Here is a 144,179-nt window from a genome sequence, read left to right as displayed (position 1 = left end):
AACTTCATTTCTTTGAATAGCTGGAAAATACTCCATTGTATAACTATAATATATTTTGTTTATTCGCTTATTAGTGGATGGACATTTGGGTTATTTCCACTTTGGGCTCCTGTGAATAATACTGTTATGAACATTCAAGCACAAGTTTTTGTATGGACAAATGTTTTATTTCTCTTGGGGATATATATACCTACAATTGGAATTGCTGGATGATATGGTGTACTTGATGTAACATCTTTTTCATACTTTCTTTTATTTCTTTAAACATAGTTTCCTTTAGTTACTGAAATACATTGAAACTAAAATCTTTGTCTAGGAAATCCAATGCCTGGACTTCCTCAAGGACAACTTTTATTAACTGCTTTTTACTCTATGTATGAGCCATACAGGCTTTCCTGGTGGATCAGCACTAAAGAATCCACCTGAAATCCAGGAGATGAAGAAGACGTGGGTTCGATCTCTGGGTCAAGAAGATTCCTGGAGGAGGGCATGGCAACCCACTCCAGTATTCCTGCCTGGAGAATCCCATGGACAGAGGAGCCTAGCGGGCTACAGTCCACAGGGTCCCAAAGAGTCGAACATGACTGAAGTAACTGAGCACGCACTCATGCATAAGCCATACATTTTTTGTATGCCTCATTTTTTGTGTGTTGAGAACTAGACATATGAAATAATGTAATACGGCTACTCTGGAAATCAGATCCTTCCCTCCGCAGGACTTGTTTGTTTAGTGACTTTTCTGAGCTAATTTTGTAAAATCTGTATTCTTTGTTGTGTGTGGCCAGTGAAGTCTCTGCTCAGTTAGTTTAGTGGTCAGTTAGTGATTGGTGAATGATTTCCTTGAATGCCTGGAAACAGTAATTCCCAGCCTTTGCCATGGAGCTGTGTGCATGTTGGGGCATACTTTTGGCACCCAGCCAGGCAGTGAACAACCAGGCCTTGGGCTTCATTTCCTGCTTATGCAGAGCCTCAATGTCAGCCAGAGGAGAGAACTTACAGCCTTCTGAGATCTTTCGTGGGAAATGTACAGCCCTGGGCATGTATACAGCCCTATACCTGTGCATCACTCTTTAGTTTTCCAGAAATATGTAGACAGTCTTTAAAGCTCCCTGGTACATCTTTTTCCAACTTTTTTAAGTTTTTGAATGGTTTGTTGTGTTGCAGCTATTGTCACTGCGTCAGGCAACTGTGATGTTAAACAATCACTCCTGATTGCTTTTGACAAATGCTCCCAGGGAAAAGGCTTTTCTTAGTGGATGAGATCAGAATCTGGTCAAGTAAAGAGAAGCCTTTTGATTGCTTATTGCATATCAAACTATCAGATAGGGCAAATAATGACAGTTATCTGGACATGGAGGTTTATAGGAGCTTCGACCTTATTTGCCTCCTCCAGTTGGCCACTAGGCTGTTGATTTTTCATTGAGATAGTGTGGCCTTCGTTTTCAAGGCTACCATGGTAATGAGGAAAGGGAGCTGGCAGTGGGGCAGGATAAAATGACACAAGACTCACTGTTCTTAATGAAATTCATCCATTTTTCGTAAATAAATTCTCCCTAGATTATTTCGAGCCTTTGACTAATTTCCAGAGTTATAAGAATTTTATCTTGACCATTTTTTATAGCATTCTTATTGGTTTTACGGAAGAGAGAATTTTCAGAGATCCTTACTTGCCATTCCCACTCAGGTCACCATTCAGTTACTTTTATAATCACAACTTAGCAGCAAGCCCACAGCTGGTATGGCAGATAGTGCAAGCTGAGCTGCAGCAACTGGTAATTGTTTAAACTCACTATATTTACATTATGTAAGCCGGCAGCTGAAACTATCTAATTATAAAGATTGGTTTACAACTAAAATGTATTATCATTTAAATAATTGTTCTTATAAATTGGTTCATAGAAAAACTCATAAAGTATCATATAGAGCTACTATTTCCATTTAAATCTTCTGAGTGAATATTAAGAATGTAATTATTTTCTAATACTTAAAAAATCAACTTTAATATTTTGTGCTGTGTTCCTCAATGTGAATATATTTTCTAAATTTAAAAAATGATTTCAAGACTTAAGACAATAAAATAGAGAGGTAATCATACCTATATCTGTTTAAATAATTATGAAATGTAGAAAATGGTAACCCACTCCAATATTCTTGCCTGGAAAATCCTGTGGACAGAGGAGCCTGTGGGCTACAGTTCATGGGGTCGAAAAGAGTTAGACACAGCTGAGTGACTGAGCCCAGGATATGTTACTAAAGATACTTGGTATAAAAAGTTGAAAGAAAAAGAATGTAAAGCTACCATACAAGTCCTGAGTGAATTCTATGTATTTTGCCTAAATATAAACTATATCAGCTTTTCTAAAGCTCAAAGTGAAATAATCAATAACTAATATATTTACACTCTCTCAATTCTGTATTTTAATGACAGTAATACTTTTAAATTTTATTTTTATACATTAAATAGCATTATAATTTAAGTATTGGAGTAACTACATATAGTATATTGTATTGAGGTTAATAACATAACATTACATATGAGAGGAAAAAAACATAGTAAATCAGGAGAAATTGAAAAGATTTCTTAAAAGAATAAGAAAAATAATACTATATTTCCCAATTCTGTTCACTCTTTAATGTCTTTGTTTCCTTCATACCATTTTCTTCTTATAAAATCTTCAGTACCTCCTCCCTCGTTCTCAATCCCAGCTAGTAAACTTGCTTTTTATTTCATTAATGAAACAGAAACATTAAGAGGAGAGCTGCTAGTTAAAAGAGCTTTTATGAACTTCCCTGGTGATACAGTGGATGAAAATCCACCTGACAATGCAGGGAACGTGGGCTTGATCCCTGGTGCAGGAAGATTCCACATGCTACAGGGAAACTCAGCCTGTGTGCCTAGAGCCTGTGCTCTGCAACGAAAGAACCCACTGCAGTGAGAAGCCCACTCACCACAACTAGACAGTAGCCCCTGCTTGCCACAACTAGGGAAAGCCCAGGTGTACAGCAAGAAAGACCAGGCACAGCCACAAATAAAATTTTTTAAAAGAGCATTTATGAAGCTAACACTCATTAATGACCACTCTGGACACAAAATAAAGCACCTTGATAATCCTGACTCCCTCACTTCTCCCGACTCCCAGGCCCCCACCACTGATGCCATTCCTCCACCTATCCTAGAGATAACCCCTATTCTATTGTGATAATTATTTCTTTGCTTTTTTATATGTTTATCTTACATATAAGCATTCCTAAACAACACAGTTTTGTTTTGCAGATGTTTGAACTTTATATACTTGCAAGTTGTCTGTATTATTTTGCAACTATCTTTTTTACTCTACATTGTGAGATTCATCCATATTGTTGCAGACAGCTGCAGTTGGTTCACTTTTATTGTCGTATAGTGTATCATATGACTCTGTCACAATTTGTCCATTCTGATTTGATGGACATTCTGGCTGTTTGTCGGAGAAGGCAATGGCACCCCACTCCAGTACTCTTGCCTGGAAAATCCCATGGATGGAGGAGCCTGGTGGGCTGCAGTCCATGGGGTCGCTAATTCGAACATGACTGAGTGACTTCACTTTCACCTTTCGCTTTCATGCATTGGAGAAGGAAATGGCAACCCACTCCAGTGTTCTTGCCTGGAGAATCCCAGGGACAGGGGAGCCTGCTGGGCTGCCATCTATGGGGTCGCAGAGTCAGACACGACTGAAGTGGCTTAGCAATAGCAATAGCTGGCTGTTTGTAGTATCTGACTGTCACAAAACAGTGCTACCATGAATATTCTTATACGTGTCTCCTGGTACACTTAAGCACCTGAGTTCTGTCTGATTGATTACAGGACTGGTAAAATAATGGTTTCCTGGGGCCAATGTAACTGTGGGTTTTAGTTGGTATACAGAAGGTGAGATAGTGAGTTTTCCATCTGACGTTAGGGATGGGTGGGCAGTGAGAACAACATTGGGGAAAGGCAAGATGAAGCTGCTATGACTCTTCCTTTCCCTCTACTCTGACCTACTTTTCACCACAGCACAGTCTTGACATGCTAAGAACCTTCTCAATGAATGGGAAGTAATATGCATACTGGGTAAGAGGGTGGAATAGCTGGAATTAGAAAACTTGAATAAAATTTTGTCTTCCAACTTATTCCAGGGGTGTGTGTGACTTTGAGCACAACTTAGTTACCTTTAGGTCTCAGTTTTCTCATCTGTAAAATGGGAATAACATTAATTATTTAAAGTGAGCTGCTGTGGGTTTTGATGTGTTAGGACCTGTAATGTGCCCAGCACAGCCCTTGATTAATGTGCTATTTTTACCTCTCACTTGGACTAAACAGAATGTAATGAACTCATCAAAAAATATTTTTGAGATCTTAACTTTCAAGAACTTGTCTTTGATTACTTTGAATAGCAGAGATTGACTGAAAAGTCATTCTGTTTGATCTCTGGACTAATTGGAAATGATTCCCCTTTTTTCAAGGCTTGTCTGGCTAGCTGTGATAAAAATGGTTGGACTTGCACCTATGGGCCATAGCTTGTAGGAGTCAGAGTAATGTCCACTTGGTTGAATATGGATTCTTTGCACTATTGTTTCAGTTGTCAGTTGGTACATAATAAACAACCTCAAAATGTGTCAGAATGGCCATTTATTTTCTCACCTCATTGAGGCTCTGAAATTCAGGCAGGGCTCAGGAGGTAGCTGCCCCTATTCCACATGTTGTCAGCTATGGCAGCTCAACTGAGGCTAGAGGATACAAAATGGCCCCATTCCACATGCCTGGGATCTTGGTTCTGGTTCTTTGGTGGCATGTCTTGGTTTTCCTTCATGTAGCTTCTCTTTCCAGTAGGATAGCTTCCCAAAGGGCAATGATGGAAATTATTAAGGCTTTTTTAGGCCTAATCTCAGAAATTGTGAGCTTCCTAGGTGGCTCAGTGATAAAGAATCCACCTGCAGTGCAGGAGACTTGGGTTCAATTCCTGGGTCTGGAAGATCCCCTGGAGAAGGGAATGGCAACCCACTCCAGTATTCTTGTTGGGAGAATTCCATGGACAGAGGAGCCTGGTGGGCTACAGTCCATGGGTCACAAAGAGTCAGACATGACTCAGAGACTAAACCATCACCACCTCTCATCAAACACAAGTCTCTTTTCTGTGCTCTTTCTAGGCTGGCTCTGTGACTGGATTTGACAGGTAGAATGTGGCAGAAGTGATGCTGTACAATTTCTGAGTGTGTGTGTATATCAGTCATGCCCAACTCTTTTGTGACCCCATGGACTGTAGCCCACCAGGTTCCTCTCTCCATGAAATTCTCCAGGCAAAAATACTGGAATGGGTGTCCATTCCCTTCTCCAAGAGATTTTCCTGACCCAGGAATTGACCCCAAGTCTCCTGCACTGTAGGCAGATTCTTTACCACTGAGCCACCAGGGACTCTGTGCTTGATGAAAGGAGCAGCAAATTCAGAAATGGACCTGCAGGATTGGGGGGATTGTCATAGGCCTCTTTGTAAACAGGGTACCATAGATAGTTTGTGAGCCTTTGAATTCAAAACACAATTGTCTTCTTTAGATTTGGATATGGCTGTATTTCCTTTTGCAGTCCAAGGTCAAAGGAAGCAGAATATAATCGTTTGCTTTAGGCAAAGATGAAAGAGCCAACAAAAGAAACTGAAGAGGTGCCTCAAGGGGGGAGGAAGAGAACAAATGGGTGTGGGGGCCTGGAAGTTTTTTTTTTTCCTGGAGGAGGGCGTGATCAATTATGAGACAAATGTTGCTAAGGACTTGAGTAAAATGAATATTGTTTTTCTGGGAAGAACTCTAGGAATGATAAAAAGCAGTCATCCTCAGGAAGGGGTGCTGGTGGAAAGGGGAGGGAAGGCTTTCACTTTTCATAATGTGCCTTGTTATGTTTGAACTTTCTAACTTTGTATATGAGCTACTTTTTTTCCCAATATGAATTATCTGGGAGGCAACATTATGGGCACTGAAAAAAACTTTTTAGGAAAAGCCCTTTTTTATCACCTTTCAACTAAAGTTAGAAATAAAATGCAAACATAAGATTGCTTAATGCTCCTTGAGTTCTTTGCCACTTTTCCTCGTGGGTGTCATGTATAATCTAAAATGGACTATACAGACCTTGGAATTTTCTAGGCCAGAATACTGAAGTTGATAGCCTTCTCCAGGGGATCTTTCCAACCCAGGGATTGAACCCTGGTCTCCCACATTGCAGGTGAATTCTTCATCAGCTGAGCCACAAGAGAAGACCAAGAATACTGGAGTGGGAGCCTATCCCTTCTCCGGTGGATCTTCCCGACCCAGGAATCAAACCAGGGTCTCCTGCATTGAAGGCAGATTCTCTACCAACTGAGCTCTCAGGGGAAGCCAAATCTCTGACTTGGAAGTTCAATAATGTTTTCAGCTTTTAAATAAGGTTTTCAGGTCTCTGAAATAAAGTGAACACAATGAAATCATCCACAGATGAATTGAGGGGAAGGGCTAATTGGGCTATTCAAATGTATAGCTCTTGGAGGTATAATTATACTCTGAGGGTTGAAATTGTTTTCCAGAGAGGGCAACTTTGCACCTCTGCTCTGCATCCCACTGAAGTGAAATGTGGTTTGGGCCCTCAGTGTCATATCCAGTTTCATTAGCATTAGGTTCCAATTTGCAGGGTGCTACTGGGTGAGAAAGCTCTGTAGGAACTGGAAAGTACTGCAGATGTGATTGACCCTTCTGGCCCCTTGGCACTCTGCTGTTCCTTCCCTTCCCCTATGTGCATCTTTAGATAGATGTATGTGTGTGTATCTGTATGTGTGTGTGTGTGTGTGTGTGTATCTGGGCCTGAGTGAGTGAGGTTAAGGAACCTTCATATAGGTTAAGGAACTTTCTGAAGATTGAACAACTAATAAATATAAGCTACATCCTAATCCTCCATGTATATACTCCAGTTCCAGTCACTGTGTATATTTATACCTTTGTTTATTTAGCATACATTTATGCTCCCTACCCATTTCCAGAGACTGTACCAGGTACTATGAAAACAAAAACTGAATAAAACACAGTTTCGATTTCAAAATAGTTGGCATTCTAGAGGGGAATAAAAACCAGCAGAGGGATATATCATGATATCAGATGCCAGATCCTGGGATAGATCATTGGACAAACTGGGTAGAATAACTAGTTCTACTCAGGGCCAGCATCAAAAGGAGGCCATGTGTCACAGACAACTCAAAGGCCATGCTTTGTCCATGCTTCTGGAATATCTGCTTTGTGTGTTCAGCAGCTAATAGGCTAGCTGGCTTTTGAAAAATTGTAAAGTTAGTCACATTCATCTACCTCTCCCTCCTGCAAGGTGTGAAAGGCAGTAGTAATTAATCAAAGTACATTTTCTAAACCAATGCAATATCAGTTCATCAATTATATAGGAACCAATAGGATTCCTGTTTATCACAAATAGCTAAATTATTATAGGTGAGAAACTACATAATCAAATGTGCCCCCTCAAATTGCTTATGTAGTTTTCTAGCTATTTTAGAAAGTGAGTTGAAAGGTGAAAGTGTTAGTCACTCAGTCGTGTCTGACTCTTTGCGACCCCATGGACTGTAGCCCAACAGGCTCCTCTGTCCACGGAATTTTCTAGGCAAGAATACTGGAGTGGGTTGCCACTTCCTTCTCCAGGTAATCTTCCAACCCAGGGATTGAAGCAGGGTCTCCTCTATTGCAGGCAGATTCTTTACTGTTTGAGCCACCAGGGAAGCTCAGAAAGTGAGTTACAGATGAGAAAATTCTGAATTAAACAAGATCAAATGTAACCTCTTGCATAGGGGTCTTACGGGTTTTTGTTTTTTACTTTTAATTTTTAATTATTACATGCATTTTAATATTCTCTATCTCGCTATTTATCTCTTTGTATCTATCTTCTTTCTTTTATTATGGAAATTTTCAAACATACCCAGGAATAGAGAGAATAATGTAACTCATACCCATCATCTAGTTTCAACATTTCACTGATCCTGTTTCATCTATTTTTTTCAAAGAGCCAAACTTCTTTTTCTGGAGTATTTTAAAGCAACTGTTGTCTTATTTTTGAGAAGGGTTTGAAGAGGTGTGAAATTAGAATGAGAAATATATGTCCTTCTAAACCTCATGGGTCTTTAGCCCTAATTAAATTGCCAGCATGATTTTTTTAAAAAAACTCTTCCAGTTTTAGTGAAATCTCTTTTATGGCCTTAGCTCAGCTAGCAATGCACAGCTCAAGCGGACAAGATTTCTTTTGGCCCTCCTCCCTTTGAAAGGGTTCTGCCAGAGCAAACAGAATGAAAAAGCTTTTTTTTTTTTTTTTGACTGAGCACTTCAAATAAGAACAAAGCACAACCTAGAAATAGACACATAGGAGTTTGGGCTGAATATAAAGGATACCATTGTTGTCACTGTTAAGGAATTTCAATATATTTGGGTGTTAAGATAACACATTTGTCCTTTCTGTCATTGGAACTATGATTTCCTTTATTTCCTTGTTCCCTATGTTCATGACCGCTGCCTCCTAGCTGATGGCCTTAAGATATCCTGAAAGTCGCTATGATGATTACAAGGTGAAAAGTTCCAAGTACCTTACTGGAGAGGAGCTATTAGGCAACACCTTCATCAGCATTCAGTTCAGTTCAGTTCATTCGCTCAGTCATGTCCGACTCTTTGCGACCCCATGAATCGCAGCACGCCAGGCCTCCCTGTCCATCACCAACACCCGGAGTTGACTCAGACTTACATCCATCAAGTCAGTGATGCCATCCAGCCATCTCATTCTCTGTCGTCCCCTTCTCCTCCTGCCCCCAATCCCTCCCAGCATCAGAGTCTTTTCCAACGAGTCAACTCTTCGCATGAGGTGGCCAAAGTACTGGAGTTTCAGCTTTAGCATCATTCCTTCCAAAGAAATCCCAGGAGTGATCTCCTTCAGAATGGACTGGTTGGATCTCCTTGCAGTCCAAGGGACTCTCAAGAGTCTTCTCCAACACCACACTTCAAAAGCATCAATTCTTCGGTGCTCAGCTTTCTTCACAGTCCACCTCTCACATCCGTACATGACTATTGGAAAAACCATAGCCTTGACTAGACGGACCTTTGTTGGCAAAGTAATGTCTCTGCTTTTCAATATGCTATCTAGGTTGGTCATAACTTTTCTTCCAAGAAGTAAGTGTTTTTTTAATTTCATGGCTGCAGTCACTATCTGCAGTGATTTTGGAGCCCCCAAAATTAAAGTCTGACACTGTTTCCACTGTTTCCCCATCTATTTCCCATGAAGTGATGGGACCAGATGCCATGATCTTTGTTTTCTGAATGTTGAGCTTTAAGGCAACTTTTTCACTCTCCTCTTTCACTTTCATCAAGAGGCTTTTTAGCCTCTTCACTTTCTGCCATAAAGGTGGTGTCATCTGCATATCTGAGGTCATTGATATTTCTCCCGGCAATCTTGATTCCAGCTTGTACTTCTTCCAGCCCAGCATTTCTCACGATGTACTCTGCATATAAGTTAAATAAGCAGAGTGACAATATACAGCCTTGATGTGCTCCTTTTCCTATTTGGAACCAGTTTGTTGTTCCATGTCCAGTTCTAACTGTTGCTTCCTGACCTGCATATAGGTTTCTCAAGGTAGGTCAGGTGGTCTGGTATTCCCATCTCTTTTAGAATTTTCCACAGTTTATTGTGATCCACACAGTCAAAGGCTTTGGCATAGTCAATAAAGCAGAAATAGATGTTTTTCTGGAACTCTCTTGCTTAGAAATGGGCAATAGCTTCAAATTCAGACATGAATGATATTAAATATATAAGCTTAAATGTTACTTAAAATAGCAAAATAAAACAAATGTTGTCCAAAAGGTGAATAGCAAAGTAGATCAGAGTACGTCTATATAAATGGAATCTTATAAAAGTGTGGTTTGTTGGAAATGCTTATTTTATCACATTACATGATAAAAGCAGTATAGGAAATTAAATGTTCACAGAAGCAAACTAAAAAAAATAACATTAAAAGTTCACAGAAACAAAACTGGAAGGTAATATGCCAAAAGATTAACAGTGGTTGCCTCTGGGTGGTAGGGTTATGAGTGATTCTTGTTTCTTTTTATACTTCTCTGTCTTTTTCAAATTTTATACAGTAAGCATGTAATTACTTGTATAATCAGAAAAACATTTTTCTAAATAAAAGGGACAAGCAAGTCTCAAAAGCTCAGTGCCTAGAAGCAGATCAGAAATCTGTTTTGAAAGTTTCCAAGGCAGTGAACCAGGCAAAAGAAAGGAGGATGATTTCAGAGTCCCCGGGGGGAGACTTGTGTAGTTAGTTCCTTGGAAACCAGAAGTTTTTGCCACTCAAAACACATGTAAGTGTTTTTGGTGTGAATCAAAACCTTCCATTAGACATAATTGCAACAGCAGCTGTTACACAACCTGTATAAACTATTTTTGGTGTGAACCAAAATTCTAACAACATAGAAACTCTGTTAACTCTTTCATGGTCACCTAGGTGTAAACCTCATCCACCATTGGCCAGGTTTAGCTGTTTTGATAGAAGGGAAATTCCTGATACTGTGAGGGAGCGTACAGGAAAGGCTTAGCTAAAAATTAAGACAACTCTTCTGAAAACTTTTTTCTTCTTCATATTATTCTCTTAAGAGATAACAAGGCATGGACTTTCCTGGTGGTCCAGTGGTTAAGAATCTACCTGCCAATGCAGGGACATAGGTTCAATCCCTGCTGGAAAAATTACACATGCTGCAAGGCAAGTAAGCCTGTGCACCGCAACTACTGAGCCTGTGCTCTATAGCCCATGAGCTGCAACTACTGAAGCCCACACGTTCTAGAGCCCATGCTCCACAACAAGAGAAGTCACTGCAATGAGAAGCCTGAGCACAACTACTAGAGAAAGCCCACACATAGCAATGAAGACCAGTGCAGTCAAAAATAAATTTTAAAATTGTTAAATAAAATAAAAGGACTGGGTAGAATTTTTTTTTAAAAAAAGATAACAAGGCAATTTGAAAATGGCTTTAACATTTAGTAGACTTCTTTTTTTATTTTTTACTTTACAATACTGTATTGGTTTTGCCATATATTGACATGAATCTGCCACGGGTGTACATGAGTTTCCAATCCTGAACCGCCCTCCCACCACCCTCCCCATATCATCTCTCTGGGTCATCCCAGTGCACCAGCCCCAAGCATCCTGTATCCTGTATCAAACCTACACTGGTGATTCGTTTCTTACATGATAGTATACATGTTTCAATGCCATTCTCCCAAATCATCACACCCTCTCCCTCTCCCACAGAGTCTAAAAGTCTGTTCTATACATTTGTGTCTCTCTTGCTGTCTCACATACAGGGTTATCATTACCATCTTTCTGAAATCCATATATATGTGTTAGTATACTGTATTGGTGTTTTTCTTTCTGGCTTACTTCACTCTATAATCGGCTCCAGTTTCATCCACCTCATTAGAGCTAATTCAAATGTATTCTTTTTAATGTCTGAGTAATACTCCATTGTGTATATGTACCACTGCTTTCTTATCCATTCGTCTGCTGATGGACATCTAGGTTGTTTCCATGTCCTGGCTATTATAAACAGTGCTGTGATGAACATTGGGGTACATGTGTCTCTTTCAATTCTGGTTTCCTCAGTGTGTATGCCCAGCAGTGGGATTGCTGGGTCATAAGGCAGTTCTATTTCCAGTTTTTTAAGGAATCTCCACACTGTTCTCCATAGTGGCTGTACTAGTTTGCATTCCCACCAACAGTGTAAGAGGGTTCCCTTTTCTCCACACCCTCTCCAGCATTTATTGCTTGTAAACTTTTGGATTGCAGCCATTCTGACTGGTGTGAAATGGTACCTCATTGTGGTCTTAATTTGCATTTCTCTGATGTTGAGTGATGTTGAGCATCTTTTCATGTGTTTGTTAGCCATCCGTATGTCTTCTTTGGAGAAATGTCTATCTAGTTCTTTGGCCCATTTTTTGATTCGGTCATTTATTTTTCTGGAATTGAGCTGCATAAGTTGCTTATATATTTTTGAGATTAGTTGTTTGTCAATTGCTTCATTTGCTATTATTTTCTCCCATTCTGAAGGCTGTCTTTTCACCTTGCTTATAGTTTCCTTTGTTGTGCAGAAGCTTTTAATTTTAATTAGATACCATTTGTTTATTTTTGCTTTTATTTCCACTATTCTGGGAGGTGGATCATAGAGGATCCTGCTGTAATTTATGTCGGAGAGTGTTTTGCTTATGTTCTCCTCTAGGAATTTTATAGTTTCTGGTCTTATGTTTAGATCTTTAATCCATTTTGAGTTTATTTTTGTGTATGGTGTTAGAAAGTGTTCTAGTTTCATTCTTTTACAAGTGGTTGACCAGTTTTCCCAGCACCACTTGTTAAAGAGATTGTCTTTATCCATTGTATATTCTTGCCTCCTTTGTCAATGATAAGGTGTCCATAGGTGTGTGGATTTATCTCTGGGCTTTCTATTTTGTTCCATTGATCTATATTTCTGTCTTTGTGCCAGTACCATACTGTCTTGATGCCTGTGGCTTTGTAGTAGAGCCTGAAGTCAAGCAGGTTGATTCCTCCAGTTCCATTCTTCTTTCTCAAGATTGCTTTGGCTATTCGAGGTTTTTTGTATTTCCATACAAATTGTGAAATTATTTGTTCTAGCTCTGTGAAAAATACCGCTGGTAGTTTGATAGGGATTGCATTGGATCTGTAGATTGCTTTGGGTAGTATACTCATTTTCAGTATATTGATTCTTCCGATCCATGAACATGGTATATTTCTCCATCTATTAGTGTCTTCTTTGATTTCTTTCATCAGTGTTTTATAGTTTTCTATATATAGGTCTTTAGTTTCTTTAGGTAGATATATTCCTAAGTATTTAATTCTTTTCATTGCAATGGTGAATGGAATTGTTTCCTTAATTTCCTTTTCTACTATCTCATTATTAGTGTATAGGAATGCAAGGGATTTCTGTGTGTTGATTTTATATCCTGCAACTTAACTATATTCATTGATTAGCTCTAGTAATTTTCTGGTGGTCTTTAGGGTTTTCTACGTAGAGGATCATGTCATCTGCAAACAGTGAGAGTTTTACTTCTTCTTTTCCAATTTGGATTCTTTTTATTTCTTTTTCTGCTCTAATTGCCGTGGCCAAAATTTCCAGAACTATGTTGATTAGTAGTGGTGAAAGTGGGCACCCTTGTCTTGTTCCTGACTTTAGGGGGAATGCTTTCAATTTTTCACCATTGAGGATAATGTTTGCTGTGGGTTTGTCATATATAGCTTTTATTATGTTGAGGTATGTTCCTTCTATTCCTGCTTTCTGGAGAGTTTTTATCATAAATGGATGCTGAATTTTGTCAAAGGCTTTCTCTGCATCTATTGAGATAATCATATGGCTTTTAGTTTTCAATTTGTTAATGTGGGTATTACATTGATTGATTTGCGGATATTGAAGAATCCTTGCATCCCTGGGATAAAGCCCACTTGGTCATGATGTATGATCTTTTTAATGTGCTGTTGGATTCTTATTGCTAGAATTTTGTTAAGGATTTTTGCATCTATGCTCATCAGTGACATTGGCCTGTAGTTTTCGTTTTCTGTGGCATATTTGTCAGGTTTTGTTATTAGGGTGATGGTGGCCTCATAGAATGAGTTTGGAAGTTTCCCTTCCTCTGCAATTTTCTGGAAGAGTTTGAGTAGGATAGGTGTTAGCTCTTCTCTAAATTTTTGGTAGAATTCAACTTGAAGCCGTCTGGACCTGGGCTTTTGTTTGCTGAAGATTTCTGATTACAGTTTCGATTTCTGTGCTTGTGATAGGTCTGTTAAGATTTTCTATTTCTTCCTTGTTCAGTTTTGGAAAGTTGTACTTTTCTAAGAATTTGTCCATTTCTTCCAAGTTGTCCAATTTATTGGCATATAATTGCTGATAGTACTCTCTTATGATCCTTTGTATTTCTGTGTTGTCTGTTGTGATCTCTCCATTTTCATTTCTAATTTTGTTGATTTGATTTTTCTCCCTTTGTTTCTTGATGAGTCTGGCTAAAGGTTTGTCAATTTTATTTATCCTCAGCTTTTGGCTTTGTTGATTTTGCTACAGAAGCGTGTTGTTCAGCATCTATATGTTGGAATTTTTAATAGTTTTTCTACTGTAATTGAGATCTAATCTTAATGCATTATGGTCAGAAAAGATGCTTGGAATGATTTCAATTTTTTTTTTGAATTTATCAAGGCTAGATTTATGGCCCAGGATGTGATCTATCCTGGAGAAGGTTCCATGAGCACTTGAGAAAAAGGTGAAATTCATTGTTTTGGGGTGAAATGTCCTATAGATGTCAATTAGGTCTAACTGGTCTATTGTATCATTTAAAGTTTGTGTTTCTTTGTTAATTTTCTGTTTAGTTGATCTGTCCATAGGTGTGAGTAGGGTATTAAAGTCTCCCACTGTTATTGTGTTATTGTTAATTTCCCCTTTCATACTTGTTAGCATTTGTCTTACATATTGTGGTGCTCCTATGTTGGGTGCATATATATTTATAATTGTTATATCTTCTTCTTGGATTGATCTTTTGATCATTATGTAGTGTCCTTCTCTGTCTCTTTTCACAGCCTTTGTTTTAAAGTCTCGTTTATCTGATATGAGTATTGCTACTCCTGCTTTCTTTTGGTCTCTATTTGCGTGGAATATCTTTTTTCCAGCCCTTCACTTTCAGTCTGTATGTGTCCCTTGTTTTGAGGTGGGCCTCTTGTAGACAACACATATAGGGGTCTTGGTTTTGTATCCATTCAGCCAGTCTTTGTATTTTGGTTGGGGCATTCAACCCATTTACATTTAAGGTAATTATTGATAAGTATGATCCCGTTGCCATTACTTTATTGTTTTTGGTTCAGGTTTATACACCCTCTCTGTGTTTCCTGTCTAGAGAAGATCCTTTAGCATTTGTTGGAGAGCTGGTTTGGTGGTGCTGAATTCTCTCAGCTTTTGCTTGTCTGTAAAGCTTTTGATTTCTCTTTCGTATTTGAATGAGATCCTTGCTGAGTACAGTAATCTGGGCTGTAGGTTATTTTCTTTCAACACTTTAAGTATGTCCTGCCATTCCCTCCTGGCCAGAAGAATTTCTATTGAAAGATCAGCTGTTATCCTTATGGGGTTCCCCTTGTGTGTTATTTGTTGTTTTTCCCTTGCTGCTTTTAATATTTGTTCTTTGTGTTTGATCTTTGTTAATTTGATTAATATGTGTCTTGGGGTGTTTCACCTTGGGTTTATCCTGTTTAGGACTCTCTGGGTTTCTTGGACTTGGGTGATTATTTCCTTCCCCATTTTAGGGACATTTTCAACTATTATCTCCTCAAGTATTTTCTCATGGTCTTTCTTTTTGTCTTCTTCTTCTGGGACTCCTGTAATTCAAATGTTGGAGCATTTCATATTGTCCTGGAGGTCTCTGAGATTGTCCTCATTTCTTTTAATTCGTTTTTCTTTTTTCCTCTCTGATTCATTTATTTCTACCTTTCTATCTTCTATTTCACTAATCCTATTTCACTAAACATATCTTCTGCCTCCGTTATTCTACTATTTGTTGCCTCCAGAGTGTTTCTGATCTCATTTATTGCATTATTCATTATATATTGACTCTTTTTTATTTCTTCTAGGTCCTTGTTAAACCTGTCTTGCATCTTCTCAATCCTTGTCTCCAGGCTATTTATCTGTGATTTCATTTTGATTTTAAGATTTTGGATCATTTTCATTATCATTATTTGGAATTCTTTATCGGTAGATTCCCTATCTCTTCCCTCTTGTGTTTGGTTTGGTGGGCATTTATCCTGTTCCTTTACCTGCTGGGTATTCCTCTGTCTCTTCATCTTGGTTATATTGCTGCATTTGGGGTAGCCTTTCTGTGTTCTAGCAGTTTGTGGAGTTCTCTTTATTATGGAGTTTCCTCGCTCTGGGTGGGGTTGTATCAGTGGCTTGTCAAGGTTTCCTGGTTAGGGAAGCTTGTGTCAGAGTTCTGGTGGCTGGAGCTGGATTTCTTCTCTCTGGAGTGCAATGAAGTGTCCAATAATGAGTTATGAGATGTCAATGGTTTTGAAGTAACTTTGAGCTGCCTGTATATTGAAACTCAGGAGTGTTCCTGTGTTGCTGGAGATTTTGTGTGGTATGTCTTGCTCTGGAACTTGTTGGTCCTTGGGTTGTGCTTAGTTTCAGTGTAGGTATGGAGGCGTTTGATGAGCTCCTCACGATTAATGTTCCCTGGAGTCAGGAGTTCTCTGATGTTCTCAGGATTTCGACTTAAGCCTCCTGATTCTGGTTTTCAGTTTTATTTTTACAGTAGCCTCAAGACTTCTCCATCTATACAGCACCAATGATAAAACATCTAGGTTAAAGATGAAAAGTTTCTCCACATTGAGGGACACCCAGAGAGGTTCACTGTTTTTGAAGACAATGATCTGCTTTTCTGGGTGCCTGATGTCCTCTACCAGCATATAGAAGTTGTTTTGTGGAATTTACTCAGCGTTGAAATGTTCTTTTGATGAATTTGTGAGGGAGAAAGTAGGTCTCCCCATCCTATTCCTCTGCCATCTTAGGACCGCCTCCTAGTAGATTTCTTAAACTGTTATAAGTAGCTAATGCCCATTATAATAAGAATAACAAAAGTATATAAAGAGAGGCAAAATTTGCTTATTTAGGTTGCATCCACTTGGAAAAACCAACATTATTCTGAAGTATATTCATATACACTTTTCTATATGCTCAAATAGTATGTTGTTGTTTAGTCGCTACATTGCAACTCTTTACAACTTTATGCCAACTCTTTGCAACCTAATGGACTGTAGCCTGCCAGGCTCCTTTGTCTAGGGATTCTCCAGGCAAGATTACTGGAGTGGGTTGCCATTTCCTTCTCCAGGGGATCTTCCCAAACCAGGGATGGAACCCATGTTTCCTGCATTGGCAGACAGATTCTTTATCACTGAACCACCTGGGACACACACACACAAATACTTACTTGCCTGCTTATTTTCTTTTCTTGGGTTGATATTTTACATCCAAATGAATCTGCCCATAGACTCACTCTGAGTGTTTGTCTTTAAAATACAGATTCCTGGGCCCCACTTTAAACTTATTGAATCTGAACTTTCAAAGAAGTTTAATGAGTTTTATAATCAGAAGAGTCTGATAAATGTTGCAACTTACTTTTATCTCTTGACAGTATACTGCCGGGAGCCAGTGTGAGGAATCCCGCCCGTGACAAGGTCATGAGGAAGGAAGCTGACATACGCAAGGCATGCTCAGACTTCAGGGGCCCCTCTGGAAATTCCTAAGCATGTACCCCAACAAAAATCTGCCGGTTTTTGTGGTCTGCTTTTCCACTCTTCTGACATTTTCTGGAAAAAGTCAATTCAGGGCCTTAGTCTTCTACATTTGAAAGAGTGTTTCAATCCAAAAAACCCCTCTGATGGCTTTCTAGCCTGCCTGCAGGACTCGTACAGCTGCGCATGTGATTGTTTGAGGCCTCCTGACCGCAGGAGGCACAGGAAGCTTAAAACATCCTAGGAATGTAGGGGCTTCCGAAGAGTCAAAATCTTTAGAATAGGACTGATTAAAAGTTTCATTTGTTGAGCCAATGCTTGCTGCCAAATTTTCATATCCTTTGTTTTTAGATATAGTTGGTATATAAAAAAAACAAGTAGTAGACCTGGTATTAGCAACATTAGATCTTTGAGTTAAGTACCTTCTTTGTTATAACCCACTGCGCCTTTGTTCTATAGAGATGTAACTTTAGCGCTTTAAGGAGATGTAGATTAAAGAAAAACACTTCAGGAGAAACAAAATTAACATTCATTAAGGAAGAGAGCCAAAAAGTGTTAACAAGCCTCTTGGCCAGAAGATAATGTAAATCACCTGAGACCTTTTGTATACAAAATGATGTATAGAAAGAGTCTGGGCTGCGAACGCTACATAATTTTGTGTTGCCCATTGATCTCCATGTTTTATCAAAAGTATAAAAGGCCTTCTGAACAATAAAGGACCGGACCAGCTTCTCAGACCAGCTTCTCGGACCAGTTTCTCGGACCAGCTTCTCGGGCCAGTTTCTCAAACTAGTCTCTCAGCCTGGTTTCTGGGGAATCTGGCTCCCCCCGTGTCTCTCTCTCTCTCTCTCATTTTCTCTCCCTTTCCCTCTCTCTGCTCTTTACTTTAATTTTAGGCTGAATTTCCATCTGGGGCACGGAGGCTCGCCAGGTCTACTTACTTGCCTTGGTTGTAAAGACCCGCGCGAAAGGGAGCTTAAGGCGAGGCACCCTTAGATATTCAAGCGGGCGCCGGTGCCCCAACGTAGATGGTGCAAATTCCTTGTCTGGAATTTTATTGGTCTTCCGCGTAAACCAAGCTATTCAGCCCTCTTCCTCCACTTAATCTTCCTACTACGCTATAGTCTCTTAATCTAATCTTATATTAATAAATAAACAAGTTTTTCCACGCCAACACCGTCCACCCTTCGAATTCCCTGGATCCACCGGGGCTGGACCCCGGCAGTATACCACAGTTAGCCTTTCAGGTTCATGCCTATATGTCAAAGTCATTATCTCTTGGTAGGAGTATGGACAGATTAACCAATTCAATTCCAAAACAAAATGAAATTATTTGGTTTACAAATGACACTGTAAGAAAAGTTAAGAGGCAAAAGACAGACTAGGAGAAAAAAATCTGCAACATATATAACAAAGGGTTAATATTCTTAATAGACAAGAAGGCTTACAAATTGAGAAGCTAAAAAAAAAAGAGCGAGAGAAATAAAGAAGTTTAAAAAGAAAGGGGCACTGTTGTGGTAAGAGGTGGACTCTGAGATCGTATTAGTATGCATCATGTTAATTAAGTAACCTTTGGATCAATACCTATGGAAGGGAGACAAAGGAAACAGGAGTGAGTAGAGGGAGTAGAGCTGTGTCATAGGCCCAAAGATAATCTCGAGTAGAATGGCCCTTTGCAGTTATCCCTCATCACTTTCTTTCATGGCCATCATGAGCGGGCCTGCAATGTGGCTGTCCATTCATTTTCAGTTTACACCCATGCACCACAGCAATCCATCCATGAACCAAGCTCAGGCTTTTTCCTTTTTCATCAATTAGTCTCAAGGGATACTCATAGATGCCAGCATAGAAGTGTGATCATAGGAAGTGATGCTTGTGAAATAGTGGTGGATGACACAGGAGTCTGGGCCACCCGCTCATATAGCTACTTGACTTCTCTGGCCCTACTTGTACTGGATTTACTACTTCCTTACAAGAGCTTACTGTTAGGCCCATTTGACCTTAGAATTTAGTGGGTCAGAAAGAACCCAGTTCATGATGAGAAGCTGTGGCCACATACTACCTGGTGTCCCATGATTAGCTTGTTCTGTGTCTACTAGGACCCAGCAGCACACTGGGAGTTGCTTTTCAAAGGCATACAATTCTCTGAAGGTAGCATGGCCCTTTTCCAAAACCCCAGGAGTTTGCACTGTGATTATCCCATGAGATTTGCCACAAATCCTACATACCAGCTTTTTCCTATCTTTAATATCATAGAGTACTCTGGTCACAGGGCTCAAGTAAAGGCTTCTTGTACTGTAGTGTAGGCTGCTGCTCAGCACTTCCTGCTCTGACCTCCACTCAAGTTATCAGTCTTAACATCATCTAGCATATGGGTCAGAGCAGTATTCCCAAGTGAGGAATATACTGCCCCCAGAGCCTGAAGAGGCCAACCAAATGGTGCACTTTTCTTCCTTGTGGTGAGAGATGCGAAGTGTCATAATTTGTCCTTTACCTTAGATGGGATTACACAGAATGCCCCTAACCTTAGTGGATACCTAAGAAATGTGTTGATTTCTTGAATCATCATAGGATTTGTCTCCCATGTTGTCTATCACCAAGGCCATCAATGTGTGAGCCACTTTTTGCTCATCCAGATTTATCTGCATAATTTCTCCATGGATCAATGTGATGTTCTGTGGGGTACCCAGATCCCTTGAGACTATATTACAACAAAGGGCAAGAGGGTTAACATAGCATGGTAACAAAATCACAAATGTATATTGTTGTCTGTCCCACGTGAATCTGAACACTTTCTGATCCTCTTTTCTGAAGAGTGTAGAAAAGGACACATTCAGAAAATTAATGGCAGTACACCATGTGCCTGAGGGTACGCTGATCTGTTCTAGCGAATATACTACATCTAGCACAGTGGCAGAGGTTAGGACCACTACTTGGTTGAGCTTATGATAGCCTGTCATTTTCCAAGATCTATCTTTTTCCCTGTGGGTAAGATTGGTGAATTAAATACAGATGTGACAGTCTAACACCCCTGCATGCTTAAGTCTTTAAGAATGACACCATTATTTTTCCCACTATTCCATTATGGAAAATACTTCAAACTTCTAAAAGTTTAAGGTATGATACAGTGAACACTCATGTAGACACCAACTAGCTTCTAAACTTGACATTGTATTATATTTGCTTTGTCATGTATTTATCCATTCCATTTTTCTATCCATGTATCAAGCCATTTAATTCTTGGATGCATTTCAAAGTAAGCTGTAAACACCAGGACATGTCTGTTGAAACAATTCAATATGCATCTCATTAGAGATCGATGTTTGTTTACAGTTCTTATTTTAGGTAAAATTTTCATACAGTGAAATGTACAAATCTCAAGTGTACCATTTGATGACTTTGACAAATGCCTATAACACTGTGTTTCATACCATTTAAGTACCTCCCATGCACAGCACATACACATACGTGGGACAAGCCCCACCTGGCTGAGCTAACAAGCTACTTATCTAGTCATATGCACATAGGTTAGACAAGGGCCTCCCTCCCCCTGAACCCCATGGACCCAGGGACCACATCTCCTTGATTCACAGTTGACTGATGACTGACACAATGGCCAGCTGGCACCATGAGCTCTCCCAGCACAGCCAGCTTCAGGTGAGCTAACGGCATACACCTGCCTGGTCTGAAGAGCCCGCCCCCCACCACAGGTGCCCCCTCCCATAGCTACAGCTACCCTCTGCTTCCCCCTGAGATGCTCTGGGATTCTTGTCAGGTAGGAGCCAGGAGGTAGGTGCCTAGGTTGGTTATGACGGGAAATCAGAAACCATGATCACAGAGCACTGGGGCTGACCAAGGCGCCAGTCTCAGGGCAGGTCCACTCAGGCCTCTGGGAAGACCCTGGGAAGAGAAAGAAGGAGCAAGAGTTCACTTATAAGCCAACCAAGCCTTTCTACAGGAAGGGCTTATGCCTGGCATTGAGCTGGAGGAAAGCAACCATGTTCCCCACACCTGGGAGAAGGGATGGAGCGGCCACAGACCTGACTGAGTGAGGGGTAGGTCTGGGGGCCCTGGGAGGAAGAACAAGAGGCCCATTTGGTGTTTTTTGATTTTTGGCTGAGGCATGTGGGATCTTAGTTCCCCGACCAAGGACTGAACGTGTGTCCCCTGCAGTGGAAGCAAGGAGTCTTAACCAGGGAAGTCTCTCATTTAGCATTTTGTTCCTGCCATCATCCTCAGACTGGCAGGTACATGGTGGGGAGGGGATAGTGCCGACTCCACTCCAAGCAAGACTTTGTGGAGCCATCATTCTGGCCGGGAAGTCCTATTAGTCGCCCATGCCTCTGGCCCATAGGTCTGAGTCCCTGGCCCTGATTTGCCCTCTAAGCTTCTGCCTCTGAGCCCCCTACCACCCCTCATCCCTGGTCTCTCCTATCCAGGCCCTCAGCCAGCCCTGCTGTCCTCCGGCCTCTCCTTCCCTGGTGAGGACTTCATAGCTTAGTTATGCTCCAGCACTGCATTCCCCTGTTCCCCTTGCTGTAAAACTGCCTGCCTAATTTAGCTCTTTAGATCTATTTAGATCTCTAATTGATATGACAATTGGAGAGTATATCTCCCCCACCTCTGCCCTTTTTTCTTTTATTTTCCGAAATCTGTTTGCCTTCCCAAGTCTTCACAATTGATATTAGAACTGTAAAGCACATCATGTCAGTGGCTGCAATGAAACTAAATCTCTGTTCAAAAATGCTTATTCATATTGTATTCTAAACGTTTTATTTCATGTGCTTATATCATTAGCAACAAGCCACTGGAGAAATATATACTAAATGTAAATCAAGTTAGACCAGCCATGGGTCCTTTTGAAGTGACTGGTCAGAACAAAGTCAAAGACTAAAGTGGAAAGGGAGTTCCTTTTAATTAGGAAATAGGGTTTTATGTATCCTCTCAATAAATATATTTTTGTCTTCCTTTTTATCTTCCATGTAATAGGGAAGAAAGAAGTAGCCAGAAAATGGAGCAGTTGAAAAAGCAAACGAAGTTAAACTAGTTTGCAAAGTTGAGGCCAATGGTTCTCAAAGCTGAACCTGAATCAAAGTCACCTATGGCTCTGGGGCAGGGCCTGAGAATTTTCATGCTAGCATGTTCCCAGGTGGAACTAATGTTATTGGTCTGAGGACCACACTTCTGAGAACCACTGCTTTTGGGGTTGTGCTGAGTCAGCCTGAAGGTCAGGAGTCTCTGGTCCTGGAAAAACTTGATCAGCATGTGAACCAGAGGAGATTCTACTTCAATGAGGTCGGGCCTTGGGCAGAGCTCAGCAACCCGCTCCTGGGGCTCCTACAGTGACCGAAGAGCACAGGTTAGAGCCAGGACCTCCTGTCAAAGGCCTGGTCTCTTCTGGAGTTATCTAAATCCTGTCCTCATGCCTCCCTCTTTCTGGATGGTGGAGGGAACTGAGACACAAATAAACCTAAGGAAACGTGGCCTAAGATTAATTCCCTGCTGCTGAGCAAGGGTGGTTCTCAGACTGAGCATGTGTCAGAATCCCCTGGGGCAGGGGTGGTTGGAAAACCCCAGATTGCTGGGCCCACCCCCCCCCCAAACTTTGGGATGGTAGGTCTAGACTGGTGGTGGCTGAGAATGTCAGTTTCCAGCAAGTTCCCAGGTGATGCTGACCAATGCCTCTTGGCCAAGAGAATAAAAAGGTTTCTGGGTTCTTATGACTGAGGCAGAGAGGCTGCTGAGAAAGATGTAGACCAGGAGAGCCTGAGCAGAGACTGGGAATTTACTTGGTACCAGACTAAAAATTCTGACTGACTGGATTTTTGTAGAGTTAAGGATTACTGAGAAAAGCACCAAATTATATACAGTATTTACTCATTCTAAGTATATTTGAAACTAATATATTTGGATGATGTTATTTACATTCAGCTATTTCAACAAAGGGAAGAGGCTTGCAGTAGGCCCTTTATGTGTTACTTCATTTGCTTCTCAAAACAAACAACTGGAAGAAGACATCAATTTTTTTAAAAGTCTTCATTTTTTTCAGATGAGCCTCAAAGAGCTGCCTAAGGTCACACAACTGATAAGAGCTGGACCTGAGTTGAGGTCTGGCTCCAGAGTCCTTTCCACTATACCCTGCTCATGAGTGCATCCTTACTGAAAGAGCAGAGGAAACAAGGGAGAGTGTTTTCAGGGAAATCATAATAAAAACAAAATATCTGCCATGGAGAATAAGTAATGAGGAGGGAGGCTGAAGGAGTAGGTTGGGACTAGATAGTGAAGGGCCTTGAAAGTCACCCAAGGCATTTGCACTTTATCACAGTCAAGGATCACCACAAACTGTATGGATCACCACAAATTGTGGAAAATTCTTAAAGAGATGGGAATACCAGACCACCTGACCTCCTCCTGAAAAATCTGTATGCAGGTCAAGAAGCAACAGTTAGACCTGGACATGGAAATGGAGAAAAGACAATCTCTTTAACAAGTGGTGCTGGGAAAACTGGTCAACCACTTGTAAAAGAATGAAACTAGAACACTTTCTAACACCATACACAAAAATAAACTCAAAATGGATTAAAGATCTAAACGTAAGGCCAGAAACTATAAAACTTCTAGAGAAGAACATAGGCAAAACACTCTCTGACATAAATCACAGCAAGATCCTCTATGACCCACCTCCCAGAGTAATGGAAATGAAAGCAAAAATAAACAAATGGGACCTAATTAAACTTAAAAGCTTTTTCACAACCAAGGAAACTATAAGCAAAGTTAAAAGACAGCCTTCAGAATGGGAGAAAATAATAGCAAATGAAGCAACTGACAAACAACTAATCTCAAAAATATACAAGCAACTCCTGCAGCTCAATTCCAGAAAAAAAAATGACCCAATAAAAAAATGGGCCAAAGAACTAAACAGATATTTCTCCAAAGAAGGCATATAGATGGCTAACAAACACATGAAAAGATGCTCAACATCACTCATCATCAGAGAAATGCAAATCAAAACCACAATTAGGTACCATTTCACACCAATCAGAATGGCTGCTCTCCAAAAATCTACAAACAATAAATGCTGGAGAGGGTGTGGAGAAAAGGGAATCGTATTACACTGTTGGTGGGAATGCAAACTAGTACAGCCACTATGGAGAACAGTGTGGAGATTCATTAAAAAACTGGAAATAGAACTGCCATATGACCCAGAAATCCCACTGCTGGCCATACACACCGAGGAAACCAGAATTGAAAGAGACACGTGTACCCCAGTGTTCATCTCAGCACTGTTTATAATAGCCAGGACATGGAAGCAACCTAGATGTCCATCAGCAGATGAATGGATAAGAAAGCTGTGGTACATATACACAATGGAGTATTACTCAGCCATTAAAAAGAATACATTTGAATCAGTTCTAATGAGGTGGATGAAACTGGAGCCTATTATACAGAGTGAAGTAAACACCAATACAGAAAGAAAAACACCAATACAGTATACTAACGCATATATATGGAATTTAAAAAGATGGTACCAATAACCCTGTATGTGAGACAGCAAAAGAGACACAGATGTATAGAACAGTCTTTTGGACTCTGTGGGAGAAGGCAAGGGTGGGATGATCTGAGAGACTAGCACTGAATCATGTATATTATCATATGTGAAACAGATCACCAGTCCAGGTTCGATGCATGAGACAGGGTGCTCAGGGCTGGTGCACTGGGATGACCCAGAGGGATGGGATGGAGAGGGATGTGGGAGGGGGGGTTCCGGATGGGGAACACATGTACACCCATGGCTGATTCATGTCAATGTATGGCAAAAACCACTACAATATTGTAAAGTAATTAGCCTCCAGTTAAAATAACTTTAAAAAAGAAAAGAACTGGGCATGAAACAACGGACTGGTTCCAAATCGGGAAAGGAGTACGTCAAGGCTGTATATTGTCACCCTGCTTATTTAACTTACATGCAGAGTACATGATGAGAAACACTGGGCTGGATGAAGCAAAACCTGGAATCAGGATTGCTGGGAGAAATATCAATAACCTCAGATACACAGATGACACCACCCTGATGGCAGAAAGCGAGGAGGAACTAAAGAGCCTCTTGATGAAAGTGAAAGAGGAGAGTGAAAAAGCTGGGTTAAAACTCAACATTCAAAAAACTAAGATTATGGCATCTGGTCCCATCACTTCATGGTAAATAGATGGGAAACAGTGAGAGACTATTTTGGGGAGGGGGGCTCCAAAATCACTGCAGATGGTGATTGCAGCCATGAAATTAAAAGACACTTACTCCTTGGAAGGAAAGTTATGACCAACCTAGATAGCATATTCAAAAGCAGGGACATTACTTTGCCAACAAAGGTCTAGTCAAGGCTATGGTTTTTCCAGTACTCATGTATGGATGTGAGAGTTGGATTGTGAAGAAAGCTGAGTGCCAAAGAATTGATACTTTTGAACTGTGGTGTTGGAAAAGACTCTTGAGAGTCCCTTGGACTGCAAGGAGATCCAACCAGTCCATCATAAAGGAAATCAGTCCTGAATATTCATTGGAAGGACTGATGCTGAAGCTGAAACTCCAATAATCTGGCCACCTGATGCGAAGAACTGACTCATTGGAAAAGACCCTGATGCTGGGAAAGATTGAAGGTGGGAGGAAAAGGAAACGACAGAGGATGAGATGGCTGGATGGCATCGCCGACTCGATGGACATGAGTTTGGGTGGACTCCGGGAGTTGGTGATGGACAGAGAGGCCTGGTATGCTGCGGTCATGGGGTTGCCAAGAGTCGGACACGACTGAGCGACTGAACTGAACTGAACTGACAGTCAAGAAGGAGGTGCTACAGACATTGTAGAAGGGGTGGGATGTTAAATTGTGTGTAGCCTAAGAGAAAGGGAAGTGTTAGTAAGAGAGAGAGTGGCTTGATGGAATCAGAGCCCTGGAACTGGAATCTGACAGATGAGAAAATTGGGGCCCAGAGAAGGGAAGTAATTTGCTGGAAGGATGCTGTGGGGCACTGCCCAGCTCTGCTCCATCCCCGCCCCCTTCAATGCTGGAGCCCTCAGCCTGTTGGTGATTGACAGCACACGGCTGGGCCCCTTGCAGAAAACGACCTTCAGCTGAAAGTAGCCATAATTCCCAAGGCTGTGCACCAATCCCAGGTGGCAGCCTGCATCTAGTGACTGGTCAATGGGGGGACATAAAGCCCTGGCTCCTTTACCACCATTTAGGACAATTCTGAGGGGCCGCACTGGCTCCAGAGCTGCCCATGTTATGGCTTCATCAGAGTTCAACTTCCTCCTCTGACTGGTCCTGCTTTCTTCACTCCTCACGAGTGTTGATTCTGACAGTGCTCCCCAAGAAACCTCCTGCCCACAAAGCTTGTGTCACACTGTTTTCCTGAGAACACAGCCCATGATGCTTCCCCAAGATCACAGGCCAATTCAGTGGAGTCAGGACAGGAACCCATGTCTTCTGACTCTGGACCTTTCTATCGCACCTGGCTGACTTCCCACACTGATTGATTCCTCTTAGGCTCTTTCTCTGTAACATCCATCCAGGGATTTGGGACAAGTGACCTTAGAGAGTGAGTCAAAGGTTGCTAGGAGAAATGTCCCTCCTGCCCCAGGAGCACCCTGCAGGGCAAAGAGTTTGTGCAGGTGGAACAATTAGTGCTGTTACAGGTTCTTCTGCAGGGTGAAAATGGGAGGTGCCTTCCTGGCTCCCTGGGGGGCTCCTCCATTTGCATGGGTTTGTGGCTAAGGAACTCAACCTGGAGCAGGCTGAAATAATAAAGATCATGTAGGTGGCTCAGGGCTTGGAATCCAAGGCTTTGGGCCATGTAGGGCTAGCCTTCAGAACTAAGTTCTGCCCCAAGACAGAGAGGTGTGCTAGGGGTTTTTCAGAGGCACACCAAACCCTGCTGAAGCAATTCCCTGCTTCTCATTTTGCAACAAGACCCAGGGGCTCCCAACTGACATCCATGCTGTGCCCACCTGCAGGATCTGCTGCAGCTTGTTTGGTGGTGAAGTATGTGGAACCTCACATTATGGCCTGTTTACTGCCCTGTGGAGCCACAGTGATGGAATTTGTATGGATTCCTTTGCAGCTTTTGTTTACTGCTGTGCAGAGGCAGTGAGATACAAAGGAGGCCAAACCTAGACTTTCAGCAGCTCCCCGGGCCCCTCAGGATCAACCTTCTGTCTTGGGGAGCCGGAGAGGGGCTAAGAGGAGGACTCTGACCCCAGCTGACAATCAGGAAGCCAAGTACTTAGGGAGTCACAAAGCTTTTGTTTAAACAACAAATCCCCCAAGTAGTAAACACACCAATACTTAGTACAGCATTCACAAAGCCCCACAGCAAGAAAAGACGAGTGGACCACACACCTTCAGTTCAGTTCAGTCGCTCAGTCGTGTCTGACACTCTGTGACCCCGTGAATCACAGCACGCCAGGCCTCCCTGTCCGTCATCAAATCCCGGAGTTCACTAAAACTCACATCCATCGAGCCGGTGATGCCATCCAGCCATCTCATCCTCTGTTGTCCCCTTCTCCTCCTGCCCCCAATCCCTCCCAGCATCAGAGTCTTTACCAATGAGTCACCTTTTCCCATGAGGTGGCCAAAGTATTGGAGTTTCAGCTTTAGCATCATTCCTTCCAAGGAACACCCAGGACTGATCTCCTTTAGAATGGACTGGTTGGATCTCCTTGCAGTCCAAGGGACTCTCAAGAGTCTCCAACACCACAGTTCAAAAGCATCAATTCTTCAGTGCTCAGCTTTCTTCACAGTCCAACTTTCACATCTATACATGACCACTGGAAAAACCATAGCCTTGACTAGAGGGATCTCTGTTGGCAAAGTAATGTCTCTGCTTTTTAATATGCTTTTTAGGTTGTTGATAACTTTCGTTCCAATGAGTAAGTGTCTTTTAATTTCATGGTTGCAAACACCATCTGCAGTGATTTTGTAGCCCCCCAAAATAAAGTCAGCCACTGTTTCCACTGTTTCCCCATCTATTTGACATGAAGTGATGGGACCAGGTGCATGATCTTCGTTTTCTGAATGTTGAGCTTTAAGGCAACTTTTTCACTCTCCTCTTTCACTTTCGTCAAGAAGCTTTTTAGTTCCTCCTCACTTTCTGCCATAAGGGTGGTGTCATCTGCATATCTGAGGTTATTGATATTTCTCCCGGCAATCTTGATTCCAGATTGTGCTTCTTCCAGTCCAGCATTTCTCATGATGTACTCTGCATGTATGTTAAATAAGCAGGGTGACAATATACAGCCTTGATGTACTCCTTTTCCTATTTGGAACCAGTCTGTTGTTCCATGTCCAGTTCTAACTGTTGCTTCCTGACCTGCATACAGGTTTCTCAAGAGGCAGGTCAGTTGGTCTGGTATTCCCATCTCTTTCAGAATTTTCCACATTTTATTGTGATCCACACAGTCAAGGCATTGGCGTAGTCAATAGAGCAGAAATAGATGTTTTTCTGGAACTCTCTTGCTTTTTCCTTGATCCAGCAGATGTTGGCAATTTGATCTCTGGTTCCTCTGCCTTTTCTAAATCCAGCTTGAACATCTGGAAGTTCATGGTTCATGTATTGCTAAAGCCTGGCTTGGAGAATTTTGAGCATTACTTTACTAGTGTGTGGGATGAGTGCAATTGTGCGGTACTTTGAGCATTCTTTGGCATTGCCTTTCTTTGGGATTGGAATGAAAACTGACCTTTTCCAGTCCTGTGGCCACTGCTGAGTTTTCCAAATTTGCTGGTATATTGAGTACAGCACTTTCACAGCATCATCTGTCAGGATTTGAAATAGCTCCACTGGAATTCCATCACCTCCACTAGCTTTGTTCATAGTGATGCTTTCTAAGGCCCACTTAACTTCACATTCCAGGATATCTGGCTCTAGGTGAGTGATCACACCATCATGATTATCTTGGTCATGAAGATCTTTTTTGTACATTTCTTCTGTGTATTCTTGCCTCTTCTTAATATCTTCTGCTTCTGTTAGGTCCATACTATTTCTGTCCATTATCGAGCCCATCTTTGCATGAAATGTTCCCTTGGTATTTCTAATTTTCTTGAAGAGATCTCTAGTCTTTCATAGTCTGTTGTTTTCCTCTATTTTGTGAAGGGAATGGCAAACCACTTCAGTGTTCTTGCCTTGAGAACCCCATGAACAGTATGAAAAGGCAAAATGATAGGATACTGAAAGAGGAACTCCCCAGGTCAGTAGGTGCCCTATATGCTACTGCCGATCAGTGGAGAAATAATTCCAGAAAGAATGAAGGGGTGGAGCCAAAGCAAAAACAATACCCAGTTGTGGATGTTACTGGTGATAGAAGCAAGGTCTGATACTGTAAAGAGCAATATTGCATAGGAACCTGGAATGTCAGGTCCATGAATCAAGACAAATTGGAAGTGGTCAAACAAGAGATGGCAAGAGTGAATGTCGACATTCTAGGAATCAGCGAACTAAAATGAACTGGAATGGGTGAATTTAACTCAGATGACCATTATATCTACTACTGTGGGCAGGAATCCCTCAGAAGAAATGGAGTAGCCATCATGGTCAACAAAAGAGTCTGAAATGCAGTACTTGGATGCAATCTCAAAAACGACAGAATGATCTCTGTTCGTCTCCAAGGCAAACTATTCAATATCACAGTAATCCAAGTCTATGCCCCAACCAGTAACGCTGAAGAAGCTGAATTTGAACGCTTCTATGAAGACCTACAAGAGCTTCTAGAACTAAGACCCAAAAAAGATGTCCTTTTCATTATAGGGGACTGGAATGCAAAAGTAGGAAGTCAAGAAACACCTGGAGTAACAGGCAAATTTGGCCTTGGAATATGTTATGAAGCAGGGCAAAGGCTAATAGAGTTTTGCCAAGAGAACACACTGGTCATAGCAAACACCCTCTTCCAACAACACAAGAGAAGACTCTACACATGGACATCACCAGATGGTCAAAACCGAAATAAGATTGATTATATTCTTTGCAGCCAAAGATGGAGAAGCTCTGCACAGTCAGCAAAAACAAGACCGGGAGCTGACTGTGGCTCAGATCATGAACTCCTTATTGCCAAATTCAGACTTAAATTGAAGATAGTGGGGGAAACCACTAGACCATTCAGATATGACCTAAATAAAATCCCTTATTATTATATAGTGGAAGTGAGAAATAGAATTAAAGGACTAGATCTGATAGAGTGCCTGATGAACTATGGAATGAGGCTCATGACATTGCACGGGAGACAGGGATCAAGACCATTCCCATGGAAAGAAATGCAAAAAAGCACAATGGCTGTCTGGGGAGGCCTTACAAATAGCTAAGAAAAGAAGAGAAGTAAAAAGCAAAGCAGAAAAGGAAAGATATAAGCATCTGAATGCAGAGTTCCAAAGAATAGCAAGGTGAGATAAGAAAGCCGTCCTCAGTGATCAATGCAAACACACCTTAGAAGAAGGCAGTAAATGGGCAGTTTTGGAAGTTCCAAGACTTGATTCCAATAAGAGTGAGGGCCAAACAAGGCTTTCAAATGTGTTGTGCTGGGCTGAGAGGGAGAAATGGCTGGGGATCAGTCTGTAGGGAAGATTACAAATGCTCAATCCAGACAGAAGGGCACTGGTTAAAACCTCACCAGGATGGACAGTTATTGTCCCTGCTCTTTTATCCTTCCAGTAGGATGCCACGTTCTATTTCCCATTTCCATCACTTCACTTTGGGCTCCTCAGGCTTCTCCATTAACCTTGCACCCACATCTCTTTTGATGGTTACACTCAGCCTTAGGGTAAGAGCCCTGAGCTCTTGATCATGAACTCCTACATGAGCCCTACAATGCCCACTGCCTTAATGAGCCTTCTGTAATGGTCCCTCCTCCGGACAGGCCTAGCCTACAGAGGAGAACCACCACTGCGTTTCTTAGCAGTGCCGGTGTACCCTTCTCACAGCAAGTTCCTCAGGGCCGTGGTAAATGGTGTATTCTGTGTCTTTCTATTGGAGTTTTCCAGTTTTTTCCAGTATGTTTTAGTCTTTCAGTCATGTCTGACCCTTTGTGACCCCATGGACCGTAGCCTGCCAGGCTCCTCTGTGCATGGAATTCTCCAGGCAAGAATACTGGAGTGGGCTGCCATTTCCTTCTCCAGGGGATCTTCCCAACCCAGGAATCAAACCCAGGTCTCCTGCATTGTAGGTAGATTCTTTATTGTCTGACCCATGAGGGACAACCCCTCTTTCAGTATATCCACTCCAATATGTCCACTTCTAAATCTTTTCCTCCCATATTCCATTATTTCCATAGAAATGCTGGCATTTTGACCTCATTTAGTGTGGATCATCATGTTTTCTGTACTTTGAGAAGCTGTCTTAGTGAGTCTGCACTAACTCCTGTGATCCTTGCCAGGGTATTCAATCCTATTTTCCAGGGTTGTGTTCTCACGTTAATAAACTCTCCTTTTTCCAGCCTTATAGTCTAGCTCCCTTGATCAAGCACTCACAGAATCAGTTTCATGTGCACTCTTCCAGCTCCTGCCAATCTATACAAGCTAGGCTGTGCAGCTACTTGGAGCATTGTTACTTTCCTCCTTTATCAAGCCTAGCGTGTTCATGCTGTGCCTTAAATGTTGTTATAGGCTTAGTGGCTAGAGGGGAAGTAAATGCATGTTTTGCCTTCTGGGGGGGGAAGTTCTGCATTATCTCCAAGTAAGAGGTGTGGGGACTATTAAATGTAGGAAAATCAGGCCAAATTCTACAGGCTTAGAGAGTTCAGGGAAATCTGGGGATTCAAGATTTTGGTGGTATCCCTCTAGATATCCCCAAACTGTATGTCAGGGTCCTATTCTTTCCCCAGGAAGCATCCTGATTTTGATGCGGTAAACCTGTCTCCATTAGGAGTTAATCTTTGGAGAAGGCAATGGTGACCCACTCCAGTACTCTTGCCTGGAAAATCCCATGGGTGGAGGAGCCTGGTAGGCTACAGTCCATGGGGTCACTAAGAGTCGGACACGACTGAGTGACTTCACTTTCACTCTTCACTTTCATGCATTGGAGAAGGACATGGCAACCCACTCCAGTGTTCTTGCCTGGAGAATCCCAGGGACGGAGGAGCCTGATGGGCTGCCGACTCTGAGGTCGCACAGAGTTGGACATGACTGAAGCAACTTAGCAGCAGCAGCAGCACCAACCACTGAATGCTATTGGTCTCACAGCTACTATTTCACCCTATTTCTCAAATACGTGATATAGCACAGCAGATCATATGTTCCCTTCTACCAGTATACCATCGCAATTCACCACCTGGTGAAAGTCTACAATGATAGGAGTGTCACCTCATGGCAGAGATGTATCCGTTCTCTACCTACCCCTCTGCAATGTGGACCTCCTTGCCAACTGGGCAGTGAGTGTTCTAGATCCCAAATCCCATTGAAGTGCTGGCTTTCCTGAGTTACACTCAATCTCAAGTGTCATAATTTGTGTTCCCTAGGAAGCCAACTCTAAGACAGAATGTAGCACGCTAGATGCTTATTAAGAGATGTCTTTTGGATTAACACCTATGAAAGGAGCAGGCCTTGACAGGGAGTGAGGGTGGGGGATGGAGTTGAGCTGCACTGCAGGACCAATAACAGCCTCAGTCAACCCCACAGAGAGATCTGAAGTTAGAATTACCCTTCAGAATTATCCCAAGCTGAGCTGAGATGGTTAAACCTTTATAGTCCTTCTTTGGGCTGCCCCCAGAAAGCTCTGTTACCTTGAGTGAGTCAACTTCGTATCTGAGGCAATCCCTGAAGGAGCTAACAGCTGGAGGCAGCTTTCCAACAGTGCTCTCAGCAGCTCATCCAAAAAGTTAACAACAAAAATAAGCAAAGACACAAATGAGAATGTAGGACTTTCAACAATACAAGTGACTTGATTTCTTCAACAGCTCAATAGAAGGAAGAAAAAGAGAGAGAGAGACTGTTTTAGATTAAAGACACATAACCAAGTACAATGTGTGCGTCTTGTTTGGATCTAGATTTAAACAAACCAAATGTAAAAAGACATTTTTTGAGATAATTGAAGAAATCAGACTATGGGCTGGGTATTAGAGAACATCAAAGAACTGTTATGAATTTTGTTTTGGTGAAAGTGGCATTGTGGCTATATCTTTTGGAAAATGTCCATATTTTCAGAGAAGAATGAATTACATAGGATAAAATGACATGCTGTTGAAATTTGTTCTAAAATATACAAACAGAAAAAGAAGAAAAGAATATATAAAGCAGGTATAGAAAGGTTTTAATTTTAAAAATTTTTATTGAAATATACTTGATTTACAATGTTGTGTTAGGTATACAGCAAAGTGATTCAGTTTTTGAATGTGAGTAATAAGTATCTGGGAATTCATATCATTCTTTTTGTTTTTGTGTATTTAAAAAATTTTAAGATACCAAAAAAAAAATTCAAATTACCCAGGAGGGGAAATAATGCTCAAAGGACATAAATATACAGTAAACATTTGAGGAAATATTCAGTTTTACTGAAAGGGAAACACAAATTAAAACATTGAGATAGTAATTTTTATTCAAAATATTGGGAAAAGGTTAAAAGATCAAAACTTGGTCATAAGGTTAAAAGGTCAAAACTTGGTCAAAGGCTAAAGGATCAAAGCAAGATCATAGCTCTTGTTGTTATGAATGTAACAAAACAGCTAACTTTCTGGGAGGGCAAATTGTCCCAATCTTACAGTATGTATTACTACATACAGTATTTATTACTACATAGAAAACCCTAAAGACTCCACCAGAAAATTACTAGAGCTAATCAATGAATATAGTTAAGTTGCAGGATATAAAATCAACACACAGAAATCTCTTGCATTCCTATACACTAATAATGAGAAAGTAGAAAAAGAAATTAAGGAAACAATTCCCTTCACCATTGCAACAAAAAGAATAAAATACTTAGGAATATATCTACCTAAAGAAACTAAAGACCTATATATAGAAAACTATAAAACACTGATGAAAGAAATCAAAGAGGACACTAATAGATGGAGAAATATACCATGTTTGCGGATTGGAAGAATCAATATACTGAAAATGAGTATACTACCCAAAGCAATCTACAGATTCGTAATCTCTATCAAACTACCAGCGGTATTTTTCACAGAGCTAGAACAAATAATTTCACAATTTGTATGGAAACAAAAAACCTCAAGTAGCCAAAGCAATCTTGAGAAAGAAGAATGGAACTGGAGGAATCAACCTGCTTGACTTCAGGCTCTACTACAAAGCCACAGGCATCAAGACAGCATGGTACTGGCACAAAGACAGAAATATAGATCAATGGAACAAAATAGAAAGCCCAGAGATAAATCCACACACCTATGGACACCTTATCATTGACAAAGGAGGCAAGAATATACAATGGATAAAGACAATCTCTTTAACAAGTGGTGCTGGGAAAACTGGTCAACCACTTGTAAAAGAATGAAACTAGAACACTTTCTAACACCATACACAAAAATTAACTCAAAATGAATTAAAGATCTAAACATAAGACCAGAAACTATAAAATTCCTAGAGGAGAACATAGGCAAAACACTCTCCAACATAAATCACAGCAGGATCCTCTATGACCCACCACCCAGAATACTGGAAATAAAAGCAAAAATAAACAAATGCTATCTAATTAAAATTAAAAGCTAATGCACAACAAAGGAAACTATAAGCAAGGTGAAAAGACAGCCTTTGGAATGGGAGAAAATAATAGCAAATGAAGCAACTAACAAACAACTAATCTCAAAAATATATAAGCAACTTATGCAGCTCAATTCCAGAAAAATAAATGACTGAATCAAAAAATGGGCCAAAGAACTAGATAGACATTTCTCCAAAGAAGACATACGGATGGCTAACAAACACATGAAAAGATGCTCAACATCACTCATCATCAGAGAAATGCAAATTAAGACCACAATGAGGTACCATTTCACACCAGTCAGAATGGCTGCAATCCAAAAGTCTACAAGCAATAAATGCTGGGGAGGGTGTGGAGAAAAGGGAACCCTCTTACACTGTTGGTGGGAATGCAAACTGGTACAGCCACTATGGAGAACAGTGTGGAGATTCCTTAAAAAACTGGAAATAGAACTGCCTTATGACCCAGCAATCCCACTTCTGGGCATACACACTGAGGAAACCAGAATTGAAAGAGACACATGTACCCCAGTGTTCATCTCAGCACTGTTTATAATAGCCAGGACATGGAAGCAACCTAGATGTCCATCAGCAGACGAATGGATAAGAAAGCAGTGGTACATATACACAATGGAGTATTACTCAGACATTAAAAAGAATACATTTGAATCAGTTCTAATGAGGTGGATGAAACTGGAGCCTATTACACAGAGTGAAGTAAGCCAGAAAGAAAAACACCAATACAGTATACTAACACATATATATGGATTTCAGAAAGATGGTAATGATAACCCTGTATGCGAGACAGCAAGAGAGACACAGATGTATAGAACAGACTTTTGGATTCTGTGGGAGAGGGTGAGGGTGGGATGATTTGGGAGAATGACACTGAAACCTGTATACTATCATGTAAGAAATGAATCACCAGTCTAGGTTCAATACAGGATACAGGATGCTTGGGGCTGATGCACTGGGATGACCCAGAGAGATGATATGGGGAAGGTGGTGGGAGGGGGGTTCAGGATTGGGAACTCATGTACACCCGTGGTGGATTCATGTCAATGTATGGCAAAACCAATGCAGTATTGTAAAGTAAAATTAAAGAAAGAAAAAAAGAAAAAAAAGAGTAAACCATATACATGCTTTTAGACACAATATTCTTTTTTCAATATAAATTTATTTATTTTAATTGGAGGCTAATTACTTTACAATATTGTATTGGTTTTGCCATACATTAACATGAATCCGCCATGGGTGTACATCTGTTCCCCATCCTGAACCCCCCTCCCACCTCCCTCCCAGTACCATCCCTCTGGGTCATCCCAGTGCACCAGCCCCAAGCATCCTGTATCATGCATCGAGCCTGGTCTGGCAATTCATTTCACATATGATATTATACATGTTTCAATGCCATTCTCCCAAATCATCCCCCCACCCCCTCTCCCACAGAGTCCAAAAAATTGTTCTATACATCTGTGTCTCTTTTGCTATCTCACATACAGGGTTATTAGTACCATCTTCCTAAATTCCATATATATGTGTTAGTATACTGTATTGGTGTTTTTCTTTCTGGCTTACTTCACTCTGTATAATCGGCTCCAGTTTCATCTACTTCATTAGAACTGATTCAAATGTGTTCTTTTTAATGGCTGAGTAATACTCCATTGCGTATATGTACCACAGCTTTCTTATCCATTCATCTGCTGATGGACATCTAGGTTGCTTCCATGTCCTGGCTATTATAAACTGTGCTGTGATGAACATTGGGGTACATGTAGACATAACAATATTCTGTAGAAATAATTGTACCAGAAATTCATGAGGATGTACAGATCACGGCAAGAAAAAAATTCAAACAACATGAAATATCACAGAGGAATGGTCAAATAATGGTTCATCTGTATTAGGAATCATTATATTTTAAAAAATAAATAATATATTTTTTCTATAATCAAATAGTATATGTTTGTTTAATAGTACAAAAAATGTAAAAATGCAAGTAAGAAAAAACGGAAAAACTCATAATTCCGGACCTGGAGATAACATCTTGAAATACATCATTTCAGGTGTTTCTCATTGTGGGGTGTGTGTGTGTGTGTGTGTCTGAGAGAGAGAGATTACATGCATATTTATACATATATGTATGCACTTGCCTTTCCAATAAAAATAGGTATCACGTTACACAATATTCGGTGACCTCCTGTTTCCTTAATTTCCTCATAAATATTTTCCACATGAATAAATTTTCATCTGCAAACACGGTCCTTAAGAACTCCATAGTATTCCGTTTTGTGGATACTGCATAACCTAACCCCCATCTCCTACTTGCGGTATGTAAGTGCATTCCAATTTCTTCTTTCATAAACAGCCTCCCTGCATGCTTGCAAAGATTTGAAGATGATTTGCCAATAGCCTTCTGAAACGTTCTGGCTGCTTCTGGAGGCATTTGAGGCAAAATAGTCTGAATGCTTTCCCATCAGGCGAGCCTGCCTGCTATCTCCCCAGATAGCAAAACTGTAGTTTTCAGAACTTCTAAGACTTGTCTTATCCTGCCCGTTAGTCATGCCTCCGAACTGGGACTCTGTTCCAGAAATCCCTACACCCTCTCCCTCCCCTCGCCTCATTCCTGCCCCTCCCCATGCGCCCGCCCCCGCCCCCATGCGCCCGCCCCCCCCCATGCGCCCGCCCCCCCCATGCGCCCGCCCCCGCCCCATGCGCCCGCCCCCCCCCCCATGCGCCCGCCCCCCCCCGCCCCCCGCTCGCTTTCCCGCTCGGCGTCCTGGCCTATGGCAAACGCCAAGAATTAATTAGGGGCGGGGATCAAGGAGCGGCTGTCAGGAGGTCGCCATATTTCTGTACGGCCCCGCTGCCGGCTCGGCAGTCGGCGGGTTGGGAGAGGTGCTGACAGGGCGGGGCCGCTGCGCGGCTCGGCCGGCCTCACCCCTCCCGCCCCGGACAGGTGGCTGTAGCGCGCCCCGCCCCCGCCAGCTGCGGGTGGGAGCGAGAGCCAGTCCCGGACGGCCGGGCGAGGAGTCCGGCAGCGGCAAAAGAGTATCGTGGCGGCCAAAAAAATGCTCCTGTACCGAGGGGCCCCCGCGGGCCCTGGCGCGCCGGGTAGCGCGCTGGCCAGGCCGGGCAGCGGCCCGCAGGCCTTTGGGATCCGCTTGAGCACGGTAGGTCGGGGGCCCGAGGGGGCGGACGCGCGCGCGCGGGCCCCGGGGCTGCGGGGGTCGCGCGGGGAGGGCCCGGCGGGCCGAGGCCTCACGCGGGACGGGACCTTCTCTCGCCCCCAGATGAGCCCTCGCTACCTACAGAGCAACTCCAGCAGCCACACGCGACCCTTCAGTGCCATCGCGGAGCTGCTAGGTGAGTGGCGAGGGCGGGCCTGGCCGCGAACGCCCGAGGCAGAGGTGCCAACGTGGTGCCGGGGACGCGAGAGGAATGTGCAGAGCCGCGCGGGGAGGGCCGGGGCAGGGGTGGGGGCGTCGGGACTGGTCTCGGCTTCGCAGGCGGCGGAGAGGGTCGGCTCCGTCGCCGGGGACGAAGTTCCGCAGATAAAGCTGAGGAAACAAGATGTGACCCAAGAGTTAGTCCCGTGTGGTTTTTCTCTCTGGCCCGTGACGTTCCAGGCGCTTTAGGGTAGCTTAGTTAATAATCAAAAGGAGATGCACACAAATTTCGGGCCCTGTGGCAGCTGGGCTCCACGGGGGCCCGCGACAGACGGAGGGCGCCAGGCTAGCAAAGGGGCATGAAGAAAAGTCTGGAAAACGGAGTTCTTTAACTTTTGGGACCAGAGAGTCTGGGAATGATGGGACATCTCTTAAGAGATGACACGAGTGCATTTGGCTCCCTGCGACCGTGGAGCGCTGGGTCCGCGATCCTAGAGCGCCCTCGCACCACTGGAATGAATAACTGAGCACTTAACCTCTCGCTCCACCGATGTTTGCTTTTAAAGCGTTTTCAGTTGATCCCTTGAAGCCAAGTACACCAGCTTTTGCAGTAGTGTGCTAAATACTGTGTGGAAAGCAAAGAAGAAAAACATTCCTGGACAAAATGGCAGAAGCATACGGAGCACATTGCAAATGTTTCAAAATTTAAAATATGGCAAGGTGTTTCTGGGGCAAGGTAGCACAGAACAGAATCTTGAAAACGGTTTCAAAGTTCCCCCAAATGAGTTCCAGGCTCCGCTTAAGCAGTCGCTGTGGCCCTGCAGTGTGAATTGTCTTGAGCGAGAAGTCAGTGGGCAGCAGGAGAGTTACTTGCAGGGGTGATGGGGAACTAGGGTGATTATTTTCACGGTAACACAGAATGCTTGCAATATGTATGACTGTTCGTTAGAAGGTGGAGAAAAACTGACATTGACCCGTTTTGAATCCTAGACTGTATTTTTAAGACTTTGCACCATGCCTTGAGGGAAATTCACAGTGGAGTGAGATCTAGGTGCATGTGACTTACAAAAGAGAAAAAGAGGGGAAAGCCACCAATTTACTTAGTGAGAAATGAGAGACAGAAGCTTGTTCCCTCACAGTAGCACTGTGCAGAACCATGTGTACCTATGCTATACTGTGTACTGAACTTTATGGGTGATCTCTAAAGTGTTTCATTTGTAATTTTAATATATATGATTCTTGCCTTAAGCATTAACTTAAAAGAACCTAATTCTAGTCTAAGCGGACCCATACAAGTGCAAGTATACAGGTGTATTATATACATACACACACATGCCTGCACACGTAGATACCAACACAGATTAAAACCTAATCACAACTGTCATATTAATAATAGAGAAAAGGGAGAGCCAAGTGTTAACTAGTAATCTGAAGCTTTCACTTTAGATTTTCCTTAAGTAGTTTTCTTCTCCACTTAGGCATTAATTTTCTGGTGAACCATTCATTTGATAAATATTTATTGAGCATTCACTGTGCTGGATACAAAAATGAATATGACAGGTTCATCTTCTAGTAGGGGAGAGAAAACATGTACAGAAGGTTTATTCTTTGTATAACTGCAAAATAGAAAGTGATATATCGGCAAATATGGACACATTGGGTACTGTGGGAGTCCAAAGGAAGGAGGGGTGACATCCAGCTTACCAGGAAAAGGAGAGTTAGGAAAGGCTTTGGAGAGGAGGTGACATTTGAGCTGAGATTTGAAGGATTGGGACATGTGGGCATGGGTGTGGGGAGGGGAGGGCATTCCAAGCAAAAGGAACAACTGCATGAACAAAGTCATGAAGAATACTGAGTAGCTGAGTTTGATTGGAACATGGATGTCATGAAGAGTTAAAACTATAGGTCCTTAGAGAGTTTACATGGAGCTTTCACAAATATAATTTTAACTATACCTTTTGGGGTAAACAGCAGTAGCATCACCGTTGTCATCATTACTCTCATCTTGTAGATAAGGATACATAGGCTCAGAGAATTTAGTTGACTTTTCCACGATTGTGTGTTTATTAAGTGGCAGACCCAGGACTTAAATGCAGGTCTTTTAACCCTAAGTACTAAGTAGGGAGTGAGGTTCGAATGGCGAGCTGTGACCAAAATGAGACTGGGAGGCTCGGGTACTTGGGCTTTTAACCTGAAGTTTTCTGATCAAGGGAATATTGTGGTCAGAGCTGAGCTTCGGGAAAGTTAATCTTGCAACATTGTATAAGATGAATTGGAGCAAAGAGGGACAAAGTTTTGAAGGACTAGGCAGGAGGTTATCACAACAATGCAGATGAGAGGGAACAGACTCTGTAAACTAAGTGACAATGGAAATAGAGATACGAAGATGTGAGAGAGACTAGGGGTGTATAGGGTAAGAAAGAGAGAGGGACAAAAAATGACTTTTATATTTCAAACTTGGCATGTGAATGCTGACACCATGTGTGTTTGTGTGTATGAGAGAGAGGAGAGAGGAAGAATAAGCTTGTGTCAGAAGATGATGACCTTAATTTTAGATGAAAACAGTTTTAGATTCTTACTGGATGTCTGGGAGGGCCACAGCTTGGCCCTGACAACCTTGCAGGAATCATCATAGGCCATTTGCTTGGAACAGGAGGGGATGGGGGGAAGAGCTGTATCAAAACCAGCTATCTCCCACTTGCCATCCTGTCTCTCCAGGGATGCTGTTTGGGACACTTTCTCATTGCCTCCCAGGTTAGAATGAGCTGTGAAGGTTCAGTTATGATTGTTTTTAGACCATGGGTCACATGGTTAGGGGATAACATAAAGTCCCTGAGACTTGGTTTCTCATGCTGTTACCTACATGGTGGCTGAGGGGAGTTAGAGTCCTCCCACTGAGGGTACCATGGGCTAGGTTAAGAGAGATAAGATTACTTGGGATCTGAGAGCACAGGAGACTGTGTGAGCCAAGTGAGGGGATAAGGACATCCCAGGATTTGGTGGTATAGCTCTCACCTAAGTGGTGGGCCAAGGGAGTTAAATAGGGGTTCTTTCTGCCCTGCGTGGTCATAGGCTAGGTGGGCTGGGCCACGGGAGAAGATAGATTCCTTAGGATTTGATAGCATGTGCTATGTGTTGATAACATTTGAAAGGTTAAACAGAAATTGAAACCAGCTGCCAGATTGGTGCCTTTTTTTATTATAAGTTCATTTATTGAGGCCAACCTGTTATTACAACTTCATTTGTTGAGGCCAAGTGGAAGGGCACTTAAAACCAAAAATAAGTGCAAAGCTGTGCTTACTGCTGCTGGTCTGTCTGCTGCTCTCTTTTCCCCTGCTGCCCCAGCTGACCCTGGCCTCTGCTGTGCCCTCTCCCCCCTGTATTCTACCTGCTTCCAGCCAAGGAGTTAAAATTTCAGGCTGCTCCTGGTAGTTACCTTAAAACTCTTTGGTAGGTTTCTGTTTAAAAAAAGCACCTAGTAAAGTTTGGGCAAAATTGACAATAAAATGGGGGAAAAAAGTGATTTTTGTGAGAGGCCTGTAAGCTGGTTCATTGACTATGCGGTTTGTATAAATGCAGAATTGGAATTGATATGCATTATATGTTTGAATTGTAAATATTCATTAAGTGTTAGGGGGAAAAAATCCCTCTATATCCAAAGTTTTCAAAGTAGAAATGATGTCCTGTTGGTTGACAAGTTAAGGGCATTGGTCTCAATGGCCTTGGCTGCCAGTAGCCGTGATTGATAGGTTCTAAAACAATTCAGGGCCTACTTGCCAAGTAGTTTTTTGAAACAATGTAGGTGCCTTCACAGTGCTGAATCCTGTCAGTTAAAGAAAAAAAGCTGCTGCCTCTTATTACAAAGTAAAACACTGTCTTTCTGACAACGGCACTATTGCATGTCAGACTTAACAATTCCTGCCAAAAGTTGGTCCACTTGATTTATCCCATGACACAAGGCTTGGCCCCATGTAGTCCTTAAAGATTGACTCTATCAGACCTTTTAATCCCCTTCTGGGGCTATCTGTGATGCCTTAATGCTGTTAAGACTTTCTGGGTTACAGTCAGTGACAATTTTATCAGTAATTCTGGCAATACCATTGTGGCCCTTGAAATTAATCTGTCTTGTTTCATTTGATGGACATTTCACACATTTAAGTGGTTGTAACTGATACTGTTAATTGTGTTACAAAAACATATTTTGAATATGTGCAACACTTCTCTTGCTGGTAAGTGATGTTCCCCACAAAGAACTGCCATGATTTGAACATTGGTAGTGGGATGAGTATACAACCAGAGCCCCACCCAGATCTCCCAGCCCAGCCACGTGGTATCAGTAAATCAACGTAGGATCCCAGGGAAAGGGAAGTGGGTGGGAGGGAAGGCCTTTGTTTTGTTTAAAGAGCCAGTAAAGACAGGAGTGCTTGAGACACCAGTCCAACAGATTGCACAAACTGCCCTCCCACTCCAGCCAGTGAGCCCTAATGAGATATTTGTACCACGTGTGTCGATGACTGGCAATTATGTAAACTGGCACCTGTGGCAAAAAGATGTGACTATTTAGCCAGTGTCATCCCCTGGGGTTGCAGACATGGCACGCATATTAGAATATGGCTATATTTGATGTCTTTGGATTCTTGGATAAATAACTCATTGTGAAGACCTAACCCAGAAAGAATTGTAAAACTTTCTATATATTTTTCCCTACTTTAATGCTGTGTTCTCCATTTAATGAGAATTAGACAGTCTCACCTTCAAGACTATTACAGAATACCTAAGCAGACTCACTCTTCTAAGCCTGCTTGTTACAGCCTTTGGATCTAAGCAGGCAGTTAGTGTTTTGGTTTTAACCTCTAACTCTTTTAGTGCCTCTCATGCTATAAATGGGGATGGTGATAATATCTGTGTTCTTTAATGGAAGAGTGATGTAAAAGAAAAGTAGAAAATAAAATCTTCGCAATAAACTCTAATGTGTGTGCTGTGTATCTATTTGTAACAAAGTTGCAGATTCGACTCTTCTCCATAACCACCCTTTACTGTATATGTCTGGGAGCAGTAAAGTGGCTAAAAGATAAGAAGTAATAAGACAAAAATGGAGCAAAATGCTTTGTATATGGAGGACTTACTTTTCCCATAATCCGTGAAGTTTGAAGAGAAAAAGGCAGATTGCACATCAGTCATTATATGAAATCTAGAAATCAGCTTCATAAACCCATCTGCTGTCGTACCTTTCTTCCCCCATACCATTAATGCTCCCTGCTCACCTTCTGGGGCATTCACATGAAGGGAATAAAGGACAGTTTCTATGTCCTAGGGGCACTGAACCAGCGATTTTAATAGAATATTAGAAAAAGAGATCTAATATCACAGATTTCTACCTTTTGCAGATAATGCTGTAGATCCAGATGTATCCGCCAGGACGGTCTTTATAGATGTTGAAGAGGTCAAGAATAAAACTTGTTTGACCTTTACTGATGATGGATGTGGGATGACACCTCATAAACTACACCGAATGCTCAGGTAAAGATATCTTCATTCTTTTTCTCTTGTCTTGAGTTTATGAACTCTATTTAAGGCTTAGTAATTTTCTTTTAATATTTTCCTTCCTCTTACTTCATTCAACAAATGTTTATTGAGCAGCTGTTATGTGCCAGGACACAGGTTATGAAATAGACACTCTTCTTGAATTTGTGGAACTAGAGTCTAGCTGGCAATTCAGACAGTCAAGTAGTAATAACAAAAAATCATAGGTATGATGATACAAAAGTATAGGATGCAATGAGATAACTCATCAGGGAAGCCCTATCTGATCTAGAAGTCAAGCAAAGCCTCTTAGATGAGATGATGTTTAGGCTGAGATCTAAGGGGGGATTAGTAGAATTTAATGAGGTAAAGGTACAAGAGGGCAAGGGTGAGAGTCCAGGCAAAAAGAACAGCAAGGCTAAAGACCTGGAGGTCTTCATTGATCTGAGACCTTCTCCAATTTGTATTAACTTAAATTCACTCTTAGAGCAGAAGTATTAGCATTATAGCAGTTTATATATTAGAACCATGAACATTCCCAGGTATAATCAAGCCCCACGAAAGATACAGAAGATGTCATACACATAATCTTTGAAAGTTTTGCAGGAGAATTAGTTAGGAAATTCTCTTTTCTAACTGCTGAAGCTGGTAATATAGATTTCTGTTGCCACTGTCAGTTCATTTAATTACTTTAAAAGGTTTGTAATTAAGAATGTAAGTTTGTACTTTATTATCTTCACATATCACTCAGTGAAAGATAAGTGCTTCCTTAACTCTTTCCTTCTTAGTTCCTTTTTGAGCAAATGAGGTTTATTACTCTCCATGTGGCTTCCTGTGAAGCATGAGTACCAGTGGAGGAGGGAAAGGGCTCTGAACTATAAAAATGGAAGAGATTTATTTGGTTATAGTTCTCCTTGAAGGTATTCTAATTCTCTCACCCTGTTTCTAGGGAAATCTTTTTGAGTCATCAAAGAAGTGAAATTTGGGCATAACCAATTATAAAGTTGGTTATGTTTTACCAGTCAGCAATCTGTGTACCATATGTCTCAGATCCTCATAATTAGAAGAATATCTGGGGAAAGGTTCTAAAAGTGAAATAAGAATATGGCCAGTATGCTGGTGAAGGTATGGAGTTGGCCCTATTTTTGAACTTACAGCCTCACTTTTATCACCTAAAGTTAATATTTTATATTATGAAAAATAGGATTTTAGGTGGGGTGGAACCAAAATATTTATATGTCTAAATCTGTGTGTACTAGTTTTTTTCCTAAAATCACGTATCTTCTTATTGATTCTTTCCCACCACATGTTATCCCAGTGACATGGGTGTCAAATAGTGGGCACAACAAATCTTACCACCTTCCATTTTGTTTGTGGAACTAGATATGTGAGAGTTGGTGCTTACAATTATAAGGCAGGAGGAAGGAAGAGGATGGCTTCAAAATAATTGCAACAGTAATTGCAACAACTTTTGTTCTGGGCTTCCGTGGTAGCTCAGATGGTAAAGGATCTGCCTGCAGTGCAGGATGCCTGGGTTCAATCCCTGATTAGGGAGATCCCCTGGATAAGGTAATGACAAACCATTCCAGTATTCTTGCCTGGAGAATGACATGGACAGAGGAGCCTGGTGGGCTACAGTCCATGGGGTCACAAGAGTCAGACACAACTTAGCGACTAACACTGTCTCTTTTGTTCTATATTCTTTAACCAAATTTTTACTGAACACCTACCTATGTGAAAATCACTGGAGATAAAGGGGTGAACCAGACAGACATGATCCTTGTCAAGGGGCTGACAGTTTAGTGAAAAAGATACAAAATAATTGACTAGTAGTACGATTACATAGGTTATTCTACTAGTGGTAAGTCCTGTGAAGGAAAAGTAGTTTCTATGAGAATATATAGCAGAGGGATCTAATCTAGTCTATGGAATCAAAAAAGATGACCATGTAGAAAGGACATTTGAGTTCAGATTTAAGGATGAATATCATTAATTCAAAATTTTGCTTCCTTCACAAGGAACAAAACAGGCAGCAACTACAGTAACCTTAGGATTTTTTTGACATTATCATGCCAAATGTGTTTCCCACTAATTTGAGATGGGCAGTTGTTCCTCATATTTAAAAATTAATTTTAGAGAATTAAAAAAATTTTTTTTACTTTATTTTACTTTACAATACTGTATTGGTTTTGCCATACATTGACATGAATCCACCACAGGTGTGCATGTGTTCCCAAACATGAACCCCCCTCCCACCTCCCTCCCCATAACATCTCTCTGGGTCATCACCGTGCACCAGCCCCAAGCATGAAGTGTAGTTGGTTTATAATGTGTGAATTTCTGCTGTACAGCAACATGGCTCAGTTATACATATATATATGTATATCTCTTCTTTTTCATGATGGTTTATCACAGGATATTGAATATAGTTCCCTGTGCTATACAGTAGGTCTTATTGTCCATCCATTCTATATATATCAGTTTGCATCTTCTGATCCCCAAATCCCAATACCTCCCTCCTCCTCTCCTTGGCAACCACAAGTCTGTTTAATTTTAGAGAATTTAAAAAATGAGTCCTGGCTTAAGTATAATATATGTATTGGACTTTATTTCTGATCATATCTTGAAACAAACTTGAATCAGTTAAAAGGTCCCATTTATTTAAAAGAGATTATTTAGTCCAGAATTCCAGCCAGGGATTCCATGTACCACAATTTGTTCTAAAATAGTTGAATTTTAGAGGTAGCATTGAAAACTTTTATGAAATATATTAATTTTTCTGTCTGGGGTCATGTTACTTTTGTATTTGGAAAAAATAACAGAGGTAATCATACAAAATTATTAAGCCTACAGAAATTCTATTTGACTTATAGCATTTGCTATAATCTTATTTACATTTTCCAACTTTTTATGCTACTCTTATATTTTCAGGCTAATAAAATAGTTATGTAAGTAACAGTTTCTCCCATAAATACAAAATCCCATGAAAATTAAGGTGAAAAGAAAAAGCCTATCATTAAATTCCTTTAAGGTTCACAATTAATTCTGTTTAGCTTATGGGGATAGTGTGTGAACCAACTAGTCTATATTCAGCTGCCTTTGTTGAAAAACCTCTTTTAAGAAGTATATTTCCTAGTAGGTCTATTCTTCTAAAACAACAGCCAGAGACTAGCAGTATGCTGAGTATCCTTTCATTATTTTATGCTACACATTATATCACCAGTACATTTAGAGAACAGCAGTACTTTCCCTTTTATGTTCGTGAATTTGCTAAGTTTTTTTTTTTTTTTATTGATCAGAGTCCCAGTTTAAATTTACCTCTCTAGATTCTAAAGTTGACTTTTTTAAGGAACTTGAAAAGAAGCTGCTATTTTCCTGGATTCCACTCACAGAGCCCCCTTGGTGTGTAAATACTGTTGTCTATTTCATTAAGGCGATAGAATAGGACTTACTTAGTGAAGAGAAACCACCTAAGACAAAATATCTATGGAAAATTAAAGAATCTGCTTGTAATACAGGAGACCTGGGTTCAATCCCTGGGTCAGGAAGATCCCCTGGAGAAGAGAATGGCTACCCACTCCAGTATCGTTGCTCAGAGAATTTCATGGACACAGGAGCCTGGTGGGCTACAGTCCATGAAGTCTCCAAGACTTGGACACGACTGAGCGACTAACACACATACCAAACTATATAAGAGTCATTCCTACAATTCTGTTATTTATTGTGAATACATTTATGTTAGGCAACGATTTGATTGGTATCTGGCATGTATTCTGAGATTTTTCAGTTAAATAGAATACCTAATATGGGAATGCAAGTGGAATAAAAGAGCACAGAGGAAGAGTTAAGGGTAACATAACAACAAAAACAAACTGAGCCTCCAGCTCCTCTCACCTCGTTCTCATCCGTTGGCATTTCTGGTTCTTGCCTTGTCCCACTACCTATCTTTCCAACCTTAGGTAGTCTTAGTCGGTAAAGAATATGCCTGCAATGCAGGAGGCCCAGGTTTGATCCCTGGGTTGGGAAGGTCCCCTGGAGGAGAAAATGGCAACCCACTCCAGTATTTTTGCCTGGGAAATCCCATGGACAGAGGAGGCTGGCAGGCTATGGTCCATGGGGTCACAAGAGTTGGACATGACTTAGCAACTTCCACCACCACCATATAAGCTATAATACAATGAAAGTTTATAGTTATGAAGAGGAAAAGATGATAGATGGCAGAACAAGCAGAAATGGTAAGGAAATTAAAGAAGCAATATAATCTCCCTATTTTTCACCACTTTCCCTTGACCACCTAATTGAAGCTTAGGTAGCATTCAGTTCAGTTCAGTTGCTCAGTCGTGTCTGACTCTTTGTGACCCCATGGACTACAGTGCACCAGGCTTCCTTGTCCATCACCAACTCCCGCAGCTTCCTCAAACTCATGTCCATCAGGTCAATGATGCCATCCAACCATCTCATCCTTTGTCATCCTCTTTTCTTGCTGCCTTCAGTATTTCCCAGCATCATGGTCTTTTCCAGTGAGTCAGTTTGTCACATCAGGTGGCCAGAGTATTGGAGTTTCAGCTTCAGCATCAGTCCTTCCAATGAATATTCAAGGATTTCTTTTAGGATTGACTGGTATGATCTCCTTGCTGTCCAAGGGACTCTCGAGAGTCTTCTCCAACACTACAGTACAAAAGCATCAATTCTTCAGCACTCAGCTTTCTTTATGGTCCAACTCTCACATCCATACATGACTACTGGAAAAACCATAGCTTTGACTAGACAGACCTTTGTCGGCAAAGTGATGTCTCTGCTTTTTAGTATGTCGTCTAAGTTGGTCATAGCTTTTCTTCCAAGGAGCAAGCGTCTTTTAATTTCATGGCTCAGTCACCATCTGATTTTGGAGCATCTTGGTAGCATTAGAGAAGGTTAAAGTCCAAATAACCCTGTAGATCCATTTCACATGGTAGGTAAGATTACTGTTTATAAAGAGCCCTGAGTTTTGGATATGACATTAGATCTGAAGTAGAAGTAGATGATAGCATATGACCATTCTGAATGACTTCTAGGGTTTAAAATTGAAGTTTAAATACTACTTTGTAAGTTATAATATATTATACACATAGTGTGACATTTAATCCTCCTCAAAACCCTGTCGTTTTTAGGTAATTCTGTCACAGGAGGAAAAGCAATGCTTGAATCTTAACCAGCTTCTTTAAGTTTACTTTCTGGATTGCTAAGGCCTATAGACTGCAGAAGTTCAATGCTCTTTTGGTATTTTCAAAGGAAGTTCTACCCTAGAAATTACCTTTTTATGTGATTGGATTTATTTGCTGGATACACAAAGGTCTTTTAAAGTGTCTCATCTCGAGGGACACAATGGTATCCTGTAACACTTGAAAATTAAAAAGTGATCCTCCTTCCTTAGCGAGTAAACACAAACCCCCACCTCCAGGAAGTAGAAATCAGGTGTATGTATGTGTGTGACTCAGTTGTGTCCGACTGTGACCCTATGGACTGTAGCCATCCAGGCTCCTCTGTCCATGGAGTTCTTCAGACAAGAATAGTGGAGTGGGTGGCCATTCCTTTCTCCAGGGGATCTTCCCAACCCAGGGATTGTACTTCAACCCAATTAAAAGAGTTAGAGCCAAGGCCAAGCTGCTCAGCCATGGCAGGTAGAGCATCTATTTTATTGATGTTGGAAAAACATCTGATCTGTAATATATGAAATCCTTCCTTACACTGTAAACCATGAGGGCAAGAATTATGTCTCTTATTATTAACAGTTGTGTCTCCACTGCTTAGCATGATGCACAGTACATAGTAGGTACTCAGTAAATATTTATGGAATGGATGGTAGTGTACAATATTAAAAACTTAGTCCATCTAGAGAGAACTCATCCTTAAAAAATTAGTTTTATTTGTCATGAAAGAAGATACATGAAGGTAATACTTATTTTCTAGCTTTCCTTGTCTTTAATTTTTGTTTGGTTTGGTCATTTTGTTGTGTGTTTGAATGGAAATAGAAGAAAGGGGAAGAATCTAGCTCCTAGATTAAGCTGATCCTAAGGGGCTGCAGAGATTGTTGAGGTGGCTTTGTGAAAGTCCCTTAGTAAAACGAGAGACTTTATACTGCAGCTGTTTGCTGATATTCAGAGGCAGAACTACCTATTTTCATCCCTTGGCCACATTCCAATGAAATGTCTCAGCAGATGGAGCAGAGGGTAAGAATTGGAAGTGTTATCCTTTGAGTGAATAGTTGAAATTTGCAAGATACATAACCTCTGACTTTCCAATTTCTAGAGAGTGATATAACCAGGTTAGGGATGCCTACTCTCTGCCTCGTACCTCTGACTAGTGTCAGTATCTGGTACTCTTGTTACCCTCTGTCAGGTGTACTCTGAGACAACTACGCTGCTCATCTTCCCCTAACTTTTCTATTAGCAAACAGAGCTCTTTTATCTAAACAAGAAAGGCAGCTGCACCATAGCCTCTGTTAGTGAAAAGAGGCTACCTTTACCTTTATAATATGTGACTCTAATGTAGTGGAAGTGTTTATGTACACACAAACCACACAGGAAAATCAGTGCCATTACCCCATGGTTATTTCCTATGTTTTCACTTAATAGTTTTGCCCAGAAATACCAAAAGGAAGAACTTTTTATAAGTGTTCTTCATTTGTAAGCCAAACATTCGGCCTACCTTTCTTAGGATGCTCTTTTGCCTTTCTGATTTCTTCTGATTTCTTTTTTCTTGTATAATTGCAGCTTTGGCTTTACAGATAAAGTCATAAAGAAGAGCCAGTGTCCCATCGGAGTTTTTGGTAATGGTTTCAAGTCAGGCTCCATGCGGCTAGGAAAGGATGCTCTTGTCTTCACCAAGAACGGGGGCACTCTCACTGTTGGACTCCTATCACAGACGTATCTGGAATGTGTCCAGGCCCAAGCAGTTATTGTACCAATTGTTCCATTCAACCAGCAGAACAATATCCTTTCTGGAAATGGGAAATGCTAGTTAAAAATTAGTCTAACCTGACAATTTTGATAGAAACCTCTTTCTTCAGGTCAAATCCAGCTATCAAAAGTTTTCATATTTAAAGAGGTATTCAGATGTCTTAAATTTAACTAGAATTTCACCCTATTAAACATTGTTAAAATAAATGGATCGCTGGAAGAAACTGAGAAATGTTTTTTTTTATTTGCAGTTTTCATTGTTACATGATTTGATCTATATACTATCTCCACCCCCCCCCACCACTCCTACGGTACAGTTCCCTGGGGCCTTCTCTCTTTTTTCCCCACAAAAGTAGTTAGATTTGTGTCACCCTTCTAGAAACATACTGTTCATTAGCTTATCTGACAGCTGAATAGCTCATTTTTCTATAACTGGGCAAGCTATTATTTTTGTTAGATACCAGGTTGTCTTTAGGCAGACAGTATAGCAATAAAGTTTGAACTCATTGCTTCCAAAGAGTCTAAAAATTCAGACTTTGATCTGTTTCTTAAGTATAGGACTGTCTTAATTTACATGAAATTTTTGAAGCAGTATTCTGCAAGGGTAACTGATTTTGGTATTTGTCTCTATAATCTTTCTGCATTCCACCCCCCCACCCCCCGCTTCTCTTTCTTCTGAAGCAGTAATGTCCATGCTTTATATCTTTATGTCTATATTTTGTCTAAACATGCAACTCAAAAGGCAGATATTCCTGTGATAGCATCCTCTGAAGATGATAATTTTTCTTTGACTATACTTGGTTTTACAAAAAATGATTATTACTGAGGATTCCTTGCCTAGCCTAGAAGCCATCTTGAACTATTCAATTTTCAACAGTGAAAATGACCTGCTGTCCCAGTTTGATGCCATCCCAGGCAAAAAAGGCACTCGTGTTCTCATTTGGAACATCCGCAGGTATAGTATCCAAGAGTGATAGATTCTAATAAACAGAAGCAATACAATGAAGCATATTTTAATAAATCTCTTCTATAGAGAAGCAGAGTAGATAAATTTTGATACATGTTTGTATCTCATTGCATACTTTTCCTTAACTTTCTTAGAACCACAGCTCTGTTTGAGACAGTGGTAAAATGTGCAGCTTAATAATGCAAAGACCTGTATACATATTCTGAAGCTGTTACCATCAAGATAGTTCAATATTATTCTAAAATCTTCCAAATCCATTATAAATATCTATTGTATATTCACAGACACTGTTTAAAGATAGGTCAGTGATAGGTATTTCACCTATTTGACAGTGAAAATGAAGTATAAGGAAGAAAATTTAGGGTAACAAAGCACAACACAATCTTAAAATAATAAGGATATGTGTATTTGTGCTTTCAGAGTAGTTGGATCAGAAATAGAAAAATCTTTGAAGCAGATAAATTTGAACTATAATGAAGTTGACTTCAGGTCATATATTTAGAGCTAATAAAGCTACCTAGAAATAGTTTAGGATATGTCATTTGTCTCACCTCATCATGTTAAATGAAATAGTGTCCATTGAAACCAAAAAATCTTTAATATAAAATAGAAGTGCTACTCTTATGTTTACTAGAACACAGTATCAGATATATTCATTCTTCTTTTTCTCCATAGGTCAGGTATTTTGCCTCATTTCTTGGTTGGGTAAAACTTAGTTAAAAAACTGTGGTGGTCCATATAATTTATTTATTTATTTTAATTTAAATTTATTTATTTTAATTGGAGGCTAATTACTTTACAATATTGTATTGGTTTTGCCATACATCAACATGAATCCGCCACAGGTATACATGTGTATATTAAAAAAAAAGAAAGTACTTTGAATTAAAAAGAAAAAAAAGTAAGGTAATTTACATCCTCCTGTGTCCTACTAGGAAAACCTCAAGTAATATAATTTATATTATAAAGGATCATTTTCATGAAGTATTCCCAGTGATTTAAACACATTCTCAGCAGACTTTTCTCTTTGTATATTGTTTCTCAGTTATATGGAACTAGGTGTTACATAAATAAGATTCCATGGTCAAATAACTTTGGGAAAAGCTGGCTTAAACAGAGCTTACCACATAACTTTATTATAGCACTTCAGAGAGGCTTTAATATGTTAACGTTATTTCAACATACAGTGAAAATATTTAAGAGAGCAATATAGTGTGCAGTTTCCAAATTTAAAAACCCGTCTCTCCAGACCTCTTTTCCTTGGACAGTGAATGGTGAGGGCCGTGGGGGACAGGAATCTCCTCAGAGTACATTTGTTAGAGTGGGATGGGTAGCAGGAATCAGGATTATCCTGGAAAATATAGAATATACTGTTATAATGACCTGAGCTTTATACAGGATACATATGATAGTGGCTCTGGTTCAGCCCTGAAAAAGGAGCTACATTTTCAACACAGCAACTCTGAGCCTCTGGAGCCTGAAGTATGAAGAAGGTGTCCCTAGAGCTAGAGTTGGCTCTGGAAATCAGAAACTGTCTCTCTAATTTTATTTGATTATACAGACTTTATATCTTTATTTCATATTTAAGAGTATCTTGGGGGACTGCCATTACACAGAACAAATTTGGGGGACCGTTATTCTGATATATGTTTTTTCTCTGTAATCCATCATTTGTTTGGAGTTTTTTCCAGTAACAAAGATGAGTTTTGCCTTTTTTCTCCTGGCAGTTGTTAGTGATGTAGCCCAGGGTCTAGGAATAGACCATATTTAAGTGACCTGAAGGGATTATGAGAAGAAATATCCTTATGAAAGGAATATGAGTACTATTATATTTAAATGACAATTATATAAATGATCTCCTAGAAGACTAATAAGGATATGTTGTTTCTATCACAACCTTTTTTTTTTCTTCTAAGAAATAGAATTAGATCTGGGGAAATCTTATTAGTCCTTACACTATTACTGAAGTTAGAAAGAGTAGATTTTGATTCATCTGTTTATTCATTTGGGGGAAATTTTGTTGAATAACCTACCTAACAATTCTATATTAAGATCCTGCCTCAAGGATAGCTGATGTATCCATTTGATTTATCAGATCACAGACATCCCCACCTTTGTTTTTTTCTTTCCTTTGCTACTTAGTATCACACCTCTATGAAACATATCAGAATTGTTTAGACTGGAAATACCCTTAAATATTGTGTGATCTTCAAAGCAAGTAACACATAGTTCCTTTGAACTGGTAGTCAGGGAAAGAAATAGGTATCTGAGTTTTGGCTCATGTTGTTTCTTTTCTCTTGGGTTCCTAGTGCATTTTTGTCCTTTGGAGCCAGTTTTTGTTAGATTGGTACTTCTCTCTTTTACCCAGAAATAAAGATGGAAAGTCTGAGTTGGACTTTGATACAGATCAGTATGATATCCTGGTAACAGATTTTGGCACAGATGAAAAAGAGACTGGTGGCGTTTCCTCTGAGCTGCCAGAGACAGAGTACTCATTACGGGTGAGTAAGAGTGGTTTTTCTTCAACAGTGGGAGGTAAGATGTCCTGTAACATGAAAATATTACAGAACAAAATCTCACTTTAGTTATATAAAGATGACAACCTTTTAACCGTATACTCGGATTCCTTTTCACCGTCAAACAGTGTAGCTAATATAGTCAGCAGTACTTAGTATGGTAGTTGATGTAGAATAACAAAGTATACAAACTGAGCCAAGTCTTTGCCCAGATGAGATCCCAGATGCTAGCAGCATTTTATGGGGATATCAGTAGAATTGGCAATATTGTGTAATAACTTTCCCTTCACTGTTCCATAGGCATTTTGTGGCATTCTATACATGAAGCCACGGATGAAAATTTTTCTGCGTCAGAAGAAGGTGACTACCCAGATGATTGCCAAGAGCCTGGCCAGCGTAGGATATGATACATATAAACCTACCTTCACAGTATCCTTGCAACTACGTGAAACTGACCTCTCTGTTTCAGGATTAGATTTCCAAGTTGGCACAGAAAAACGGAACTCTTTCCTTTTCCTATTAAAAAATGTGTGTTATAGGACAAGCCCTATTTTACTGTATCCTAAGGAGGTATTTATAAAACCAGCCTATGCACCAGTTTTATCAGAGATCACCTGGAAATTATTAAAATAATACAGCATCCTGAGTCTTTAGAGATTCTGGTTCAGTAGATTCTGAAATCTCTTTTTTTTTTAATAAGAAATATTTTTTAATTTAAAAATCCTCCACAGATTATAATGAGTAACCAAGTTTGAGAATCTCTACTATAAGGAATGATCCACATTGTTGGGTTTATACAGGAATTTTGTTACATATTAATTGATATGCAAAATGTTGACCTAAATTTGTTAATCTTTTGAATAGGCTGTGAGTTTTGCTGTAAGAAGTCCAGACTTATGTTGATAGAAGTTAGGAGATGGGAAACCTAGGGTGAGAGTAATCTTCAACAGATTTCACATGGATTTCCTTGTACTTCTCATAATTGCAGCCATTCAGAGAAGTTAATTCGGAGAAGGCAATGGCACCCCACTCCAGTACTCTTGCCTGGAAAATCCCATGGGTGGAGGAGCCTGGTTGGCTGCAGTCCATGGGGTCGCTAAGAGTCGGACACAACTGAGCGACTTCACTTTGACTTTTTCACTTTCATGCATTGGAGAAGGAAATGGCAACCCACTCCAGTGTTCTTGCCTGGAGAATCCCAGGGACGGGGGAGCCTGGTGGGCTGCCGTCTCTGGGGTCGCACAGAGTTGGACACGACTGAAGTGACTTAGCAGCAGCAGCAGATAAATTAATTACTCACTTTCACTTCTGCCCCCTGATTGCCCTGGGAATGGATTTCAGACACTTGAGGAATCTTAAGGCAAACTATGGAAATTAGGTCCATCTTTGTTTATGAATTTGGGGGCCAAACAAGTGTTTGAAAGGATGAGAATGCATAAGTACTTTTGAAGAATTACTCTTGTCATTTACTTTCTAGTAATAAGCTCAGCTCTTGGCCCAAGAAACCTGTTCACACACTGTTTACTTTATCAGAGGCATTATCTAGCTTACTTTGTCTTTCCTCCCTTGACCAAAAATTAGAAAATGCTGTTCCCTTTTAAAATAGCCATATGGTTGTTACTTATAAGCAGATTGATTTTCTCCTTTTGGAGAACACAATCCTTGTCTACTATGAAAGTTTAAAAAAAAAAACAAAACCCACACCCAGCTTAACAAAGCCAGAGCTAACATCATTAGCATATGTAGGTAAATTAGTTATAATATCACTGTATGGAGCTGGGATCTTAGTGCCTTAAGTTTAACAGAGCCAGTCTAAAGAAGTGCTTTTCAACTACTGTTTCAGGATATACTATATTTCTGCCTTCAGCTTCTTTCTCTTATGGGTTTCTATCAGGATACTTTCTAAGCATTCATTCTGTATATACCTCAGCTCTTCTCAGCCTCCCTTCCCATTAAACTAGTTACCTTCCCCTGTTAGAATTTGGGCTAAATGAATTCACTACAGGTATGAGTAAAATGTAATTTCTAATAAAATTTCTCCAAAGGTCACTGAGGGAAAAGATACTGATGCTAAGTTATTTATTTCTCAGTTATCAAAGCCTTCTTCTCCCCTCTTGTCCTTTCCCCTCATAATAATTTGGGAACCTTCTACTCCAGTGTACTCTCACATCATAATTTAGAGTTTAAAAGTGTATAACGGAAACAATTTGACAGTCTTTATCTTTAAAGTGTTAATTTTGTGGTGTAGAATCTTGGTTTTTTGTTTTGGGCAGTTTTACCCTGTTTCATTTTTGCATTGGAATGGGGTCTTACTTGTGGTTTGAATTGGGCTTCTGGAGACCAGAACATGGGATGTTGTGAGCCAAATATTACTGTGTTATGTATCACTTATGTTTATGTCTTCATATCATACCTGGTCCATTTATCACATGGATTTGATGCAAGTAGCTTGTTACTTAGAGATGATAATGGAGATCAGTTTTTGCAAAAGTAACAAAAATTTTGAAGATTTTTTTAGTATTTGTTTTAATGAAAATCTCAGGTTCTTTCTCTCCCCTTTATCTTTCTCACTCCCTTACCTTGATTTTTAAATCAAATATGACTTGCTAAAAATTCATAATTATTCATGTTTATATATAATTAGTTCTCTTTGTTGTATTTTTTCAAGCTTGTTAGCTTCTTCCCATGAGATAGATTACAACAGGATTAGTGTGCATTGGTGGTATAGTGGTGAGCATAGCTGCCTTCCAGCAGAATTACTGTCCTTTACTTTTGAAAGTGATTTTGTTCCTTGTGCTTTTGCTTTCATTGTGTTTTGTATGACTAGCTGGACATACCTAATTGCTTATAATTGTGTTGTGCCATGTATTTATCTAGTAGCAAATTAGGCAGTTAGCAAAGGTTAGGTAATGTTTTATGTTTTATGAATTTTTAGATCACTGATGATACTTTGATATATTTTCTTATAGTCTTTTTATGCATATATTTATAGTACATATTTTTCAGTGGTACTTATTATATTCTGAACATTTCCTAATATTCCCAAATATTTTTCAAGGGCATAATTTTAAGAACTGTGTAACAGACCATGTGGCTACACTAACATTTATTTAGTCATTCCCTTATTGTCAAACATATAAATTATTTGTTTTTTAAGCCATTATAAATCATTGATAAATCTCTATAACTCATAAACCTTTATGGTCTTCTCTCACTATTTCTGTAGTATAAATTCCTGAAATAGAATTACTTGGTCAAAGGTTAAGAATATTTTTAAAGCTGTTGATACAGATTTTTAAAATGCTTTGTGAAAAGTTTGTACCAGTTCATATACACTGGTGGTTGATGTTTATTTGCTATAATATAATGCAAAATTTTGTGTGCTAAAGCCTCTGGTGTTTGTCTCCTTAATGATTTTCTTCTCAGAATAAGCAGGTGAAAATAACTTTTGGGTTCTCTTGCAAGAATAATAACCAGTTTGGAGTAATGATGTATCATAACAACCGCCTCATAAAGTCTTTTGAGAAGGTGGGGTGCCAGGTGAAGGTGAGTAGTTAATGTTTCTTTGTCATAGAAGACTGAAAAGCGTAGGAAGAAGATTTAAATTTTGCAAAAGTGATAAACTAATGAATAGCTTTTTACTGCCATCTTGAGATGGTTGCTAAATCTGATCCTGGAATTCTGTGTTATCAGTGAGCTGTCTTATGTTCAGAAGCTCTTTCTACTTATCATTCTTCATAAATGTTAACCCGGGAGCCTTACTGAATGCATTTTTTAGGTCACTGTTAATAAGAGGTAGAATGAGAGCACCAGCAAATCTGCCACGTGTATAAGTTTACTGATGTTTGAGGTAGCGCTTTCCATTTTCTTGGGGAGACAGTAAGGCAAAGTGGAAGATGCGTAAAATTTAGTGTTTGATGACCAGGATTTGAGTCCCAGCTTTTCCAACTAAAAGCCATGTAACCTTGGCTACATTGTTTAATTTCTCTGCGGCTCAATTTTCTTGCCTGTAAAATGGAAACAACAATAGTAGTTTTACTTGCTCTACCTACCTTAGAGTTTACAGGGTTGAGAGATTTAAATGGAATAAATCATGCAAAAGTGCTTTATAACTGAAGTATAGAAATATTAACATCATCTTCAAGTTTTAATGACAGCTTAAAGTGGTAATATCCACAAGTATCCCATTCATCCCTATTTTATAGATAAGATTGCTAAAGCACAAAGGATGATAAGCTGCTTTATGTTACACAGTAGGACAAAGTTTTACATATGACCCAGGAGAGCTAGTTTGCAGCCTGTATTTCTTTTTATTGTTGTATCATCTTTATACAACTTGTTTGTGTGCCAGTCTAATTACACTTTGACTCAGTTCCTTCCATTAAAGAATACAAAAATGATTTCAAGTCCAAAAATCTTTTGTATCTACTTGTAATTAATCACTAGAGGTGTGACTCTTTCACAGTTGTTTGGTGGCCTTACATATATAAACATTGTTTTATTTTAATAGAGTGTAATGATTACATAGCATCCTTAATTTTTTTCAGATGGAGTTTGGTTTTAGTTCCTTAGACCAGGAGTATATAACCTTAATTTTTTTTTTAGTATTGTCATTCTTTGTTCAAATGAAATCTTATGGCAATCCCTTAATATAAAACATATGAAAGTGCCTTGAGGTAGCATAGGTGAAGTAGAGTTTTCCTGGAAAATCCTAGGGAATCTATGGATCACAGTTTGAAAATCTCTGCCCTAAAATTTGGCAGAGATTCCAATTCATTGTAATACTTGCAGTCTATCGGAGTAAATTCCCAGTGTTTCTCTAGATAGGCCTTTCCCTGCCCGTGAATGTTATATAACCTTTCTGTTATTGTTTGGAATCAAAAGGAAGTGCCTCTAGGCAGTCAACATTAATGTAAGTGTTGAAATTACTATTTTTCTTCTAAGCCAACTCATGGAGAAGGTGTGGGAGTAATTGGAGTCATTGAGTGCAATTTCTTAAAGCCGGCCTACAATAAACAAGACTTTGAATACACCAAGGAGTACCGGTGAGTCACTCCCAACCTGAGGTGTTTCTAATGGTTTGTTCAGATATGATTCTATTCTCTGAAAACTCTAAAATCATCTCTTAAAACCAGCCAGATAAGTTAACTGAGAATTCCTTCAAATCTATTTTCTAAGATTATAAATAAAATGATTTGATTTTTAAATTAAACCTCACTGATGCATGATGTATGGAGCCCAATTGAAATAAACTTTAAAAATTATGGAAACAGCATAGGGGTTATTTAGTAAAATACTTACGGTGAAACAATTTTTAAAAACTTTTTAGTTTGTATTGGGAAATAGCTGATCAACAAAAAAATGTGATATTTTAGGTGAACAGGAAAGGGACTCAGCCATACATATACATGGATCCATTCTCCCCCAAACCCCGCTCCCATCCAGGCTGCCACATAACATTGAGCAGAGCTCCATGGGCTATACAGTAGGTCCTTGTTGGTCATCCATTTTAAATATAGCAGTGTATACATGCCCATCCCAAACTCCGCAACATATCTCTTCCCCCCATCCTTCCCCCCCGCAACCATAAGTCTGTGAGTCTGTTTCTGTTTTGTAAGTTCATTTGTATCATTTCTTTTTAGATTCCACATATAAAGGGTATCATATGATATTTCTTTTCTGTCTGACTTCACTCAGTATGACACTCTCTAGGTCCAACCATGTTGCTGCAAATAGCATTATATATTTCATTCATTTATTTTTAGAAGACAAAGGAGTTGTTAAAGCCAGAGTGTAATAGTTTGTTTTAAAACTTGTAGGGAGGGATAGATCATACATTCTTCTTTCATCAAGTATTATGAGATATCCCCTCTGCCATTACGGACATAAGAATGAAAGTTAACAATCCTAGATGCCTATGAACAAATGGGATGAGATATATGTAAATGCTGTGTGTGTGTTAAGTCACACACACAGCATTTAGTCATGTCCGGCTCTTTGTGACCCAATGGGCTGTAGCCCGCCAGGTTTCTCTGTCCATGGGATTTTCCAGGCAAGAATCCTGGAGTGGGTTGCCATTTCCTCCTCCAGGGGATCATCCCAACCCAGGGATTGAACCAGCGTCTTTTAGTTCTCCTGCATTGGCAGGTGGGTTCTTTACTGCTGGCACCACCTGGGAAGCCCCTATATGTAAATAAGAAAGTTAAATACCTATAAAATGATTGTATTAATGAGGGTTGTATGCCAAATGGGAAGCAGCTTCAAATAAAGCCTAAAGGAGTCAAGGAAGGCTTTACAAACCAGAATACATTTGAGCTGAAACTTCAAGGAAAAATTGGAGTTTGCTAGGTGAACAAAGCGGGGGGAGGACATTCTAAGCAGAGGAAAGTATGTGAAAGGGCAAAGGGTGTTCTGGGAGTATGGAGAAAGGAGGCGTGAGGACTTTTGGTGTTGTTTTCCTTGAAATCTCAGTAGCAAATCTTTTGTTAGAGTGGGGGGAAAGTAATTCCCCAAATCCTTTTTTGTTTTGTATCCAAAACTATAATCAATTAGTTAAAGGTTGTGCCTTAATTATACGAAACCATAAGAATTTTAGGTTTAATATTTGACAGACTGATAACTATTTGGATGACAACCTCAGATTAATTTCAGGGTAATTGGTTCTTGATCCCTAGGGCTAGTCAGTGATTATGATAACTGCCTGCCCTTAGTTTAAAATTGTCTTTTAAACATGAGTCTGACCCATAATGGAGATCTTTGATTAGGACTTGACTCACAAGAATGAGAGTTTAGGAATGACATCAGTTTGGCAAAAGTCCAGAGCCGAGTCATTCTATTTCTCTTGAGTGAAAGGAGTAGTGAATTTCTGGTGATTAACCAAATAGTTGAGATTTGTGAAATCCAAATGTTAGATACTAAAACTATGTAACATCCTCTTATGCCATCTCTGCCACCCCTGCATCTACCTTTTAAATTTTAGAGGTATTAGACCCTTGGTTTGTGATGTTTCATTTCAGTATGATGAGTGTTAGGTGATGGCAGGGGAATCTAAATGGAGGTATTCCATACAAAGTAGGTTTATTCAGTTAAATATATGGGCTTAAGTAGCTAAATATCTGCTGCACATTTTATTAAAAACAGAAAACTAGTATACTATCCTGCATACGGAGTCTTCTGAGGGTGAGAAATTTGTGTAGCTCACCCCAATTCTGACATCATTTCCCTTTTCACTCTGTTTTATATTCACTGAAAAAAGTGTTTTGTTAATATATGAGGGAATTTGAGAGGGTCATTAGAGAAGATTGTCTGCCATCACAAAGTCATCCTAAGAGTATTTATTATAGATCTCAAAAGTGCTAAAAGAGGTTTCAGCCATCACACTGCTGGAATGTCTACAAATAAATCACTTGTAATATCACTTTTAATAGTTGTGGGTATCAAATTTCAGCTGCAACTACCAGAGCTCAAGCTTACAACATTTTTAGAGTGAATTTCAGCTTAAGAAACTCAAACAACACATACTAACTGAGCACCTCACTGGTACATGGCACAGTGGCTAGGTTTTGTGGAATTTTCCAGAGATATTCAAGACACAGTTGCTGTCTTTGAGGAGCTCACAGTCTAATTGTAATGACGGATTGTCACCAACATGAAACAGAGCAATAAACTGTTTGATCATTTGGAACTAAGTGGTATGGTACAGGAAACATTTGCTGATAGAACAGATAGGGAAGGTTTTAAGTAAACAGTGTGACTTAAGATTTGCCTTAAAGATACAGGGTTTAGGAAAGGGAGGGAGGGGAATTCCAGGATGAAATTATAGCAGGAGCTAAATAAGGCAATGACAGAAATTCAGAATGGGAAGAATATGGGGAGTTGGGGATAAGGGGATGTAACTAGAGTGAAGGGGAATAGAGTCAGATGGATAACATAGGGCCCTATCCTAAAGCAGGGATTGGCAAATCTTTCTGTGAAGGGCCAGGAAGTAAATAGTTTTAGCTTTATAGGCGGTGTGGTCTCTGTCACTACTACTCAGTTGTGCTGTAGTATGAAAGTACTCAATTCTGCTGCAGTATGAACGCAGCCACAGACATAAGTAAAGGAATGAACATGTGTGTGTTCAGTACAGTTTTGTTTACGAAAACAGGCAGCAGCCTGGATTTGGCCCACAGGTTGTAGTTTGTTGACCCCTTCCCTAAAGCCCCACTTCCCAAACTGTGTGCCAAGCTGCACATAATGAAGTCACAGGGGAGCCACAGGATATTTAAATTTTTTGAGGGGAGTACAGTGGTACTTGACTCTGGCCTATAAGCAGTACAAATTGTTTTCAGTTACTGTCGTAACAAATTACCACAAACTTAGTGCCTTAAGACAACACTGATTTATTGGCTTAGAGTTCTGTAGGTTAGAAGTCCATCTCAGATCTCACTGGGCTAAAATCAAGGTGTTTGCAAAGCTGCATTTATTTCTGGAGGCTCTAGGGGTGAATCTATTTTGTTGGCTTTTCAAGCTTTTAGAGTCTGCCAGCATTCCTTGGCCCATGGTCCTCTTCCTCCATCCATATTCAAAGCCATGGGTCAGGTCCTCATATCATATCACTCTGATGATCTTGCTTCTGTCATCACATCTCATTTGATTCTGACTCTTCTGCCTCACTCTTCCACTTTTAAGGACCCTTATGACTGTGTTGGTAATTCAAGATAATCTCCCTGTTTTAAGGTCAGCTGATGAGTAACCTTAATGCCACCTGCAACTTGATTGCCCCCTTGACATGTAACCTGATATATTCACAGGTTTCAGGGATTAGGACATAGACATCTTTGGAGGACTATTATTCTGTTACAACAATCTGCTCTCCGGCCTCCTAAGATCCACTTACATCACACATGCAAAATACATCTATCCCATCCCAGCATCCCCCAAACTCTCAACTCTTAGAGCAACTTAGTCTAAGTTTTTAATGTCCTCAACTCACAATTCCCAAATCTCATCTAAATCAAGTATGAATGATACTGAGTCTGATGCATCTTGGGGTAAAATTCCTCTCCATCTGCAGGTGTGTGTCTTTTTAAAATTTTTTTGTATTGTCCTTCCAAAATACAATGGTGGGACAGGCATAGGATGCCAGTTATAGATGTTCCAGTTTAAACAGGGAGAAAGTTTGACAGAAAAAGGAATCCAGGCAAGCTAACTTCATTAAATTTCAAGGCCTAGAATTACTCTTCTGGGGCTTTCAGCTGCACCCTTTGGATTTAAGGCTCTATTCTGTCCTCATGGCTCCACCCTCAGACTCGACTTTCCTTTTTCTTGAAGGATAGCATGTATTTATGTGTGTTTCTCAGGAGGCTCAGTGATGAAGAATCCACCTGCCAATGCAGGAGACATGGATTCGATCCCTGGGTTGGGAAGGTTCCCTGGAGGAGGAAATGGCAACCCACTCCAGTATTCTTGCCTGGAAAATCCCCATGGACAGGGGGGCCTGGTGGGCTATAGTCCATGGGGTCACAAAAGAGTTGGATGCAACTGAACACAAACGCACACACAAGCGTGTATTTGTAGCTGAGTAGTTTCATCTTGTTTCAACTTGTTTCTTGACTGTAGAGTTTTGGGGGTCCAACAACCTTCTTTCACACTCTCTCTGTCCCTTTCAGGCCAATCTAGCAGGGCTTTTTTTAGTTAATTTATTTATTTTAATTGGAGGCTAATTACTTTATGATATTGTAGTGGTTTTTGCCATACATTGACATGAATGTCTTAGTATTAATGTACCATTCTCAAGAACCTTGTGGGTCTCAGGTATATATCATGGATACTGATTCAGACAAGAGATTCTTGACAGATCTTTCTTAGATAGTCCTGTTTCTATTCTTATGCTGAGATGGTGGTGGAGATCTAATTCATATGTTCAGTCTTTTCAGAGAACTTTTTGTATGACTGAGTACGTTGACCTTTTGATCTTCCTAAGATATTAGCAAAAGGTTGTCCAGCCCCTGCCTTGGATTTACATTTTAGCATCTTTTGCAATCTGAGTAAGCTGAGACTTTCCAAAATCATCAAGTCCTGGTTCCTTTTTTATTGAACAGTTCTTCCCTCAGTTTATTTCTTTCTTCTCACATTTTATGTAAGCAAGCAGCCACTAGACCACACTTTTAGCACCTTGCTTGAAAATCTCAACTAAATGTCCAGTTTTGTCATTTAGGAGTTCTGCTTCCCACCTTGTATTGGATCCAATTCTGCTAAGCTTTCTGCCACTACATAACAAGGAATACCTTCCCTCAAGTTTTCTAATAACATGTTGCTAATTTCCTTCTGAGCCTTTACCAGCAGCAATTTTAACATCCATAATTTTACTAACAATCTGTTCCCAGTGACTTAGATATACTCTGAGGAAGTTTGTATTTTTTTCTACCATGATCTGCACGTCTGAGCACCCCACTAGTGGGGTGTTTAACATCCATATTTCTACAGTCTATTCAAGGCAATCCAGGCAATTTGTGTAATGTTCTTCAAAATCTTCCAGCCTCTGCCCCACTGCCCAGTTCCAAACCACTTCCACATTTTTAGGTATTTGTTATGCTAATACCACACTTCTAGGTATAGAAATATTTAATTACTTTTGATTACATCATATCTTTGTGAATCTGAATTTTTTGTGATTACTGTGATAAAAAGCAAGCAATACACAAAAAATTCAGTGTTGAGTAAGAAATTAGGGATGTTGTGTCCAATTTGATTCCAAGGTTTGAACAACTGTTTGATATCCAACAGGCATACCCATTCCATTATAAGTAACTGTGGCTATTTAAGATTGAAATAGAAATATTTTAATATATATATTTTCAGATGGACGCTACATTTTAGTCCATAGTTGTTGTTTGTACATAACTGTTTAATAGTAAATGGAACTAGTACATATTTCTTTAGACCTAAGGGTGCCATGAAAAACTTGAGACAGTACAGTACCATGAACCGAGACAGTTTGAGAGCTTCTGTCTTAGAGGGACGTTGGCTAGAGTAGTTGATACTTTAGGCAGTGAGAATTCATGGTTTATTCTTGAATAGAGGGGTGACTTGAAATAATTCTGTCTTAAGAATAAAATACTTATGTACTGCTCTATGTCTTATAAAGTGTTTTACATGAATTATATCAATTGATAAACCTGGAAACGGTGCAGGGTAGGTTAAAAAGAATTATATACTATTTGAGTAATCTAGATGTGAGGTGAAGGTCTGAAATAAGACAGCTGTGAAAAAGGAAATATATGACAGATACTATGAAAAAAAGATTTAAAAATTTGGTGATATATTAATAATGGGATAAGAAAAATAAAGGAGAGGAAGATTCAAAGGTCACTTTAAAGTCTCAAATTTAGTAGATATTGGCAGATAGAATAATGAGATTGGGAAAAAGAACAGTTTCGTGTAATGGCAATGGTTAGATCGTAGGGGATTAAGACAGGACTATGAAGAGAAGATAGTGGATATAGACCGCATATACCAGGATTAGGGAAGTGAAAGGAAAGAGATTAATAGAACAGTGGAATCAAACCAGGTTTTTGCAAGAAGGAATGGAGTGTCAAAATTCATGATAATGGTGTTTTGATTGAGGTGGTATTAATATTTACATGACTGTGTGGATTTGTTAAAACTTACAGAACTACACATTAAAAAGATACATTTTACTCTATGTAAATTTCACCTCAATATTTTTTGCCCAAGTACATGAGAACAGAGGTTTATTTTTATTTGTTTGATTGAGATATAATTCATGTACCATAAATGTCACCATTTAAAAATGACTACTTTGTTGGTTTTGGTATTTTCACAAAGTATGTGGACTATGTAGCCCACCAGGCTCCTCCATCCATGGGATTCTCCAGGCAAGAACACTGGAGTGGGTTGCCGTTTCCTTCTCCAGGGGATCTTCCCTGACCAGGGATCGAACCCAGGTCACCCGCATCGAAGGGAGACGCTTTGCCATCTGAGCCACCGGGGAGGTCCGTACAACCATCTCCACTATCTAATTCTAAAGCATTTTCGTCATCTCGAAAAGAAACATCTTGTTCATTAGCAGTCACTCCTCATTTCCCCTCCTCTTCAACCCCTAATGACCACATAATCTATTTCCTTTTTTTCCTTTTTTTTAATTGTGGTAAAATACACATAACATTACCATCTTAACCATTTTTAAGTGTGCATTTTGGCGGTATTAAGTACATTCATATTGTTATACAACCATCACCAGAAGGAAAGTTACATGGCTCAAAATAGCCTGGAGTTAAAACTGCCCTCTGGGTCCTTCCCACCATTCTATGCAAAACAAAGAACTATCTCACCGGAAGGAAAAAAAATGGACATTAAGGTTGATTACGTCCATCTCCCAGCCGGTCCAGCCTCTGGCTGATCTCCAGAATTCCCTGCCCCAGCCATTTAAGAGATAACTACTCCAAACAACCTTGGAGAAGAACAGGCCCCCGTAAGACAGTAGATTTCCACATATGTGCCTATATATACTTACTCGGTTCTTGGGTTAGTGCAGCAGCTCACCAATCTGACTGCTGCCCCTTCTGGCCTCATTAAAGGTGATCTGTTCCTGTAAAGTGCTGGTCTCATTCTTTTTCCGAACCTCGCCTTCTCTAACTCCCTTACCGTACATCGTCTGCAGAACTATTTTCATCTAGCAAAAGTGAAATTCTGTACCTATTAAACAATAACTCCTCATTCCCACCATTCTGCTTTCTGTCTCTATGAATTTGACTATGCTAAGTACCTCATGTAAGTGGAATCACATAGTATTTCTCATTTTGTGACTTATTTCACTTAATGTCTTCAAGTTGCATCTATGTTGTACATATGTCAGAATTTACTTTTTTAAGGCTGAGTTTCCTTTTTTAATATTCTTTTGTTTGTATGTACTATAGTTTGCTTATCCATTCATTTATCACTGGACATAGGTTGCTTCAGTGTTTTAGCTCTTACGATTTATAGTCTATTTTGTCTGATACTTATATTAAATAGCTACCCTTGCTCTCTTTTGGTTATTATTTACAGGGAATATCCTTTTCTATCCTTTCATTTTCACTGTGTGTCTTTGTATGTAAAATTAGTCTCACATAGACAGCATATATTTTGGCCTTTTTGTTAAAACCCATTTTACCCATCTCTCTGTCTTTTGATGGAGAGTTTAATCCATTTACATTTTTTTTCTTTTTTTAAATTTTATTTTTACTTTATTTTACTTTATAATACTGTATTGGCTCTGCCACACATCAACATGAATCCACCACGGGTGTATACGAGCTCCCAATCCTGAATCCCCCTCCCACCTCCCACCCCACACCATCTCTCTGGATCATCCCCATGCACCAGCCCCAAGCATCCTGTATCCTGTATCGAACCTAGACTGGCACTTCGTTTCTTACATGATAGTATACATGTTTCAATGCCATTCTCCCAAATCATCCCACCCTCTCCCTCTCCCTCAGAGTCCAAAAGTCCGTTCTATACATCTGTGTCTCTTTTGCTGTCTCGCATACAGGGGTATCGTTACCATCTTTCTAAATTCCATATATATGTGTCAGTATACTATATTGGTGTTTTTCTTTCTGGCTTACTTCACTCTGTATAATCGGCTCCAGTTTCATCCACCTCATTAGAACTGATTCAAATGTATTCTTTTTAATGGCTGAGTAATACTCCATGTGTATATGTACCACTGCTTTCTTATCCATTCATCTCCTGATGGACATCTAGGTTGCTTCCATGTCCTGGCTATTATAAACAGTGCTGCAGTGAACATTGGGGTACATGTGTCTCTTTCAATTCTGGTTTCCTCGGTGTGTATGCCCAGCAGTGGGATTGCTGGGTCATAAGGCAGTTCTATTTGCGATTTTTTAAGGAATCTCCACACTGTTCTCCATAGTGGCTATGATAGTTTGCATTCCCACAAACAGTGTAAGAGGGTTCCCTTTTCTCCACATTCTCTAATCCATTTACATTTAAAGTAATTACCAATAAGAAAGGATGTCTGTCATTTTGCTGTTTGTTTTCTATACATCTTACATTTTGTCCTTCATTTCCTATATTACTGTCACCTTTTATGTTGATTTTTTTGTAGTGAAACATTTGAATTCTTCTCATTTCCTTTTATGTATATTTATAGCTATTTTCTTTGGGGTTACCGTGGGGTTACATGATGCTGTGAGCAGAAGCAGCAAACAGAGATCAGAGCACAGATCCCCAATATTTGGAGGGAGAGGTCCTTTTTGCCTATCCTAGTTCCTGTAAGCTACTCTTGAAATGTGTGCATAGCCATCTGCCATGGAGCTGGGGTAGGAGATGGGTAACTACTACTGAGCTAAGAGCTGAGATTTCCCAATTTGTCATCCAAGCATTCCCCTGAAAATTACAAGCATTCGATAGACTCCAGAATTCCAAATGGTTACATTAGACAGGTTCTGCCAGTGTAAATGTTGTCTTTATGGGAAGGCAGATTCCTGCCTCCTACTCCACCAGCTTTCCAGAATCCCATGGAATCTTTTTTATTTATTTAACTATTTTTTAATTTTGACCATGCTTGGTCTTCATTGCTGCATGGGTCTTCTCTAGTTGCAGTGAGCAGGGGCTACGCTTCATTTGCCATTGCAGTGTGCAGGCTTCTCATTGCAGTGGCTTCTGTTGTTGCGGAACAAAGGCTCTAGGCATGTGGGCTTCAGTAGTTGCAGCATATGGGCTCAGCAGTTGTGGTGCATGGGCTTAGTTGCTCCTCTGCATGTGGGATCTTCCCAGCCCAGGGATCGAACTGGTGTCCTCTGCATTGACAGGCGGATTCTTAACCACTAGACCACCAAGGAAGCCCCTGTAATCTTTTTTAAAAAGTAGATTTTACATGAAACTTTAATAGAAAGCAAGAAATAATTCTTCATCTGTGACTTCAGGAAAGAATATAAACATAGAGTTTGGTACACTGGTAGTTCAGAGGGGGGAATAAGAGTTTATAAGAAAGTTCATTTAATCTTCTCTGTGTAGTCAGAATCTAATATGAGCAAGGTGGAGTTAAGGAAGAATTCCTCTTAAGGAAAGGTCTACAAAATCTTTGGGGAGTTATCTGGGGAGTCAAGAGATTTTTTAAAAAATACTAAATTGGTGATATTTCAAGTATGTATGCACAGCTATACATTAAACTGTAATCCTGAATTGTAGAATTAAACAGAAATTAGTCACTAGAAATTGCCAGTTTTTCAAAGTAAAATTCAGATTTTCTACACATCATACTGTTTTACCCTGGGTCTGCTGTTGTTCATTTAAGAAGAGAGATAAAGGAGAAAGGGCAAGAGCCATAATTGGGGCATAGCCTCTACTAACAGCTGTGTCGTAGAAGGTTGAAGGGGACTTTGTTACCTATTGCTGCTGTAACTGCTGTGATCAGCATTTGGATAAAGAAGAACTATATAGACATGTTTTAAGTTACTGTTTGATTGATTTGTAATAGATAGGGTACAGTATGTGATCCTCTGACTTTGAACTTGGTCCTGAATTGTTTACGTGTAGTGATCTGACAGTGGAATAACTCCCCAAATACTTATCTGCAGTGTAGTCTTCTGTCGTTGTCTCTAATGTCATTTTCCCTCACTGTGATTCTAAAATGTGGAGAACACAGTATTTTTTAGGACTTGTAACCTCAGATATGCAGATAACACCACCCTTATGGCAGGAAGCGAGGAAGAACTAAAGAGCCTCTTGATGAAAGTGAAAGAGGAGAGTGAAAAAGGTGGCTTAAAACTCAACATTCAGAAAACTAAGATCATGGCATCTGTTCCCATCACTTCATGGCAAATAGATGGGGAAACAATGGAAACACTGAGAGACTTTATTTTTGGGGGCTCCAAAATCACTGCAAATGGTGACTGCAGCCGTGAAATCAAAAGACGCTTGCTCCTTGGAAGAAAAGCTAAGACCAACCTAGACAGCATATTAAAAAGAATACATTTGAATCAGTTCTGATGAGATGGATGAAACTGGAGCCGATTATACAGAGTGAAGTAAGCCAGAAAGAAAAACACCAATACAGTATACTAACATATATATATATATGGAATTTAGAAAGATGGCAATGATGACCCTGTATGCAAGACAGCAAAAAAGACACAGATGTGTATAGTGGACTTTTGGACTCAGAGGGAGAGGGAGAGGGTGGGAAGATTTGGGAGAATGGCATTGAAACATGTATACTATCATGTAAGAATCGAATTGCCAGTCTATGTCCAATGCAGGATATAGCATGCTTGGGGCTGGTGCACGGGGATGACCCAGAGAGATGTAATGGGGAGGGAGGTGGGAGGGGGGTTCATGTTTAGGAACGCATGTACACCCGTGGTGGATTCATGTCAATGTATGGCAAAACCAATACAGTATTGTAAAGTAAAATAAAGTAAAAATAAAAATGTAAGAAAAAAAAAAAGCAGAGACATTACTTTGCCAACAAAGGTCCATCTAGTCAAAGCTACAGTTTTCCCAATAGTCATGTGTAGCTGTGAGAGTTGGACTATAAAGAAAGCTGAGCTCTGAAGAATTGATGCTTTTGAACTGTGGTGTTGGAGAAGACTCTTGAGAGTCCCGTGGACTGCAAGGAGATCCAATCACTCCATCCTAAAGGATATCAGTCCTGAATATTCATTGGAAGCACTGATGCTGAAGCTGAAACTCCAATACTTTGGCCACCTGCTTCAAAGAAGTGATTCATTGAAAAAGAACCTGATGCTGTGAAAGATTGAAGGTGGGAGGAAAAGGGAATGACAGAGGATGAGATGGTTGGATGGCATCACTGACTCAATGGACATGAGTTTGAGCAAGCTCCAGGAATTGGTGATGGACAGGGAAGCCTGGTGTGCTGCAGTCCATGGGGTTGCAAAGAGTCGGACATGACTGACCGACTGAACTGAACTGAACTGACCATCTTATCTTTTCAACCAAAGGGACTATTCAACATTATGAACTTTGTCATTTTGACACATAATTTACAAAGGCAGTAGATTCCCATCCTAGTTGCTTGAAGTATAGATGTTCAAACCTATGCTGAATATTCTAAATGGCTGGGTTCCGTTAAGTGGGAGCATCTTAAAGATTACAAAATTATTCAACAAATTCTTAACATTGACATGCTTCTTTCTTTTTCTTTCAGGTTGACAATAAATGCCCTTGCCCAGAAGCTCAATGCTTATTGGAAGGAAAAGACCTCCCAAGAGAATTTGGAGACCTCGGCCATAGTCAGGCCAATACCGTGAGTAGTAAATTTAGAATATAAAAGTATCAGGGGTAACATCTCTAGGGCAAATGGAAGGAATAGGAAAAGATGATGCTTTTCACATAAGGAAGTTTAATTAACTAAAAACAGGAAATCACAGGTACTAATTTCATCATTCTCTAAACCTCTTCATTTCTGGTTTAACACTTGTATGGTTTGGATCATAAATATGACGAGTTTAGTATTATCAGTTTATCCTGTCGTCAGTGTAATATAATGGAAGATGATGACCATTTGAATCAGCTACTCCTTGGTTGAAAATTTAGATCTACTTCTTTTTTTTTAATTTTACTATATGTTATCTAATGTATTACAATTGTTTTCAGGTCATAAGATCTATAAATGTTATGAGTATTACTTCAAAACCTAAATATATGAATGTTGTATTCTCTATTTCCAAATAAGTAGGCAAAAATCATGAAATTAAATCATGGGTAAAAGTCTATTAGTTTTGGTTTGTTTTTAGATTTTATTGAAGTATAATTGATTTACAGTGTTATATCAATTTCTTCTATACAGCAAAGTGACAGAGTTATACATATGTATATTCTTTTTCATATTCTTTTCTATTATGGTTGAAACAGGATATTGAATATAGTTCCCTGTGCTATACAGTAGGACCTTGTTATTTATCCATCCTATGTATAATAGTTTGCCTCTGCTAATCCCAAACTCTCATTCCTTTCCTCCCCTACCCCACCCCCATGCCCCACCCCACCCCCCCGCCTTGGCAACCACAAGTCTGTTCTCTATTAAATCTAATTCTTAATAGTTGAATGAGCTTAGGTAAGTAAGTCGCTTCATCTCTCTGAGTATATTAACTCATTATTGACCAGAGATGTATTAATATGTCTTATTACCTGAATGTTATATTTTTAAATTTTTTTTATTTAAAAACAAGTCTTTTTTTAGCCCTTAAATATGATACTATAGAAATATTTAATGCTATGAAAAGGTGGGAAAAGCTGATTATAAACACTACACAAATGTGATTCGCTTTCACAGAATTACTCAATATCTTGTAATTACCTAAAATGGAAAAGAATCTGAAACATATATCTGAATACATATGAATCTGAATATATATCGATCTTCTTTTTAGGAGTATATAGGGAGAGAAATGATCCTTTCTTTGCAAGTTTGGTAGCAGCATTTTGGCACAAGTCTTTGGTAGTCATGAGGATGGTAAGGGTGATGAGAGGTGGATATGTACATCTTTGCTTACCCTTCAGGTTTTCCTATAATTATTGGTCTAGTCCATCTCTTTTGTTTCTCTTTTTTTTTTATTGTAGTATTGTTTCAGATAGTACTGCGTTAAATGGTACATTTAACTCTTTTCTTTTTCTATTTTACTTTACAATACTGTATTGGCTCACTTCATCTTTTTATTTTACTTTATTTTACTTTACAATACTGTATTGGTTTACTTCATCTCTCTGCATATATTAATTCATTATTGAACAGAGACATATTAATATGTCTTATTACCCGAATGTTATATTTTTAAATTTTTTAATTGGAGGAAAATTAGTTTACGTTTGACTGGAGACATATCAGTATTCGCTTACATAACAAATCACCAGCCACAGGTGTTAATTTCTGCAAAAATCCCCAGCCAATAATGTGTTAAGTTAGATCATCTAACCTTTTTAGCACAGTAGCTGGCATATAGTAGGCATTCAGAAATTTTAGCAAACTTCCCTTCTTTTTATTCTAATGAACATTGTTGGAACCATATCAAGAAATTTGAGAATAGAAATAGAGAACCCAACATATCAGGAAAAAATGTAGAATTTACTGAATCTAAGACACAAAATCACATACAGAATGGTGGATCAGGATGAAATGCTTCAGGAGGCCAGGAAAGAAGCATAATACAGAGGGCAGAATGTGTGACAATATGTACACAGTCAATTATACCATCAAAACAAAGATTAGAGTGTTGAAAGTTCATTTGGGGGAAGGCACTGTGTTTCTTTTAAATGAAAATCATCAAATGTTTGATATAAAATTTTGTTTTCCCAGGTTTGATGCATGAGACAGGGTGCTCTGGGCTGGTGCACTGGGATGACCCTGAGGGGTGGGATGGGGAGGGAGGAGGGAGGGGGGTTCAGGATGGGGAACACGTGTACACCCATGGCAGATTCATGTTGATGTATGGCAAAACCAGTACAATATTGTAAAGTAATTAGCCTCAAATTAAAATAAATAAATTTATATTTAAAAAAATTAAAATGAAGATCTCTATTCCTGTCCAACATCCATGGTTTTCAAAGAAATGCAAATTAAGATGAGATATCTCTTTTTTGCCTTTTAAATAACTGATTAATGCAATGGAACAGATGTTCATATATTGCTGGAGTGTGTGTATATATGTTATACAGCCTTTTCTGGAAGTTTAATGGTGGTTATTTAGTACTTACCTGTCAGACACTGGTTTAAGTTCTTTGCATGTATATATTTAACCATCACAACAATCCTGTGAGATAGGCAGATGATATTGTTACTTCATTACAAATGTAGACACTTATACACTGAGAGCTTAAGTAACTTGTTCAAAATTAGATAAATACACAGTGGTAGATCGTTTTCAGATATAGGCAGTCTGGCCCCCTAACCCACGTTCTTAACCACGACAGTCTTCTGTAAGGATGCAATGAGAAAAATATAGCATAGCCCCTTCAGCTGCCTATTTAGGCTTGCACACAAAAAGCCTCTTCTGTCTGCCTGGGTTGGAGGATCTACCATGGTCTGCATGTAACCTGAGGTAGAGAATTACTGTCTCTAATGCTTGTTCCCGAGAGAGTAATATTGACGTGCTTCTGCAAGAGACTCTTGTGTGTGTGCATGTAAAACCAAAGCTAATATGACCTTTTCCGTCCCCTTAGCACTACTGCTGAAACTGCTTTCTCTGACTCTAAATAAAACAGTGTGTTAGTTGTTCAGTCATGCCCGACTCTTTGTGACTCCACAGACTGCAGCCTACCAGGCTCCTCTCTCTTTGGGATTTTCCAGCCAAGGATACTGGAGTGGGTTGTCATTTCCTTTTCCAGGAGATCTTCCTGACCCAGGGATAGAACCCAGGTCTCCTGCACTGCAGGCAGATTATTTACCAACTGAGCTATGAGGGAAGCCTCAAATAAAGCAGTGGCTGTACAGAAATATATAGACACCAGAGGTCAGGCCTGAGCTTGGAGTTTAGAGTTGCAAGGCTGGAGCAGCCTGTAGCTAGGAGATAGGAAGCTGTATATCCAAGAATGTGTATGGATTCTCTTCATTAAAACAGCATTTTAAACAAGAAGACATTGTATTTGAGTAGTAGACTTATTGGTAGATTTTCTTTTTCTTTCTGTATTTTATAGTTTTTTTAATATGGGCTTATATTGCTTTTATAACTAGAAAAAAGCACCATTTAAAAAGATATGAAAAATATTGAACTAAGACATAAAAGAATCATATCACTCAATTGAAATGTCTAGCATGGAGAAGGCAATGGCACCCCACTCTAGTACTCTTGCCTGGAAAAACCCATGGACTGAGGAGCCTGGTAGGCTGCAGTCCATGGGGTCGGGAAGAGTCGGACACGACTGAGCAACTTCACTTTCACTTTTCACTTGCATGCAGTGGAGAAGGTAATGGCAACCCACTCCGGTGTTCTTGCCTGGAGAATCCCAGGGACAGGGGAGCCTGGTGGGCTGCCGTCTCTGGGGTCGCACAGAGTCGGACACGATTGAAGTGACTTAGCAGCAGTAGCAGCAGCAGCATAAGAGCAGTATAAATGTAACGTACACAGAATCTGTCCTAGGCTAAATGACATGTTTTTCAAATTGGCCCTAGGTGCCCCTCTACCCTCTCTCTGTCTTTTCTCTAGCCTTCTCCCTTCCAGTCTCGTCTGCCTTTCACATATTAGATGCACACTACTTGTCTTATATATGGATCATTTCCTCTTACAGGGAAACAAATTTACTCCAAGATGTGGGTGACTGGGTTACACTTCCTGAGGGAGATGAGAATGAGTATGAGTTTTAAGAGTAGAGCTCTGGGGACTTCCTTGGCAGTCCAGTGGTTAAAACTCTTGTTTTCCAATGCAGGGGACACAGGTTCAGTTCCTGGTCAGGGAATTAAGAATTGACATAATGCAGGGTGCAGCCAAAAAATTTTTAAGAGTAGAATTCTGGAAGAATTCTCTGTTAATAACCCAGTTATTGGACTGGAGCCACTTTTTCTAGTTACAAAATTTAATCAAATTTATGCTACTTTTTAAGATTAACTTTGGAAATATCTATCTAATGAAATTTTGATTTAAGTATAAACAAAGACTTTTTGAAAGGGAAAAAAAGGACTAGGGAGCCTGTGGGGAAATAGAGGAGATGTTTTGATGACATTGCTTCAATGACTCTCACAGATGCATTTCAAATCTATCATGGGATTGGATAGAAGCAAAAAAAATGATTCTTTGGGTTTTTTTTTTTTTAGTAATATTGTAATATATATAAAATTTTTGCTGATTACTAAACTTTAGAGTTAAAGTTATCCTTTTGTTAAACTCAAGAAATAAGGTTCCAGGATAAGTACTGTTGAGCTCTATAGTTTGGTGGCTTACCACATTAATACTTATTACTGTTTTCATATCTGGTCTGGTTCTATCATTGTTTTATCTGTGAAGTTTAAGATTATACATTGTAGACACCTGGATTATAACATTTCTAACACATTTCATATTCAGTTCTTTCTTTCAGTTTTTTCAATTTTAGGGTATGCCTTTTAATGTAAGAGTATAGAGCTAGAATATAGCCTTTCTAATGTAAGAAAGAGTATAAAGCTAGTATAAAGTATAAAACTATATAGACAGTCATATTTTTGTTTTCTTCCATTCAGGAAGATTCCTGACCAGACATGGGTACAGTGTGATGAGTGTCTGAAATGGAGGAGGCTTCCTGGCAAGGTTGATCCATCCACGTTACCTGCAAGATGGTTTTGCTACTATAATTCCCACCCAAAGTACAGGTAAGGTTAAGACTCAGTATTATGCCAGAGATAAGTCCTGATTTGTCTCTGTTCTAAAACACTTCTCGTCTCAAGTCCACACTCTTCAGCCTGGCATTCAAGCCCCTGTGCTGACTGGTCTTTACCTATTCTTTGTATGTTAACACAGGCCTTCCGCTTTAGCAGGCCTGTGGCTTCACTCTTCCCTACACATGCTGCATGTATTCCCTTCTCCATGACTTGATACTGTCATTCCAGTTGCTTAGAGTGACTTTCTGTATTCCATCTGATCATATCGTCTGGGAAGCAGAAATATTTTGTGTGATACTTCTCTTGTTGACAGTAGTTTACAGTGATTTTACTCTGGCTGACTGTAGTATTTAATTCTTCACATTTGCTCACGTACTGTTTGAATTTGGGGGATGTTTTTCATATGTATACATTTGGGCTCTTCAAGAGATTGTAAACTATTTGAGAACAAGGGATTTATATTTCAGGTTGAAGTGACAGTTTTCTTCATATGCTTCCTATATTTGAATCTGTTGAAGTACCTATTGTACATTCAATTTAGATTGTTTACATGTCTGTCTTTCTAATATTCCATCACTCAGCCTGTAAAGAATCCACCTGCAATGCAAGAGACCTGGGTTTGATCCCTGCTTTGGAAGAATCCCCCAGAGAAGGAAATGGCAACCCACTCCAGTGTTCTTGCCTGGAGAATTCCATGCACAGAGGAGCCTGGTGGGCTACGGTCCATGGGATCGAAAAGAATTGGACACGACTGAGTATCAACACTTTCACTTTCATCTGTTCCTTGAAGCAGCTAACATCTAGATGTGGTGGTGTTCAGTCGCTCAGTCATGTCTAATTCTTTGCGACCCCATGGACTGCAGCATGCCAGGCGTCCCTGTCATTTATCATCTCCTGGAGCTTGCTCAAACTCATGTCCATTGAGTCGGTGATGCCATCCAGCCATCTTGTCCTCTGATGTCCCCTCCTCCTACCTTCTATCTTTCCCAGCATCAGGGTCTTTTTCCAATGAGTCACCTCCTCGCATCAGGTGAGCAAAGTATTGGAGTTTCAGCTTCAGCATCAGTCCTTCCAATGAATATTCAGGGTTGATTTCCTTTAGGATTGACTTGTTTGATCTCCTTGCAGTCCAAGGGACTCTCAAGAGTTTTCTCCTACACCACAGTTCAAAAGCATCAGTTCTTTGGCGCTCAGTCTTCTTTATTGTCTAAACTCTCACATCATGGACATCATTTCAATTTAACAAATATTTTTATATGACTCAGTAACATAGGTTCATAATAATAATTCAGTTTGTTTCAATTCACCTGTGACTCTCTTAACTGTTTTCTATGGTATAAATGTTAATAGAGAAAAAGGTACTAAAACAGTATGCTTTTTAAGGGGAAAAAATGCTGAAAATGGAGGAAATATAAAACAATGAAGTCCAGTTCTGTAATAAGCAAGGATTCCCCCATAGACTAAAGATGTGCCTAAGTACCTCTTAGGGTGGTGTGATTAAAATGTGAGACTGAGAACTTAGAAGTCTCATTTTCAAATTCTGTATATGCTGTCAGTTTATATTTAGTCCAGGAGACATAACCTTCCAGGACACTTTGCCCCCTAATAAAATGGATATAACATAGGATTTCCAGTTATTATTAGTTTTTGTTTATTTCTTTCTAGGATTGCCTTTGTCCACTGAATACATTTTCTAGTACTTCTTTCAGCTTGTACTCCTAAAATTCTTTTCTTCATGCTTTACATATAGCAATCATCTTTTCATTTATAGAATCCTCTTTTCCCCTTCTTTGCTAGCCTCTGTTCTATCTCTTTTACAATGTCAGCTCCTCATCCCTTTGTGCTGCTCTCTATCATAGCCTCTGATTTTCCTCTTCAGGGATCATCACATAGTCTATGGATAGTCCTGCTTAGCCTGTACCTTGGGGATTGCTTTCTGAGTACATGAGAGGTAGAGACCTAGGTTCTAGTCTCAGTGATATTCTCTTTCTATAGAAGCCCAGGCAAGTCTCCCTTGTGCTTGAATTTCACTGTGTGAAAATAGAGATTATGCTTCATGCTCTCTACCATCATATGAATTTTATAGCTGTCAAGTACTTTGAGTATCTTGGGAGAAGGGTGATATATGCACCAAAAATAATGATAAGGTATGCATTGAAATTGTGCTTCCCTGGTGGCTCAGACGGTGAAGCGTCTGCCTACAATGTAGGAGACCTGGGTTCGATCCCTGGTTGGGAAGATCCTCTGGAGAAGGAAATGGCAACCCACTCCAGTATTCTTGCCTGGAAAATCCCATGGACGGAGGAGTCTGGTAGGCTACAATCTATGGGATCGCAAAGAGTCGGACACGACTGAGCGACTTCACCTCACCTCATGCATTGAAAAAAAGAATTGCTACCTGGTAGCCTGCCCACACGTTTTGTAAGGTGGGTGCGATCTGAACACTATAATGTTAGATGGTGGTTAATCTGCCTTGTCATACTTGTGAGGAAAATGAAGGGTGAAAGTCAAGGGCACATTTTCTTTCCAAAAGGTAACTTCTTCTATGTACTGCAGGAGGTGCTCTGTTCCAGAGGAACAAGAACTCATTGATGAAGACCTGTACTTGAGCAGAGCTAAGAAACAGTTGAGTATACCTTACCCGAGATGGTGATCCGTATCCTTTGATAGAGGAGCCTGACCCTTCCTAATAGGATAGGAATTTTGAGAAGAGAGATGATTTTTTCAAATGATTTTCCTATTCACCTCTCTGCTCTTAGAGTTCTTTATTCTTTCTAGTTATCTCCTGAATGTCTCAACTAGAGATTGGCTCTAGTTTCTCTCCCTCTCCCCCACCCCACCCCTCTTTTGATAGAGCATTTGAAATCTCTCTGTAGTAGCACAGTCCAGGAAGGAACTCTTAACTACTCGACAAGGCTCACACTCTTTCTAGTTTAGAAGGAACATTATAACCTAAATCTACAATTCATGAGTGAACTAAATAGCACTTTTATATTCTCCTAGAGATCAAACTGTTGACAAGAAGGAGGTACCAACAGAAAACGAGAGCCACCAGGTGAGAGATGGTCCACCCTCTTCCTTTCCTCACACAGAATTTCCCCCAACAGAGGACATAGGCTGAAGAAAGCAGCACTCTTGAAAGCTGTACAGAAATAACGAGCCATTTGTTCTGGTGGTCTTTTTTTTTTTTTTGACAGGATCTTTTGATTTTTACTTTGATCTGCTGTTACTGATGTTCAGATCACCAAAACTGGAAGAGCCAAATCATTTATTGCCCAGAGTTGGATTCAGTACTGTTTCTGGGTAGTGTGAATGTCCCATTCAGAGTCACAGAGTGTTCAGGGTTACGCTGCATCCTCATACAGGCTGCTCCTGTTGAGTGTCTGGTTTTCCTCAGTCTCCTTCCTTCCAGGATTCACGGGTGACTCCTTTCTGCTTTCCTCTTGGGAAGAAGGGGTGGTTCTTTGTGCCCTTTCCCCCCTCCCTGCTTTCAGGCTGGCTGGCTTTATAAAGACTCTGCTGTTTTGAATTTTCAGGAGCACTGTCTCTCGGACATGGTTGCCCAGCTCCGGACGCTGAAGGGTGCAATAAGGTTGGCCGTCCTTTCAGGGACACTCCTTTCCTGACAGCCACCATAGCACCCATTTATCTCCCCCACCCAACCTTGCCTTTCTGCATGATTTTCCTCTTGACCCTCTTTCCCAGAGATATCTGCTAGCAGCATGTTAGATTCACCTTCCACCCACTCAGTCAGGGTAGGTCAGGCTGGTGAGGATAGAGGCAATTAAATACTAATTCTTCTGACACTCTACCAAGACCCAGGTGTATTAATAAACAGGTTGCAAACCCTCCTATCTTGGCTTTATAGTCTGATCTAGAGACTGGGAAATTTCCTGGGACTGCCCTGTCCTCATTCAGTTTACCTCCCCTTATACTCCTTCACCTTCATCATTCATGCTATCTTCATAAGCTGGCTCTCCCAGAAGGTCCCAGATGCATGTTTCTGTGTGTGCAGTATATGTTAGTCTCTCGCATGCCTTTCTCCAAGACCAGCACAGACATTTGCTGCAGTGCTTATTCCCTCCATTCCTTCCCTCATCACAGATCTCAGAGGAGTGAAAACCCAGTCTTACACTGGGTCAAAAGAGAGAATAAGAAAGTGATTCGGGGGCCTGGGTTTGTGTTGTGGATGGGATGATTCCAGGAGCCAATCAGTGAGTTGGGGAGGTCTGTTGGTATCTAGCTGATAAGGTTATAACTGAACATGCCTGGGGTCAGTGTTCTAGTGTACATTACTGCGCGCTGTTTGTTTTGTGTAGGAAACAGTTTCTTTTTATTTGGCCAAGTGTTTTTTCCTAGCATCAGAAGGATTGACTCATCCTTTGGTATTTGGTTTGAAATTAGGATTTGTATAAATTCTTTCGTTCTTTGCTAGGTATTCGCTAATCCGCTGAAGATCCCTTCTATTCAAGATATGGATGACTTGAATAATAAGATGACTGGGTATGAGGGAACTGATAGCCCCAGCCGGCTTTCATCTGTTGGAGAAGAAAGCAGAACAACTTCTCTTCAACTTAAGCCTCTGGATTCCAGCATTTTTCAGTTCTCCAGGTGTGTAAAAAAAATATAGATTCTCTTCAGTAATGAGCCTCAGGGTTTGCTTTGCTGTAAACTAAATTGATATGGTTATCGTGTTTGCGTTTCTCCTAAAGCCTGGCATGGAATTCAGAATGAGAAATACCATTTGGGGATTAATAGACTTGCATGTTGCATGTACCTCCCATTTTTCAACATTGTAACTGTCATGTCAAGTCTATTTTTCTATCTTTTTGGTTTTACTTTTTTGAGGGGATCATCTGACGAATGTTCTTTTATGGATTATGTATTCCCATTATGTTGGAAATTGTGTAAGTGAAGTAATGGACATGAAAACTTTGCAAAGCATAATGTATTATACAAATGTAAGGTAATGTTACCTGGATAAGCATTGTTTCTTTCTTTAAGTTTAGGAATATTGAAATCCTGCAGGGCCCCATAGACCTAACACATGTTGCTGCTGCTGCTGCTGCTGCTGCTAAGTCGCTTCAGTCGTGTCCAACTCTGTGCGACCCCATAGATGGCAGCCCACCAGGCTCCCCCGTCCCTGGGATTCTCCAAACAAGAACACTGGAGTGGGTTGCCATTTCCTTCTCCAATGCATGAAAGTGAAAAGTGAAAGTGAAGTCGCTCAGTCGTATCCAACTCTTTGCGACCCCATGGACTGCAGCCCACCAGGCTCCTCCATCCCTGGGATTTTCCAGGCAAGAGTACTGGAGTGTGTTGCCATTGTTGGCCACATATAAAAATAAGTATTAGAAGTTTGTGCCATTAAGTAAGCTTTGTAGTCCATTATTTCCTAGGGTAAATTTTTCGTGTAAGTTTAGTCTTAGAATTTACTTGTTCATCGTCTAGCACCACAGCAATATTATTTTGTTATTCCCTGGTGGCTTAGACCCGCCACCAGTGGTAAAGAATCTGCCTGCAATGTGGGAGACCTGGGTTCGATCCCTGAGTTGGGAAGATCCGCTGAAGAAGGGCATGGCAACCCACTCCAGTATTCTTGCCTGGAAGATCCCCATGGACAGAGGAGCCTGACAGGCTACAGTCCATAAGGTTGCAAAGAGTTGGACATGACTGAGCAACTAAGCACACACAGCAATCTTTATAACAGAAATTTTCTTAAATATCAGGAATATTTGAAGCACTAAAAGGTATGACTGCCTGTGTGCTGTCATGAGACTAGAACTCAGGACTGCTAATTATGACTTGCTTTCTCCTTGCTACTGTGTTTCTCACTTCTGGCAGGGCCAAGCCATGGGGAAGGTACAGAGTTGCTCTCTAGTGGTAGAAACTTCTAGAGTCCACAATAATATGACTGTTACATAGTAGATTGTGAAATTTTTATGAACCCTTTTCAGTTTGGATATCTTCTTAACATACGGTAGGAAAAAAGCAACGGGATATATAATGGGGGAAATTACTCCTGCCCCCACCTCCACCAATGTTATTGATTTCTTTCCCTCTTTCTTGCTTCTTAAGTAGGTCTTTTCAGCTTTCACCCAGACAAACATCTCTTTATATGTGCAAGTCCCCTAGTCTTCCACAATTAAGCCCCCTAGATATTGAAAGAACCTCACATCCCCCTGAGCATGAACAAAGAGTCTCAAGAGGAAGTAGGCTATTAGGAGAAAAAGTAATAGAACTCTAAAGGAATTAAATGAGAATCTATACAAAAGCATCAAGAATAGTTGGAAGAGAATAGCTGTGCAGAAACTGATAGTTGAATTCAGTCATATTGAAGGAGCTATTTCTAAGATAGAACCATGCAGCAAAGGATTAAGGAACATATCCTTGTTGGTCTCAGGGATTTGGTCTTAATTCTACTGTTTCATCCACAGTTATTCAACTCCCATTTTAGGTTGGGAGGGGTATAGAGAAAAGTGTTATGGTTTTGTTAAAGCACGTTGTTAGCTCTCTACATTGATCTCCTTGAGATAGTCATGCATCAAAATTGATACTGGAGTATTAAGATGTCACTGCTCTTGAAAGCTGTCCTTTCCCTGCTGTGACCACCTTTGCTTTCTCTTCAGTGTTTCTGTTGATACTGTCCAGTGGATTTTGGTAACCTGAAGGAGATAACAAATGCTAACCTCTATATGTATGTATTTTATGAGTGCAGTATGACAGTACATCCATTGGGTGGCATACTTCATCAGTCTTAATTAGGATCTCTGTATGAGTCATTGTGGAACTGTGCTATCCAGAGTTGAGTTTTAGCTCTAGAGTTCAGGTAAAATACTCTTGACTATTTATGTGTAATTTTAATTTGAGAATAATATTTCTTCAAGAGATATGTGATAATTGATACTGCTAATGTCATGTTTTATGTAAGGTCAGTAAATGATGATTCTGTCATTTCAAGTTACGCATATAGGGGGATTCAGATTGATTGGAAATAGTCTACCTTTTTTATAGAGGAAAATTAGATGCTCAAGAGTCTAATAAAATATGCAAGATTTTCTTATAAAACTGTGTAAAGGGAATAATAGGTTTAGTCAAGAGTTAACGAAGATCTCCCTTGCTATCAAAACCTAAAGCTGATAAGGGTCCTTGGGTCATGTAGTACAGCTCTTTAATTCTAGATAAAATAAAGCCTACACTATCCAAGAGTGTTTTAAAATTTTCTAGTGGAGTAGGTTATAAGACCTACAAGGTGTTCCAGAGGTGTCATTGGAAACAGCTTTGAGTCTTCATGAATCTAGCAAAGATAGGGGAAAACCTGCAAAAAAAGAGTAAGTTCAGCTAGGATATAAACAAGCATAACCTTTTAAGGCAAGACAGCTTAAAGGAAATAGTCCCCTTTCTGTTCATTCATTCTACATATATTTGAGTCCTTACTATATGAAAGCAGTATTCTAAGGCAGTGATGGCATCTAAGATGAAGGAGCTTATGGTACTCAAAGTTACATATGTAACCACCCCGGATACATGATAGGTTTCATATGAGTGATATAAACTAAGGTCTAAAGTAGCCATAAACATATAGACAAAGATGAGAATTACAGCCTGTAATTTATTTAGATATTTAGAGAACCTCTGAGTAAGCTATACTGCGTGGTAAGTTGCTTCAGCCGTGTCTCTTTGCAACCCCATAGACTGTAGCCCATCAGACTCCTCTGTCTATGGGATTTTCCAGGCAAGAATACTGGAGTGGGTTGCCATTTCCTTATCCAAGGGATCTTCCTGACCCAGGGATCAAACCCTTATCTCTTACATCTCCTGCATTGGCAGGAAGGTTATTTACCACTAACGCTACCTCGGTTACTCTGAGTAAATTATATATCAAAGGCTAATTATTTCATATATTAAAAGGATAGCCAGAAAAAATTCAAAATACATTATAATGGTGAAAAGAGAGGAGGAAAGATATCCTAATATATTTAAAGGAATATTTGAAACAACAGACACAAGGTAGAAACAGAAAAAACAATTTTGCAAATGAATAAGATTGATTCAAGGGTCAGTATTAACATTTTAAAATACGATCTTTGAGTAAGAGTTCCAGAATAGCAAAATGAGTAGTGTAATGAACTCTTTTACCAACAAGTAACCATTTAACTGGAAAAAAAATTATTAAAGAAGCAAAGCAATCATTCTTAGTTCCTGGAAATTGTCCTAGGGGCACACAGCAAGTACAGAAACATTTGTTCAAGAAAATCTCTTAAATCTCAGAAAGTACAGTGAAAGGTGGGCATTTAACCTGCTCTCATCTCCCTCTAAGTTTTCTTTTATGAAAACTATTCAAGAAGCTGTAATCCAGGGGGATGTGGTCAAGAAATTGGGGGCTTCCTGTCTGCCTAGCTCCTAGTCTAAAGCTATGGTTTCACCTGGGAGGTGCAGGCCTCTGACATTTCTTATATCCTCCAGGTCTGTCTGGTATCAGTTCAGTTCAGTTCAGTCGCTCAGCCGTGTCCGACTCTTTGCGACCCCATGAATCGCAGCACGCCAGGCCTCCCTGTTCATCACCAGCTCCCAGAGTTCACTCAGCTTCACGTCCATCGAGTCAGTGATGCCATCCAGCCATCTCATCCTCTGTCGTCCCCTTCTCCTCCTGCCTCCAGTCCCTCCCAGCATCAGAGTCTTTTCCAATGAGTCAACTCTTCGCATGAGGTGGCCAAAGTACTGGAGTTTCAGCTTTAGCATCATTCCTTCCAAAGAAATCCCAGGGCTGATCTCCTTCAGAATGGACTGGTTGGATCTCCTTGCAGTCCAAGGGACTCTCAAGAGTCTTCTCCAAAAACACACTCCAAAAGCATCAATTCTTTGGCGCTCAGCCTTCTTCACAGTCCAACTCTCACGTCCATATATGACTACTGGAAAAACCATAGCCTTGACTAGACGGACCTTAGTCGGCAAAGTAATGTCTCTGCTTTTGAATATGTTATCTAGGTTGGTCAAAACTTATCTTCCAAGGAGTAAGCGTCTTTTAATTTCATGGCTGCAGTCACCATCTGCAGTGATTTTGGAGCCCAAAAAATAAAGTCTGACACTGTTTCCACTGTTTCCCCATCTATTTCCCATGAAGTGATGGGACCGGATGCCATGATTTTCGTTTTCTGAATGTCGAGCTTTAAGCCAACTTTTTCACTCTCCTCTTTCACTTTCATCAAGAGGCTTTTTAGCTCCTCTTCACTTTCTGCCATAAGGGTGGTGTCATCTGCATATCTGAGGTTATTGATATTTCTCCCAGCAATCTTGATTCCAGCTTGTGTTTCTTCCTGTCAAGCATTTCTCATGATGTACTCTGCATATAAGTTAAATAAGCAGGGTGACAATAGACAGCCTTGACGTACTCCTTTTCCTATTTGGAACCAGTCTGTTGTTCCATGTCCAGTTCTAACTGTTGCTTCCTGACCTGCATACAGATTTCTCAAGAGGCAGGTCAGGTGGTCTGGTATTCTCATCTCTTTCAGAATTTTCCACATTTTATTGTGATCCACACAGTCAAAGGCTTGGCATAGTCAATAAAGCAGAAATAAATGTTTTTCTGGAACTCTCTTGCTTTTTCCATGATCCAGCGGATGTTGGCAATTTGATCTCTGGTTCCTCTCCCTTTTCTAAAACCAGCTTGAACATCAGGGAGTTCACGGGTCACGTATTGCTGAAGCCTGGCTTGGAGAATTTTGAGCATTACTTTACTAGCATGTGAGATGAGTACAATTGTGTGGTAGTTTGAGCATTCTTTGGCATTGCCTTTCTTTGGGATTGGAATGAAAACTGACCTTTTCCAGTCCTGTGGCCACTGCTGAGTTTTCCAAATTTGCTGGCATATTGAGTGCAGCACTTTCACAGCATCATCTTTCAGGATTTGAAACAGCTCAACTGGAATTCCATCACCTCCACTAGCTTTGTTCATAGTGATGCTTTCTAAGACCCACTTGACTTCACATTCCAGGATGTCTGGCTCTAGCTGAGTGATCACACCATCGTGATTATCCGGGTCATGAAGATCTTTTTTCTACAGTTCTGTGTATTCTTGCCACCTCTTCTTAATATCTTCTGCTTCTGTTAGGTCCATACCATTATTGTCCTTTATCGAGCCCATCTTTGCATGAAATGTTCCCTTGGTATCTCTAATTTTCTTGAAGAGATCTCTAGTCTTTCCCATTCTGTTGTTTTCCTCTATTTCTTTGCATTGATTGCTGAAGAAGGCTTTCTTTTCTCTTCTTGCTATTCTTTGGAACTCTGCATTCAGATGCTTATATCTTTCCTGTTCTCCTTTGCTTTTCACTTCCCTTCTTTTCACAGCTATTTGTAAGGCCTCCCCAGACAGCCATTTTGCTTTTGTGCATTTCTTTTCCATGGGGGTGGTCTTGATCCCTGTCTCCTGTACAATGTCATGAACCTCTGTCCATAGTTCATTAGGCACTCTATCTATCAGATCTAAGCCCTTAAATCTATTTCTCACTTCTACTATATAATCATAAGGGATTTGATTTAGGTCATACCTGAATGGTCTAGCAGTTTTCCCTACTTTCTTCAATTTGAGTCTGAATTTGGTAATAAGGAGTTCATGATCTGAGTCACAGTCAGCTCCTGGTCTTGTTTTTGTTGACTGTATAGAGCTTCTCCATCTTTGGCTGCAAAGAATATAATCAGTCTGATTTCGGTGTTGACCATCTGGTGATGTCCATGTGTAGAGTCTTCTCTTGTGTTGTTGGAAGAGGGTGTTTGCTATGACCAGTGCATTTTCTTGGCAAAACTCTATTAGTCTTTGCCCTGCTTCATTCTGTATTCCAAGGCCAAATTTGCCTCTTTCTCCAGGTGTTTCTTGACTTCCTACTTTTGCATTCCAGTCCCCTATAATGAAAAGGACATCTTTTTTGGGTGTTAGTTCTAAAAGGTCTTGTAGGTCTTCATAGAACCATTCAACTTCAGTTTCTTCAGAGTTACTGTTTGGGGCATAGACTTGGATTACTGTGATATTGAATGGTTTGCCTTGGAAACGAACAGAGATCATTCTGTCGTTTTTGAGATTGCATCCAAGTACTGCATTTTGGACTCTTTTGTTGACCATGATGGCTACTCCATTTCTTCTGAGGGATTCCTGCCCGCAGTAGTAGGTATAATGGTCATCTGAGTTAAATTCACCCGTTCCAGTCCATTTTAGTTCACTGATTCCTAGAATGTCGACGTTCACTCTTGCCATCTCTTGTTTGACCACTTCCAATTTGGCTTGATTCATGGACCTGACATTCCAGGTTCCTATGCAATATTGCTCTTTACAGCATTGGACCTTGCTTCTATCACCAGTCACATCCACAGCTGGGTATTGTTTTTGCTTTGGTGGCTCCATCCCTTCATTCTTTCTGGAGTTATTTCTCCACTGATCTCCAGTAACATATTGGGTACCTAATGACCTGTGGAGTTCCTCTTTCAGTATCCTATCATTTTGCCTTTTCATACTGTTCATGGAGTTCTCAAGGCAAGAATACTGAAGTGGTTTGCCATTCCCTTCTCCAGTGGACCACAATCTGTCAGACCTCTCCACCATGACCCACCCATCTTGGGTTACCCCACGGGCAGGTTTAGTTTCATTGAGTTAGACAAGGCTGTGGTCCTAGTGTGATTAGATTGACTAGTTTTCTGTGAGTATGGTTTCAGTGTGTCTGCCCTCTGATGCCCTCTTGCAACACGTACCATCTTACTTGGGTTTCTCTTACCTTGGGCATGGGGTATCTCTTCAGCGCAGCCACTGCTCATTACCTTGGATGAGGGGTGTCTCCTCACTGCCGCCCTTCCTGACCTTCAATGTGGGATGGCTCCTCTAGGCCCTCCTGCACCCAGGCAGCCACCTCTCCTTGGACGTGGGGTTGATCCTCCTGGCCGCCGCCCCTGGCCTCGGGCGTGGGGTGGCTCCTCCCAGCCACCGCCCCTGGCCTTGGGTGCCAGGTGGCTCCTCTCAGCCGCCGCCCCTGATCTCGGACGCGGGGTAGCTCCTCTCGGGCACCATCTCTGGCCTCGGACATGGGGTAGCTCCTCTCAGACGTCGCCCCTGACCTCGGACGCAGGGTATCTCCTCTCGGCTGCACTTAGTGCGCCGGCCGGTCACAGCCGCCTGTGCTTAGTGCAGAGGTTCATGCCTGAAGGAGCAAGCTAAAAACCATCCCAGCGCCCATTTGTAAAGAAAAGGTTTCACTCTTAGAGAGTGGGCCTCTGTCCCTGCTGTCAACCCTGCACGGTGGCACAAAGGTTCTGTTTAGGGAGTGAGGAAGGCCTGACAGATGAAGAACTCCTTAGTACTACCCAAAGGAACTTACTTTGGAACATATCATGGAGAATCCCATTCCTAAGGGCATTGTCAGACAATGGAAATCTTAGTGGGGAAAAATTAAGAACAGTTTTATCATAGCTCCATGATATAAGTTACAACAGGCGAGATGACTGTGAAATCATAAGTTTGGTAATAGAGAGAAGCAAGCAAAAAGACATCCAAGCACTCCTGGGATCATAGTCAACCCTGTGGGTTAGGAAGGCTGTGCGTGAACATGAGACTACACTCAATGAGGACACAAGGTGAACTTGCAAGCAGTCCCCAAGCCTCACACAGATCAAACAACAGAGCGGAAGTTTCACTGGTGCTAGACACTTAAGCACACCCTCTAAGCAAGCACTGACTGGCCCAGGGGCCACTCCTTTGAAGCCAGGCTTAAAAGTAAAATCACAGATATCCCTGTTAGTCTGGGAAACTGCACATGCTGAAGGCTGTGCTGCCTCAGAAACGATTGGAGAGGGAAAATCCAAGCTGCAACTACCTGGCTGAATGGGGGAGGAAACGTGAATTCTTTGATCTGTGATAGTGGCCTTCAAGCCACACATACATTCAGTGGTAAAGGGTAAAACTCTAACTGGCTAAGGGGGCATAATTATGCTGACTCAGGGTAACTTCTAGATTGTTAGGTAAAATATAAAAATCAAGAAGAAATCTGAGCAAGAATATTAGAGGCTGTATATTACAGGGGAAACAGTTTTCATGGAGTCATTTCAGCCAAATCACTGGAAGAAAAAAAAACAACAAATAATAGCAACAGCCATTCAGGGAGGTGGAAATTGCTTGCTATACTATATTATCTAAAATATCGATTGTCAACAAAAAAATTATGACACATGCAAAGAAAAAAAAATGTGACCTGTACATGAGATGGGAGGGAAGCAGGTAATAGAAACTGCCCCTAAATAGATCCAGATGTTGAATTTAGCAGAGACTTCAAAGCATCTATTATAAACATGTTCAAAGAACTAAAGGAGACCATGTTTCATCAACTGCAGAATATTAGTAAAAGGGACAGAAATTATGTTTAAAAAGAACCAAATGTAAATTCTTGAGGTAAAATGGACAAAAACTAATGTGAATATTTCACTAAAGGGACTTAACAGTACATTACAATTGGCAGGAGAATCAGCAAACTTGAAAATATACCAATGACAGATTTTATAGATTATGCTTTCTGGAGAACAGAGAGAAAAAATATGAAGGAAAACGCCTCAGAGCCTCAGAGAAATGTAGAACACCATTAAGTGCACCGACATATACAAATTTGGAGAACATGAAAGAGAGGAGAGGGAAGAGAAGAGGTGGAAAAAATACTCAAAGAAATAATGGCTGACAACTTTCCAAGTTTGATGAGAAACATTAATTTACACATTTAAGAAGCTCAAGTAACTCAAAAGAGGATAAATGCAAAAAGATTTACAGCCATATAGTGAAAATATTGAAAGCCAAAGGCAAAGAAAATTATCTTGAAAACAGGAAAAGAAAAATATTTGTCATGTAAAAGAGAACCCCAGTAACCCTGGCTTCTCATCAAAAACAGTGGAAACCAGGAGCAGTGGGATGACATATTCGTAGTACTTGAAGAAACACTTTCAACCAGAAGTCATAAATCCAATAAAACTATTTTTAGAAAATGAAAGTAAAATAAGTACATTCTTATATAAATGAAAGCTGATGGAATTTGTTTCTAGAAAAACTGCCATATAAGAAATGCTAAAGAGAGTTCTTCAGCTTGGAAGCAAGTGACACCAAATAGTAATTCAAATTTGCAGGAAAAAACAGTACTGGCAATGATAACTATAATTTATTATGAAAAGATAATCAGTTCAGTTCAGTTGCTCAGTCATGTTTGACTCTTTGCAACCCCATGGACTGAGCATGCCAGGTCTCTCTGTCCATCACCAACTCCCAGAATTGACTCAAACTCATGTCCACTGAGTCAGTGATACCATCCAACCATCTCATCCTCTGCCATCCCCTTCTCCTCCCATCTTCAATCTTTCCCAGCATCAGGGTCTTTTCAAATGAGTCAGTTCTTTGCATTAGGCGGCCAAATATTGGAGTTTCAGCATCAGTCCTTCCAATGAATATTCAGGACTGATTTCCTTTAGGATGGACTGGTTGGACCTTCTTGCAGTTCAAGGGACTCTCAAGAGTCTTCTCCAGCACCACAGTTCAAAAGCATCAATTCTTCGGTGCTCAGCTTTCTTTATAGTTCAACTCTCACATCCAAATACAGTGGCATGTTTCTTCCTCTTTCTGTTCTTAACTGATTAAAAGAATAATTGCATAAACAATATATATATGTATATAATTTCATAGATATATATAATTTTATTGTTGGGATTATCTACAGATATAAAATATTTGCCAATAATAGCATAAAAGAAGTGGGTGGGAGCAAAGCTGTATTGGAGTGAGGAAATAATACCAGATGGTAACTCACATCCATAGTAAGAAATTAAAATTTAAAATGGAAAGATAAGGTTAATTTAACAAACTATAAATATGTCCTTGCTCTACTTTCTTCTCTTAGCTTCCTCAAAAGACCTAACATTACATAAAGTAATAATTATAGTAATATATTATTAGATTTGTAAATGTTAAACTAGAAAATACCCACATAACATGAAAAGAGCAACAGTAAAGGAAGAAGGAAACCATGACATATATATAGAGAGAGCAGAAAACCAAATAATGGACATCAATTCTAACATATCAATAATAACATTAAATGTGATAAGATTAAACAATCCAATCAAAAGCTGGAGATTATCCAATTGGATTTCTTCACACAAATATAATATCTATATATTTTATGTTCAGAGATACAAATAGGTTGAAAGTTAAAAGATGAAAAGAGACATACTGTATATACAGCAACTATAAAGAACAAGAGTGGCTGTACTAATATCAGACAAACTAATAGACTTTAAACAGAAAATGTTATCAGATATAAAGAGGGACATTTCATATTGATAAAGTCCATTAGGAAGATACAAAAATTATACCCATATACGGACCTAACAACAGAGCCCAAAAAATGCATGAAGCAAAAGTAGACAGAACTGAAGGGAGAAATAGGCAGTTTAACAGTAACAGTTGGAAACTTCAGTATGCCACTTTCAATAATGGGTAAAAGATCAAAATAGAAGGGTTGAAGAATGCTATAAGCCAACTGGACCTGACAGATACATGCAGAACAATTCACCCCCAAACAGCATAGTAAATATTATTCTCAAGTGCCCATGGAATATTCTCCAGAATAGACCTGATGTTAGACCATAAAACAAGCCTCAACAAATTTTAAAGGGTTGACATCATATAAAGGATATTCTGCAACCATAGCAATTAAATTAGAAATCAGCAACAGAAGGAAATTTGGGAAATTCACAAATATGTAGAAATTAAATACCATGCTCCAAAATTTTAAAAATGAGTAAAAGAAGAAGTCACAAGGAAAATTAGAAAATACCTTAAGATGAAAATAAAATATACAAAAAATTACAACTTGAAGCTGAAGAAGTATTCAGAGGGGAAATTATATCTGTAAATGCTTATATTAAAATTGAAGAAGTATCTCAAATTGTTAACCTAAACTTCCATCTTAAGAAACTAAAGATATGAGAGCAAGCTAACCCCAAATCAAGCAGAAAGAAGGAAATATCAGAATGAAAATGAAATGGAGAATAGAAAAACAATAGAAAAATCAGTGAAACCAAAGGTTGGATCTTTGAAAAGAACAGCAAAAATTAAGAAAAAAACATTTAATAAAGCAATTCCATTTATAGTTCAGTTCAGTCACTCAGTCATGTCCGACTCTTTGCCACCCCATGGACTGCAGCATTCCAGGCTTCCCTGTCCATCACCAACTCCCAGAGCTTACTCAAGCTCATATTCATCGAGTTGGTGATACCATTCAACCATCTCATCCTCTGTTGGCCCCTTCTCCTCCTGCCTTCAATCTCTCCCAGCAGGAGGAGAAGTTTTATACTAGCTTCATTTATAGTAGCCTCAAAAATAGAGGATTAACAAATTTAACGGAAGTACAAGCTAGACTTGTACACTGAAAACTACAAAATATTGTTAAATGAGAATTCAGTTCAATTGCTCAGTTGTGTCCGACTCTTTGCGACCCCATGGACTGCAGCATGCCAGGCCTCCCTGTCCATCATCAGCTCCCGGAGCTCGCTCAGATTCACGTCCATCGAGTCAGTGACCATCAGTTCTTCCAGTGAATATTCAGGACTGATTTCTTTCAGGATGGAATGGTTTTAATCTCCTTGCAGTCCAAGGGACTCTCAAGAGTCTTCTCCAACACCACAGTCCAAAAGCATCAATTCGTTGCTCAGCTTTTTTTATAGTCCAACTCTCATATCCATACATGACTACTGGAAAAACCATAGCCTTGACTAGACGGACCTTTGTTGGCAAAGTAATGTCTCTGCTTTTTAATATGCTGTTTAGGTGGTCATAACTTTTCTTCCAAGGAGTAAGTGTCTTTTACATGAGAATAAGAAAGCCTAAAATGAAAACGAATTTCATATTTGTGGGTCAGCAGACTTAGTGTTGTTAAGATAGCAGTACTCTCCAAACTGAGCTACGGATTCAGTGCAGTCCCTATCAAAACATCAGCTGGCTTCTCTGCAGGCAACCAATGGAGAAATATGACAGAAAGAAAAAAAATGAGAAGAAACTATGTAGTTGGAAAATAATCCCTGGTATGTAAACCCTGAATTAATCTTTACTAAACCAGTGAATTCAGATCTAGAATAAGAGTTGATTCCTAGTGGGAAGAATCAGAAGTATTTACAGAGCCAATAAGTAAAACCCATTCACTGTCTCTCATTAACATCATAGTTCCTTTTGGATTGCCTCTTATTTGCAAAGTTTTGTTCCCTCATCCCCATGTAGCACAGTTAGTTAAGCTACCTTCTGTTAAGGAGTTTATACTTTAGTGGGAAACCTGCAGTACACATACACAGTAGAAAGCAATATATATTTATTGTATTGTATTATATTTATTATACTGAGAGTGCTAAAGTGCTATGGGAATTCAAAAGTGGCATTTGAATTGTCTTGTGTTGAGAAGTGTGTTTCAATCAAAAGAAGCAGTCTGAGAAATCGTGGGGCATTCTGTTTGGCTGGTGTCTTTGAAGGGAAGTAGTAAGAGAGAAAGCTAGGGCCAAATTAAGTCCCAGTTCTGTCACTTACTAGCTACATGACTTTCAGAAAGTTATTTAACCTCTCTAGGCCTGAGCATTGTCTTTTTAAAATGAAGATAAAAGTATCTCCTCATACACATTGACTCACCAAACTGGCACAGAGTAAGTGCTCAGTAAATGTTCCCTGTGTTTTGGAATGGAAAAGCTTGAATACCAAGCCAAGATATTTGAACTTTATGTTGTGGGGAATTATACCTAAAGATTGCAATTAGGGAGGTAACATGATTGGAGCAATGCCTTTGGAAGATTAACTTGGCAGTGGGTGATCTGGAGGTGTGACAAGGGGAGACTGGAAAAGCCATTGCAATAGCGCAGGAAAGGTAATGAGAGCTTGAACTTGAGTATTGATAGTGGTAGAACCATATAAAATTACTGAGAGTTTGTTGATGTCGTAACACAAATAGGAAACTTAGTAGAGGGAGCAGGTTTGAAGGTGAAAGAGAGTTTTATACATACTGAATGAGATACCAGTGGGACCTCCAGAAAAATAAAAGTGTGTAACAGGTAGTCAGAAATTCAGAACTGGAGATTCTGGGCTGGGAACACCACTTGGAAGTTATCTTTTAGAAGTTAGAGCCAAAAGATCGTATGAGATTACCAAAGAAAAGAAGTGTAGCGAGAAAAGAGGATAACTAAAGACAGAACTTTTGAAGTAGGAAAATGAAAAGAATACTTTGACGTTAATTGCCTTTTGTAAAACTTTGTGGTTGCTATCTGGTATCATATATGCTTCCATCATACCTGCAAGCTTCTTGTTCTATCATCCTCAGTGCTGCAGCTAAATGGACCATCTACAGTGGCCCTACACATGTTTAAAGATGAATGCATTTGTTCTTACATAGTCCCTAAGGCCTTTTGTTTTCCCCTTAAGGCTGATACAACAAGATCTTATTAAGATGACTGTAGCCCACCAGGCTCTTATGTCCATGGAATTCTCCAGTCAAGAATACTGAAATGTGTAGCCATTCCTTTCTCCAGGGGATCTTCCCAACCCAGGGATTGAAGTTGGGTCTCCTGCACTGCAGGTGGATTCTTTACCATCTGAGCCACCAGGGAAGCCCTCTTGAGATGACAGACCAGTTTTATTTCTGGGCAAACACAAGTTTTGAAGAACATTTAGGGCATTCTAAGAAGCTAAGGTTTGAGATGTTTTACAGATGTTCTCTGAAATTGGCAGAGAGACACGGGCAGCCTTGAGCTATGATGGCCAATAACATGCCTGGCTCTTTCTCATTGAAAACTTGAAAGTTAATTTTTACCTTGAAATTTCTTGATTTTTCTGGAGAGAGAGAAGCATAGTTATCCCATCCTCCTGCTTGATATAAAATTGCCTATAGATTTTGGTGGCATCTGTTTTTCTTGTTGTTGTTATTAGTTCCTTCAACCATTATTGTATATGGCAGCCAGAAATGGAAGGTGATTTGAGTCACTGTCCTAAATTTCCCTGAAGAATTGAGGGCGTGCCTGTTTGCCCGGACAGAGGGGAATTCTTTAGCCCTAAGTGGGGAATGACTTGAACTAGCTGATTCGGTTTCTTTGTTTCTGACTAGGGCCCTGTATTTTAATTAACTTTTACAAGTGGATGATGGGCAATAGCCACAATCCAGTTGGCTGGCAAAGGCACTGTGTGGTGTCCCATTGCAATATAAAAATGTTCATAAGTCTTTGATACTAGAAGGTTTTTGTGACACTTTAAAATTAACGAGCTGGCTCGGTCTCCTCCACTGACTCCACGAGGCTTTTTATGACCTTTTTTCCATTCTCTTGTTAGGGGATTTTGCATGTGTACTTTTTTGGTTTTCTTCCTTCACTTGCCTTTCAGAAACTTCTAAGTCAGGCTAGTTTCAATCCTATTTTCAGAAATTTTACCGAGGTCAGCCTAGTCCTGCTATATTCAGATGCTGACTTTCTTCATACCTCTCCATTTCTCTGCTCTCTTAAGACAGACACATCACTATCTCAGCAAATTGCATGAGTGAAGGGGTTGGGGTTTGGGGGTAAAAATGTATTGCTAACATGAAATGATCTGTGAATAACAGCTAGAGTCGGTTGTAATATAGGAAATTTGAAGATGAATGTCTGTGTCCATAGGATAAGATATATCATATCCTCCATAGAATAAGAATATACTTAGCTTCTTTGTGATGGCTTAAAATTGAATTTCCTCTTCTTCTTGCAGTAAATACAAATGGATCCTAGGTGAGGAACCTGTGGAGAAACGAAGAAGGCTCCAGAATGAGATGACAACACCTCCTCTAGATTATTCCATGCCTGGCCCTTACAGGAGAGTGGAGGCAGCAGTTGCCAACCCAGAAGGGGAGAACAGCCGTGAGAAGACCAGCTCTGAGAGAAGCACACCACCGTACCTTTCCCCAGAGTACCCAGAAGCAATCAAGAGTACCAGTCAGAGTAGGGAGGCCTCAGTTCTGTATTCGGGGGCCCAGGACCAACACCAGGGTTCCTTGCTCCCTGAAGAGTTAGAAGATCAAATGCCCCGATTGGTGGCAGAAGATTCTAACAGAGGCAACACACATGTAAACAAGGAAGAAGTGAGCAAGGGACCTTTTGTAGCTGTTGTCGGTGTTGCAAAAGGTATTAGAGATTCAGGAGCTCCCATTCAGCTGATCCCTTTTAACAGAGAGGAGCTTGCTGAGAGAAGAAAAGCAGCTGAATCCTTAAATCCGGTGCCTTATTCTTCTGTGGCCTCTGCTCCAGCTCCTGCTGCAGCTATTGCAGAGAAAGGAAGAGGCTACGAGGAGAGTAGCGGTCATAATATACCAAAGATGAAGAACCAAAGAGAGCTAGAAGAACTGAAGAGAACCGCAGAAAAATTGGAACGTGTTTTGGCGGAAAGGAATATGTTCCAGCAAAAGGTTAGGGTAACATCTTACTACTGGGAATGAGAGGCTATTGTAATCAAGGGACCAGAGACATAGAACTGATGATCTCATGTGTAAACAGTAAGCCATTGAATGATTCTGTGGTACATCTCAGATCAAGTGAACCCTAATGGGCTTCCCTCCCATATTTGGGATTTGAAAAGGTCCATAAACAGAAGAAAAGGTCCATAAACATTTAGGGGAATCACAGGGTGAATACGTTCAGGAAACCTGGGGGCACTCTTTAGCTTTCAGTGAAATGTGGGGTCTTTGAATTTCTGTTTCTTGGACTGCAGGTGGAGGAGCTGGAACAGGAGAGGAATCATTGGCATTCCAAATTCAAGAAAGTCCAACATGAATTGGTAACCTATAGTACCCAGGAGACGGAAGGCTTGTATTGGAGCAAGAAACACATGGGCTATCGCCAAGCTGAATTCCAGATTCTGAAAGCTGAGCTGGAAAGAACCAAAGAGGAGAAGCAGGAACTAAAAGAGAAACTGAAGGAGACAGAGATACACCTGGAAGTGCTGCAGAAGGCTCAGGTCTCCTACCGGACCCCAGAGGGAGATGACCTAGAAAGGTTAATTACTAGGGTTTAGTTATCAGCTTGTGAGTGCTAATGGGAAGCCTCCCGTAGGACCCCCGGTTACTGATCATAGATAAGAGAAGAAGCCTTAATTAATTCCTAGGCCACCAAGGATTGAGCAGTCACTTAGAGAGCTGCAGCCAATCTCCCAGTGCTTGGTGGCATTGTGCTTTCTTCTTTCTTTCTAGCTAATGGAAACATAATTGTTGAGAAATGTAGGCCCATTTTGAAGGAGCTTCATTTTGTTCTGTTGGCTAATGACCTCATGTCATCTCTTCTGTCCCTCACTCCATCATACAGGGCTTTGGCAAAGCTTACGCGGCTGCGTATCCACGTCAGCTATCTCCTTACTTCTGTCCTCCCTCACTTGGAGCTTCGTGAGATCGGGTTTGACTCAGAACAAGTGGATGGGATCCTGTATACAGTGCTGGAGGCAAATCACATACTGGACTGAGCACCAGATACTCTATATCCCCTTCTCTACCCCCTCCTTTCCTCCCTCCCTCTCTCGCTTGCTGTCTCCCTCTCTCTCATCCTTATGCTTCACAAGGAGAATCGAGTAATCCTGGCTCTTAATCAGCCTGCTTTTTGCACAGTCTTGGTGTAGAAAAAGAGGCTTAATAGACTTCAAGAGTTCCAGGAACAGACAAGCAGTCATCACCAAACCAGGTGACCAGAAAGCTTTAATGACTCAGATACTTGGCCTATTTCATATTCTTTCTGATATGATTTGTATTCATTTAACTTAAATCAGTCAGCAAATATTGGGTCCAATGTACCAGGTGTTTGAGGATGAGTGAAGAAGTATAACTCATAGTTTCAGCCTTCAAGGACCTAACATTCTAGTTGGAAACACAAAACCCACACCAAGTTAACAGACTTGTACAAATGAGTGGAACAAACATGATAGAGAAGTTCTGGAGAAGGAAGGGCAAGGAAGGCATCATATCAGAAATGGGGCCTTAGTAAGTTTTGCTGAAAGAATAGGCATGACAGCACTGTTAACAATGGCTGTTCTTTACATGGTAGGACTGTGGTTGACACTTGTTTCTTTTTCCTGTCTTCCTACCTTTTTCAAATTTTCTACTATAAACCTGTTATTCTTCTTAAATTGGAAAAAAATAAATCATTTTTTAAATGAATAGGCTTGGATTTAGATATCAAGTAAGAGACTGTGTGAAAATATAAGGTAATTTTTATACTTATAATTTATGTTGTATTTAGTATTACCTCTGGAAAAACATGAAAGAAAGCATGGAAAAAGCTGGAATGTAAAAAATGTGACTTGTAGGAGTGATGGGTTAATATAAGGGAAATAAGGTTAAATCCCTTGTGGCTCAGCTGGTAAAGAATCTGTCTGCAATGCAGGAGACCTGAGTTCGACCCCTGGGTTGGACAGATCCCCTGGAGAAGGGAAAGGCTACCTACTCCAGTATTCTGGCCTGGAGAATTCCACAGACTGTATAGTCCATGGGGTTGCAAAGAGTCAGACATTACTGAGTAACTTTCAAGGTTAAATCATGACCCATCTACCCACCCTCCTCTGTGACGTTTGCATTTTAATAAGGAATTCTTGAAAAAGAAATCTTCAAGGCTCCAATTTTTAAAACGCATATCACCACGCCTGTGGGCTCTAAGGTTAAGTGGGGAGATATTTTAGAACAGTGACGTCTATTTGATATCCCTCAGAATCCACCTCCTACCTACGCTTCAGAGTACTGCTGAGTGAAGGATAGATCTCATATTATCAGAAATAGTGAAACATACTCCTGTAAAGTAGACATTTTATTTATTCTTTTCTTTATTGTATTGGTATAGTGCATACTCTCCAAAGAGTTAAAGGTAGTCTTCAAAAGACATTGACCAATGAACATGTAAAAATATACAAACAGTGAAAAATAGGAAATAATGAAGAAATTATAGAGAGGTGGGATCAAGCAGTTGCAAAGGATTAGCAAGTCCTGAAGGAGGTTTTGGATGTTCATTTTATTTCTCCTCTGCGGTTACTTCACAAGACTCTCCCAAACTTATTTTAACTTTTTTGAAATTCAGGAGAGCCATCATAGATACTTGTGGGACTGCAAGGAAGTAAGAGGAGACTAGAGGTGCACTTCACCCATAGAATGGGTGCTTAATGATAGCCCTGCCCTCTTCCCTTACCTCACTGCTGCTCTTGCTGCCAAATGATGAATTCTTATGTCAGACTATGATATGAAAGGCCCCGGTTGTCTAATGTACTGAGGGAAGGCAGGTGGTACTTTCAGCCACTCTCTCAGGGATACTTGCTCTTCAGATGAGGGCTGTGAAACAGTGGGACTTTGCACAGAGAGGGACAATATGAGGGGAGAGTGGTATAGGGGAAGATTCAGAGCATTGAAGATTCAGCCTGAGAGAGAATGTGGCGTGCATGCGTGTGGGGTGGGGTGGGGTGGGGTGGGGTGGGGTGGGGCGGGGGGGCGGGGTCAGCAATGGGGTGAAATATGAAAGAGTACAGGCAGTTGGGCTTTAGAATGAAAAGGGTGGAACCATTCAACTCTACTTGTGCTTACTCTCAGACCGTGTGCTAATCTGTGGTCTCAACCCCAAACTGCTCCTTCCAACAACAGTTAGCTCTGTGAGTTCAGTCTCTACAATAGAGCTACCCCTCTGTTGCCCATTTACAATGAAACCATACCAGCACGAAGTCCCTTTAACCAAAGTTAAATGAGGCAGTGGAGATCTTGAACAGTGTCACCCAGCCTTATCAGAGATTATGATGTACTGTGGAGGCAAAAAAAAAATTGTTTGCCTTCTCCTGGCTATCCTGTCAGGTTAATATAATTCTTACAAAAATCTCTCACATTTGCCCTTTAATTTTTCATTTCCACAGTCAACAATTAGGTCCTTACTACCTCATGCCTTCCTAACTGAACTAGATTCATATCTGGCCTCCCTGTCACTAAATTGCTTTTAATGCCCTCATCGAGTTAGGCCTCTGCTCAACAACTTGTTCTAGTGAGTGCTTTCAGTTGTGCACCGAGTGCAATGCAAATTCCCTTCTGACTTCAACCAAGCTCAGTAGATTCTTCTCACATTCCAAACAGAAACCATGTTCCATCCAAGCTGAACTCTTTCAGTTTCTGAACCTGCCTTGAGATTTTTCTTCTGTTCCATCTTTGCCATTCTATTCCTTTTGCCTGGATTATTTTCCTTCATCATCTTTCTTTTGGCTCTAATATCACCTTCTTTCCTGGAAATTCCTCTGATTAACCTAGCCAGATAAGAATTTCCTTTGAACATAGAAATTTGTTGTCACTTAGGCTCTTATCACAAGTGACCTTGTCCTAGGTTTCCCATTAGAAAGCTCCACATTTAATAAAGTCAACTGCCTCCTTGACATTTGCACTTCCAGGTCTCACAGGCATTTTAAATAAAACTGTTAAACAGTGACACACACACTCTGGGACTGTTCCTTCCCCCAATTTTACTCATTTTAGAAAATGGCACCTCCACCCACTCAGTTGCTTAAGCTAGAAACCTGGAAGTTATCCTCAATTTTCCTCCTTTAGTCCTACACATCCAGTCTGTCAGAAAGTCTGTCAATTCTGTCTTCAGAGTATATCTTGACTCCACTCATATTTACTACATCTGCTTAGTCCAAACTACTATCGTCTTCCATGTGTTCTTCTGCTTAGTCACTTCAGTCCTGTCCGACTCTCTGCAATCCTATGGACTATAGCCCACCAGGCTCCTCTGTCCATGGCATCCTCTAAGCAAGTGGGTTGCCATGCCCTCCTCCAGGGGATCTTCCCGACCCAGGGATTGAACCCATGTCTCTTAACGTCTCTTGCATTAGCAGGCAGGTTCTTTACCACTAGCGCCTGCAGCTCCTAACTGGTTCCTTGCTTTCATTTTTGTTCCCACAATTGTCTTACACTGCAACCAGAGTGATTAAAAAAAAAAATACAAGTCAGAATACATGGCTCCCTGTTTAAAGCCCTTTCTCATTGCACTTAGAATAAAATTCTCACTCCTTACAATGTCCGATGAAGACCCCTGCCTGCTGCTTCTACTTAGTGTCTTCCAACTCTTCATCCATCCTATCTCACTTTTCCTCTTGCTCACGGTGGTCTTCCCCCAGAAATAGTTCAGGCTCTTGCTTCAGTAGAGCCTTTCCCCAGACTATTTCCTCTCTGAATGCTCATATCTCCAGTCTTGGCATGGCTGACTATTTCTCATCCTTCAGACCTTTATGTAAATGTCAGCTTTCTCAGACAGGCTTTCCCCTGCAGCCATTTTTCTCTGTCTACTCAATTCTGTCACGTGTCTGGTTTTGTTTAATCCATAACACTTCTCACAATTTGCTGTTATAGATTTGGCTGTTTGATTTCATTTATTTAACATATTTATTGGATACCTACTACCCAATAATGCATGATGTGTGATTCACAGTGGAGAACACAACACAGTTTCTGTCTGAAGTGAAGTGATGTCACCCAGTCGTGTCCGACTCTTCGCGACCCCATGGGCTATAGCCTACAAGGCTCCTCTCTCCATGGTATTTTCCAGGCAAGAGTACTGGAGTGGGTTGCCATTTCCTTCTCCAGTTTCTGTCTGCCTCTCACTAATAAATTCCATGAGGGGAGGGACCATGCCTGTTTTTGCCAATGATACCTGGTATAGAGTAGATAACCAATAGTTGTTCATGAATAAGTTAATGATGGAATGTGCGTTTTGCTCCTATCTCCATCTCCTTCAAGAACCTGAAACAGTGCCTCGTTTATAGGAGGGGGTAGAAAAATGCAATATGGGTGAGGTAGATAATCCTGGGCCTTAAACTCTGAAAATGAAAGACTAAGTAATTTCTGCAGGTTATGGGAGGCAAACACTGTGAGCTGGAGTGGCTTAGTGTTTCTCCTTAGCTGATCTTAGAATAATTAGAAAGGTTACCAGGAGAAAGGGAATACGGGTGTTCTTTATAACAAGTATTTGAATATTATCACAAGGAGGCTCCCTAGATTTCAATTTTAAAATACTGAGAATTATAGAATATAATCACAAGAAGTTTATAGAGACCAGATCTTGAGAATGAGAACTCAAAAGGAAAAAAAAAATTCTGAGGAATTTTCTCACTTTTTCCAAGAGCAGTGATAGTTTATTTCTAAGGAAGAGGAGCTATCCTTTTTCAAAGGACAGACAACACACCTCAAGGAAATGCAGTCATACCTCATTTTATTGCGCCTTACAGATATTGCGTGGGTTTTTTGTTTGTTTGTGTTTTGGTTTGTTCTCTTTGGGTTTTTTGTTGTTGTTGTTTTAACAAATTGAAGGTTTGTAGCAACCCTGTGTGGAGTAAGTCTATCAGTGTCATTCTTCCAACAGCATTTGCTCACATCATGTCTCTGTTTTACATTTTGGCAATTCTCATGATATTTCTAACTTTTTCACTATTATATTTGTTATGGTGATCTGTGATCAATAATCTTTGCTGATACTCACTGAAGGCTCAGATGATGGTTAGCATTTATCAATAAAATATTTTTAATTAAGGCATGTACCTGGTTTTGTTAGACATAATGCTATTGTACATAAATATGCTACAATATAGTATAAACATAACTTCAACATGCCCTTGGAAACCAAAAAATCCCTGTGACTCTCTCTATTGAGATATTTGCTTTATTGTAATGATCTAGAATCGAGTGTGAAATATCTCTGAGGTATGCTGGTAAGTTTCCAGAACATGTTAGAAAGTCAGTGCAAGTACAATTGGTCCACCAAATCCTGAGTTCTGCATCCACAAATTCAACCAACCACAGATGGAAAAAAAAATTTTTAATCCAGCAAGTTCCAAAAAGCAAAACTTGAATCTGCCTCATTTAGGTATATAACATTTACATTGTATTTACAACTATTTGCATAGCATTTACATTGAATTAGTTATAAGTAATCTAGAGATGATTTAAAATGTAGGGGAGCCTGTGTATAGTTTTTATGCAAATTAAACACCAATTTATATAATGAACTTGAGCATCCTCAGATTTTGGTATCTGATGGGGATCCTGGAACCAATCCCCAACAGATACAGAGACAATTGTATGTACATCCTTGTTGGATGAACAAATGGGGACCTTCCAGAGGACCAGGTCAGAGACTTTGTGGCCCCAGGGAGGAAGATTTTGCTTACCCAAGTCCGCTGATTGCAAATAATCCGGGGTGACAATTTAGAGACAGAGGCTTAATTGGTAGGCTCCTGGTTCCTACAGGTAATCTCCAGGTAGAATATGTTTCAGAGTTCTGTACTATGTATTAAAACTTCTTTCTGTAGTACTATGTTATGAGTGAAGCATGGAAGTATGCTCAGGAAAGCTAGGGGTGAGCTCAAGCTAAGTCAAGTTAATTTCCCCAAAAGAGTAACTTGTACTTGATGACAAAGTATTAGTCGCTCAGTCGTGTCCAACTCTGTGTGACTGTAGCCCACCAGATTCCTCTCTCCATGGGATTTCCCAGTCAAGAATACTGGAGTGGGTAGTCATTCCCTTCTCCAGGGGATCTTTCTGATCCAGGGATTGAACCTTCATCTCCTTGCACTGCAGACAGATTCTTTACTGTCTGAGCCACCAGGGAAGCCCGCTAGGTGACAAGGACATCCCTGACTCATAAATTCTCTTAGGCTGAGAGGAAATTCAGGAAGCATACTTTCTGATTCCAAAGTCAGGGTACGTGGTTGGATAATAAACTACATCACTGGAATGGATTTAGATACTGTTGGTTATGTTAAAGCTTTAGCCATTAAATGAGACATAAATAGCATTCATTTTCTAATGGGAAATAAAATCTGTAAGAGACATGTGTTTTGTTACTTGCCTCTATACCTATACCCAGAGTTTTGATGTGAATCATCAGAAATCCCTAACCCACTTTTAGATAATTCTTCAAATGTTTGGGTGCCAAACACATTCCATACGTTTGGCCATTGAGTCCTCAGGGACAAGCAAGATGTCTTTAGGCAGAGGCTCAGGAAAGTGTTCCCAAAGGCCTGATTTTCCAGATGGGATGTGGAAACCTGTGAGGATTGGGAAGGTGGAGGTGTGTAGGGAGGGTTTTCCAAGTGTAGGGAATGGTATAAGCAAAATCATAAGACTGGATGTGGGGTAAGTTAGGGAACACACCGAGGGTTAGAGGAATAGTGAATTACCAGTTTGGGGCATAAGGAACAGAATGGACCAAGGGCTTGAAATGCCGACAAGAAGGGGGCTATGCTAAATTTCCTTAACAATGGAGCCTTGGTCTGATGAATTAGGAAAGTGGCTAATGAAGTCTCCCCTAGTGTCACTGAGCTCCGGAAATTCCCTTGGACTAAGCTTTTCTCTAGCAGTGGGACCTGATAGATCATGATTCTATTCCACCTCACATTTTCTTAAATCTGGATCAAGGTCAAAAACTATCACCACCTCTTTCCTCTCCAGCTTCTCAAGTCTGTTTTGCCCCTGGCTTCTGTTAATGGAATCTGATGTGCCTGTGTGCCAAGTTGCTTCAGTCGTATCCGACTCTTTGCGACCCCATGGACTGTCCGGGCAAAAATACTGGAGTGGGTTGCCATGCCCTCCTCCAGGGGATCTTTCTGACCCAGGGATTGAACCCACATCCCTTATGTCTCCTGCATTGGCAGGCATGTTCTTTACCACTAGCACCCTCTGGGAAGCCCAGAATTTGATGAGTAGATGCCTATTCAAAGTCTTCAAGGTATTAATTCAGACTTTTGGGAAGAATCTTGAGAAGTTTTGGCCTGGAAAAAAGGATATCCCCCTGTTAATGTAGATTCCGATCTATGGTAGAAAATGTACTTTGTCTGTCTCCATTCCCCAAAGACACATGACACATTTTAGTGAACTTTGGCATGACTTTTTAGGTCACCAATATGCTTAGAATTGATGCTTTTGAACTGTGGTATTGGAGAAGACTTTTGAGAGACCCTTGGACTGCAAGGAGACCCAACCAGTCCATCCTAAAGGAGATCAGTCCTGAATATTCATTGGAAGGACTAATGTTGAAGCTGAAACTCCAATCCTTTGGCCACCTGATGCGAAGAACTGACCCATTTGAAAAGACTGATGCTAAAAAAGATTGAAGGCAGGAGGAGAAGGGGCCGACAGAGGATGAGATGGTTGGATGGCATCACCAACTCAATGGACGTGAGTTTGAGTAAACTCTGGGAGTTGATGATGGACAGGGAGGCCTGGTGTGCTGCAGTCCATGGGGTCACAAAGAGTCGGACACGACTGAGCAACTGAACTGACTGACTGACTGAACTGATGCTTAGAATACAGTTAACCATTTATTGAGGTCTTACTATATGCCATGACCACACTGAAAGGCAGGTATAATCCCCATTTTACAGATGAGAAAACAAGGGTAAAGAATTAAAAGTGACTGGTGGCTCAGATGGTAAAGAATCTGCCTACAATGCAGGAGACCCAGGTTCAATCCCTGAGTTGGGAAGATCCCTTGGAGAAGGGAATGACAACCCACTCCACTATTGTTGCCTGGAAAATTCCATAGGCAGAGGAACCTGGCGCTCTACCATCCATGAGATCACAAAGTCAGACATGACTGATCAACTTTCACTCACTCCCCAAGGCTACACAGCTAAGAGTGCAGCTGAAGAGCTCCCAAAGCCCAGACTATTTTCCCACTATCCCCTACTATCTTAAAAACTATCAGTCTCGTCTTCTTCCTCTTGATAAGAAAATGCTACCGCCAGCCCACACTAATAGTAATGTCCAAGGAAGAAAGTTCTATAATCCCACACAATGTTTAACTGCCCTCATGATCAGGAAATCGTTCACTTATGTAACGAATATGCCTCCAAACAATGTGAAGATTCATTTCCTCTTGACTGGGTTTTTACTCGGCCATTGCTTGGCAGCTTTCCTGATACTAAAACAGCCACCAAGATCCTATTCTTACACTCCAGGAGGTCTTGGAATTGTTGGCCTCTGCTTTTGAGTGTTCCCACTGGCTCCTTTGTACCACCCCCTCTAGACAGTGCTGAGTTGAGCAAGTCTTGGGGAGTGAGAAAGTGACACTTGAGAACATATTGGTTTATTATTACACAGAGAAGAGTAAAATTAACCACACGAGATGTGTCTGGAATTGCCAAGGCGAAGATGGCTCTGCCTTTCTCATCTTGTCTCTTTTTTTTGATTCCTACCTCATCTCCATTTTTTAAAGCTGTTGAAGCATTTAGTTGAAGGGTGTGTGTGTGTTACTCAGAGACATCCCCTGCCCCCCCCCAAATTCGTGTCCATAGTCTCTGAATTAATGTTATATTTTTTAAACTCATTGGCCTCATCTCATTTTGGCTCTTTTAAGGGTTAAACTGAGAAACTAGTGCAAATTATGGTGTTAATGGTTAATCTATGACTGAATGTATGTTTCTTCCCAGAAAATATACTTACTTTTTAATCAGGGGCTTCAGTGCCTTTAAAACCAGGGGAGCAGAGTCCTCACAATATCCTCAGATATCCTTTGTGGGGTTGCTGATCCATCCTCTTGCATCCCATTGTATAATTCCAGAAATCAAGTCAAGAGCATCTTCTCTTTGTACTTTTGGTGTGACTGGCCTTTCTCCTGAGCAACCCACACAGAATTCTGTCAAATATCACAGACTCTGAAAGCACTGGGCTTCCCTGGTGGTTCAGTGGTAAGAATACACCTGCCAAGGCGGGCGATGCAGGTTCAATCCCTAGATCAGGAAGATCCCCTGGAGAAGGAAATGGCAACCTTCTCCAGGATTCTTGCCTGGGAAATCCCATGGAGAGAGGAGCCTGGCCGGCTACAGTCCAGAAGATAGCAAAAGAGTCTGACATGACTTAGCGACTAAACAGCAACTGAAAGCAGTATTGGAGAAAAGGAGTTAACCACTGAAATGCTGGGTTGCCTGCCACACTACTCACATTCATTTGGCATCTAATTTCACATCCAAATTTCACTCCCTAATGTCTGTTTGAAAGCCTGTGAGTTTTCTCAAGGTTTTCTCCACAAGGCCTTACTTATGAAGAGAAAGTTCTTCAAGGCCCTCCTAAGAAGTGACTTATAAGGTAATGAGGGTGCTGTAGTGGAGGAATGGGACTTTCAGGATGACAGGAAAGCAGCACCTCCTGGTTTGCCCTTGTATGGTGACTTCCTGCTTTGTCAAGCCCTAAGAACCTCCTGCTTGTCTTGAAGAGAAATGAGGCCTAGAGCAGGGAATGGTAGGAAAGTTTTAACTAGGAATTCCTGGGCTGCAATTCTCAGGAAGGTGGTGGGTCGTATGAGGTGGAGGGGGTGGTCAGAGTATAGTTTTTGTATAACTGTTCCTGATAACATCCTGTTAATATTTTATCAATGATCATATCATAGCATGTAGGGAGCCACATTTTAGGGCAAGAGAGAGAGATAACCTGCTGGACTTCCTGTTTGAAGTTTGCCCCCCACCTTCCCATTGAGATAACAGAAATTCTCATCAAAGCTGAGAGCCGCTTGCTGGGCCCACGAGACCAGACTTGGCAAAGGCTTTAGATAAGCGCAAAGCCCACTGAAGAGAAGCACATGGACTTTTCAGCCTGGGGTCTGCATGTCCCAGAGCAGGCAACTGCAGGCATGAAAGAATGCCACATTCGTGAGTGTAGGGCTGCATGATGACCCTGTGAGGCCTCATTTGGCTTCCTTTAGGACTGGGCCCCTCTTCTCTCCCTTCTCCCACATACAGACATGTTTCTCCTCTGGTCGAGAGCCCAGAGGCCTCAGGTTACCCGGATGGACACTGCCTCTGCTGCTTCCAGCAGTTTCCGGAGCCCTGACCAGGAGAAGGAGATGAGGAGGGAGAGGCTGAGCCCCAGTGTCTCTCTCTCCATTAGAACCACTTAGGGTCCTGTGAGACAAACTCATGGAGCTCGCAGGTTAGCTGTGTAGCATATCTCTGTTTCTTTCTTAGTACAGCCCTCTCCCCTACTTCTCTATTCCCTATGGTCCTTCAGCTGGAGGAAGCAGTTTTCTTTGTTTGATCATCCTTCCCCCAGAAGCTCAAGTAGTGCCAGACCCTCCTTTCCTATGGATTGGGATTTAGGGGATTTTCAAACCGTTTTTAACTAGCCCCTGATATACCCCTATCTTGTGACACTTTTCCTTATCTCTCACAAGATAGACCATATTATATCTTGTACCACAGGTGGGTGTGCATGTCTTATCTCCCATAGATCAAGTATCACCTGCTACTAGGCACAGACGTTACCTTGTTCACCCTTGTTACTGTCAAAGCCTTCAGCACATTGCCTGCCACCAGGTAAGAGGGCAGTTGGTGTGTGCCGGCTGGTAGCTCGCCAGCTGGAGAGCTGGCTGGATGGCTGTTTGACTGGCTGAATGAAGGTCTTTCAGAAAGTTGGAGTTCGTCTTTCCACCAAGAAACCAGTTTTGGCCTCCTCCTCCCCCTCTATTAATAATCACATAGCCATGGGTCAGTAGGGCCCCCAGGGGGAAAAACCATGAGTCACACCATTATCAGAGAAATGAGGGAAGGCAGAAACATCTCTTCTTGTGCAAGGGTCAGAACCGTGAGGCCAGGGAATAGATGCAATGGCCTTCACTGTCCCTGGGTCTGTGGCTAATCTAAATTACTTTATGACGGAAGGCAATGGGGTGACCTGAAAGCTGTTCAACTTGGACCCAGACTCAGAGTTCTGGGAAAGTAGCTAGAGCAAGGCTTTTCTTGCTCAACCACCCAAAAGGATCACTTGCTCTTTATCATGCCTGTTCCAGTTTTTCTAGTTGACGATGAAAGTCTAACTCCTTCCACAGAATCTTCCCAAATTAAAAAAGGAAGGAGGATTTCTCAGACAAGCCTCAACCTAACATGGCTGGAAGCTCTGTGCCCTATTTTCCTCAAAAGCCCTTATTCTGAGTGAAAGACAGGAGGAGGAAGGTGGCAGGAATTTGAAGAGTCACAGGCTGCCCCCCACTTACACCTTCTGAGACAGAATCCCAGACCCACGTTTGGTGTGGGATGGGTTTCCAAGCTTATGTTCAGATTCTGACACTGACTTTAAGGAATTTACTCACCTCTCTGGGCCTCCCTTTTGTCTCCTGTAAAAGACCCGCTTCACTGGGGGTATTTGGAGGAGGTAGTGAAATCATGGATCTGAAAGGGCTTTGGCTACCAGGTGGTGGGTCATCAGAGTCCATATCAGGTTGCAACCCACTGGATCAGATGGTAAAGAATCCACCTACAATGCAGGAGATGAGGCAGGAGCCACAGTTTCGACCCCTAGATCAGAAAGATCCCCTGGAGAAGGAAATGGCAACCCACCACGGGAAATCCCATGGGCAGAGGAGCCTGGCGGGCTACAGTCCATGGGGTCACAAAGAGTTGGACACGACTGAGTGACTAAGCACGCACAGCCCAGCAGAGTCAGCAAGGCTAATCCATTTTCCAAATTCCAGCGGCCTCTAGTCAAGGGCTCTGGGGTTCTTGGTACCAGGCCAAAGATATGACCTCTTATTAAACATGTGTTCAGAGAGCCCTCTCCCCACTGCCCTTACTCCTGCCTGCCACTATTCCCTCTAAACGAGATTGGATGGTAGGGTCCTAGCCTCTGCCACAAAGAAGGCTCACCTCAGGAATGCAAGGGTAGTGTGTCTTATAACAGACTCCTGTGTGCTGAGGCCACCAGGTCTAGGGACTGGGGAGGCTGAGTCTTGTAGGGCTCCATTCTTGTTAGGGTTGCCACAGTCAACATGTTTACACATCAAACGTGGTTAATTCCCAATGAGGTTAGAGCAGTGCTAAATCATTGGCTTTCCAAACCCCCACACCTCCAGCAGTAGAGGAATTGGAGTTGACATGTCATGTCTTATTGAAATGTAAGTTTGGCATTCCCCCTAATGGGCCAGTTAGCTGGACCCAGGCTGGCCAACTGGCCAGCATGGCAGGACAGGCAGTTCCAAGTGGTTCACTCAGTGAATTGGTGCTACTCGCCCAGATTTCTCTCATGGGAGACCAGCAGATCCTTTATGTCCCCAGTGTTACCTTACTGGCCACGCGTTGTTTTCCTCAGACAACCTGCAACCTCTGGCAGGCTTTCAGTACTGGCTGTGAATATTGTTTGATTGGCAGAGTCCTATTTGGGGAGTCAGGAGACTCAGGCACCTATACAAGCAGTGTGGCCCTACAAAAATCTCTTTACTGATATGTGCCTTAGTTTCTCCATCGCCAAATGGAGATCTGCTGATCTATTTCACCTTCCTCATAATGGTGGGTCAGAGATGAGTAGAATAAATATGTAAGCATTTAACAAATAACTTAAAGGAAATAACTTGTAAGAAGGGAGGGTCCCTGGACATTGTGAAAAGGTTAATGTTTCCCTAAGAAGGGGCAAGAACATCCTGCTTTCTTAATGTCTCCAGTAAGGTCTAGAATTTTCTATTTACCTAGTGGGGAGAAAGACCAATTTCTATTCTACCCTCCCCTTCGCCCAGTTCCCTCAGTCACACCTGCCCTGTCTGAATTAATTAGAATTAATAAAACAGTTGTTCAATCAACAAGTGTTTATTGATCACCTACTATGTGCTCAGCACTCTTACAGATAGTCTGAGAAATATACACATGGCTAAGATATGGACCCTCCCCTTCAAGAGTTTACAATGTACTTGTGAAATCGGTTACATACACATAGAAAGATAATTATCCATCAAACATTGTGAATAATAAGCATCAAAGAGTGATTTTTTTACATTGAGGGTTGGAGGATGGAGGGGTAGGAGAGGGATGGAGTGGTCAGAGGAGGCTCGGTGAAGGAGGCGGTGCCAAGCGGCTTCTCCAAGCATGAGGAAGACTTAGCTAAGGGGAGAGGGCCTTCCTGCTTGAGAGAGGAGCTTAAATACAGGCAAGAACTGTGAAAGACATGTTCCAGACAATGACTGGACCCCTCCTGCTGGCGCTGCGGTTTAGGGCAGTGTACTGGAGTTTGTCAGAAGCTAGTCATGCTCAAGCCTTTGGTTTGTTTGTGCCTGTCACTCCCACCTCCACCCCCAGGGGAAAGGGGACATTTTGAAATCTTGGAGCTGAAACTGTCTGCCTGGGAATCCTCTACTCTTCCATCTCAACCAAAATCCCAGGTGGCAATTCAGCTGTCACTCAGATGAGGGCCACGGCACCTGGGTCAGGATGACTCCATGCTAGAGCCCTTTGATGCCTTCTAGCAATGCCACCATGTCTGGTAAAGGATGGTGGGGAGAACAGGAAGGTGACTGACAGGGGCCCATCTGGGGCTGTGGTCTTTCAGAGGTGCTACTGTGCTCTGTGGGCAGACCCTGGGGGCCTGATCTCAGTCTTCAGGCTGCTTCTCCATTAAGCCTGAAGACTCTCCTGGGGGCTGCCTCTCTCTGGCCCAGTAGAAACACTCATTGTAGTTCCCACCCGTGTCCACCCATGCTCCCAGGCTGTCACCCCCAGCCAAGGGCCATCGCTAAACCAAACCAGTTTCCTTTCTCTACAGAAACCATTGTGCAGGCCCTTTTGCCTGTTGTTAGCAGGACGCCAGGTCAGAGGGAGACGGGGGCTTCAGTGCAAGTTGGCGCTGTAGCTTTTGAGGGAGCGCCTCGGTACAGTCAGAACCTGCTGCCGCCTTGAGGGCCCTGTCGCATGTTCTTTCCTTGAGCTTTCCTCTCTCTGGGAGCTAGGTCCCTGGGCCGTGATTTTGGCCTTTTTTTTTTTTTTTTTTGATCCTCAGCTTTGGTCCTTGCCTTCTCATCCTCCACCCCATTGCTCTCTGTTCCCTCAGTACAGTGGGGTGGCTTTATTTCAGTTCATACGCATTCAGTTAGACACATTGAGTCTAGACATGTGGAGTCATAAGAGTGGGATGGAGGAGGCTCCAGGGCCCATTACTGGCCAATCAGTTTGTTTGGAGGGAGGCCTGCAAAGGAGATTAGCGCCATGCCCACAGGAGCCACCACCCCTTCGCACCCACCCCCATCCCCCAGCAATGAGCTAAGAGCCAACCTCAGCAAGAGGAAGGGTCTTTGATCACAGAGAGGGTCAGTCAGGGGGACGTACTTAGTGGGCTTTTGGATGGACTCCCAGGTAAATCAAAGGGTAAAGGGGAGATGCTGGGGCCTGGCTTCTGGTGGGGGGTGGCTGGAGTTGAGGGTTGGGTATTTGAGGGCTCGGGGGTGGAGGGTGCCAAGATGAAGGAAACAGAAAGTCTGGCTTAGCAAGAGTCTTGACAGTTTAACCCGCATGCTGTCACACCAGCTCCTGTTTCTGCCTTTGTTTGATCCAGTGGCCAAAGTCAGTCTATCTCCAGCAGCACCTTCTGACACAATCCAGTGCCAATATCCCTCACCTGTGGGCCTGGGGGAGGGGGGTGTCCACTGGTGTTCACAGACCCAGCCGCCACCCCCAGCTCTGGCCCCTGGTTCTTCACACATACCCTGTCAGGCTGTAGGAGTTAAACTCACTCTTGCCTTTGGGCGCTTGACCAGGCCTTGGAGAGCTCCTAGTGGCCAGGGGCTGGGCCTGGTAGGCATCGTAGTAGTTGGAGCGATTTCCCTGGGGTGAGCAGGAAAAGCAGAGGAAGATTCCAGCTACCAGGGAGAACAGGGAGGAAATAATGCCCAGGTAAAGAGCCTCTCCGATCTCAAATTTCATGCTGTCAGGCACCAGCGGGGAGTAGAAGTCTCGCAAGATCCCATGAAGATTCCAGGCAACAGGGATGAAGCCCAGGAGGCCTCCAAGGATGAAGAAGACTCCGCCCACCACCGCCACTCTGTCTTTGGCTCGAGACTCCTGGAAGAAGACTGTGCATCTCATGCCCACCACAGAGACAATGCAGGCCAAGGAGGACATGGCGCTGGACGTCACCATCATGGCCTGGGCAGCTTGGATGTCAGCGGGCAGGCCTAGCATGGTGCTGTAGATGTCACACTGGGTGATGCCTGTGCTGTGTGTTGCACACTCCATCCAGAGGCCTTTGGAGAAGCCAACTGCAGTCACAATGCTGGCACCAACATAGGAGCTTGTTCGCCAGCTGGGGAGCAGCATGGCAATCAGGGTGCCCAACAGCCCCAGAAGGCCCAGGACGTAGCCCACAAGCTGGAGGCCAAGAGAGGCCATGGCAGACCTCTCAGCACACGCGGCTTCAGGGCAGGCTCCCTTGTCTGCTGGCTGTAGCTTTGGCTCCTTGGATCCCGGCCTCTAGTCCCTCATTTCACAGTGTCTCTGCCAGGCTGACTTCTCTCCTCCTTACAAGTGTCTGTGGGTGGCCACAAGCAGGCTCAAGAAGGCATCTAGAAGACTTAAAAAAAAATCCATAAACCAGATTAAATATTGACCAGAAGCTTATGAGAAACCAGAAAATGCTGGGTGCCTTTTGACCTTTGTTATCTTTAGAAAAAACACATGAGAAACAAATGGAAAAAAAACTTTGAAAGTGGAGCCAAAATGTCATCAGCTCCTGCGTAGGCACATGCTTTATATTGGCAGCCAGACAAAACCTAGAGCCAGACAGGTGGCTGCTTTCCGAGAAGGTGGCAACAGCAGGGTCGGTTGTGGTGACTATGTTAACTCCAGATCACGCTGTCGGCTGGTTCTGTCTCCAAGGCCTACGGTTTAATGCATTGTCCAGCAGTGGTGCCACGGGGCCCCTCAATTGTACCTTGGGGCCAAATTCCAAGGCAAAGGAGCAGGAAGAACAGACCCTAAGATATAACCTTGGACTCTTATGTTCTCAGAGGCCTCTTGACTCTACAGCAGCCTAGAGATCAGTGGTATAGCCCTGGGTCACCCTGTCTAAGGTTAAAGTCGACTCCAGGGCAGGTTGGGGCAGACAACGGGGCATCTGTCCACACTCTCAGAGTTCAAGTCCTTCCAGTCCTGCCCCAATCCTCCTCCACAGGCTAGCCTGAGGCCTCCCACATGTATCACATACCCAGACATTTCCTGTCTGCTCTCTTAATAGTTGTGCCACCATCCCCTAGGCCTCTCAGGAGTTGTGGGAGGATTCAAGAGTGAAGGTTGTTCCAGGGCTTAGAGGGAGCCCTGACATTCCTGGGCTATCTGCTAGGGACACTAAGGTAGACAGAGGAAAAGGCAGCTGCTCCAGAATGGAGGACTTTGTAAGAGGCAGTCATCCAAGTCAATCCTTTAGAATCACAGAGCTGCTCAGGGTTTTCAAGTGTTCAAGGAGCGTCCCCCACTGGCGCCCCTGACTCTTACCAAGGTTCAAGACACTAAGGGTCAAGGGCACATCCTTGCTTCCATCCACCTCAAGACCCTCTGACCCACTTGTTTTTCAACCCACCAAAATCTGGCTGTTCAATTTTAGCCTTATTCAAGACGGTTCTTAGTATAATCATCTCTTAAATGTGAGTATTTGAAAGTCCATCCTTTCCTCAATCAACACTCTGTCCCTGAGCAAATGTATCCATCCCCATGATGTAACCTCCTACCCATCCCCTGGCACTCCCAAATCTGTGTTTCCAGCATAGACCTTTCTCCTGAGCTTCAAGACTTCCAGACCAACTACCATCCAGTTGGAAATCTCATGGGCAGCTCAAATTTGACATGTTCAAAAGAGGCCTCATCACATACACCCCCACTGCATCCTTCCCCAAACAGTTCTTCCATGGGTTCACTGAATGATACCTATGATATCTATCTCCTTGCACCAGACCCAAATCCTAGAAGTGATTCTTGACACTTCTATCACACATACGTGTCACCTTCTACTGTCACAGTCTCACCAATCCTTGTTGTTGTTGCTCGGTCACTAAGTCCTGTCTGACTCTTTGTGATCCTATGGACTGCAACATGCCAGGCTTCCCTGTCCTTCATTATCACCCAGAGTTTGCTCCAGTTCATGTCCATTGAGTCAGTGATGCTATCTAACCATCTCATCCTCTGATATCCCTTTTTGCCCTCAGTCTTTCTGAGCATCAGGCTCTTCACATCACGTGGCCAAAGTATTGGAGCTTCAGCTTCAGCAACAGTCCCTCCACTGAATAGTTAGGGTTGATTTCTTTCAGAATTGACTGGTTTGATCTCCTTGCAGCCCAAGGGACTCTCAAGAGTCTTCTCCAACACCACAGTTGGAAAGCGTGAATATTTCAGTGCTCAGTCTCCAACTCTCACATCCATACATAGCTACTGGAAAAACCATCGCTTTGACTACATGAACCTTTGTCAGAAAAGTAATATCTCTCTTTTTGTAATATGCTATCTAGGTTTGTCATGGGCTTCCCTTGTGACTCAGGACTTCCCTGGTGGCTCAGACTGTTAAGTGTCTGTCTACAATGTGGGAGACCCGGGTTCGATCCCTGGGTCAAGAAGATCCCCTGGAGAAGGAAATGACAATCCACTCCAGTACTATTGCCTGGAAAATCCCATGGACAGAGGAGCCTGGTAGGCTACAGTCCATGGGGTCGTGAAGAGTTGGACATGACTGAGCAACTTTATTTTACTTTGCCTTGTGACTCAGCTGGTGAAGAATCTGCCTGCAGTGTGGGAGACCTGGGTTCGATCCCTGGGTTGGGAAGATCCCCTGGAGAAGGGAAAGGCTACCCACTCCAGTATTCTGGCCTGGAGAATTCCATGGACTAAACAGTCCATGGGGTCACAAAGAGCTGGACACAACTGAGCGACTTTCACTTTCACTTTCAGGTTTGTCATAGCTTTCCTTCCAAAGAGCAAGTGTCTTTTAATTTCATGGCTATAGTCACTGTCCACAGTGATTCCATAGCACCCTTCTCTCCATCCCCACTGCTACTTCCACAGTCCAGGGCTTCATCATTCTCTCTCCCCTGGACTATAGCAATGACTTCCTAATTGGTCTTACTTCCAGTCTTGCCTCCTCCAATTCATTCTCCATGCCATTGCTAAGGTGATCTTTCAACATTAATCTGATCAAGTCTCTACTCTCCATACAACATTCCAGTGTCTCCCCATCTACTAAAGGATAAAGTTCAAACATGTTTGGACTCTATGACTTGTCAAACTTTGTCTCTTGCCATTGCCCTTCTCATGTTCTATGCTCTTACTGAACTAAATTACTTTATGTTCCTCGTCATGTCCTGTTGTCTTTTGCTTCCAAGCCTCAGCTCAGGCTGTTCCTACGATGCAGAATGCCTGGCATTCTTTCTCTCTGGTTAGCACGTTCTCATCCTTTAAGGCTCAGCTCAGATGACTTTAGTCAAGGTCAAGTTCCCCTTCTCTGTGTTCTTATAGTATCTTGTATTTACTTACCTCCATCATAGTACGACTACTACTACTACTAATGATGATAAGTAGCAGCACTCATATCCTATGCAACCACTATAAACAGTTTATGCATCTTAATTCACAACCATGTCTTGTGGTAGGTACTAATCCCTATTGTATACTTAAGGAAATACAGAAAGTACTCATTTCACTATATTGCAGTCTCTTGTTTAAATCCTTATTCTTTCCCACTAGTCTGTGAGCTCCTCAAGGGCAAGGACCGTGTCTTACTCATTTCTGTATCTCTAATGCCTTGCACCATGCATTACCCATCCATTTCACACTCAAAGCAGATGTTCAAAAATATCCTCTCAATGAATAAACAAAAGTGTAAGGAGGTTTGAGGGACTATAAGATACAGATTTCTGAATGAACAATGACACTTGCGTAAGGGACCAGAGCTGCTCAGTGTTGGGAAAGAGGATTGAGAGAGAGAATCAGAGGAAGAGTAAGGGAATGCAGGGGAGGTGGGGAACACAGGAGAGAGAAAAAGAGTTTCACCATTTGATTTTGTCGTTCTTCAGTCACTAAGTCGTGCCCAACTCTCCGTGACCGCATGGACTGCAGCATGCCAGAATTCCCTTGTCCTTCACTATCTCCCAAAGTTTGCTCAAACTCATATCCATTAAGCCAATGATGCTGTCCAACCATCTCATCTTCTGTCTCCCCCTTCTCCTCCTGCCCTCAATCTTCCCCAGCATCAGGGTCTTTCCCAATGAATCAGTTCTTTGCATCAAAGTATTGGAGCCTCAGGTTCAGCATCGGTCCTTTCAGTGAATATTCAGGACTGATTTCCTTTAGGACTGACTGGTTTGATCTCCTTGCTATCCAAGGGAATCTCGAGAGTTTTCTCCAACACCACAGTTCAAAAGCATCAGTTCTTCAGTGCTCAGTCTTTATGGTCCAACTCTCACATCTGTATATGGCTACTGGAAAATCCATAGCTTTAACCATATGGACCTTTGTTGGCAAAGTGATGTCTCTGCTTTTTAATATACTGTCTAGATTTCTCATAGCTGCCCTACCAAGGAGTGAGCATCTTTTAATTTCATGGCTGCAGTCACCATCCACAGTGATTTTGGAGCCCAAGAAAATAAAATCTGTCATTGCTTCCACTTTTCCCCCTTCTATTTGCCATGAAGTGATGGAACCAGATGCCAAAGTTTTAGTGTTTTTTTTTTTTAATTTTTATTTTTACTTTATTTTACTTTACAATACTGTATTGGTTTAGCAAGCTTCTTCATTCTCCTCTTTCACCCTCACCAAAAAGCTCTTTAGTTCCTCTTCACTTTCTGCTATTAGAGTGGTATCATCTGCATATCTGAGGTTATTGATATTTCTCCTGTCATCATGATTCCAGCTTGTGATTCATCCAGCCTGGAATTTCACATGATGTACTCTGCATGTAATTTAAATAAGCAAGGTGACAATATACAGCCTTGACGTACTCCTTTTCCAATTTCGAACTAATCTGTTGTTCCATATATGGTCCTAACTGTTGCTTCTTGTCCTGCATACATGTTTCTCAGGAGCCAGATATTCTCTGGTATTCCCATCTCTTGAAGAATTTTCCACAGTTTGTTGTGATCCACAGTCAAAGATTTTAGTGTAGTCAATGAAGCAGAAGTAGATGTTTTTCTGGAATTCCTTTGCTTTCTCTATGATCCACTGAATGTTTTCTGAACCCAGGTTGTACATCTGGAAGTTCTCAGTTCACATATTGTTGCAGCCTAGTTTGAAGGATTTTGAGCATAACCTTACTAGCATGTGAAATAAGCGCAATTGTACAGTAGTTTAAACATTCTTTGGCATTGGCTTTCTTTGGGATTGGAATAAAAACTGACCTTTTCCAGTCCTGTGGCCACTGCTGAGTTTTCCAAATGAGCTGACATATTGAGTGCAGCACTTTCACAGCATCATTTTTTAGGATTTGAAATAGCTCAGCTGGAATTCCATCACCTCCACCAGCTTTGTTCATAGTAATGCTTCCTAAGGCCCACTTGACTTCATACTCCAGGAGGTCTGGCTCTAGGTGAGTGACCATGCCATCGTGATTATCTGGGTCATTAAGACTTTTTTGTGTGTATAGTTCTGTGTATTCTTGCCACCTCTTCTTAATCTCTTCTGCTTTCATTAGGTCCTTTCTTGTCTGTCCTTTACTGTGCCCTTCCTTGCATGAAATGTTCCCTTGATATCTCCAATTTTCTTGAAGAGATTTCTCATCACCATTTTATAAGTACATGCATTTGTTGACTATCTTGTCTCTTCAAACTAAATTCTAAACCACATATGAAACCTCTATTGTGCCTCTGCAGCATTGGACCCATGGTTGATAAACAATACTATTCACCAGTGATGGATATGACGATGCCAATGTGGATGCAAAGCACTGCAGAGCAGGGGCCAGAAAACGTTCAATGGGAGGTGCAGAGGGAAATCTACTTTAATCTCGGCTCTGTCACCTTATCAGCAGAGATGCTGTGCAAGTAACTCTTTTCCAGCCATTGGTTTTCTTATTGCTAAAATGGGCATAATTTTACCTGATCGTGATTCTGTATTCCAGTGGTATCTTTAGAGCTGTTTGGAAGTCCTGCTACTTGTCCCTGGTGAACATCTCCTGGTGACCACTTCAAATACTCACCACTTTCTGAGCTTCCTACTCTACCTCTTCCCTTCTCATCTATTACCCTCTCTTCATCATTTTCTTTGCAGCCAAGATTCTTAAATAAGCCACTCAATACTGGTGTCTGTACTTCTTCCCCCTCCCACTCACTGCTCAGCTTTTGAAGGCTGGTCTCTGCCATTAGTCCTCCACTGAAAATGTTCTCATCAAGGTTACCAAGCTTGTCCCCAAATCCCTCATATCTCTGTCATCTCATCTTGTCCTTCTCCTTCATAAAATTATCTCCTCATTTGTTTTCTGCAGCATCACTCCCAGCTTTCCCTGCTCCTCAAAATGATTCCCCTGGGTCTCCTTTATAACTTCCTCCTCTTCTACCCACTGTATAAATCTGACTATTCCCCCACCCCCAGGGTTTCAGTTAGACTTCTTTTTCTTTACATTCTCCATGAGTGACATCATTCACTCCATCTCTATGCCAGTGTCTCCTAAATCCATGTATCTGGCACAGATATTTCTCTCGCTTGAACTCAAGATTTTTATATGCAACTTCATTTGGAACGACCCCATCTGGATGTTTTAATGCCACCTCAGACTCAACATTTTGCAAAGTTGAAATCATATTCATTATTCTCTCTCCACTGCCAAACTATTCTTCACACAGTGTTCCCTAGCTCAGTGAGACTATCATTCATCCAGCAACCCAAGTCAGTCATCCTTGGTTCCTCATCTCTTCTTGACATATAAGCAGTTATGAAGTCCTATGAGATCTATCCTCAAAATATATCCTAAATGCATCCACTTTGTTCCATCTGTACTAGCTAGACTTTAGTTCAAACCTGATATTATCTCTGTCCAGTTGCAAACCTCACATGGATCTCAAATTGGTCCCTCTAATTCCACTTCTGCCCTGTCCCTGTGATCAATTATCCATCCAGTAGCTAAGGCTCTTTCTGAAATGGAAATCAAACAATTAGTATCACCTCATCTCTTGGCCACACTTAAAAAATTTCAGGACTTCTTCGTTGCTTTCATGATGAAGTTAAAACTCTCTAGCCCAGGAAGCCAGGAAAGCCCTCCAATGTCTGACTCCTGCTCTTCATCCCAGGCTCATCTCTCACCAAAAACCTACAACTTCATGCTTTATGCTCCTATGTGTGCGTGCGCACACACACACACACACACACACACACACACACACACACACACAATCTAATGCTACCTGAACATGTATGTGTACTTCTCTGAAGTTGCCTTTCTATGTGTCTCCAAACCCTTAAACATGCTACTCAACCACCCAACGTTTGCCTGGGTAATTGCTAGTTATCTTCAGGACTCATCTTCTCCTTGAAACCTTCCTTGTACCACTCTTCCCCCTAAGTTGGCTTTAACACTTTCCTCTTTGTACTTCCTATCTATATCGGAGCTTTCCGTTGGGATTGGTGGGCTATCTTAAGGATTCATGGGAAGAAGGCTTCCTGCCTCCCAGAGGAGCAGCTACTGCTTCAGCTTTCCTGGGATGGTGGCAGAAGAGCCTGGTTTAAGTTTCCTATGAGAGTCAACAGTGTCCCCAAGAGGAGAGCCTCTCTCCAGAGCCAGTCCTGACTCAGTAGGAGTAAGTAGGAAGTGGTTTGGGGAAAGGGGTAGGCATAATTTATATATGCATTTCAATTAGAGGATAATTACTTTGCAATATTGTGTTGGTTCCTGCCATACATCAACATGAATTGGCCACAGGTATACATATGTCCCCTCCCTCTTGAATCCACCTCCTTCCCCATCCCACCCCTCTAGGTTGTCACACATCTCTGGGTTTGGGTTCCCTATGTCACATATCAAACTACCACTGGCTATCTATTTTACACACAGTAACGTATATGTCTCAATGCTATTCTCTCATATCATCCCACCTTTTCCATCCCCCATTGTGTCCAAAATGTCTGTGTCTCCTTTGCCCCAACATTCAAGTCATAGGTGTCCCAGAAGAAGAAGACAAGAAGAAAGGGCATGAGAAAATATTCGAGGAGATTATAGTCAAAGACTTCCCTAAAATGGGGAAGGAAATAGCCATCCAAGTCCAGGAAGCCCAGAGTCCCATACAGGATAAATCCAAGAAGAAATATACGAAGATACTTATTAATCAAACTAACAAAAATTAAACACAAAGAATAAATAGTAAAAGCAGCAAGGAAAAAGCAACAAGAATTTTGTAAATGCCATCACTGAGGCTTGGAATCTCTAAAGAATCTGACATGGCGGAGCTGAGCAGGAGGAAGAGCAAGTTGTTGGAGCTTATTCAACTGGGAGAAATGGCCCGATAGGGTCAATTTTCAGCCAGGCTCAGGAAGGCATGGGGTGGACAAAATAGCAAGTGGTTGAACAGTGAGCCAGTCTAGATTCTGCTCTGGTTTGTGTGATAAGCAGTAGAGGGTTTAGAGAACCAGTGCTAGCCTGAGAATCAAGACTAACTTTTCATCTCGGTTCTGCCGGGAACCTGTTGAGGAAGTTCCCTCACTTCTCCAGGCCCTAGTTTGATGAGGAGTTTTGAGTCTCAACTAAGGCCATGGGCACAGGAAGCCACTTGGACAAATAGAAAAAGCTGAACAGCTGTCACTAGAAGCAGAAAACTGAACTGAACAGAAAACTAGAAAACTGAACAGCTGTCCCTTGAACGAAACTCCTCCCTCTGAGGGGTCCCCCTAGAAGCCAAGCCCTGGTGGCTTTGGAGGGACAGAGAGCTCTGGGTCTGGCCAGCTGAACTTGTCTTCTGGGCGTGAGGCCAACACACTCCATGGTCCAGGGGCTGGGCAAGAAGGCTTCATTTAGGATTCTTACTTAATCTTCCTTAGGGGAGGGACTGGAACTGCAGGAGAGGATTAAGAGGGTCAAGACTGACAGCAGTTTCTGAATTAACCCCTTCTTGCCTAGGTCCTTGCCCTGCCATTCCCTACTTCTTGCTCTAAGAGTCTTGTGAGTGGTACCCTTTCTTTGAGGGTACTTTCATGGGACTCTGTGGGATAGGTGGATCCTCAAGTGCAAGGAAGGATATGGAGGAGATGGAGGCCACCACAACCCTCTTCTGTCCGCCAGTCTCATTTCTCCAGCCCTTGATCTCACAGTCCCTCCCAGAAATCTGAGACACTTTTTCCACTCCACACCTCACCCCCAGCTCCCAAGCACTCTGGTAGGTAGCAAAGCCATTCCTTTGAAGCCCAATTTTCTGGAAAGCTTGTCCTTGGAGCAGTTCACAGCAAACTACAACGGGATGGAGAGATTTTCTAATTGCTTTAAAAAGAAGTTGCCCCTGGAGAATGAAATGGCAACCCACTCCAATATTCTTGTCTGAGAAATGCCATGGACAGAGGAACCTGGTGTGCTACAATCCATGGGGTCGCAAAAAAGTCAGACATCACTTAGCAACTCAACAACAACAAAATACTACAGTATACAGAATTGTGGAAAAGTAAATGAAAAGTGTCAGGAGAAAAACAATGTTTGAAGCATGGTGTTCCTTTACAACTCTCTCTGCACATGGATACACCCTTCTGTGTGTGCCCTCAGTGACATATATATTCAGATACAAGTTTTTGTTTGTTTCATAAAAGTAAAGTTATACTTTGTATACAAAAAAAAGAAGTTGCTTTTTGTCCTGATCAACAAAGTAAAGCATTCTCATGTTAAAATGCTGGAAAATACAGAAAGACAGAATTTTAAAAAACAGAGTTCCCCTACAACCTCCCTAGCTATAAGTGCTGTTAATGTTTCCAGTTCCATTTTTTAAAGAGGCCACTTGGAGAGAATAATGTCTCAGTCCAAAAAAGGAATTTCATTTTTATTGAGATATAATGAGTCGAGAAGATCCCCTCAAGGAGGGCATGGCAAACCATTCCAGTATTCTTGCCTGGGAAATCCCATGGACAGAGCAGCCTGGTGGGCTACAGTACATGGGGTCACAAAAGAGTCGTCAATTATTAATTCTAGGTGTACAACATAATCATTTGATACATTCATATATTGCAAACTGATAGCCACAATAAGTTTGGTTACCATCCATCACCAAAGTTACACACTTTTTTTCTTTTTCATCTGATGAGAGCTTCTATCATCTTCTCTCTTAGCAACTTTCAAATCTACAGCATGGTATTAACTATAGTTCCCATGCTGTACATTACATCCCCCGGATTTATTTATTTTATAACTGGAAGCTTGTACCTTTTGACCCACTTCACCCATTTCACCCACCCATCCCCACCCCAACTTCTGATAACCATCCATCTGTTCTCTGTGTATATGTGCTCATTGTTTGTTTTCGTGTTTTAGATTCCACATTAAGTGAGATCATACAGTATTTGTCTGACTTATTTCACTCAACATAATGTCCTCAAGATCCATCCATGTTATTGCAAATAACAGGATTTTCTTCAAAGAAGGGCTTTCTAATGAGACACTTGGAGACCAATGGGAGAGAGTTATTTAAGGGCTTAAAGAGGAGACTTTAGGACTTCACTCAGAAATCCATCTTCTGCTGACTCCGTGAGCCTTCATGGCAAGCAAGGCACTGGAACTGGTCATGAGAAAACACCCTTCCAGTCCTCTTCGGTGCCTCACCCCCACAGTTAAGCAGGAGGGTAAACTGTACCTCCTTCATCCCATCCCTTGATCTCAGTCCTTTTGCCCTGAAAAACTCCACCCAGAAATTATCATCTGACTTGGAGAGTGCTTCTTCTGGCCCCGCAGTTTCAAAGACTGGAAACTTTGTGGTTTCCTTGAGGAAACAAATACTACAAATCCAGGTGCCTCCTGAATTTTCCCTCCCATACCCTCCCGTCAGAAACCCAAAGTGGCCCAGCCTGGCTTCACCATAGGCCAAACTGATAACAACTAGAAATTTAAAAGGTAGCAAATAAATCAGAATGGAGACACTTACGAAGCAGTTCCTTTGCAGAGCCTTGGAGGAGATGTATAGCCCTGGAGAGGAAGGAAGGGATCCTGAGGGAGGGTAGGAAGGTGCAAGGGGCCCCAGGCTGAGGTGATAAAGGATTTCTAATTGTTAGCTGCAGCTTTGCAAAATCCATCTGCAAATCTCAACCTTGGGTCAGAGACTTATTACAGATCAGAATTAAACCCCTGGAGGCTGTGAAAGATTGAGGTACTTAAAAAAAACTTCGGTGAGTTTTGTGTTTTTCCTGTCAAAAACTCCAGCTGGGCTTTTGTGTGGTGACCTCTGTAAGCCCAGGAAAGATCTTGGGGGGAGAGGGGTTTGGCCCAAGAAGGAATTTGGAACATTTCAGCTTTGGGATGGGGAGAGGAGGGGGCTCTGCTAACCCCCATTATGTGTTCCTGGCTAGTGGCCCTGAGGGCCAGCAGGAAGTAGGCCTCATAAACATGGCCCCGGTAAGCTAGTACCTCAGCAACCCTGCACTGCCCACACCCCACAGACTCGTCCACCCAGCTTCTTCTCCAGCAAACCCCAGCCCTACCCCACCCCTAAAACTGACTCCAAGGGCAGACATGTGAACTGTAGGGTCAAACTCTGGTGGCTTCAAAGAGGAGGTCCTGGTCCCTACAAGGTGGGAGTGAGGCGGCCATGATCATGATGGGCCTCCCCTTTGTATCACTCTCTATGTCACTTCAGTCTCTCCAAAGTTCTGTGGAGTGGAGTACGGCCATGGGTTTCCTCTCCAAATGGAAAATAAAAAGCTTTCTTATTATCTTTTTCTGATTAGAAACATGCTAGATGTGATTGCAAAGAATTTTTAAAAGTATAAAGAGAAAAATAGAGGTCTCTGTACTATCACAGGCAAGAAATATAGTTTTAATCACTGATAACACTTTGATGTACTATAGAAGACAAGAAAATAATTTTTTCCACAACTGAATCACTTTATTCTCTGTAATTCTGTAATCTGCTATCATTTCTAAATAATATAATAATATGACATTGACAGGATCCATTGACATGGCCCTATTTTCATGTCAGTTGAAAATCAGATCTGCATTATTCAAATGGCAGCCCACTCCAGTATTCTTGCTTGAAGAATCCCATGGACGGAAGAGCTTGGTGGGCTACAGTCCACGGGTCGCAAAGAGTCGGACACAACTGAGCGACTTCACTTTCACTTCACTTATGGATATGCTACACTCTATCATATAGGAATATAATTAAACCATTAACTATTAGACATTTTTTAATTTCCATTTTTTACTATTATAACCTAGCAACTTTGCATGTAATACTAACAATTTCCTATGAATAGAATTGCTAGGTCAAAGATTATGAATGCTTTAAAAGCTTATATAGCATATTACAGAAGTAGGGCTGCTATTAATATTTCCAGACGAGAAACCCTGGGCCCACTGAGACGAAATGAATGACTCACCCAGAAACTCAAGCTGAGCAGTAATAGTTAGACCTGGAATCTAAGGCTCTCAATGTCTGGTTCAGTAAACTTGCCAGTGCATCACACTGACTCCCTACCAAGAATTCCTCAGTAAAAATGATAGGGCCAATGGCCACTATTCACTGAACACTTTCAAGGTGTCAGGCACTGTGCTCAGGGCTTCATGTGCACCATCTCACTGAGCTACTGCAGAGCAGAACCACGTGTGGGCATTAAGAGCCCACCTTGGAGCCTGACTCGTAATCATCACTCTCAACTCCATTTTGGAAGCAATATCAAAGCAAAGAGATTTGCTGCCTAGTGTGAATTCAACAAAGCAAATCAGAAACCATCTTTCTTCCAAAGGTGGCCTATAACTGTCTTCCAGGTGTTCCTGAGACGATGTTCCTGAGCCAGGGCCTCTCCAGGGGGCTACCCTATGGCAGGCTGGGACAAGCTAAAAGGGCAGCCATGCCTGAGTCCAGGCCTGAGGAGGCCTGTGGGCATGAAAGCAAGCAAGACCGAAGTGGTAGGAGGGAGAACGTGCTAATCCTCTACCCAGCTGTGTGACCTGGGGCAAGTCTTCCTATCTTTCTCCTGCTGACTTCTCAAGTCTGCTGGAGAAGCTTACATAGAGGAAGATATTTTGATATGTAGAAAATGCTGGTTGAATCGTGATAGAATTTGTAGTAGAAGGGCACCTTATCAGCTCACAGTGATTCTATGCAACTGAGGAGAGGAAAAGGCAGAACCTTAGGGGCAAGTGCCAGGGCGGATGAGGGCAGGATGTGGTTAGCCAATTGGCAACCACACAAGGACTAAGTTCTAATGCTGCATTTCCTCCAGGTCGGCACTGTCAGATCCTGATGGAAGCGTGCCAAGCTCTGATTCATCAGTGTTAAGGCTAGGAGGCTATATGTGCTAGGACACCTGCTGAGATCCAGGGAGCCTAGATGTAGGGGAACAGAGATGAGTCTGAAAGGAAAAAGAAGAGCAGCCTGAGAAAAGAAGTATCTGTTGAAGGAGAGGAGTCCTTGGTGAGAGAATAAAGGGAGGAACATTAGATCTGGGAAGAGATGGCTTAGGGAAGAGGGCAGGAGGAGAGGCAAGAGCGGAGATTTTGAGAAAGAAAATCTAAGAGAGATCTGCATAAATTGAGGTCTTGAGGGAAAGGGAGGAGATGGTGCTATAAAAATAGGAGTCTAGAAGGAGAAAAACGATGACAAACCTAGACAGGGTATTAAAAAGCAGAGATATCACTTTGCCAACAAGGTCTGTCTAGTTAAAGCTATGGTTTTTCCAGTAGTCATGTACGGATGTGACAGTTGGACCGTACAGAAGGCGGAGTGCCCAAGAATTGATGCTTTCGAACTGTGGTGGTGGAAGACTCTTGACAGTCCCTTGGACAGCAAGATCAAACCAGTCAATCCTAAAGGAAATCAGTCCTGAATATTCATTAGAAAGACTGGTGCTGAAACTGAAGCTCTTATACTTTGTCCATGTGAGGCAAAGAGCCGACTCACTGGAAAAGACCCTGATGCTGGGAAAGATTGAGGGCAGGAGAAGTGGGTGGCTGAGGATGAAATGGTTGGATAGCGTCACCAATTCAATGGACATGAGTTTGAGCAAACTCTGGGAGATAGTGAAAGATAGAGAAGACTGGCATGCTCCAGTCCATGGGATCACAAATAATCAGACACAATTTAGCAGCTGAACAACAATGAGAAATAAAAAAAGATTCTACGGGGACTTCCCTGGTAGCCCAGTGCTTAACAATTCACCTGCCAGTGCAGGGGACTCGGGCTCAGTCTCCTGTCAGGGAACTAAGATCCCACATGCCACAACTAAGACCCAGCCAAATAAATAAATACTTTTTTTTTTTTTAAGAGTGGTTCTAGGGACAAAGAGGGAGGCATGAAAAGACCATGGGAGGAATCACGGCTGATGGCAGAGAGGGTCAGACACATACCAAACCAAGAAATTCTCATCAAGTTCATGAATGACCCCTAAAGTCATGAAATCCAAAGGCCACATCTCAATTCTTAACTTCTTGACTTTCATGCAGAATTCAATGTCCCCAGTAACTTTGCCCTTCTTGAAATGTTTTCTTCTCCTGGCCTTTGTAATATAACTTTCCCCTGATACCCCTTCTATCTCTCTGGCTACTTCTTCATTGATTCCTCCTCCCTTATATATGTGTTTCTCAGGAGTCTGACCTAGGACTTCTTCCCCTCTCACTCTGCATCTCCACTCTTGGAATTCTCATTTATCTCTTATGGTTTCAATGAACCTCTATAGTCTCATGACTTCCAATCATCACTTTTAGCCCAGACTTCTCTGAAATCTAGACCCCTATATACTGATGTGCATCTGTGTTTGTGTGCTAAGTTGCTTCAGTAGTGTCTGATTCTTTGCGATTTCATGAACTGTAGCTTGCCAGGCTCCTCAGTCCATGGGGATTCTCCAGGCAACAATACTGGAGTGGGTAGCCATTGTCTTCTCCAGGGGATCTTCCCCACCCAGGGATCAGACCCAGGTCTCTTGTGTCTCCAGCATTGGCAGGTAGGTTCTTTACCAACACCACCTGGGAAGCCCATGCCACCTGGAAACATCTCCATTTAAATACCTCAAAAGCATCTCAAAATCAGCATGTTCAAAATTGTATCCTGGATTGCCCTTGAACTAAAACCAATCCTCCCTCAGTTTTTTCCTTTTGAAAAAGCTAGCTGTTTAAGCCAGAAGCCTCAGAGTTAATCTCACTCTTTTCTCTCTCTCTGACCCTCCACACCCCATTGCATCTGATCTTTAAATCCTTCCAATCTTATCCCCTCTGAAATCCAGACCCTTATATACTGCTGATGTGCATGTGTGTGTGTGTGCTAAGTCTCTTCAGTCATGTCTGACTCTCTGCAATCCCATGGACTGTAGCACGCCAGGCTGTTCTGTCCATGGGATTCTCCAGGCCAGAATACTGGAGCGAATAGCCATTCCCTTCTCCAGGGGATCTTCCTGACCCAGGGATCTGCCTGCAATGCAGGAGACCCAGGTTTGATCCCTGGGTCGCGAAGATCGCCTGGAGAAGGAAATTGCAACCCACTCCAGTATTCTTGCCTGGAGAATCCCATGGACAGAGGAGCCTGGCAGGTTACAGTCCATGGAGTCACAAACAGTTGGACATTACTGAGTGGCTAAGCACATACACACATATCCATCCCAAACTCCCTAACTATCCCTTCTCCCCATCCTTCCTTCTGGCATTCATAAGTCTGTTCTCCTTAGATAATCCATCTATGTTTTGTAAGTAAATTCATTGGCATCATTTCTTTTTAGATTCCACATATAAGACTACTTTAAAGTTTTAAAAACTATTTAGGAAACAACTCAATCTCTTTCAGCTACTGAATGGATAAATAAACTATGGCACATCTGTACAATGGAATACTCCGTGTATGTGTCTGTATTCTTAGTCGAGTCTGATTCTTTGTAACCTCCCCCTCCAACTGTAGCCTGCCAGGCTCCTCTGTCCGTGTAATTTTCCAGGCAAGAATACTGGAGTGAGTTGCCATTTCTTCCTCCAGGGGATCTTCCCAACCCAGGGATTGAACCTGTGTCTCTAGCATCTCCTGCATTGGCAGGCAGATTCTTTACCATTGTGCCACCAGGGAACCCCACAACGGATTACTACTCAGCAATAAAAAGGATGTATTAATACCACTGATACAGGCAACCACATGCATGAAGCTCATATGTATTATGCTGAGTGAAAGAAGCTATATTCAAAAGGCCTCTTACTGTGTGGTTCCATTTATATGACATTCTTCAAATGACAAGGCTATTGAAATGGAGCACAGATTAGTGGTTGCCTGGGACTGGGAGTAGGGACAGAGGTTGACTACAATGATGTAGCACAGGAAATTGTTTTGGATGTTGTAACTGTAAAGATTGTTGCATAAGTCTACAATTCAAGGAACTGTACACCCAAAAGAATGAATTTTAAGTATCTTTTCACATTTGGTCACACAATATAGAATGACATGTATGTCAATTTAACAATAAATAAATAACCTATTAAAGATTCCATGTTACATGCCAGCCTAGATGGGAGAGGAGTTTGAGGGAGAATGCATACATGTATATGTATGGCTGAGTCCCTTTTCTGTTCATCTGAAACTACCACAACATTGTTAATCAGCTATACCCCAATACAAAATAAAAAGTTTAAAGTTTGAAAAAAATTATTAAAGACTCTAAGAAGACTTTACTTTTAATGGGTTATATCATTTGATATTTAACATAATAGAAATTAAAATGGATAAATTTTAAAACTTTTTAATTCAAAATCACAATAATAAACCTATTGCATGTTAACATATATTTAATAAATCAGGAAAGGAGTATGTCAAGGCTGTATATTGTCACCCTGCTTATTTAACTTATATGCAGAGTACATCATGAGAAACGCTGGGCTGGATGAAGCACAAGCTGGAATCAAGATTGCCAGGAGAAATATCAATAACCTCAGATATGCAGATAACACCACCCTTATGGCAGAAAGTGAAGAATGAAAGAGCTTCCTGATGAAAGTGAAAGAGGAGAGTGAAAGTTGGCTTAAAATTCAACATTCAGAAAACTAAGATGTTGGCATCTGGTCCCATTACTTCATGGCAAATAGACAGAGAAGCAATGGAAATGGTGAGAGACTTTATCTGGGGGGGCTCCAAAATCATTGCAGACGGTGATTGCAGCCATGAAATTAAAAGATGCCTACTCTTTGGAAGAAAAGTTGTGACCAACCTAGATAGCATATTAAAAAGCAAAGACATTACTTTGCCAACAAAGGTCTTTCTAGTCAAAGCTATGGTTTTTCCAGTAGTCATGTATGGATGTGAGACTTGGACTATAAAGAAAGCTGAGCACCGAAGAACTGATGCTTTTGAATTGTGGTGTTGGAGAAGACTCTTGAGAGTCCCTTGGACTGAAAGGAGATCCAGTCAGTCCATCCTAAAGGAAATCAGTCCTGAATATTCATTGGAAGGACTGATGCTGAAGCTGAAACTCCAATACTTTGGTCACCTGATGCGAAAAACTGACTCATTGGAAAAGACCCTGATGCTGGGAAAGATTGAAGGCGGGAGGAAAAGGGGACAACAGAGGATGAGATGGCTGGATGGCATCACTGACTCAATGGACATGAGTTTGAGCAAGCTCCAGGAGTTGGTAATGGACAGGGAGGCCTGGTGTGCTGCAGTCCATGGGATCTAAAAGAGTCAGACACGACTGAGTGACTGAACTAAACTGATTTAATGAAAAATTACTATTTTCCAGAACAAAAAATATTAGCAAGAAAACTGGCATTGTACTACATTTTTCCAAATCTCTTTTTAATATCCGATGGTATAAAAAATAGCTGGATTCTCATATCTGCTTTTGCATTCAGTCTGTTGCAATATGTTGTTTTGGTTAAAGTATATGAGGAGAATATAGCCTCACAAAGATATGTAATTAGAGAAGGGAGTTATTTAATAGTTTTTAGGTAGAATTCTAAGAATGATCCCCAAAATGACCCTCACCTGTGTATAAATGTCCTCTTCTTTGAGAGTGAGTGTTAACGATGTTTATCACTCCCATGATTATGTTAGTTATTTGGCAAAGAGAGATTTTCAGTGGGACTCATCTAATCATATGAATCCTTTAAAAGCAGATTGCTTTCTCTGGCTAGGGGCAGAGAAGGAAGAGAGATTGGAAGCATGACAACATGCCATTGATGATTTGAACATGGAAGGGGCCACATGAAAGGAAATGTGGGCAGCCTCTGGGAGCAGAGAGTGGCTTTTAGATGACAAGCCAGCAAGGCAACAAGGACCTCAAACCTACAACCTGAAGGAACTAAACTTTTCTAATGTTCTGAGTGAGCTTGGAAGCAGAAATTTCCCCCCAAGAGCTTCTAGGTAAAAATCCAGCCCAGCTGACAACTTGGCTAAGCAGAGAACTCAGGTGAAACCCCCTGGACTTCTGACCTACAGAAGTATGAACTAATAAATGGTTATCATATTAAGTTGTTAGGTTTGTGGTACCTTCATATGGCAGTAATAGAAAACTAATACACTGTGAATATTCTTCTTTGATGCTACATCTAAACTTCACAGGTGGTAATATCTTAACGTTTATTGGCAATGTTGAATCTGAAACCATATCAATGAACCTTTTGCACTCTGTTAAATTAAAATCCATTGGTCTAGCTTGCACTTTGAATGGATCTATTATCCATGATTTTGTAACATCATACATTAGTCATTTGGAAAATGACTCACCCAGTTATACCGATCTTCCAGTTGTTGACTCATTTTGTGATTATACTATATAAACACTCACATTCATTAATATAACTATTAATCTTATCAAAAATGTCAGGATATTGAGAAATTCTCAAGCTTACAGTAACAGTTACAGGTATTCCAAAATTTGACTTCTTACTTGAAAGCTTAGAGTTTATCATTGACAACAAATACTATCAGTTATTTCCCTTGAGATGACAGGATCACTTGATTCATTTTCAAAATGTTGGCCAAATACTGAAGTCTAAATAACCATAGTTTTCCTGTCAATTGTTCTTTCAAGTTAAAAAAAAATGTTCCATGAAAAACTGGCTAGTTTAGCTTGCAATTCAATCAAACAAGTGCTTTTCCTCATGCCAACATCATACTGCAATATGAAGCAGAAGTGCCGTAGATATCCTTCCTATTTGTCATACAAACTGTTAAAAACAAAATATACTCAAAGGATTGAGATTTATTATATTAAAAATGAAATTTCACTGTTCAATCAAAGCTTTTTTTTTTTTTACCTTTTTGGTCAGACCTTGTGGCATGAGGATCTTAGGTCCCTATGCTGGGATCAAACTCAACCCCTGCATTGGAAGTCAGAGTCTTAACCACTGGACTGCCACGGAAGTCCCCTAGAACATTCTTAAGTGAAACTCACATTTCTTCTACCAGGAATATATTGATGAGGAAGAATAATGTGAATGCAGTTTAGTGCCACTGCCTTGATCCATCCTTAGGTACTTTGACCCATTATTGCTTTTATTCCATCAGTGCAAATGTCAACACAATAATAACGGCAAATAATGTCTCAGTATTACCAAGCAAGTAGTTTTGACTGAACCCCCTGATAGGGGGAGCCCCCAGATGTCTTTGGATCACACTTTTAGGCCTGCTGGTCTAGGCTGAGGCTAGAGGAGAGGGAAAGAAGGAAGGTGAAGGTGAAACTTTAAACATGCTTAGAAATGTTCTGTTAATAGACGAGACAACTGGAGATAAGGTGGAGAGAATTTCTCGATTCCTTCCCTCCAAGGACCTCTGCTGTGCTCCTTTTACTTCTGACCTGCCTTGCTCCTGAGCTGTCCCAACCAAGTCAACAGCTACCCTCTGGACTCCCCCATCCTGGGATCATGGATACTGTCTTACAAGGCCAAAATACGAACAGAGAAACCCATCCTGGGCTGTGCACCTGTCATGGCTGTTTGTCCCCCTTCCCTAGAGCCCCTAAGGCTCTGCTAGGCTGACTAAAATTTGTCTTCTCGGACCAATTACCCTGTGTTGCATGGCTCCCCAGTCACAGGGAATGAGTGTCCTCTGTGTACCCAGTCCTGTGCTGGCTGCTGATAGGGGGTGTGGGGAGACAACAGTGACACTTCAATAGGATGCCTTGCTTCACATCTGAGAAGGGAGCTTGGATGATAAGCCATGGAAGTAGGTAGATATTGGCATGTCCTGGAGTACCTGTGGCTCAAAGGGGCACGGAGAGGTAGAATATGAGACATGGGGAAGAGAGAAGGCATTCCAGACGTGGGCAGGAGGAGCAGAGATGGCCATGTGCAGGGCGAGTGTAGTAACAAGCCTGCTGGAAGTGAGAGGAGGAACTGGGTGGAATTGGAAGTGAGGCTGAAGTTACAGGGGAAATTGTGAATGCCTGACTTATCTGGTCATGGGTTGCCAGGGCAGATGTACGAGCAGCCTGGAAGGTGTATTTTAGAAAGCTGAGTCTGGCCATGTGTGCAGAAAACATCTGAAAGTGTGTGGGAGCAAAAGAATTAATACCAGTTTACCTATACGATTTCATTCCATCCTCACTCCCGCCCTGTGAGATGGGTACTATTGTTTTCATCTCCAGGAAGTTGAGGCTCAGAGAGATTTACCCATGACCACCTGGATGGTAAACTACAGAGGAGGCATTCCAACCCAGGCCGGCTTCTGAAGCCAATGTTCTGAATAACTACAGTGATGAGGAGAAAAACAGAATAATTACAATAACTGATTACAGCCAACATATACTGGATCCTAAAGATGTGTCTGGTTGAACAAACGACACATTCTTTCATTCAGCCTTCACTACAGCCCTGTGAGATAGGCACCATTATTATCTCATTTCACAGATGGGGAAATTGAGATATGAAAAGTTATTTGCTCCAGGCCATACAGCTAAGTGCCAGAGCTGGGACACACACTAAATTGATCTAACTCTAAAGCCCAAACTTTTCCACTTTAAAGTCTACTGCAAAAATACTGACATTAGAGGATAAGGGCCTGAGCTAGAGTGGTAACCAAACATTTTATAACAGTGGCTACTGAAGGCTCAGTACAGAGCTATCATGAAGCAAGCAATGACAGCACTTCCAGTGGTCCCCATTTCCTAGTCAAGAAGTGGTGCTGTTGACAGGTCAGGTCGAGTCTCAGAGCACTGGTGATGGCCATGGTGGAGTTGTATTTGGCTTGTGGCACCAGTCACCCACCTCCATTGGCGCTCTCTGCCATGTACTTAACTCCATAGCCGCACAGGGGCCTCAAAGTAGGGCACCCGGGGCAACTGTCACAAGGACCATACCCTACACGGATGGATGCTAAAGTCTCAGACAGCACTGAAACAAAACAGACTTAAATCTCAATCTCAGATCTTTTCCCCACTAGCTATTTGCTAAGTCACTTAATCTTTTGTGCCGATTTCCTGCATGTCTTCAAATGGGAGGAATCATAGTATCCACCTCCTAAGACTTCCATAGGAGCAAATGCAATAATAAAGCAATAAAGTGCTTAGCACAGTGCCTGGCACTTGTCCAACTTTTGGGATCCTGTGGACTGTAGCCCACCAGGCTCCCCTGCGTGTGGAATTCTCCAGGCAAGAATACAGGAGTGGGTTGCCATTCCCTTCTCCAGCAGTAAAGAATCCTGAAATGCAGGTTTACAGTAAAGAATTGCAGTAAAGAAATCTGCAATGTAGGAGATGCAGGTTTGGTCTCTGAGTGGGGAAGATCCCCTGGAGAAGGAAATGGCAACCCACTCCAATATTCTTGCTGGGAGAATCCCATAGACAGAGGAGCCTGGTGGGCTACAAGCCACAGGGTCACAAAGAGTCAGACACAACTGAGCACAGAACAGAACATTTTTGTTGTGGTGGTGATTATTCTTACTAGTTTGTCAGGACCCACCTCCCAAAAAGATATCTGCCGCTGGTTACCAGTATGTGTTATTTACCTAGGCAGGATCTGCAGGATGCCAAGACTAAAAAGAAAAGAGAAGAGAATGCACTACTGAGAATTCAGTACTACTGACAATTCAGCATCACTGCATCTTCCCCAGGCCTCAGGCCAGGCTGGGAAAGGAGGCTGGCCAGAGGAGCCAGGGCTGGACAGATTATAGAGGAGGGAGTGACGTTCCCAGGCACCCTCTCTCCCACCCTCCTGCTTCCTCAGTGCTCTGTTTTTCTAAGCCCCTGCCTTCCAAATGAGGAGCAAATGGGGAGCTGCGAGGGGCTCTGCCCAGAGAGCCCAGCACCACATGGGCCACAGGCCCTGGACTGGATGGCGGCCAAGAGGGAAAAAAGTGTAGGAGGAGAGCTGACCCAGCAACAAACTGTTCTCCAGAGGGGACCCCCATCCCAGGCACCCAAGGGGCTGGGTCCAAGGCTTGGCACATTTGGGACATTTGGACTTGAGGGCAGAGGCCCCAGGAGCCATTTGCTAGTTTTGCTCTGGCGACAGGCTTGGGTGGGAAGAGAATCGCCCCCGTCCCTCCTCTCTCAGAGCAGAGGCTGTCTTGTTTCTCGCCTCCATGAGGCCCGCGTTCTGGTTTCTAGGCTTCCTGCCCGCGAACCCAGGGACCCTGGGCCCAGAGGCAAAGGCTACAGGGAACAAGTAACATCTCCTTTCCCGAGGTGAGAGCAGAGCCTTTTCTGGACTTTTCTACCTGGCATTCTAAGTCCTCCTCTAGTTTCCTGCTGGCCTAGGCTCTCCTTTTACCCTGCTTGGCCCCCTTTCCACACCAGATCCCCAGTAGCAGGGCAGGTAGCTCAGTGGTTAAGAGAACAGGGACCACCTGAGTTCAAAGTTCAGCCTAGTCACTTTTGGTTCTGTGACCTTGTTGTTCAGTCGCACAGTTGTGTCTGACTCTTTGCCACCCCATGGACTTGTAGCCCACCAGGCTTCTCTGTCTATGGAATTCTCCAGGCAAGAATACTGGAGTGGGTTGCCATGTCCTCCTCCAGGGGAATCTTCCCAACCCAGGGGTCAAACCGATGTCTCCTGCATGCACAGTCGGATTCTTTACCACTGAGCCACCAGGGGAGCTGCGATGTGACCTTAGGCAAGCACCTTAACACGTTATTCACAAGAGGCATTTCAATGCCACAGACATCAGTTTCTGCAATCCGCACCCCCAACCCCTAGTCAATAATGTGTTAATCTCACCAATAAATGAGGCTGGAAATAGCATTTTCTTCACAAGGTTGTTTGTGAGACCAGTTAATCCATGCAAAATGCTTAGAACAGTGCCTGCTACATAAATGTTTAACAAATGTTCTGTCCTGTTACTATCCACTCCTGTGCCAGGATTACATTCCCTCTTCTGTCTGCCCACATAAGCCCCTCCCTGCTCAATCATCCCTCTTCCATGAGGCCTCCCTGGCACCACCTGTTCTCCTGACCTCTATTACACTCCCCAGCGAAAGCAAGGACTCTGGCATGAACAGCACTAATTATGAGTCCCAGAATAACATATAGTCCCTTGCATGCCTGCTTAGTCGTGCTCATCTAAGAAGATAGGCATCAGCAAGCAATACACACACACACACACACACACACACACATGTGTGTGTGCTGTGCTTAGTTGTTCAGTCATGTCCAATTCTTTGCAACCCCATGGACCACAGCTCCCCAGGCTCCTCTGTCCATGGAATTCTCCAGGTAAGAGTATTGTAGTGTGTTGCCATTTCCTGCTCTAATCTAGTCCCTCAAGTGTGGTCAAATTTTATGACTGGGACCCACAGTAGGAAATGTTTGTTATGGCATAAACCAGGACATGCATTTATATATCTTTCAATCTAGACCTAGAGATATATGACTAAAGCAAAAGCCTCACAGAATAATATATGCCCTTACCTCATGTGTTTCACTCTTCCATTTGCTGTTCAGTCAATTTGTTAAATGCTGGCTGCAACCCACTAAATCAATTTTAAGCTCTGCCACTGGTTGTGACCCACAGTGTTCCCTGTGATTAACCCTATATGGGATGGGACTGAGACCTTCAGAGGCTCTAAACCATGAAAAGATTACAGGTGAAAGGCATGACCTGTTTACAGAGTGGAGGTCTCTAAAGGGGAGATGCAGTGGACGGTGCACGGAGGGGCTTGGAGGCAGAAGGCTGGAGAGGAAGGCTGGGCTTAGGCAGCAAAGGGCTTCAACTGCCACACAAAAGAGATTGGACACTTCCCATAGGCAACTGGGAATCACTGTAAGTGTTTAAGCCCAGAAAGAGCAAAGTTCGTCCCATGTTATAGGAAGATCACAGGATGAGCTGGGAGGAGGATGATTGGAAAGACCAAGTCAAGAATGGGGGAACCCATCTATCCATGTGAGAGAGGATGGATGAGACCGTAATTGAAGAAACAACCAGGAGAATGGGGAGCACAGAGAAGACAACCGTGAGAAATGGTTTTCTCATTTTCTCAAGATCCAAATCAATAGGACTTGGCGGCTGAGGCCTTTAGCTTGAGTGACCGGGCCAATGTGATACTGGTTATCGAGGCAGGTACAGAGGAGGTTGGTGGGAACAAAATCAGTTCAGTTTTGGAACAGGTTTGAGACACCTATCAGGAACATTTCAGGCTGGAAATATGTCTCAATTTTTCATTCATTGAATAACACGTTAATGGGACTGGACATTTCTATCTTGACAAATAGGGACGTTAAAGAAATAAATTAATATCCACCATTGCCATCATTTCAAGAAAGAGAGAATATTTTGCCACCAAAAAGTTTAAAAAAGGCAGAATGTCAGAATAAAGGACAATCGTTTATAATTAGATACATTGAGATTATTGAAAAACTCTACTTTTGATGTTTTTCCCATTTTGCCATGACCCGTTAAAAACATTACTGTGTATCAGCTTTGTTTGTGGATTGTAATTGACAGCCACATATTTGAGAACTGAGCAGAAGAAAAGTCAGCAAAAGATACACAAGGGGGTAGTTCCAGAAGTAGGAGGGAGATAGTGACCAAGAAAGAAAGGAGAGCCTCAGAAATGAGGACTTGGTCAAGAGTGCCTTTGGCCCCAGAGTTCAAAGAGATCATTGAACATGGCACTTAGGTGGTCATTGGTGACCTTTGGTAGTGCCCTTTCACAAGGAAGATGCGCCTGAAGCCAAAATGCAGTAAGTTGAAGTATGAATGTGAAGTTGAGAAAAGTATAGACTCTACATTCAACGAATCTGAGGGTGAAGGAAAGAAAAGAGAGAAAAGGAGGGAGGGGAAGAGAGAGAAAGATATTGAGAGTTCGGGGAGCAAGAGAATACATTTAGGAAAGGAGGGACTTAATTCTGGGGGATAACAGAGACAGGTACTTTATAATCAGGAGGGAAAGAGCTGGTATAAAGAAGCCGAAGTTTCCTGAAGAGAAGGGTCATAATGCCCGGAGGAAGGCCCCAGAGAGGGAGGGTGGATAAGGCCAAGGCCCGGGTGAACAGATTAGTCTTTAACGAGAGGGGCACCTTGTCCCCTGAGAAGGGAGGGCTGGAGGGGAAGGAAGTTGGAGAGGCAGGCCAGTTTGGGGGGAGTGGAGCAGGGCACTGAGGTAATTCACGCTTCAAAGCCTGTGTTTTCTCAGGGAAGTGGGAGGAGAGGTTGTTCTGTGGGTAGAGGGGAGGGGCAGGAACGTGGTAGGAGTTGAAGCAACTTCGGAATGTGGCCCAGGGAACGGGGACACTCGAGCTGGGGAGAGCTGAGGAGTGGACAAGGGAACGTGCTCCAGGGTGGTAGGGGGAACCAGGCCCCACTGACATTGATTGAGCCTGTCCCGTGCAGGTCTTGTCTCCCTCCCTAGCTGTCAGCACCGTGAGGCAGTCTGTTCCTCTTTATAGTTCATTCTCTTGCCTGGCAAGGTCCAGAAGTGTCTGGCCCAGAGGAGGCACCAAGCCCTCTCTGAGTGTTCTGGCAAAGCAATCACTGACAAAACCCAGAGGCACCATAAGGCTGTTAGGGGTAAGGGAGGTAGGATCATAACTGCCGTGACAGGAAGTTCTTCGTTTTGATTGTTCCAGACCTTTCTTGCCACCTTGCTAGCCACCTCACTCCTTTTATGTGCAGAGGGCAAAGGAGAACAGCCAGGTTCCCATTCTTACCCAGCAAGCCTTGTGGGTCTTAAATCCTTCAGACTGAGGAGAGGTCCTCAAGAGGGGCCAGTGGCTTCATCTCCCACAAGCTAAATGAGGCTGAGGCCATTCTTAGGGAGGTGGTGAGACAGAAAGATCCACAGACATAGGCCTGAATGCCACCTGAGCTCTAGGAGAAGATGCCAGGAGCTGGCATGAGGGGAACCCTCAGGCCTGCAGCTCAGGGGAGTGAAGGAGCTGGATGGCCCTGATTGTGAGATTGTGGCTGAATGAACACAAGTTCAAGGTGGCTGGGCATGAGCCCTGGGCTCTGGAGGAATATCTACCTCTTCCCTGTCTCCCCGCTCCTGACCATTTTCAGGGCACCTAGAAGTCAAAAAGATCCCCAGGTTTGACAATAGGTCTGCTTCTTCCTCCTTCACATGCCATCTCCTTCCAGCCCAGTCTCCTCATCCTGGCTCCCTCTCAGTCTCGCCCCTCCTTTGAGCCAGTGGCGCAATACATGCACATTTTCATCTCCTGGAGGTAAATTTAGCAAGAACCCTCAGAGACTGAGAGAAACTCAGGCTTCCCATCAGCTCTGCTCGCCATCCCCCACTCCCCCCTCCCTCTAGATTTTCCACTCCAAGATCCAGGATCCCGGATCCAGCCTGCACTTACACAGTTCAGGGACAGAGGACTTAGCCCAGTCCAAGACTCCACTCATTTCACCACATGTAATAAAGCTCTGTTTATGGAGAACCGGTACAGTGCCAGGTCTCTGGGTTAGGTGGCGGCTGGGCTGTTACAAAGTTTTCCTTTGACTGAGCCAAAATGTATCTCCTTGTAGCTTCTACCCGTGGGCCTCAGTCCTGCCCTTTGAAGTCACACAGAACAAGTGTAATCTCATTTCAGTCAAATCCTCAGACATTTGAAAATGGCTGTCATTTCCCCAGCAGTTTTCTCTCCTCTGTGGATACACATTTCTTTCTTTCTTTTTAATTTTGTGTCTTTACTTTTTATTACCCAAACAGTATTAGGGCTTGTGGAACTTTTGGGAAAACTCAGAAAAGCCTAAAGAAGGAAATAAAAGTCTACCATAATCTTATTCCCAGAAAGCATTGTAACTTTCTCCTTTCTTCTAACCAGACTCTTTTTCCCCCCTGCACACTGTATATTCTACTCTTCTTTTTTTTCTTACCAAAACAGGATCGTCCTCCAAATTATGTGGTACAGCCTTCTTTTTTTCACTCTTCAATATATTAACCTTTCCCCAGTCTTCTACCATGCCAGTTTTAATATGAACCTGTATAACTGTTCAATGATTTATTTAACTGCCTTTCTAAAGTAAGACATTTGGCTTCTTTCCAGTTTTCCTTTGCTACAAAGAACACAGTGGGGTTGAAATTGGAAATGGGGGTTTTGTGAACAGAGAGAAAAACAGCACCGGGATCAAATTATTCACACTTTTAGCATCTTTCTTTTTTTCTAAACCTTCTGTGTTGATAATTATACTTCCTAGAACATGATTATGAGTGCCTGCTTAGTATTCGGTGATAAGGACTTACCCTAAATAATCTAACTTGTTTCCTATCATTGGACATTGAGGTGGTTTCTAATTTTTGACGATTACACACCTGGCTGTGATGAATATCCAAGAAGCTAAATAAACCTGCACCGGTGCTCGACACTGAGGTCAGTAGTCATATTTTCAAACCTCTGAAGCATAAGGAACCTGCCAGTAGTTGTAACTGCAAACATTTGGCAAAGGCCCAGAAGACTGTCTGAGGCTGAGAGGATTGTGACCCAGGTGCTGGGCTTGCCGGGGTCAGTACCCATTTACCCAGTGCCCGTCACAGAGTGTTCAGCCTGACGGGGCCCTTTGGAACCACTGGGCTTGCATCCTCCTCTCACACTAGAGGGAACCGAGGCGCCGGGAATCCAGGCGCCAGGGTCAGAGATGGTCTTTCAGCAGACCTCCTCCAGCATCCTGGCGCCCGGACTGGAAGCTGAGCTTTGAGATCAGCAATCCTACCTGGAAATCCCCGAAAATGCTGCCTGCACTCCCTTCTCAAACCACTGATGACTGAGGCTGGAGAGGGGATTCAGTCAGGCACTTCTGCAAATGTACTGCCCAGTAAAGGGGAGGGCATGGAAAGAAGACTTGAGGTCCAACCCACAGGCAGTCAGACCAGCCCCACTCAGATGCTCCATTTTTCTCTAACCCAGGGGATATGCTTCATAGTGGTCACTCCATATCCGGTCCACCTGGCCAATCTATTTGGAGTTTGAACTGAAATAATGTGAGTCTCACTGGCCTCAGTTGTCCCTTCTCACTGGAAACCAGCTTTGCTACTGGTCTCTCTCCCCAGCGCCTGACAACTTTCTGTGGTTTCTAAGGCACTTCCCTTGTTCTCTTCCCTCAGGCCTTGCTACCACCTGGGGAATTCGCACAAATGGTGTTCGATTTGCCCCTTTTGTGTTTTCCTTTCTGACTTGGAGATAAAGAACCGCACCCCCTCCTGCCTATTGCCTCTCTGTTTATTCAACTGGGAGAAATTTCACACCCAGGAACACGGGTATCCCTTCCCAAGCCCCTTTTCCTAAATCTTCACACACACACACACTGCTCCCCAGGTATCTCATCCTGGCATGTCCCTGAATAATTTATGAGTCCAGGCAGACCTTATAAAAAGGTCTCCGAGGAAAAGCCAGAAAAGTGCGGGACACTGAGGAATCGCAGCCCCCACAGCCTGCCTGGCCTTTACACCCTAAGGATGGACCCTCCTGCCCCCGCTGCTGCCACCCCTGCCCTGGCCCTGGCCTCAGCTCCAGCCCTAGCACAGGGCTCCCTGGCACTGCCCTTCCTGGGAAACCCATCGCCCCTTCTCTCCTCTGGACAAGAAGTAAATAAATATGAACGGTAAGTGAAACTTGGCCTTGATCATTTGAACTCAAGCTTAGTGGGGTTACTGGGACAACAAAGGAAATGAGAAGTCCGGGGCCCCCGGTTCTCCCCCTGTGCTCCCTCCACAGCTCAGACTCTAATATCTCAGCTGGCTCTTCACCTCACTAATCCCTCTGACTGACGGGAGGAGACTTGGGGACAGTGGGCATTGCCAAAGCTGAAAACTAAGCAGCCAGGCCCTCATGTGCCAAGTTGCCCAGTCCACTGAGGGGCAAAGGGGAGACTACCAGGAAATCTGGATTGGACAGGACCTATGCTGAAGAGCAGGGAACGAGGTTCAAAGTGCCAAGAGGCTGATGACCAAGGGACTGTCTCTTTCCTGACCACACCATAAGCTTTCCATTTGCTTTTTTTCTTACCTTTTGAAGTCTAGGAAGCAGTGGACCCAGAAATACATCTGGCCCCTTTCCCCATCTCAGGAAGAGGGCAGAACTGTGAGCTCTACTTTTGGGGGCAGGAGGTAGGGGGCAAGATAGTTTCTACCCAACCCTCATGCATTCCTCCAAACGTTTAACCGTTCACGAAACACTGACCAAAACACCTACTGTGTACCAGGCATTATGCTTTGGTGTTGGGGATTCAGATACCACCAAACATAAATCTGCCCTTAAGAAGTTCTAAGGGAACTAAACAGATAATCATCCAACAGGTATGATAACATTGTTGAAGCAGAGGAGGGCCATCTGTCTTGACCTGGACTCAGGGTCCTTAGGAAAGTCTTCCGGCAGGAGATGGAATCCAAGTCAAGTTTTTGGAGGGCTTCTTTTCTTATTTCAAGGGAAGCCAGACTCTTTCTCCTCCACCAACTAATCTCTCCTCTTTGTCCTAGAGGAGCTTCTCTTTGGAGGCCCTGGCTGACCTCTACAAATGACCTCCCCAGGCAGGTGAGGAAACGTGTGGATTTGGTGAGTTGGAGCCCCTGTCCCACGTGTTCACATACACACATGACCACGTGCAGGCACTCAAACCTGGTCCCTTCCCAGAGGGGCCCCCAACCTCTAACCTTTGACTTGGGCTGTAGACCCGGAAAAGCACTTTCCCAGCCTTGCCCACTTTTGATTCCCACAACAGCTCTAGGAGGAAGGCAGGGAGCCGAGGCCTCTGGGGCAATTTAGCTGTGCAGAAAGCTGAGCCCCAGAGCATGAGAGGGCCATGGGCAGGCTCCATGGTGCATGTGCAGTGGGGTTGATGCTAGAATCATGGTCTCGTGGCACCCAACCGCGGTGTTCTTTCCCACCCCCACCCCACCCCCGCGTCTTTGCTGCTCCAGTAGAACTCTGTCCCCTGGATCATCTCCAAACAGGTGTTAGAAAAAGGACAGGAAAGCAAACAACCCCCCGGACTCTGTCCACTTGTTGTTCAACTAGAACCAGGACAGATCCCCTTATGGGGGGGCGGGTACTGAACCCCAGAGATGTCTAAGGTCTCTTCTAGATCATCTTACCTACAGGTTGCTGACCCCTGATACAGAAGAGGCAGTTATCTGACCATGCACTTTGAGCCACATGCTTTTTGCTTTTGATAGGCCCCCGGTGGGACAACAGGTGCCAAGGTCACCAAGGTTGACT

The 144,179-nt window shown here is 41.7% G+C and overlaps 3 protein-coding genes across 4 annotated transcripts in view; 2 read left to right on the top strand and 1 right to left on the bottom strand.

Moving 5' to 3' along the window:
* The first annotated feature begins 38,075 nt into the window (after positions 1–38,075).
* Positions 38,076–98,813, top strand: MORC4 (MORC family CW-type zinc finger 4). Of its 2 annotated transcripts, none has more exons than XM_068962347.1 (17): positions 38,076–38,190; positions 38,311–38,383; positions 43,794–43,926; positions 50,682–50,899; positions 51,675–51,822; positions 54,203–54,335; positions 54,651–54,779; positions 57,777–57,896; positions 59,295–59,395; positions 71,530–71,628; positions 76,531–76,659; positions 79,225–79,293; positions 79,672–79,723; positions 81,104–81,279; positions 96,446–97,139; positions 97,442–97,687; positions 98,032–98,813. In XM_068962347.1, the coding sequence occupies exons 1-17, from the start codon at positions 38,089–38,091 to the stop codon at positions 98,110–98,112; spliced, it is 2,703 nt and encodes a 900-aa protein (XP_068818448.1). In that variant the 5' UTR covers positions 38,076–38,088; the 3' UTR covers positions 98,113–98,813. The 2 variants fall into 2 exon arrangements, with proteins under 2 accessions (XP_068818448.1, XP_068818447.1); XM_068962346.1 differs by having other exon boundaries at positions 97,442–97,725.
* A 12,505-nt stretch (positions 98,814–111,318) lies between these two features.
* CLDN2 (claudin 2) lies at positions 111,319–113,994 on the bottom strand. Its single transcript, XM_068962298.1, has one exon. It carries the CDS (start codon positions 113,861–113,863, stop codon positions 113,171–113,173), a length of 693 nt encoding a protein of 230 aa, XP_068818399.1. The 5' UTR covers positions 113,864–113,994; the 3' UTR covers positions 111,319–113,170.
* A 28,426-nt stretch (positions 113,995–142,420) lies between these two features.
* Positions 142,421–144,179, top strand: part of RIPPLY1 (ripply transcriptional repressor 1) — a 5,060-nt gene continuing 3,301 nt past the window's right edge. The window contains exons 1-3 of the mRNA XM_068962529.1: positions 142,421–142,566; positions 143,441–143,516; positions 144,137–144,179. The exon at positions 144,137–144,179 is cut by the window's right edge and continues 22 nt beyond it. Coding sequence (XP_068818630.1) covers positions 142,421–142,566; positions 143,441–143,516; positions 144,137–144,179 — 265 coding nt within the window. The remainder of the gene's footprint in view (positions 142,567–143,440; positions 143,517–144,136) is intronic.

The sequence above is a fragment of the Capricornis sumatraensis genome, chromosome X, assembly GCF_032405125.1.
Source record: "Capricornis sumatraensis isolate serow.1 chromosome X, serow.2, whole genome shotgun sequence".
NCBI classification, from domain to species: Eukaryota; Metazoa; Chordata; class Mammalia; order Artiodactyla; family Bovidae; genus Capricornis; species Capricornis sumatraensis.
The sequence above is the reverse complement of the archived record's forward strand: the minus strand, read 5'-3'. Positions and strand labels throughout refer to the sequence as shown.

Coding starts and splice junctions, on each gene's coding strand:
- MORC4 (XM_068962346.1), top strand. CDS start 38,089: ATGCTCCTGTACCGAGGGGCCCCCGCGGGCCCTGGCGCGCCGGGTAGC. Junction 38,191..38,310: donor TTGGGATCCGCTTGAGCACG/GTAGGTCGGGGG, acceptor TCTCGCCCCCAG/ATGAGCCCTCGCTACCTACA. Junction 81,280..96,445: donor AGCATTTTTCAGTTCTCCAG/GTGTGTAAAAAA, acceptor TTCTTCTTGCAG/TAAATACAAATGGATCCTAG.
- CLDN2 (XM_068962298.1), bottom strand. CDS start 113,863: ATGGCCTCTCTTGGCCTCCAGCTTGTGGGCTACGTCCTGGGCCTTCTG.